The 144,179-nt window shown below is 49.4% G+C and overlaps 1 protein-coding gene across 1 annotated transcript; it reads right to left on the bottom strand.

Annotated features, from left to right (window-relative positions):
- Positions 1 to 36,233: 36,233 nt before the first annotated feature.
- On the bottom strand, positions 36,234 to 143,815 carry LOC140428883 (guanylate cyclase soluble subunit beta-2-like). Its single transcript, XM_072515530.1, has 18 exons — positions 143,544 to 143,815; positions 140,866 to 140,975; positions 140,674 to 140,807; positions 127,392 to 127,465; positions 122,955 to 123,049; positions 107,328 to 107,488; positions 105,603 to 105,702; positions 103,665 to 103,855; positions 89,248 to 89,359; positions 71,580 to 71,683; positions 69,756 to 69,972; positions 66,134 to 66,454; positions 62,851 to 62,999; positions 61,979 to 62,125; positions 51,463 to 51,617; positions 48,621 to 48,826; positions 39,946 to 40,023; positions 36,234 to 36,385 (listed from the first exon to the last, which is right to left on the bottom strand). Exons 1-18 carry the CDS (start codon positions 143,813 to 143,815, stop codon positions 36,234 to 36,236), a joined length of 2,778 nt encoding a protein of 925 aa, XP_072371631.1.
- Between the last annotated feature and the right edge of the window lie 364 nt (positions 143,816 to 144,179).

Here is a 144,179-nt window from a genome sequence, read left to right as displayed (position 1 = left end):
AATGGCTCCCACGTTCTGTGGAAGCAGTCGTCTGACCCTCGGATGGCAAATTTGATTTTCTTCATTTGGAGAGTTTCCGAGAGGTCGGACAGCCAGTCTGCAGCTATGGGTGGTGCTGCTGACCGCCAGCCGAACAGGATTCTACGGCAGGTGATCAGGGAGGCAAAGGCAAGGGTGTCCGCCCTCCTCCCCAGGAATAGATCTGGCTGGTCTGAGACCCTGAAGACCGCCACTTTCGGGCATGGCTCCATCCTCACCCCTAACACTTTGGACATTGCCTCGAAGAAGGCTGTCTAGTACTCCACAAGACTAGAACATGTGGGCATGATTGGCTGGGCATCCTTGGCACCGTTCACATCTATCCTCCACCTCCGGGAAGAACCTACTCATACGGGTTCTTGTTAAGTGGGCTCTATGTACCACTTTTAGTTGCGTCAGGCTGAGCCTTGCGCACGTGGAGGTGGAGTTGATCCTATGCAGTGCTTCGCTCCAGAGTCCCTAGCCTGTTTTGATCCCCAGGTCCTCCTCCCACTTCATTCTTGTGCGTCCAGTACGGTGTCGGCCCTTTCTACCAGTTGGTCATACATGTCACTGCAGTTTCCTTTGTCTAGTATGCTTGCGTCCAGTAGTTCTTCCAGTAGTGTCTTTCGTGGCGGTTGTGGGTACGTCCTTGTCTCCTTTCATAGGAAGTTTTTGAGTTGTAGATACCTTAGCTCTTTCCCCCTGGCTAGCTGGAATTTCTCTGTCAGTTCGTTCAGTGTTGCGATCCTGCTGTCTGTGTATCGATCCTTGACTGTCAGTGTCCCTCCGTCCTGTCCCCACCTTTTGAAGGTGGTGTCAGTCAGCGCTGGTGTGAACCTATGGTTGTTGCAGATGGGAGCTTTGTCCGACATATTGGTCAGGCCAAATTGCTGCCATAGTTGGTTCCAGGATTGGAGGGTGGCTATCACCACCGGGCTGCTGGAGTGGTTTTTGGGTGGGGATGGGAGTGCCACCGTGGCGAGGGCCCAGAGGGAGGACCCCCTGCAGGAGGCCTCCACCGCGCGTACCCATTCGGCTTCTGGCTCCTTGATCCGTCCCCTTATTCGCTCGGCCGTCGCCACCCAGTGGTAGAATTGTAGGTTTGGGAGGGCTAGCCCCCCCCGGACTTTGTTTTTTGTAGGACCTTCTTTGGCATCCTAGCATTCTTCCCCCCCACCCCATACGAACGCCATGATTAGTTTGTCTAGTGCTTTGAAAAAGGCCTTGGGGATGTAGATCGGGATGGATCTGAATAGGAAGAGGTACCTGGGCAGTGCGTTCATTTTGATCGTCTGGACTCTCCCCACGAGGGAGAGTGGGAGTGTGTTCCATCTTTGCAGGTCGTTTTTTTACTTCCTCTGTCAGACTGGTGAGGTTCCATTTGTGGATCCCTTTCCAGTCATGGGCTATTTGGATCCCCAGGTAGCGGAATTTGTGTCGGGCTTGTTTAAACGGCAGTCCTGTTAGTGCCCCCCCCCCCCCCCCCCCCCCCCCCCTACTTGTGGGTGTACCGGGAAGATCTCGCTTTTGCTCATGTTGAGTTTGTAGCCCGAGAAGGCGCCAAATTCTTTCAGGAGCGCGATGATTCCGTCCATGCTGCTTTGTGGATCTGAAATGTAGAGGAGCAGGTCATCTGCATAGAGTGAGACTCTGTGCTCTCTGCCGCCCCTTTGGATCCCCCTCCAGCTTTTTGTTGATCTGAGCGCAATTGCTAGCGGCTCGATCGCTAGAGTGAACAGCAGTGGGGACAGTGGGCATCCTTGTCTGGTGCCCCTGTGCAGCTGAAGGTATCGGGAATTGGTGTTGTTGGTCCGTCCGCTTGCCATGGGAGTGTTGTATAGGAGTTTTACCCATGAGGTGAATCCTGTTCCAAGCCCGAACTGCTCCTGTACCTCTATGAGGTATTTCCATTCGACTCTGTCGAAGGCCTTTTCTGCGTCTAAGGAGACGATCACCTCTGGTGTTCTCTCCCCGGAGGGGGTCATTATCACGTTCAGCAGGCACCTAATGTTCGAGGTAAGCTGTCTACCTTTGACAAAACCCATCTGGTCCTCTGCAACCACCTCAGGTACACCATCTTCTAACCTCTTGGCTAGGATTTTGACCAGTATTTTGGCATCTGCGTTCAGTAGTGAGATGGGGCTGTATGACCGACATTCCGTTGGGTCTTTATCTTTCTTAGGTAACAGCGAGATTGAGGCATGTGCCAGCGTGGGTGGCAGTGTGCCCCTAGCTAGCGAGTCTGTGAACATCTCCCGCAGGTGCGGGGCCAGTGCTGTCGCAGAGTTTTTTGTAGAAGTCCGCCGAGAACCCGTCTGGTTCCGGCGCCTTCCCCGCCTGCATGGAGCTAATGCTGTCCATGATCTCTCCCAGTGCTAGTGGTGCTTCCAGGCCCCGTTTTCTGCCCTCCCCCACGACTGGTATGTCCAGTCCATCAAGGAACCGTTTCATCCCGGACTCCCCCATTGTGGGCTCTGAGGTGTACAGCCCTTGGTAAAAGGCCCTGAAGGCTTTGTTGATCTTTTCTGGTTCTGTTTCTAATGAGCCCCAAGTATCCCTAATTTGCGCAATTTCTCTGGTGGCTGCCTGCTTTCTCAGCTGGTGTGCCAACAGGTGGCTGGCTTTGTCTCCGTGTTCGTATAGGGTCCCACGTGCCTGGCAGAGTTGATGCACTGCTTTCCTGGTGGAGAGCAGGTCAAAGTTCCTTTGTAACTCTTTCCTCTCTGCCAGGAGCTCGACAGTCGTGGCCTCGCTATTTGCGGTCTGCCACCAGTATGGAGTTTTTTTTGTTTTTTAAAATATTTTTCAACAATATTTTCCACCTTACAAACAAACCCCCCCCCCCCGTAACAAAAAAAAAGAGAACTCGCGTGGCAAGACATGAACATGGCAAGTCAATAAGATACAGAACTTTGTACATTGGGTTCAGCCCGTACATGTCAGGTTCCGGATCATTCATGTGTTTTCTTGCTCAAATGCCCCCCAGAGAAACCCCCTCCCCTCCCCCTCCCTCCCCTCCCCCCCCCGAACGATGTCCCCCCACCTTGGGTTGCTGCTGTCCGACCTCCCTCTAACGCTCCGCGAGATGGTCTAGGAACGGTTGCCACCGCCTGTAGAACTCCTGCGCTGACCCTCTCAAGGCAAACTTTATCCTTTCCAACTTGATAAATCCAGCCATATCATTTATCCAGGCCTCCACGCTGGGGGGCTTCGCCTCCTTCCACATTAGCAAGATCCTTCGCCGGGCTACTAGGGACGCAAAGGCCAGAATGCTGGCCTCTTTCGCCTCCTGCACTCCCGGCTCGTCCACTACTCCAAATAGTGCTAGCCCCCAGCTTGACTTGACACGGACGTTCACCACCTTAGATACTGTTCCCGCAACTCCCCTCCAGAACCCCTCCAGTGCCGGGCATTACCAAAACATATGGACATGGTTCGCTGGACTTCCTGAGCACCTCCCACATCTGTCCTCCACCCCAAAGAACCTACTCAGCCTCGCCCCCGTCATATGCGCTCTATGAACCACCTTAAATTGTATCAGGCTAAGCCTGGCACACGAGGAAGAGGAATTGACCCTACTTAGGGCATCAGCCCATAGCCCCTCCTCAATCTCCTCCCCCAACTCCTCCTCCCATTTACCCTTCAGCTCCTCTACCCAAGCCTCCCCCTCTTTCATCTCCTGGTATATCGCCGACACCTTGCCCTCTCCAACCCATATGCCCGTAATCACCCTATCTTGTACCCCCTGTGCCAGGAGTAGTGGAAATTCCCTCACCTGCTGCCTCACAAACGCCCTCACCTGCATGTACCTGAAAGCGTTTCCCGGGGGTAGCCCAAACTTCTCCTCCAGCGCCCCTAAGCTCGCAAACGCCCCGTCAATGAACAGGTCCCCCAATCTTCTAATCCCTGCCCGATGCCAGCTCTGAAACCCCCGTCCATCCTTCCTGGGACAAACCGATGGTTGTCTCTGATCGGGGCCCACACCGAAGTTCCCGTCGCCCCCCTGTGTTGTCTCCACTGCCCCCAGATATTTAGCGTTGCCGCCACCACCGGGCTCGTGGTGTACCTTGTCGGCGAGAGCGGCAGCGGTGCCGTCACCAGCGTCCCCAGGCTCATTCCTTTGCAGGACGCCATCTCCAACCTCTTCCATGCCACCCCCTCTCCCTCCATCACCCACTTACGGATCATTGCCACGTTGGCTGCCCAATAGTAACCACCCAAATTCGGCAGCGCCAACCCTCCTCTATCTCTGCTACGCTCCAGGAACCCCCTCCTTACCCTCGGGGTCTTGCTCGCCCACACAAATCCCTTGATGCTCCTCTTAAAGAAGGCCTTAGTAATCACAATTGGGAGGCATTGGAATACAAAAAGAAACCTCGGGAGGTCCACCATTTTAACTGACTGCATTACCTCAACCATCCCGTCCACTGGATCCTTCACATACAGCAACAGGTCGTCTGCGTACAGCGACACTCGATGTTCCTCTCCCCTCGGACCACCCCCTTCCATTTCCCCGACTCCCTTAACGCCATGGCCAAAGGTTCAATTGCGAATGCGAACAGCAGAGGGGACAGGGGGCACCCCTGCCTCGTCCCTCGATACAGCCGGAAATACTCCGACCTCCGCCGGTTCATGACCACACTCGCCACCGGGGCTTTATACAGGAGCTTAACCCAACTAGTAAACCCTCCCCCGAACCCAAACCTCCTCAACACTTCCCAGAGATACTCCACTCTACCCGATCAAAGGCCTTCTCCGCGTCCATGGCTGTCACTATCTCCGCTTCTCCCTCCACCGATGGCATCATTATCACATTTAGGAGCCTTCGCACATTAGCGTTTAACTGCCTACCCTTTACAAAACCCGTCTGGTCCTCGTGAATCAACCCCGGGACACGGTCCTCAATCCTCAAGGCCAACAGTTTTGCCAGCAACTTAGCATCTACGTTAAGGAGCGAGATCGGTCTATACGACCCACATTGCAGTGGGTCCTTATCCCGCTTCAAGATCAAAGAGATTGTCGCCTCCGACATTGTCGGGGGCAGGGTGCCCCCCTCCCTTGCTTCATTGAAGGTCCTTACCAGCAACGGGGCTAACAGGTCTACATACGTCCTATAAAACTCCACCGGGAACCCATCCGGCCCCGGGGCCTTCCCTGCCTGCATGTTCCCCAGTCCTTTGACCAGCTCCTCCGCCCCAATTGGCGCCCCCAAACCAGCCACCTCCTGCTCCTCCACCCTTGGGAACCTCAATTGGTCTTTTCCCCCTGGGGGCTGGGACCTATACAGCTCCTCGTAAAAGGCCTTAAAAGCCTCATTCACTTTCCCCGCACTCCGCACCGTAGTTCCCCTGCCATCTTTGATTCCGCCTATTTCCCTCGCTGCCATCCTCTTACGGAGCTGATGTGCCAGCATCCGACTCGCCTTCTCCCCATATTCATATATCGCCCCCTGTGCCTTCCTCCACTGTGCCTCTGCCTTCCCTGTGGTCAACAGGTCGAACTCCGTCTGGAGACTTCGTCTCTCCCTGAGTAGTCCCTCATCAGGAGCCTCTGCATAGCTCCTGTCCACCCTTAGAATCTCCCCCACTAGCCTCTCCCTTTCCCTGCCCTCTCTCTTTACCCTATGAGCCCTGATGGAGATTAACTCTCCCCTGACCACCGCCTTCAGCGCCTCCCGTACTACTCCCACCTGCACCTCCCCGTTGTCGTTGGCCTCCAGATACCTTTCGATACACCCCCGCACCCTCCCGCACATTTCCTCGTCTGCCAGCAGTCCCACATCCAACCTCCACAACGGGCGTTGGTCCCTCTCATCCCCCAGCTCTAGCTCCACCCAATGCGGTGCATGGTCTGAAATGGCTACGGCCGAATACTCCGTTCCCTCCACTTTCGGGATCAATGCCCTGCCCAGAACAAAAAAATCTATCCGGGAGTAGGCCTTATGGACGTGGGAGAAAAAAGAAAATTCTCTGGCCAAAGGCCTGGCAAATCTCCACGGATCTACTCCCCCCATCTGGTCCATGAACGCCCTAAGCACCTTGGCCGCAGCCGGCCTCTTCCCCGTCCTAGATCTAGTGCGATCTAATGCTGGGTCCACCACCGTATTAAAATCCCCCCCCCCCATTATCAAGCTCCCTACCTCCAGGACTGGAATACGCCCCAACATCCGTTTCATGAATCCAGCATCGTCCCAGTTCGGGGCATATACATTCACCAGTACCACCTCCGTCCCCTGCAACCTACCACTCACCATCACGTATCTGCCTCCCTTGTCCGCTACTATGTTCCTGGCCTCAAACAACACCCGCTTTCCCACCAGTATTGCCACCCCTCTATTCTTCGCATCCAGCCCCGAATGGAACACCTGTCCTACCCATCCCTTCCTTAACCTGACCTGATCTGCCATCTTCAGATGTGTCTCCTGAACATAGGAACATAAGAACATAAGAACTAGGAGCAGGAGTAGGCCATCTGGCCCCTCGAGCCTGCTCCACCATTCAATGAGATCATGGCTGATCTTTTGTGGACTCAGCCCCACTTTCCGGCCCGAACACCATAACCCTTAATCCCTTTATTCTTCAAAAAACTATCTATCTTTATCTTAAAAACATTTAATGAAGGAGCCTTTACTGCTTCACTGGGCAAGGAATTCCATAGATTCACAACCCTTTGGGTGAAGAAGTTCCTTCTAAACTCAGTCCTAAATCTACTTCCCCTTATTTCGAGGCTATGCCCCCTAGTTCTGCTTTCACCCGCCAGTGGAAACAACCGGCCCGCATCTATCCTATCTATTCCCTTCATAATTTTATATGTTTCTATAAGATCCCCCCTAATCCTTCTAAATTCCAACGAGTACAGTCCCAGTCTACTCAACCTTTCCTCGTAATCCAACCCCTTCAGCTCTGGGATTAACCTAGTGAATCTCCTCTGCACACCCTCCAGTGCCAGTACGTCCTTTCCCAAGTAAGGAGACCAAAACTGAACACAAAACTCCAGGTATGGCCTCACTAACACCTTATACAATTGCAGCATAACTCCCTAGTCTTAAACTCCATCCCTCTAGCAATGAAGGACAAAATTCCATTTGCCTTCTTAATCATCTGTTGCACCTGTAAACCAACGTTTTGCGACTCATGCACTAGCACACCCAGGTCTCTCTGCACAGCAGCATGTTTTAATATTTTATCATTGAAATAATAATCCCTTTTGCTGTTATTCCTACCAAAATGGATAATCTCACATTTGTCAACATTGTATTCCATCTGCCAGACCCTAGCCCATTCACTTAGCCTATCCAAATCCCTCTGCAGCCTTCCAGTATCCTCTGCACTTTTTGCTTTACCACTTATCTTAGTGTCGTCTGCAAACTTGGACACATTGCCCTTGGTCCCCAACTCCAAATCATCTATGTAAATTGTGAACAGTTGTGGGCCCAACAGTGATCCCTGAGGGACACCACTAGCTACTGATTGCCAACCAGAGAAACACGCATTAATCCCCACTCTTTGCTTTCTATTAATTAACCAATCCTCTATCCATGCTACTACTTTCCCCTTAATGCCATGCATCTTTATCTTATGCAGTAACCTTTTGTGTGGCACCTTGTCAAAGGCTTTCTGGAAATCCAGATATACCACATCCATTGGCTCCACGTTATCTACCGCACTGTTAATGTCCTCAAAAAATTCCACTAGTTAGGCACGACCTACCCTTTATGAACCCATGCTGCGTCTGCCCAAAGGGACAATTTTCATCCAAATGCCTTGCTATTTCTTCCTTGATGATAGATTCCAGCATCTTCCTGTTGCTCTTATGTTGCTCTTTTTAGCCTTAGTTTTATTACCTCTGATTATGTCACCTTTGCTCACGAGTCGCAAGGTATCTTTTTGATACCGCCACGTGGTTCAAGCTCGAGTTATGATTAATAAGTCAGCACACCGCTTAGTAAGATTGAAATCAACGGTCATTTATTATATACAACAACTAATGCTTACACAATAATCCTACGATCTATATCGAAACCTACCACTACTGGCCAATACTTAACTTTAGGAAGGGCCCACCAGGTCAGGGAAACGAATGGCTTATCGAATCGGATCTGGCCCGCGGGATTCAAAAGGCTGATACGGGTCGATGGCTAGGAGTCTTTATCGGGTAGCGATCGCTGGAGTCAAACTTACAGTTTCTGGTCGATGTTCTTGCGAAGGTCGCGAGCAGGAGAAGAAGGGAGAGAGAGAGAGATCTGAACTTGGCCCCTCACTTTATAGGGCCCAGGGGCTTCCCGCCTCTCGGGCGGCCCTTGACCCTGAGTCCCAAGTGATTGGACTTGTTCCCAATCACTGGGCTCGATATGCTCCAATAATGGGGCGATTCCTCGATCGGGGGGTGGTCGTTCACCTGTCTTTGTTTCGGCCACTGCAGGCGCCGACAGGTCTGATCCGGCATTCAATTGCTAATATGTTGCAATTGTTCCCGGGGATAGCCGATTAAACTGCAGATGTCTGGGTTGATGTGCTGCTAATAGTCTTGAGTATCGATCTGGGCCGACTTCGCCAGAGCCGAATATGTCCCCTGTGGCGCAGCGCCTGTTGCGGTCCTTATCCCAGTTCCCTCATCCCCGAGTCTCCCCTCCCTCCAGCACCGACGCCCACATTCCCCATCACCATCATCTCGTCTACAGAAAAGAAAAGAGGGAAATTTTAGGAATTTTAACCAGGACTCTACCCACATCCCCATCCATCATCCCACCCATGAAGTATTCTTTGCCCATATATACAACCCCATATACAACCAACATCTCCCCCCACAACCACATCCCCTCAGTTCGAGTCCAGTTTTTCCGTCTGAATAAAGGTCCAAGCCTCTTCTGGCGTTTCAAAATAATGGTGTCGGTCCTGATAAGTGACCCACAGCCGAATTCTGTCTGCAGCTGTCCGTTTGTGTCCTGTTGGCTGCTTTTCCCATCAGCCTTTTCGGTTAGCCATTTTAAATCGGGTTTTGGCCAAATTAATAAGGAATCAGCCATTTTAGGTGGCTACATTCCCTACTACCGAAGTTAAGCTCACTGGCCTATAATTACCCGCTTTCTGCCTACCTCCTTTTTTAAACAGTGGTGTCACGTTTGCTAATTTCCAATCTACCGGGACCATCCCAGAGTCTAGTGAATTTTGGTAAATTATCACTAATGCATTTGCAATTTCCCTAGCCATCTCTTTTAGCACTCTGGGATGCATTCCATCAGGTCCAGGAGACTTGTCTACCTTTAGCCCCATTAGCTTGCCCATCACTATCTCCTTGGTGATAACAATCCTCTCAAGGTCCTCACCTGTCATAGCCTTATTTCCATCAGTCACTGGCATGTTATTTGTGTCTTCCACTGTGAAGACCAACCCAAAAAACCTGTTCAGTTCCTCAGCCATTTCCTCATCTCCCATTATTAAATCTCCATTCTCATCCTCTAAAGGACCAATATTTACCTTAGCCAATTTTTTGTTTTATATATTTGTAGAAACTTTTACTATCTGTTTTTATATTCTGAGCAAGTTTACTCTCATAATCTATCTTACTCTTCTTTATAGCTTTTTTAGTAGCTTTCTGTTGCCCCCTAAAGATTTCCCAGTCCTCTAGTCTCCCACTGATCTTTGCTACTTTGTATGTTTTTTCCTTCAATTTGATACTCTCCCTTATTTCCTTAGATATCCACGGTCGATTTTCCCTCTTTTTACCGTCCTTTCTTTTTGTTGGTATAAACCTTTGCTGAGCACGGTGAAAAATCACTTGGAAGGTTCTCCACTGGTCCTCAACTGTTTCACCATAAAGTCTTTGCTCCCAGTCTACCTTAGCTAGTTCTTCTCTCATCCCATTGTAATCTCTTTTGTTTAAGCACAAAACACTAGTGCCTGATTTTACCTTCTCACCCTCCATCTGTATTTTAAATTCCACCATATTGTGATCGCTCCTTCCGAGAGGATCCCTAACTATGAGATTATTAATCAATCCTGTCTCATTGAATCATGGCCACGTCTGCCTTCAATCCCTTTAGGTGCGCGAACACTTCGGGCCCTCTTAACTGGCCCATTTAGGCCTCCCACATTCCACGTGATCAGCCGGATTGGGGGGCAGCCGGATGGGGGTGTTACTTCCGTAAGTCAGCTGACTTCTGCTGACCCCGGCTTCTCCCGCCTTCCCGTTGATTTCCCCTGTGTGGGAGTCTCTCCTCCTCCTTACCTTCCTCCACCCCCCCCCCTTTTTGGCGCGGGAAAAAGCCCGCGCTTTCCTGAACCAGCCCCGCCCCCTGTGGCGCAGCGCCTGTTACGGTCCTTATCCCAGTTCCCTCATCCCCGAGTCTCCCTTCCCTCCAGCACCGACGCCCACATTCCCCATCACCATCATCTCGTCTACAGAAAAGAAAAGAGGGAAATTTTAGGAATTTTAACCAGAACTCTACCCACATCCCCATCCATCATCCCACCCATGAAGTATTCTTTGTCCATATATACAACCCCATATACAACCAACATCTCCCCCCACAACCACATCCCCTCAGTTCGAGTCCAGTTTTTCCGTCTGAATAAAGGTCCAAGCCTCTTCTGGCGTTTCAAAATAATGGTGTCGGTCCTGATAAGTGACCCACAGTCGCGCAGGCTGCAGCATGCCGAACCTGACTCTTTTTTATGCAGCACCGCCTTGGCCCGATTGAAGCCAGCACTCCTCCTTGCCACCTCCGCGCTCCAATCCTGGTAAACTCGGATCACCGCGTTCTCCCATCTACTGCTCCGCACCTTCTTGGCCCATCTCAGCACACTTTCTTTGTCCGCTGAGTGATGGAACCTTGCCACTATCGCCCTTGGCGGCTCATCGGCCTTGGGTCCCCTCGCCAGGACCCGGTGGGCCCCTTCCAGCTCCAGGGGGCTCGGAGAGGCCTCCACACCCATCAGCGAATGGAGCATCGTACTCACGTACACCCCGGAATCAGCTCCTTCCACTCCTTCGGGAAGACTCAGAATCCGGAGGTTCTTCCTCCTCGACCTGTTCTCCAGGACCTCAATTCTCTCGGCGCACCTCCTGTGCACCGCCTCGTGCGCCTCCATTTTTACCGCCAGGCCCAGGATCTCGTCCTCGTTGGTATTCACTTTATCGTTCACCTCGCGAAGCTCCACCGCCTGGGTCTTCTGGGTCTCCTTCAGCCCCTCGATCGCCAACAGCATTGGCGCCAGCACCTCCTTTTTCAGCTCCTCCACACATCGCTTGAGGAACTCCTGCTGGTCTGGCCCCCACGCTGCTCGCTCTCCGCACGCCGCCATCTTGTTTTTTTCCCCTCGTTTTGGTCTCTGCTCCAGGGCCTCTTTTCTCGTCGTTCCACCGCTGATCTCGGGCATAAATCATAAGGGGGGACCTTACTGCACCTTCCCACACGGGATTATTTCAAAAAAGCTCCGTTGGGGCTCCTCTGGAGAGCCCGAAAGTCCGTTGTCGCGGGAGCTGCTGAAACGTGCGGCTTAGCTCCGCATCGCCGCAACCGGAAGTGTCCAGTATGGAGTTGACCAGCTACTGCCTCGCCGCCCTTTCCTCCCTATCCCTTCGGGCTTTGAAAGGGATGATTTCCCTCTTAGTACGGCCGTTAGCGCTTCCCAGAACGTGGAGGGTGAGACCTCCCGTTCTGGTTGTTCTCCGTGTACTCTGCTATGACCCGCGATATCTTTTCGTTGAAGGCCTTGTCTGCTAGTAGGGCAATATCCAATCTCCATGTGGGGCGTTGGGCCCTGCCCGTCTCCAGCCTCACATCCATGTAATGTGGGGCGTGGTCTGTATTGCGGAGTATCCCATTTTGTCTATCCCCGGAAGAACCGTTTTCCCCACCACAAAGAAGTCAATTCTGGTGTATACGTTGTGTACTGGGGAGAAGAAGGAGAACTCCTCCCCTGGGTGGGTGAACCTCCAGGGGTCCACCGCTCCCATCTGTTCCATAAAGTGACCGAGTTCCCTTGTCATGCTTGAGGTTTTCCCTGTTTTGAGGTTTGATCTGTCAGTCGTTGGATCCTGTACACAGTTGAAGTCCCCCCCCCATGATTAGTTGGTGCGTCGCTATGTCCGGGATTTCTGCCATGGTCTTCATGACGAAGCTTATGTCGTCCCAGTTGGGCGCGTACACGTTAACTAGTACTACCGGTGCCCCATCCAGGGCCGCGCTGACCATGACGTACCCTCCCGCTGGGTCCGTAACCGTCTGTCGCCTTAAACACCGTCCATTTTCTGATCAGTATTGCCACCCCCCTGGCCCTCGTCCCGTAACAGGAATGGTAGGTTTGTCCCACCCAGCCCTTTCTTACCCGCAGACGGTCCTGCTCTCTCAGGTGTGTCTCTTGGAGGAAGACTATGTTGGCCTTCATGATTCTTAAGTGGGTGAGGACTCTGGATCTATTCACTGGGCTGTTGAGTCCCCTTACGTTCCAGGTGACTATCCTGTTGGGGGGCTTCTGTCCCCTCGCTCCTGTGGGATTAACCATATTTACCTGGGGAACACGCCCCTGCCCTCCGGGGTTCCCCCTTGTTAGGGGGCCGTCCAGCATGGCCGCTGCTCTCTCCATGCGGTCAGGCCCCTGCGCTCCAGGGTTTCCTTTCGTCCAGGGGGCACCCGACATGGCCTCCCGCTGTGCGACTGCCACGCGGGTAGTCCCCTGCACTCTGGGGCCCAGAGACCGTACTGGGTGGATGGTTGCAGCGATTCCTTGTTCTGAGCCCTCGGTTGTGGCACTTTGTAGCCCCATTGTTGTTCCTTTTCTAGCCTTGTTTGTCCCTCCGTCTCTGTGTTCCCCACCCCCCGGGGTCCCTCCCTTCCTGTGCCCCTTCCCCCCCAGTCCCTCCCTTTCCTCCCCCTCTCCCGTATATCCCTCCTTGTGTCCCTCTTCCCCTGCTCCTATCCCCGTTTGCTCTCCCGCTTCTGTTGAGTGCCCCCCCCCCCCCCCCTCCCCTGCCTGGCGCCTTCCCCCCTGTTGGGGGCGTGCTGCGGCCCTGCTTTGTTGCATGTCCCCATCGCTAGCTTGCTAGTGCGGTGACCCCCCTCTCGGGAGTTTCTGTCTCGCTTCTCCTTTGTCCAGCCTGCCCGCTCTTCTCCCATTCTACCCTGCGCTCTCCTTGCTCGCTCTCCCTTCTCTGCTGCTCTCGTTCCTTCGTGCTGGGGCCTGGTCTCCCACTTGTGGCGATCCCTCAGGTAGTGGTTTGCTCTTTGCTCGGGATGCGCTCGCCCTGGTAGGGGTGGGGGGGTGGGGGGCTGGCGTTGCCTTGCCCCCCCCATCCTCCGTCGGCATGCTGTTGCCCCTCGCCAGGTTCCCTGTATTTCTACCCTTGCTGTTGTTTTTCCAGCCCGTGTTCCTCGATAAACTTGTTCGCCTCGGCGGGGGCTATGAAGAAGTATTCTCTTTCTTGGTATATGACCCAGAGTTTCGCTGGGTGCAGCATACCAAAACGCACATTGCACTTGTGAAGAGCTGCTTTCGCTCTATTGAATTTGGCCCGTCTCCTGGCGAGGTCTGCCCCAATGTCCTCATAAATTCTAATGAAGTGTCCTTCCCATTTGCAGGTTCTGTTTTTCCTGGCCCAGTGCCGGATTGTTTCCCTGTCTTGGTACCGGTGCAGTTTAACTATAACTGCCCTCGGGTATTCCCCCACCTTGGGCTTCGGGCGCAGCGACCTTTGTGCTCTGTCCATTTCTGGTGGGTTGGGGAAAGTTTCCCTCCCCATTAAGTTGCCCAACATCTCGGCCACATAGGCCTTGGGGTTCCTACCCTCAATCCCCTCTAGTAGGCCCACTATCCTGACATTTTGTTGTCTTGAGAGGTTTTCCTGGTCGTCCACCCTACCCTTCAGGCTCACCTGCATTGTGCCCAGTCTCGCCGCCTCTCTCTCCAGGGCCATGATCCGGTCGCTCATGTCAGATGCGGCTTTTTCCAGCTCCTTAATCATAGAATTTACAGTGCAGAAGGAGGGCATTCGGCCCATCGAGTCTGCACCGGCTCTTGGAAAGAGCACCCTACCCAAGGTCAACACCTCCACCCTATCCCCATACCCCAGTAACCCCACCCAACACGAAGGGCAATTTATCACGGCCAATCCACCTAACCTGTACATCTTTGGACTGTGGGAGGAAACCGGAGCACCCGGAGGAAATCCACGCACACACGGGGAGGATGTGCAGACTCCACACAGACAGTGACCCAAGCCGGAATCGAACCTGGGACCCTGGAGCTGTGAAGCAATTGTGCAAACCACTGTGCTACCGTTAATGGTCGCCTCTTGGGCTTCCAGTTTCTTCTCTGCTCTGCCCAGGGCGAGCTGCACCTCCGCCAGGGCCTTGGCCATTGCTGCCTGTACTGCGGCCTCCATGTCCGCTCTGGTCTCTGCCTTGTTTCCCTGCTGATGTTCCCTCAGCGCCTCGGCAAAGTCTGCCTTCCCGTTCCCCTCTGGCCCGGGGGGGGGGATACTCCTGTCTGACCGGGTCTTTTTGTTGCAGCGTGGCTTTGGTTCCCCCGCTTCGTGTGACGGTTGGCTCGTCTGAACGGGCTTGCATAGTGTCGTCCCGTTTGCTTTTGGGGCCCCTTCTCCCTCTGCTTTGGCTCCCTTCTGGCATTTTTTTTTCTGGTAAGTTTTATTTGAAAAAGTGAGAGAAAAAAGAAAAAAAAAAAAAAGATGAAATTCCCCCCCCCCCCCCCTCCCCCTCCCCCTCCCTTTAAAGGTTTTCTTTCCAAAGTCTTTGCTTTTTTTTTTTGAAAAAGGGGGGGACGTTCTTCTTTTCCCCTCCTCACTCACCAGGGCCGGGAGAGAGAGAGAGGCTTCTGGTCAGGTTGGGAGTCCCTCCGCCGGGAGAGGGGGGGGGGGTGCTTGCAGGTCCATGCTCTGGGGCGCTCGCTCCGTTCAGGTGGGCGAGGGAGGGCTCGGTCGGGCCGGCTCGCAGGTCCGCCCTCCGAGGCGCACGCTCCTTTCGGGGGGGGGTACTTTACCCGGCCGCCTTCAAGTTCTCTCACCTCTCACACACCCACCTCTCTATCACGCAGACTCAACTCTCTCTCATTCACACTCACCTCTCCCTCTCTCACATACATACACATATCTCTATCACACAAGCACTCATCTCTCTCTCACACAAACATTCACCTCTTGCTCTCTCTGGCACTCACATTCTAGTTAGAAGTTGGAAATGCTTTTCTTGAGGAGGAGAAGGCTGAAAGGAGATTTGCTAGAGGTATTTAAAATCCTGAGTTGTCTGGAGAGAGTAGATAGGTAGAAACTTTTCCTGTTCATGAAAGGTTCGAGAACCAGGGGATAGAGATTTAAAATAATTGACAAAAGAGCCAAAGGCAATATGAAAAAAACATTTTCACACAACGAGCGCTTCGGACCTGGGCTGTTCTACCTGAGAGTGTGGTGGAGGCAGGTTCAACTGAAGCATTATAAAGGAAATTAGACTGTTACTTGTATGAATGGGATGGGCCAATGTTTAATTTTTAGAGAATAAATTTTCATAAATCCTGTTTCACACTTTTATTTTATGTCTGACGCCATGAGCGGGGGTCACCAAGCTAGCTGGGTGGGCTAGCTCACGGCAGCACAGTGGGGGGTGAGCAGATATGCTTGTCGAAGGGGTCGGTTTACATAGTGCTGTTACCAGGGGGGGGGAAATGTTCTGCAGGGGAGGGACTTTTGCTGTGGGACAGAAAGGAGGTCAGGGGCGGAGGTTGCCTGGGGGCGGGCCATCGGATGCGTGGGATGTCACCACTGATGTATATAATGTATATATAGGATGTTGATATAGGTGCTTTACGGTAAGGCCCTTGTACTACAGGTACGGGGGTAGAACCCTGCCTGCTGACTCCACCCACTAAGCGGAGTATAAATATGTGTGCTCCCAGTACAGCAGCCATTTCGTCAGCTGCTGTAGGAGGCCACACATCTCAGTGTAATAAAGCCTCGATTACATCCTACTCTCGTCTTTGTGTAATTGATCGTGCATCAATTTATTACACTGAGTTTTTCAGAAGATGGACCTCCGCATCAAGCCAGAGCGCCTGCAGCTGCATCCGCAATCAGACAACCCCAAAAAGGACTTTGAAAATTGGCTAGCCTGTTTTGAAGCGTACATCGGGTCTGCGCCAGACAAAATTCCAGAAGCACAGAAGCTCCAGATCCTTTACACGCGGCTGAGCTCCAACGTCTTTCCACTTGTCCAGGACGCGCCGACCTACGCAGACGCCATGGCGCTACTGAAGGAAAACTACGCTCAGCGGACTAACACACTCTACGCCAGGCACCTCCTCTCCACGCGGCGTCAACTTCCCGGTGAGTCGGTGGAAGATTTCTGGCGCGCCCTGCTCCCCCTAGTTAGAGACTGTGACTGTCAGGACGTTTCGGCCACGTAACACTCGAATTTACAAATGAGAGAAGCAGTTGTTACGGGCATAGGGTCTGACTACATCCGCCAGCGCTCTTAGAGGAGGCCACGCTCGACCAAAAAACTAGCGCTTTCACGTACGGTCGCATCACGCAACATTCAGGCCTGTGCCCCCGACCGCACGGTCCACCCCCCTGTGCATCGTGGACTCCGCAGACGGCCGCCCCATCGTGGACCCCATCAGCGACCGCATTCAGCCAATCCCACGCTGTGCCGTGAGGCAGCCAACCAACCCCGGGGGGCCCAAATGCTATTTCTGTGGGCAGTCAAAACATCCCCGACAGCACCCTCTGCAAGGCCTGTGGCAAGAAGGGACATTTCGCTGCAGTGTGCCAGGCCCGCTCAATCGCCGCTTTTGTCCCGGCGCCCCCCCACGTGCAGCCAGTGGGCGCCGCCATCTTCCACTCCTAGGACCACATGTGGCCAGTGGACGCCGACATCTTGCTTGACTCGCAACACGTGCGGCCCGTGGGTGCCGCCATCTTGTTCCTCCCAGGACCAACGGGCGCCGCCATCTTGCTTTCCTCACGACACGTAGGCGCCGCCATCTTACCCGACTCAGGACCCATGCCCGTCGGGCACCTCATCTGGCCACTCATCGCCTGCAATTGCCAATGACCAGCCGCTTCTCGCCTCGGTCACGATCGACCAGTATCGACCACACAACCTCGCGACCGCTTCGACAAAGGTGAAGGTCGACAGGCACGAGATATCCTGCCTTCTGGACTCCGGGAGCACTGAGAGCTTCATTCATCCCGATATGGTAAGGCGCTGCTCCCTCGCGGTACACCCCGCTAACCAGAGAATCTCCCTGGCCCGGATCCGGGTCCCACTCCGTGGCGATCCGGCATTCTCACTGTCCAGGGCGTGGAGTTCAGCGGCTTCCGCCTCTACGTCCTCCCCAACCTCTGCGCTGCCTTGCTACTCGGCCTGGACTTCCAGTGCAACCTCCAGAGCCTAACCCTGAAATTCGGTGGGCCCCTACTACCCCTTACTGTGTGCGGCCTCGCGACCCTTAAGGTTGACCCACCTTCTCTTTTTGAAAACCTAACCCCGGATTACAAACCCGTCGCCACCAGGAGCAGACGGCACAGCGCCCAGGACAGGACCTTCATCAGGTCCGAAGTCCAGCAGCTGCTTCGGGAAGGCATCATCGAGGCCAGCAACAGCCCCTGGAGAGCCCAAGTGGTAGTGGTCAAAACTGGGGAGAAACACAGGATGGTCGTTGACTACAGTCAGACCATCAATCGGTATACGCAGCTCGATGTGTACCCCCTCCCACGCATATCTGATATGGTCAATCAGATTGCACAGTACCGGGTCTTCTCGACAGTAGACCTGAAATCTGCCTACCACCAGCTCCCCACCCGCAAGGCGGACCGCCCATACACTGCGTTCGAGGCAGACGGCCGCCTTTACCACTTTCTTACGGTTCCCTTCGGCGTCACCAACGGGGCCTCGGTCTTCCAACGGGAGATGGACCAAATGGTTGACCGGTACTGCTGCGGGCAACTTTCCCGTACCTGGACAATGTCACCATCTGCGGCCACGATCAGCAAGACCATTACGCCAACCTTGTCAAATTTCTCCACATCGCCACTCTCCTCAACCTCACGTATAACAAGGAGAAGTGCGTGTTCAGCACGAACCGCTTAGCCATCCTCGGCTATGTGGTCCAGAACAGAGTTCTGGGGCCCGACCCCGATCGCATGCGCCCCCTCATGGAACTCCCCCTCCCCCACTGCCCCAAGGCCCTCTAACGTTGCCTGGGGTTCTTTTCGTATTACGCCCAGTGGGTCCCAAACTATGCGGACAAGGCCCGCCCACTCATTCAATCCACTGTTTTTCCTCTGACGGCCGAGGCTCACCAGGCCTTCAACCGTATCAAGGCCGACATCGCCAAGGCCGCGATGCACGCGGTCGATGAGACGCTCCCCTTCCAAGTCGAGAGCGATGCATCAGACGTCGCTCTGGCCGCCACCCTCAACCAGGCAGGCAGGCCCGTGGCATTCCCGCACCCTCCATGCCTCCGAAATTCGGCACTCCTCCGTCGAAAAAGAGGCCCGAGCCATCGTTGAAGCTGTGCGGCATTGGAGGCATTACCTGGCCGGCAGGAGATTCACTCTCCTCACTGACCAATGATCGGTTGCCTTAATGCTTAATAACACACAGCGGGGCAAGATCAAAAACGCTAAAATCTTGAGGTGGAGGATCGAGCTCTCCACCTACAATTACGAGATTTTGTATCGCCCCGGTAAGCTCAACGAGTCCCCCCGATGCCCTATCCTGAGGTACATGTGCCAGCGCACAAGTGGACCGACTCCGGACCCTGCACAACAACCTCTGTCACCCAGGGGTCACACATTTTTACCACTTCATCAAGGCCCGCAACCTGCCCTACTCCATCGAGAAAGTCAGGGCGATCACCAGAGACTGCCAGGTCTGTGCGGAGTGTAAACCGCACTTTTACCGGCCAGCCCATACGCGCCTGGTGAGGCCTCCCGCCCCTTTGAACGTCTCAGCGTGGACTTCAAAGGGCCCCTCCCCTCCACCGACCACAACACGTACTTTCTCAGTGTGATCAATGAATATTCCCGATTCCCCTATGCCGTCCCATGCCCCGACATGACATCTGCCACCATCATCAAAGCCCTCAACACCATCTTCACTCTGTTCGGTTCACCGCCTATGTCCACAGCGACCGGAGATCCTCATTCATGAGTGACGAGCTGCGCCAGTACCTGCTCAACAGGGGCATTGCCTCGAGCAGGACGACCAGCTACAACCCCAGGGGACACGGGCAGGTGGAGAGGCAGAATGGGACGGTCTGGAGGGCCGTCCAGCTGGTCCTACGGTCCGGAAATCTCCCGGCTCCATTCGGTCGTTCCTGTGCACCGCGACTAATGAAACCCCCCATGATCATCTCTTTGCCTTCCCCAGGAAGTCCACCTCTGGGGTTTCGCTCCCGACATGGCTGGCAGCTCCGGGACCCGTTCTCCTCCGTAGACACGTTCGACTCCACAAGGCGGACCCGTTGGTTGAGAGGGTACAGCTACTTTATGCCAACCCGCAGTACCCCGACGGCCGTCAAGACACAGTCTCCCTCAAGGACCTGGCACCAGCTGGTTCCACACACACGCCCCCCCCCGGTGCACCCCGCCGCAGCCCCCGCTCCGGGACAATCCATCCTCCCCTTGCTCACACCCGGGGATGGAGAGAATTTCGACATGCTCCCGGAGTCACCGAAGACCAAGCCGCCGCCGGTGTCGCCACCAGCACTGCGGCACCAGCACTGCGGCACCAGCACTGCGGCGCTCTCAACGACAGATCAAGGCACCGGACCGCCGGAATTTGGAATATTATCTGTACTTTTAAAACACAACTTTCTGTATATAGTTCTCCACCACCCCCGCCAGACTCATTTTTTTTAACAGAGGGTGAATGTGGTAGTCACCAGTGATGTATATATTGTATATATAGGATGTTGATATAGGTGCTTTACGGTAAGGCCCCGGGGTACGGGGGTAGGTCCCTGCCTGCTGGCTCCGCCTAGTAGGCGGAGTATAAATATGTGTGCTCCCAGTACAGCAGGCATTTCGTCAGCTGCTGTAGGAGGCCACGCATCTCCGTGTAATAAAGCCTTGATTACATCCTACTCTCGCCTTTGTGTAATTGATCGTGCATCATGGGGCGCGGGCTGGAGACTGGCCCAAGAAAGGTGATGGCTGATCGGCGGGGGGGGGGGGGGGGGTTGATGAGCCTCCCAACAAGGCTGATCACATGGAATGTGAGAGGGCTAAATGGGCCGGTTAAGAGGGCACGCGTGTTCGCGCATTTGGGAGGACTGAAGGCGGACGTGGTAATGCTACAGGAGACGCACCTTAGAGTAGCTGATCCGATCAGATTAAGGAAGGGATGGGTCGGACAGGTTTTTCACTCGGGGCTGGACTCGAAGACTAGAGGGGCCGCGATCCTGATTAATAAGCGAGTGGTGTTTGAGGCGGGAAGGATAGTTACGGATGTGGGACGCCTGTACATCAGATCAGTGGGAAACTGGAGGGGGTGCAGGTGGTATTGGTAAATGTGTACGCACCAAATTGGGATGATGTGGAGTTTATAAGAGGATGCTGGGGAAGATCTCGGACCTGGATTTGCATAAGTTGGTCATGGGAAGGGACTTTAACACAATTATTGACCCTGGGTTAGACCGGTCGAGCTCAAAGACGGGCAGGGTGCCTGCAATGGCAAAGGAGGAAAAGGGGTTCATGGAGCAGGGTGGGGGGGGGGGGGGGGGGGGGGGGGGTGGGGGGGGGGGGGGGGGGTGGTGGACACAAGGAGATTTGGGCAGCCGAAGTTCTCCTTCTACTCACACGGCATAAAGTGTACTCCTGGATTGATTTTGTTATTTTGAACAGGGCTCTATTGACGGGAGTAATGGACGCAGGGTGTTCAGCGATCATAATCTCAGATCATGCCCTGCACTGGGTTGACCTACAGGTTAGCAAGGAGATTAGCCAGCGCCCGCACTGGAGGCTGGACGTGGGTCTTTTGGCTGACGAAGAGGTGTGCGGGCGGCTGAGGAAATGTATTCCGAACTACCTGGAGGTCAACGACACGGGGGAAATTTCAGCTGCGGTGGTCTGGGAAGCACTGAAGGCAGTGGTTAGAGGGGAGCTGATCTCGATATGAACCCATAGGGAGAAGGCAGACAGAGCAGAGACGGACCGACTGATAAAGGAGATACTGCAGGTCGACAGGAGTTATGCGGAGACCCCAGAGGCAGGGCTTCTAAGGGAACGACGGAGGCTACAGGTGGAGTGTAGCTTGTTAACTACAGGGAGGGCGGTAGAACAGCTGAGGAAGGTGAGGGGGGCGATCTATGAGCATGGGGGAGAAGGCCAGCATAATGCTTGCACAGCAGCTTAGAAAGAGGGAGGCAGCCAGGGAGAGAGGGAAAGTAAAGGACGGGGACGGGAGCCTGGTTGGAGACTCAGCAGGGGTGATTAAGGCGTTCAAGGAGTTTTACAGTTGGCTGTATGGGTCAGAACCCCCAGCTGGGCCGGAGGGGATGAGGCACTTCTTAGGGGGGTTGAATTTCCCGAAGGTGGACAAGGTGTTGGTAGAAGGGCCGGGGGACCCAATCATGTTGGAAGAGATAGCAGAGGGTCTGAAGACCATGCAGGCGGGTAAAGCCCTGGGGCCGGATGGGTACCCAGTGGAGTTCTATAAAAAGTTCTCTGGAATATTGGGGCCGGTGTTGATGAGGACATTCAATGAGGTCAGGGAGAGAGGGGTGCTTCCCCCAATGATGTCACAGGCCACGATCTCACTGATCCTGAAGCGGATAAGGATCCGGAGCTATGTGGGTCCTGCAGGCCAATATCCCTATTGAATGTGGACGCCAACCTGCTGGCCAAAATCTTGTCCTCTAGGATTGAAGATTGTGTCCCGGACGTTATTGGGGAGGACCAGGCGGGGTTTGTTAAGGGTAGGCAGTTGGCGGCCAACGTAAGAAGGTTGTTAAATGTGATCATGATGCCCCCAGAAGGTAGGGATGTGGAGGTAGTGGTCGTAATGGACGCAGAGAAGGCTTTTGATCGGGTAGAATGGGAATATCTGTGGGAGGTACTGGAACGGTTCGGATTCGTACGGGGCTTTATTGACTGGGTCAGGTTGTTGTATCAGGCTCCTGTTGCGGGTTTATGGACGAATACGACAACATCGGACTATTTATGGCTGCACCGGGGGACAAGACAGGGATGCCCCCTCTCCCCACTGTTGTTCGCGTTAGCCATAGAGCCGCTGGCAATTGCGCTGAGAGCCTCAAAGGGCCGGAAGGGGTTGGTCCGGGGGGAGTGGAACACAGAGTCTCGCTTCACACAGGCGACCTGCTCCTGTGTTGGAGGGGATGGAAGAAATTATGAGGATTCTGGGGGAATTTGGCCAGTTTACTAAACATGGGGAAAAGTGAGATGTTTGCGGTCCAGGCAAGGGGGCAGGAGAGGCGATTGGGGGAACCGCCGTTTAGGGTGGCAGGGGGAAGCTTTCGGTACCTAGGCATCCAGGTGGCACGGGAATGGGAACGGCTACACAAGTTAAATTTGGCCCGATTAGTAGACCAAATGAAGGATGATTTTCGGAGGTGGGATGTGCTCCCGCTGTCACTGGCTGGGAGGGAGCAGACAGTGAAAATGACGGTCCTCCCGAGATTCCTGTTGGTGTTTCAGTGTCTCCCCATCTTTATTCCGCTGTATTTTTTTAAACGGGTCAATAAAGTAATCACTGGCTTTGTTTGGGCGGGTAAGACCCCGCGGGTAAAAACGGAGATGCTTGAGCGGAGCCGGGGGGGAGGGCGGGCTGGCACTGCCGAACTTCAGTAATTATTATTAGGTGGCGAATATAGCCATGATCAGGAAGTGGGTGGTGGGGGGAGGGTCGGTATGGGAGTGTGTGGAGGCGCCTTCATGAAAGGGCACCAGCTTGGTGGCGTTGGTAACGGCTCCTCTGCCATTCCCGCCGGCACGGTACTCCACCAGCCCTGTGGTGGTGGCGGCCCTGAGGATCTGGGGGCAATTGAGGAGGCATGTGGGAGCGGAGGGAGCATCGGTGTGGTCTCCAATCTGTAATAATCACCGGTTTGCCCCAGGAAGGATGGATGGAGGGTTTCGGAGATGGCAGAGAGCAGGGATTGAGAGGATGGAGGATATGATTATAGAGGGGAACTTTTGTAACCTGAGGGAGCTGGAGGAGAAATTTGGATTGGCGGGGGGGAAATTAATTTAGGTACCTGCAGGTGCGTGACTTTCTACGCAGGCAGGTCTCAACCTTCCCGCTCCTACCACCAAGGGGCATACAGGACAGGATAGTTTCTAGAGTGTGGGTGGGAGAAGGGAGGGTCTCTGACATTTACAAGGAACTTATGGGGTCAGAGGAGACGCAGACTGGGGAGCTGAAGCGCAAGTGGGAAGAGGAGTTAGGAGGAGAGATAGAGGATGGTCTCTGGGTGGAAGCATTGAGTAGAGTCAACGTGTGCACAACATGTGCCAGGCTCAGCCTGATACAATTCAAGGTCGTTCAACGGGCCCACATGACAGTGGCCGGGATGAGCAGGTTCTTTGGGGTAGAAGATAGGTGCGGGAGGGCCAGCGAACCATGTCCATATGTCCTGGGCATGCCCAAAGCTTAGGGGATTATGGCAGGGGTTTGCAGATGTCATGTCCAAGGTGTTAAAAACAAGGGTGGCACCGAGTCCAGAGGTGGCGATTTTTGGAGTGTCGGCAAATCCGAGAATCCAGGAGGAGAAAGAGTCAGACTTTCTAGCCTTTGCTTCCCTGGTAGCCCGGAGATGGATTCTATTAGCTTGGAGGGACTCAAAGCCCCCGACAACGGAGACTTGGCTATCTGACATGGCTAGCTTTCTCTGTTTGGAGAAAATCAAGTTCGCCTTGAGAGGGTCAAGTTAGGGTTCGCCCGGAGGTGGCAGCCGTTTGTCTACTTCTTTGCAGAAAATTAACCGTCAGCAGAAGGGGGGGGGGGGGGGGCGGCGGCTGGGGGTTAGATTAGTTTAGAGTAGGGGGTTAGTAAAGGCGGGACCTGTAAGGGAGGAAGACGGCTTTTGCACTATGTTTATAAATTCAGGTACATTGTTTATTTTGTTGTTGTAAAACCATAAATATCTCAATAAAATGTTTATAAGAAAAAACATTCAAAATTGAATTCAGTACTTAAAAACAAAGGGAAAGAATGTGAGGGCACGTTGGGAAATAGAAGTAGAATGGGAGTCATTGGATATCTCTTTCCAAGACACAGCACAAACTCAGTGTTATGTTTGTCGTCTGCAACAAGGTTATATGTGGTGACAAGAAGGTCATTTGTGGAAACCCTTCTGTACCAATATTGTGCTGATGTCTTTTCTTGGCATATGTAGTTTTTACTATGTCCACAGATTTGTTGGCCAACATTTCAGCACTACTGAGTTGAGACAAAATCCTCAGTGTTTCATGGTGGCTGGAAGGAGTTAGGTGGGGCCTTCTTATTAGTGACGCATCTGCTTTTGGGAGGCTTCTCGCCCTGACCGTGTGCATGCTGTGTTCCGATGGATGATGGCTGCTAGCGATGGTGTTGATCTGTCCGAGTGTCTCAGCTTTGGGGTGCAGGACATCAATGCCCAAGTTCAAGATGTTTAATGGAGGCGTTGGAGGCGCACAAGGAGATTCTTGTAGCAGAGAGAGCACTGTCCTTGGATTGAGCGAGCACATTTAACCTCGTCTCCAAGGCCTATGGTTGGGTTAGGCCACAGTGAAAAATATTGGGGGTGGGACTAGTAATGTTAAAAAGACAAGCTTAAAGGCTTTATGGCTAAATGCGCAGAGCATTCGCAATAAAGTGGATGAACTAATCCCACAAATAGACATGAAAGGGTATGATATAGTCGGGATTATGGAGATATGGCTGCAGGATGACCACGGATGGGAACTGAATGTCCAGGGGTATTCAGTATTTAGGAAAAGGCGGTGGGGTGGCATTACTGGTCAAGGAGGAAATTAACACAATAGTGAAGAAGGTTATTAGTTCCAACAAGCAGAATCTGTATGGGTATATCTGAGAAACAGCAAGGGCCAAAAAACATTAGTGAGCGTCATATATAGACCCCCAAACTGCAGTGATATTGCTGGGAATGACATTACACAGGAAATTAGATTTGCATGGAATGAAGGAACAACTGTAATTATGGGTTACTTTAATCTGCATGTAGATTGGGAAAATCAAATTAGCCACAATACCATAGAGGAGGAATTCCTGGAGTGTAAGCGGGATAGTTTTCTGGATCAATATGTTGAGGAGCCAACTAAAGAACAGGCCATCCTAGACTGGGTACTGTGTAATGAGAACGGAATCATTGGAAATCTAGTTGTGCGTGACCCCTTGGGGATGAGCGACCATAATATAATAGAATTTTTCATCAAGATAGAGAGTGAAGTAGCTGATTCTGAGACTACGATCCTGAATCTTAACAAAGAAAACTACGATGAAATGAGGCATTAGTTGGCTATGATTGATTGGGGAACATTACTTAAAGGGATAACAGTGGATAGGCAATGGCAAACATTCAAAGAGAGCATGGAGGAATTGCAACAATTGTTTATTCCTGTCTGGTACAAAAGTAAAATGGGAACGGTGGCCAATCCATGGCTTACAAGGGAAATTCGGGATAGTATTGGATTCAAGGAAGTAGCATACAAATTGGCCAAGAAAAACAACAGGTGTGGGGATTGGGACTGTTTGGAATTCAGTAAAGAAGGACCAAGGGATTGGTTAAGGGGAAAATAGAGTATGAAAGTAAGCTTGCAGGGAACATGTAAGTCCCTTACAGTCAGAAACAGTGGAATGTATTGGAGGGGACAAAGAAATGGCTGAGCAACAAAATACATACTTTGGTTCTGTCTTCATAAATGAGGACACAAATCAGATACCAGAAATGTTGGGAATGCAGGCTTTAGTGAGAGGGAGGAACTGAAGGTGATCAATATCAGTGGAGAAATGGTGTTGGGGAAATTGATGGGATTGAAGGCTGATAAATTCCCAGGACCTGATAATCTACATCCCAGGGTACTGAAGGAGGTGACTCTAAAAATGGTGGATGCACTGGTGGTGATCTTCCAGCATTCTATAGACTGCGGAACAATTCCTGCAGATTGGAGGGTGGCTAATATAACTCTGCTATTTAAAAAGGGAGGTAGAGAGAAAACAGGGAATTGTAGACCAATAAACCTGACGTCAGCAGTGGGGAAAATTCTAGAATCCACTATCAAAGATTTTATAGCAGAGCACTTAGAAAACAATGGCAGAATCGGACAGAGTCAGCATGGATTTATGAAGGGGAAATCATGCTTGATAAATCTACTGAAATTCTTCGAGGATGGAACTAGTAGAACTGATGAAGTGGAGCCAGTGTATGTGACGTATTTGGACTTTCAGAAGGCTTTTGACAAAGTCCCGCATAAAAGATTAGCATGTAAAATTAAAGCACATGGGATTAGGGGTAGTGTATTGACATGGATAGAAAACTGGTTGGCAGACAGGAAACAAAGAGTAGGAGTTAATGGTCTTTTTCAAATTGGCAGTCAGTGACTAATGGGGTACCGCAGCGATTGGTGCTAGGACCCCAGTTATCCACAATATATATTAATAATTTAGATGAGCGAACAAAATATCATATCTCCAAATTTGTAGATGACACCAAGTTGGGTGGGCTGGGAGGAGAATGCAGTGTGATTTGGACAAGGTGAGTGAGTGGGAAAATGAATGGCAGATGAAGTATAATTTGGATAAATGCGAGGTTATCCACTTTGGTAGCAAAAACAAGAAGGCAGACAGTTATTTGAATGGCCATAAATTACGAGAGGGGAATGTGCAATGAGGCATGGGTCTCCTCGTACACCAGTCACTGAAGGTAAGCATGCAGGTACAGCAAGCGGTAAAGAAGGCAAACGGTATGTTGGCCTTCATTGCGAGATGATTCGAGTACAGGAGCAGGGGTGTCTTATGGCAGTCATACAGGACCTTGGTGAGGTCACACCTGGAAAATTGTGTGCAGTTTTGAACTCTTTATGTGAGGAAGGATGTTCTAGCTATAGAGCGTGTGCAGCGAAGGTTTACCAGACTGATTCCTGGGATGGCAGTACTGACGTACGAGGAGAGATTGAATCGGTTAGGATTGTAGTCACTAGAGTTCGGAAAAATGAAGAAGGATCTCATAGAAGCCTTGAAAATTCTAACAGGACTTGACAGGGTAGATTCAGGATGTTCCCGATGGTGAGTGTGTTCAGAATCAGGGGTCACAGGCTAAGGATACAGGGTAGACCATTTAGGAAGAGATGAGTAGACATTTCTTCACCCAGAGAGTGGTGAGCCTGTGGAATTCGTTACCACAGGAAGTAGTTGAGTCTAAAACATTGTATGGTTTCAAGAAGCAGTTAGATACAGCACTTTGGATGAAGGGGATCAACGGATATGGGGGGAAAGTGGGATAGGCTATTGAACTTGATGATCAGCCATGATCATAATGCATGGCGGAGCGGGCTTGAAGGGCCGAATGGCCTCCTCCTGCTCCTATTTTTTCTGTGTTTCTTTTCTATGTTTCTGTCATTTTGTTTCGAAGCTTTGGGTGTGATGTAGGTTTGTGGTGTTGTCGGTGTCCTGTTTTAGTGCAGGCGGGTCCTATATCCGTGACGGGAATATACTCGAGATTTATCTGGTCTTATTTGTTCCCATTCTTGCGATGACGACTGTTTTACGCTGTATCTGCTGTACAATGCCTTCCTTTCATTCTCTTTTGTTTGCTTTGAGGTGATGTTTGTAAAAATGGAAAATTCCAATAAAAAGACTTTTAAAAGTATCTGGTGAGAAAAGGCGGCGGTGTAGCCGGGGAGCTGCCCACTGGTTTTCTCCCCAGATCCAGCACTTAGAGAAAGAAAATGGAAAATCCCACCCTCGGAACCTTGTGTAATCAGCAGGGTTATTCTGTTCTTGCGTGGCCAAGTTTCGGATGATGCACTTTGATTGGAATCATCGCCAGTGTAAAATGTTTGTTTTGTTTGTCCGTGGCAGGGTGAGATGAGTCCTGCGAACACTGACAAACACTGGCATTTGCAGTGAGGAGCTGCTGTGGCTACAATGCGATCAGCAAAATATTTTGTCATGGTGATACGTTTGTGCGATTCCCAGTGGCTATTCAGAGGAAGAGATTAATTTTGCTGCACAGAACGTAAACAGAGGGATTTAACCAGCTCCACAGATGCCAGCAGTTAAAGGTGTGGAGAAAATTAATTTCCCAGCGATGGTGTCTGTACACCTTCATATTCGGGCAGCACGGTAGCCTTGTGGATAGCACAATTGCTTCACAGCTCCAGGGTCCCAGGTTCGATTCCGGCTTGGGTCACTGTCTGTGCGGAGTCTGCACATCCTCCCCGTGTGTGCGTGGGTTTCCTCCGGGTGCTCCGGTTTCCTCCCACAGTCCAAAGATGTGCGGGTTAGGTGGATTGGTCATGATAAATTGCCCTTAGTGTCCAAAATTGCCCTTAGTGTTGGGTGGGGTTACTGGGTTATGGGGATAGGGTGGAGGTGCTGAACTTGGGTAGGGTGCTCTTTCCAAGAGCCGGTGCAGACTCGATGGGCCGAATGGCCTCCTTCTGCACTGTAAGTTCTATGATAGTTCTATGATATTTAGCCTTTACAAAGTGTTCTCCCGCTCTACAGGTGTTATGTTCACTAACACTAACGAATAACTAAAATGTCTAAGATGAATACAGTTGGAAATAATTGTCTAACACTAACTTACACTAAGATATTACAGAGCTAATCTAATATACGACTGCTATCTACTCCTAACAAACACCTTCTGATGGAACACATGGTGCATCCGGGTCCTGGGACTGCATACTCTCTCCACCTGCTGGTCAGATGCTAAAACTACAACAGTAAAACATATAACTTACAATACACTTGCAGATGATGATGAACTACTCATATGATATACAGATGATAGTCTACCTGTCATCACGACAGGCATTTCAGGGCCCAAGTGCTTTGGGCAATCAACCATGGGGGCCAGCGCAGAATTATCTGTTACCCACACGTACGCATTTTCCAGTGGGTGGGAGTGAAGAAGTCAATGGAGAGGGGTTAAGACATAGATTGATTTTCCTCTTCCAAACAGGTAAGATGAGCTAACTCAACAGAGAACAAGGATTGAACATGAAAGGTTGCTGCTCTGTCTATTCCTGAGAGACATGTGACTGAATGTTTTACTGCCAAGCTGCATGCTGCTTCTGCCCACTAGATCACCAGTGAAATTACGCTTCTTCCCTGATTGTCCACAGGGTGGGATCCTCAATTGGATGTGCCAAATCGTGGTCTTTTGTGTAAATTCAGGGCTCAGCTTCATTTGCAAAGTGTGAAGGGCCCAGACATTTAATGGTGTCACAACAGTTTTCAAAAGGGGCACCTAGCAATCTAATATGGTGATTGTGGTGGCAGTAATTATATTCCAAGAGTAAACACTCACCATGTTGATAAAGGCAGCAAGAGTACCGAACACTGTCTGAACCTTTCTTACTTTGTAAATGGCGACAAATGCCTGACTGAAGCCTCTGTGAACAATGGATCTGCCCTGAATGCAGGGGTCTTCAGGGCAACATTGTGGTCTCCAAAATCAATGTCAGAGCATGCTCAACCCACTCGCTCCTCCCCCTTTATCCCCCCTCCCCCTCCCCCTCAACCACCTCTCACCCTCCCTCTCGACCCCCTTTCACCCTCCCCCTCGACCCCCCCCTCACCCTTCCCGTCCCCCCTACCCATTGTCCCCCACTCATTGCCTTGGAGAGAAATCATTGGCCCTGGAGCTTCTCCTGTTTTAGGCCCTTATTTCCTCCCCCCACCCCCACCCCTAATCTACCCACCCCCCACTCCCCTTTAAATCTTATGCATGTTGTTTTTCTTCCTTTCAACATTCACCAATCAGTTCACCAACCAATCATAGAAAGGTCCCAGTAAAATGGTCGGGTGGGAATCAGGCCTAATGGTTGTTGTGCCTTGGGCCCACCTTTCCCATTGCAGTAATTGCTCCCTTCCCCCAGACACAATGAGATCAGTGAGTTCCAAGCAATGGAAGCACCTCAGCTGAGAGTTCTCCTGTCAGGGCAGTGGGAATTAGCTAGCTGCCAATGGAATTAACAGCCTAACGGACAGGTATCCTCACCATCCATTTGGATGCAAAAGATAAGTAACTGAGGAAATGAGGAAGCGTATAGTAGGGAGATTATATTCTTAACTAAAATCCTGGTGGGAGCATAGCAATGTAGCCAGAACAGGAAATATAGGTTGCACAGCACAGTGGGCAAAACAAATGTAAGCAGTCTATATTTTTAATTGTTGTACAATACAAACTAAAATCAAATATGCATATAATTACTGTTACATAATTGGGCCTCAACTATTTACGAACCAACTGAGATGAGAGGCGCGACTCAGCGGAAAATAGTGAAAGTCCGCTTTCGGCCCAGTTTGGCAGCGTGTTTCTAGGGGGCTGCAGTACCAGGATTCACCCCGCTATTCACTGGCACTTTGTTGGTTTTTTGGGGCTTCGGGGAGTTTCTTCCCACCGAGACCACATTTTAGTCGATTTCCTGCTGGCGAGCTGATTGGAGCATCATATTCAATGGCAGCCTCGATTGCTGCACACCCCCTTTTCAGGCCAACCCCCCCCCCGACTTTCTGGACACTTAGATGGCCACTAGAACCAATCCTTACTCCCTCCAATGGATAAGGCTCCAACCCCCCCCCCCCTCCCCCCAACCCCCCACCACCACCACCCAGGCCCAACCCCTGGCAGTGCCAAACTGGAACCTGGGCACCCAGCCATACAGGGGGAGTGGCAGAGTACCACCCTGCCTTGTCCATCACCACTTGGGGGGTCTCTAATGGCATGCGGGACCCCCTATGGTGCCATCAAGCCTGAACCAAGTTTGTGGAAACCAGTGCTAAACAGTGTCCAGGCGAATTCTCCCAGGTGCGGCTGTTGACTCCCAGGAGTCCAGTCAGGGCGAGATCCGGATTGCACCAGGTGGAGCGGTTCAGGTAACTCCCGATCGGCCTGCCCACTAGCACGGAGCCCGATTTGGGTCTCTCGCGCGATTCACCTGTTGTGCCCGGCTCCACGATGGACGCAACACGATGGCTGGATCTTCCCCAAGATCACAGCTTGTAACGCATCCAGGTTTGCTGACAAGATGAAGTTAAGTGAGAGCACAAGGAGGTTGCAGGGGGATATCACCAGTTTGGCTTAGTGAAGAAGAAGATGGAATACAATGTAGTGAAGTGTGAAGCTAGTTGGTCTGAAAAAAATTTTAAAGTAGATTTTTGGATGGTGGACATACGTATTGGGAGGGATCTGGATGTCATAGTACATGAATCACTGTGTCAACATGCAGGTACAACAAACAATTTTTAAAAATTAATTTACAGGATGTGGGCCTCGTTGGTTAGGCCAGCATTTATTGTCCATCCCTAGTTGCCCTTCTGAAGGTGCTGGTGAATTGCCTTCTTGAACCGCTGCAGTCCTTGAGGTGTAGGTACACCCACTGTGCTGTTAGGGAGGGAGTTCCAGGATTTTGACCCAGCGACAGTAAAGGAACGGTGATATATTTCCAAGTCGGAGTGATGGGTGACTTGGAGGGGAACCTCCAGGTGGTGGGGTTCCTAGGTATCTGCTGCTCTGTCCTAGATGGTAGTGGTCGTGGGTTTGGAAGGTGATGGTATGCTGTCATTTTGTTGTAAAGATCTTGGGAGTGTAGGAGTAAAAAGGTCCTACTACAACTATACAGCGCATTAGTGAACCCATACCTGGAGCCCTGTGCACAGGTTTAGTGTCCTCACCTAAATAAAGACATACTTGTCCTCGAGGGAGTGTAATGAAGGTTCACTTGACTGCTTCCTGGGATGAAGGGATTGTTTTACGGAGAGATTGAATAAACTAGGCCCACATTCCCCAAAGTATAAAAGAATGAGAGGTGATCGAATTGCAACATCTAACATTTTTAAAGGGCTTGACAGGGTAGATAATGGGTGGGATTTTCCAGGCTCCCAGCCATGTGTTTCTCAGCAATTTGAGACGGCGCGCTGTTTGCTGCCGGCAAGATTCTCTGCTCCTGCAGTTGTCAATGGGAATTCCCATTGAAGCCACCCACACCTCTGGGAAACACGTGTGCGGGGGTGCGCTGCCAACAGGACCAGAAAATCCCGCCGCCAGCAAACAGCCGGAGAAATGGCGAGGGAATCGAAAACATGAAGACACAGTCTCAGAATAAGAGGTCAGCCATTTAGGACTGAGATAAGGATACATTTCTCGAATTAAAGGGTTTTGAGTCTTTGGAATCCTTTATCCCAGTGAACATTGGATGCTCCACAGTTGAGTATATTCACGAGATTGATAGATTTTGTGGTATGAAGAGAAATTAAGAGATATAAAGGTGGTGCAGGAAGGTGGAATTGAAGTATAAGATCAGCCATTTAGACCTGATGGATTGAAGGGCCTACTGCAGTTCCTTACATATTCTTACATTCAGATACCATTTATAAATAATACAACAACACTGTCCTGACTAAACAGTACAGCCTGTGTTGGCTCAACAATGCAAAAAATTGCTGTTTCATTCATAAATATTTTGGTGGAATCCAAAGCAGAAGCAGAAAAAAGATGATAATGCAATTTGAGAGCAGCTTTATGTTTAGTGCACCTAGACTTTCTTTTATAGATGTCACCCTCTACTCAGAATAGGAAATACTAACTGGCTCAGCGACCAGAATACAAATGTTTCTGTCCGGGTTTGTTGGAGCTATGGAAAATCCTTTTGAAGATAATTGTTAAAGCAGCAATGTCACCTCTTTAACACCATTTTCACCTTACACTGAGGTGACACTGAGACCTGAATTCTCCGGTCGGTTCCATTCACTTTACCCGCCAGCACCGCACCCCCACCCGTGGGGTTCCCGGTGACGTGGGGTAGTAACAATGGGAAATCCCATTGGCAAGCAACGGGAGGATAGAATCCCACTGCCAGCGAATGGTGTGCCGCGAGAAACACACGGCTGGGGAACCGGACAATCCTGCCCGGAATCTTGACTTTTGAGTGTGTTCCATGTCCATTGTAGCTATGGCTGTACCATCTATGTTATAACTGATAATGACAATAACAGAAACATTCTGGGTATTTCTCTCGATAATATATTTATTATCATTGAAATTGAGTAGACGTCTTTTTCCAGGCCAACTTACACACCACATAACTCACTTATATATTCAACATATTCTAACATACAAAACTAAAAATTAGCATATTGGGGCAAAATTTTGTGAAGTCCGGACTCTTCTGGTGAATTGTTTGCTCAGAGACACAGTACCTCATCCAGGCACTATACTTGATAAATTGAGGAGCATATGTTCACCCGAGGGTACAGAGCCTTTATGTGAAACTGTTTGTGCAGGGACTGTCAGATAGGGGGATCCCAAAAAAATCGCTGACCGATTGGTGGCTAATGGCCAGGGTTTTGATTGCCAATTAAACCAACTCACCGCATAGCCAATCACCTTTCATCAGGAATTATCATGCTACTTCAGAATAGGCTGCACTAATCATGTTTGCCAATGAGAATAACCTCTGATATATAGTGCTGAAGTATGCGACTGGTTTACAATATGCCCATGCATGGCACCCTTTCCACCTCTCACATTCCTTCTCTCACATTCATTCACATGAGCCTTGTGTGGACTGTCATTTCCTCACAGCCTTCTTGGACAAATTCCGTCACCGCCCCATTACGATTCAGTAGGTTTGGCTCTTGTACTTCATCAGCCGTAAATATGCTTTCAGACGTCCAGTGGTCATGAAAAGTGCTAAATAAATGCAATTCCTTTCTCCCTCAGTCCCTTCCTCCCTTTATCTAGGTCAAGGTAGCCCAGGGCAGCAGAAAGATACCGGTTACAAGTGGCAAACCTCACCCAAATATGTGATCTCCACGAATGAAAAACACTGCACTTTCTGATGAGGGAATCTATTTTGAAGGGTTTTGGGAATGAGCAAGTAGGAGGGTATGTGCTGGTCACAGCTTGTTGTGATGTTTTAATTGCATTATTTATTAATTCTGTATCATGAAACATTCTACTGCCTTCTAGTGAAAGTGACATGTGATTGGCTACTTAGGAGCCCCTCCAAACCTCTCCTTCTCCTGTCCTCCTCTCAATTTGGTATGAGACAAAGAAATAGATGCCACAGTGTCCAGCAGTGCCTATACTTGTATCTCACAGTCCCACTCTATCCCTCACAAACTCCTACCCAGAGACAAGCATTTGTTGGGCAAGGATGGATCAGAGAGAAGGGGAGAACATATTGGGCCAGAACTACACTTCGATATTTCATCAATAGTCACTTGGTCACCAGAAATTTTCAAGACTGAGATTGATAGATTTGTGTTAGGTAAGGGTGCTACAGAAACTGAAGAAATGATGGGTAAATGGATTCGAGGTATGGATTAGCCGTTATCCAACTGAATTAACATGTTTGAGGGGCCGAATAGTCCATAGCTGTACTCTTGTAAAAGGTTAGTCTAAGACTAACGTGAGGTCTTTCTTTTGGGAAAATGTTAGGTGGAAGATTTTCTGTGTGTTGTAAGTTACACCTGCCCGTTTGGAATGTGTTTACAGTTTATGCATACCTCAAGGAACTGTTCTCGCCCCTTACGGTGATTAGTGCAAAGTTAGACAGCACAAGGCACTAATAGATGGGAAAAAAAGAGCAAGGCTCATGGGGAAATGGTGCAAAACATAGGAACAAGAAAGGATTTATTGTCTATTACAGAAAGGTCCCTGAAGAAGTCTTGGACAGCGCTGGATTGAAGTTTGAGAATTTGAACTCAGTTTAAAGAAAAAAAAGTTACCAGCTAAAAATGATCTTGAAGCTATTAAATTATCATTAAAACCCTTTGTGGAAACAAGCCAACTGTCCTTACCCAGTCAGTCATATATGCGACTTCAGCACCACAATAATGTGGGTGAGACTCTTAACTGACCACTGAGTGTCCTCGCAGGCTGGATGGGGGAATGAGGAATGGATAATAAATTATCTTAGATCTTAGAATCCCTACAGTGCAGAAGGGGGCCATTCGGCCCATCAAGTCTGCACCGACCCTTTGAAAGAGCACACTACCTAGGCCCAATCCACCACCCTATCTCACCTAACTTTTGGACACTTAGGGGCAACTTTAGCATGGCCAATCAACTTAACCTGCACATCTTTGGACTGTGGGAGGAAACCGGAGCACCCAAAGGAAACCCACGTAGACACAGGGAGAATATGCAAACTACACACAGACAGTCACCCAAGGTCAGAATGGAACCCGGGTCCCTGGCGATGTGAGGCAGCAGTGCTAAACGATGGGCTTGCCAGATGTGCCTACATACGAAGAATGAATATTAAAATATCACAGCCTGAAACTGCTCCTCACTATTCTATTAATTCCAACAGTAAGCTCAGAAGGCACCACATGGTATTGGAGCTGGAATCTGAATGCAAAGGCATATTGCTGGAGAGGTATTGAGAGGACAATTCATGGGGTGAGTGGGAAGGTTCAACATATCATGAAGTGCAAGAACTAAGGCATGTTTCAAGAAGGTTGTGATTTTGGGAGCATGAATGACTGTTTACCTCTGACTGCCTGCCAGTTGAACCTTAATCTGATACATTGCTACTCTCCAAACTATGCAGTCTGGATTGTTACACGAGTACAGGAAATGAGGCGTGACAGATTAGTGAAGAAATAATGAGAACTACACAAGAAACCATTGGTTTGAATATTCCTAGCATGCCTGGAAGCAATTGATCAACAGTGCAATGCAGGGACAATTCCATAACAATTCCGTTCCTTGCTCTGCTCTTCCAAAACCTCCTTACTAAACTTCAGTATTTATTATTTTACCTATCCATGACACATTTGCAAGAGTAAAAAGACCTAAGGACCTTGGGAGGATGCAATGTTGTGGAAATTTATGAATATTTTAAAATTATTTGGTGAAATGCAACCAAAAGGTTTCTGAGGGAAACTTGGTCCAAAAAAACATTCCAAATGAACTTAATTGTTTTTGTTTCATCAGGGTTCAAGGTGAAAACACAACAAATTAATGTGCTGCTCGAGTTGGGTGCACACAGCACTCTGTTTACAATAAGATACAAAACTCTGATTTTCCATTTTCGTTATGGAGAGTCTCCTTATTATTCAGGTCCGGTCTTGACTCTGCTCCACCTTCTTCCCTGGAGATAACTATGCTCCCAGGGCACTTGTTACTCTGGGATCTGTTGATTTCCCTATCTTCATAATAAAAAGAGTTGATATTAATAGAGTAACCTCATCAAACTATATATTCAAAAAGGAAACCAGTGCTCGCGTGCTGTGCGTACTGAATTGGTTCACCATCCATAGTCATTGTGTATTACTGATCTATTTAATTCCCAAAGTGCGAGATGTATATCATTAATTTATTCAAATAAGTACATTATATTTAAAAAGTGGGCAATGCAGGGGAGAGCTGCTGATCAGTCTGCGAACTGAAGAATGGAAATTAGTCTAAAATAGAGATGTGAGACTACAATATATGTTCTTTATAAAACAAATGTCAATGATTTGCTAGATGGCAGCTATGAGAACACACATTTAAAATTTAATTTCAATATCAAGAAACAACAACAACATACATTGATATAACCCTTCCCCCTTTGCAAGGATCTCAAATTGCCTTTATTTTAGATTATCTCAGTCCTGCCCCCAGTTGTTAGCGGCCTTGGTAATGCCTTTTCAACCTTAAGATCCATTTATTCCAATTCTCTGCTGACCGGACTCTCATCCTCCCTTCAGTAAGCTTCAGTCCATTTAAATATTTGCTGCTAGCATTCTATTTGGCACCAAGGCGCCATCATCATCCCCCCCCCCCAGCCCTCTCCTTCTGGTTGACCTGCAGGGACACCTTGCTCAAGTAAAACTTGTGATGGACAGGAAGAGATGGCCTCACTTCTCGGTTGTCCGCAACAAGGTGTGTTTCAGGAATATTTTAAATCCTATTTGGTAGTGATTTAGAGTAATAAACATAAAACAGGTTTATGGGTAAATTTAAATCAAAAGAAAGGATAACATTTGTTCACACAACAGCCCAAAATGTAAACCCAATGAAACAGGCTCACTTCCTCATGCACGCACATGTGAAAATTAGTTCCAGAGGCAGAGCATGCGTTTAGGTTAATTAGCTGAGGTAAATCACGTGTCCAAATTTACAAAATGCACGTGTAACAAGCCTGGATGGGTTCTGTTTGTGGTTCTTTAGATTAATGGGAGATTGAAGCCTCTGGGTCTCTAGGCGAATTTGCGACCAAGTTTTGTGGAGGAGAAAACAAATGAGACCCTCTCTCTCATTGCCTAGCTTGACTAGTTATTAGGCAGGATTCTGTTCTTCTTGCTGGACGATGGTCTCTCTTGTCCTTTTAGTTTGTAGGCTGACCTGCTAGGTTCCCTTAGGAGTTGATAGGATCCGCCATGCCTAGCCAGCTTCAGTCACATGATGGCATATTTCAATGCCTCCCATTGCCCACGGTAATTGGTGATTGGTACACAATGGGGGAATGATTGCCATCATTGTACCAGCTACGATTAGCTTGACTGATGGCTTTTTATTTGATAGTCCCTCCTCATGGCCCTGGCACATCTGGTAATCATTGCCTATTTAAATTCAATAAGGGTGATCAATTTTAACCTGGGAAATCAATTTGCATTTGAGAACTTTCCAGAAGTAGAGTCAGACATGAAATTATTTTTTGTGCAGAAATTACAAGCATTCGTCCCTTGACACTGGTTCGCTATCTTGGGCAGCAATTTGGGCCATTTTTTAAAGTCTATTTTCAAAAGTCTGCCTTAACTGAAGTCTGTCTCTTGAAAGTTAGGAACATGATATCCTTGCATGCATGACATGTCTTCACTTTTTCAGGAAAGTAATTAGTTTAGTATCCAAACTAATCAATGCACTCCTCTCAGCTTCCACTGGAAGTCCTGAACTCAGCCGCTGATTTCACATCTTCTCAATATCTGCTCTGTCAAGCTGAAACCAGCATTGAGTCATAAGAGTTTTTACAGCACGGAAAGAGGCCCTTCAGCCCATTGTGTCTGTGTCCTCTGGGTGAAACTGTTTTCCTCACACCCCCAATAAACCTTCTGCTCCTCACCTTAAATCCATGCCTCCTGGTTATTTACCCCTCCGCTAAGGGGATATGTTCCTTCCTATCCACTCTTTCTATGCCTCTCACAATTTCATACACCTCAATCAGGTCCCCCCATTCAGCCTTCTCTGTTCCAAGGAATACAACCCAAGCCTATCCAGTGTCTCTTCATAGCTGAAAGGCTGCAGCCCAGGCAACATCCTGGTGAATCTCCTCTGCACCTTCTCTAGTGTAATGATTTCCTATAGTGTGGCAACCAAAACTGCACACAGCAATCCACCTGTGGCCTAACCAGCGTTTTATACAGCTCCATCATATTCTGTGCCTCAGCTAACAAAGACAAGCATCCCATATGGCTTCTCAACCTCCTTATATACCTGTCCTGCTGCTACATGGATTTGTGAACCTGCACACCAAGGTCTCTCTGATCCTCTGTACTTCCTAGAGTTATACCATTCATTGTATATTCCCTTGCCTTGTTAGGTCTCCCAAAATGCATTATCTCACACATTTCAGGGTTAAATTCCATCTGACCATCTAACCAGCCCGTGTATATCGTCCTGTAATCTAAGACTTTTGCCACACCACCAATGTTCGTGTCACCTGCGAACTTAAGCAGTGTATAGTCTTGCTGGTGTCCTGTTTGACTCTGATCTGAAGTTCAAATCTTAATCTCATCCAGCCATGTGACCATCCTTTTTCCTTTCTGCAGTATTACTGAGTATCTCTCTGAATGAGACAGTGTTCAGGAGGTTTGATTGTTGAAATAGGATTCATTGTCTAGTCTTCTACGTCAACATTAATCAAAATGGCCAAGTTTTGAATTCATGAAGAATCGAAGGGTCACTTTCCACCTCACACAGCCGACCGCAAGCCACCTGCAGGGGGCACACTTCAGGTATATTGTTCTGTGGAAGAATGATCAATTGGCAATCTGTCAGATTCTAGGTTTCCCACTGGAACACTTCGCTCTTATTCAGGCCCATTCCTTTTGTCTTTCTTCACGGTGTATTGTTTGCAGTAATTACATCTTCAAGGTAGATCTCCAAATGGTGACGTTTCTTAATAGGACGTCCTCATGACTTGAATGATTAGCTTTTTGTTTTCTTCAATGTGTATCTCATTCCTTTTTTTCTCTGCAGCTGTTATCACAATACTGGAATATTAAAGCTCCTCTAAGAACATCAATTTGATTGGTTTCTCTGGCTGAACAATAGGATAAGCTTAGGTCTTAACTATGGCCTTATGGTATTCACAGAATCACAGAATAAGACAGTCAGGAATTAGATCTGTACCGACACATGAAATACACCTGACCTACCTGCCTAATCCCATTTGCCAGCAATTGGCCCATAGTCTTGAATGTTATGACGTGCCAAGTACTCATCCAGGAACTTTTTAAAGGATGTGAGGCAACCTGCCTCTACCACCCTCTCAGTCAGTGCATTCCAGACCGTCACCACCCTCTGGATAAAAAGGTTTTTCCTCAAATTCCCCTAAACCTCCTGCCCCTCACCTTGAACTTTTGTCCCCTCGTAACTGACTCTTCAACTAAGGGGTACAGCTGCTCCCTATCCATCGTGTCCATGCCCCTCATAATCTTGTACACCTCAATCAGGTCGCCCCTCAGTGTTCTCTTCTCCGCCGACAATTTACCAGAAGATTTACCTGTGGGTGTCTGCTTACTATCAGCATACTTCATGCTAACAACAGGCTTGTGATCTTGATCTTCACTGTTGTTTTGTTCTGTAAATTGAAGAAGAGCTATCTATTCAGTAACGATTTGATGATCTGCCGTAATCCTATGATTAGACCATGATCCACGTGCAATTAATATTTCACCTCAGTTACTCATTCACTGGTGAATCAAGACCACTAAATGTTTTCTTTTATCTCAATATTTCAAGCTTTCCTCTGGCAGGTAACTGGTTAACTTATTGATAATAAATAACAATCATTGGTTGAAATTATATTGTACCATATTATTAGCAAATCTGTTAAGTGTTACAGAAAATTATGTTGTCTTCTCTTTAAACAAAGATGTTAATCATGACTTCTGAATGGTGCTAGAAAGACAGACAGAAGAATTGCATCTGGATGCGTCAACACATTCCTTCGAAATATCGCACAGTCTCTTTTGGCTGTTAAACGCCCGTTTAGTCAATGATTCTTCTCAAAGGAATGTTTCAAGGCCGATGAATTACCAGTTTGGTATCTGAAAACGTTCTGTCGTGAGGTCCCGGGACAGCAGCAGACTAGATTATTTTTGTGGGATTATAGAAGTCCATTAATGCTCCTCAATAGCTCACAGAAATAACTGAATCCTTTTTTAAAATAAATTTAGAGTACCCAATTCATTTTTCTAATTAAGGGGCAATTTAGCGTGGCCAATCCACCTACCCTGCACATCTTTGGGTTGTGGGGGCGAAACCCACGCAGACACTGGGAGAATGTGCAAACTCCACACGGACAGGGACCCAGAGCCGGGATCAAACCTGGGACCTCAGCGCCGTGAGGCTGCAGTGCTACCCACTGCGCCACTGTGCTGCCCTAATAACTGAATACTTAAACTTTGTTTGGTGTCCTCTCTTCCATTGTGCCTGTGAAATCTGCACGGTGCAGGCTTCAACCAGACCCAACCTAACTGTCAAGGAGCTCCTATTACCTTCACAGGGCTTTGACTTCCCTGATAATGACAGGCAGATTAGGCCTTGTAGTTCAGTGGGTACTGTCCCTGCCTCTGAGTCAAAGGCTCTGAGTTCAAGTCCCTCCTTCAGGACTTGATGGAGTCGAGGAGTTGATGAAGTCATAACGTGGCCAATCCTCCCAACATACCCCAATGGTTGGTGGTAAGAGTGGGAGAGTATCCTGGTCAGCTGTGAGATGGATAGAAATTAAAGCCACTTCCATTACTCTCCATGTAAAAGTGTATGTTACCACAGCAGCTGGGACTCCTGGGGGGTGGGGTGGGGCAGGAAGGCCAGTGTGAAACATATTTGCGCCAACAGACCAGGGTTTACATAACAAAGGAACTAGGAGCTGTAGGCAATTCAGCCCCTCGAGCCTGCTCCATCATTTAATACAATCATGGCTGACCTCATCACGGCCTCAACTCCACTTTCCTGCCTGTTCTCCATAACCCTTAACCCATCACTAATTAAAAATCTGTCTATCTCCTTAAACTTACTCAATGTCCTGGCATTCACCACACTCTGGGGTAGTGAATTCCACAGATACATGATCCTTTGAGAGAAATAATTTCTTCTCATCTCTGATTTAAATCTTATCCTAAAACTATGACCTCTCATTCTAGATTGCCCCACAAGAGACAACATCTGCCCTGCGTCTACTTTGTCAATACCTTTTATCATCCTATGTACCTCAATTAGATCACCTCTCATTCTTCTAAACTCCAGAGAGTATATGCCTAAAGTCTCAATCTCTCTTCATAAGACAAACCCCTCACCTCTGGAATCAATCTAGCGAACCTCCTCTGAACTGCCTCTAATGCAATTACATCCTTCCATAAATAAGAGGTCCAAAATTGTACACACTGCTCCAGGTACGGCCTCACCAATGCCTTGTTGAGTCACAGCAAAACCTCTCCACTTTTATTCTCTAGTCTTTTAGCTATAAAGGTTAAAATTCCATTTGCTTTCCTTATTTCCTGCTGTACCTGCATACTAGTTTTCTGTGGAGAGTATGATTCATGCATGAAGACAGGCAGATCCCTCTGCACCAAAGTTTCTTTCCATTTAGATAATAAGCTGCCTTTCCATTTTTCTGACCAAAATGGATAACCTCACACTTATCCAAGTTAAACTCCAACTCCCAAATTTTGGCCCATTCACCTAACCTATCTATATTTGATCCCCATTGCACCAAATAGGGTGAATTCAGGACCTGCCTCCTAGCCCCAGTTGCCGACGCTGAGGGTCAGGCCAGACAGAGAACTGGAGAAGGAACGTTGCAGTGAAAATCGAGACCGACATGTTACCTCCTGGAATAACACTGACAATAACCTATCCACAACTTTGCTGCTGGTGCGAGATAGTGTGAAATTAAAAAAGTGGGGGGAAAACTGATCAGTAAAGGGAAACCTTAATCAAAATTATCGATATTTGCAGTCAGGTCAGGCAAATACATCTTTTAATATGGCTGTTTTGAAAAAGTGAATGTAAACTTCTAAGGCAGCCGATGAGTTCCAAGTGGGCTGGTACCTACAGCAGAACTCACAGCAGACAGTCTATTTTACAGTGGAGTCTATTTACAGTCTATTTAGTAAACAGACAGAGTCTATTCATGCAGCACATTCCAACAGTCTACAGAGTCTACTTTAAATGTGTATCTATGTCGACTTCCGGGTGCGGCGATGACCAGCTGAGTCGCATGTTTCGGCAGCTCCCTGTGAAACGGACTTTTGGGCTCTTGATAGGAGCCCCAACGGCAATTTTGACGGCTAAAAACACTGTGCGGTAAACCAGAAGGGAATCCCCCCTGGATACGGATGGAAAAAGGAGGAGAGAATGGCCAGATTGCAGTGGATCCTTTAGAACGGCGGCAAGGAAGGCAAGCAAAAACCAAGATGGCGTCGGAAGGTGGCAGTTTAACATGGGGCCCTGAACAACAAGAGTTCTTGAAACGCTGTGTGGAAGAGATCAAAAAGGAAATGAAGAAAGAGCTGTTGGCCCCGATACTACAGGCGATCGAAGGGCTAAAGGAGGAACAAAAGACCCAGGAGCGGGAGCTTCGGGTCGTGAAGGCAAAGGCAGCCGAGAATGAGGACGATATACAGGGCCTGGTGGTGAAGACGGAGACGCAGGAGGCACATCAGAAACGATGTGTGGAAAGGTTGGAGGCACTGGAAAACAACGCAAGGAGGAACAACCTGAGGATTCTTGGTCTTCCTGAAGGTGTGGAGGGAGCGGACGTCGGGGCATATGTGAGCACTATGCTGCACTCGTTAATGGGAGCGGAGGCCCCGGCGGGTCCGTTGGAGGTGGAGGGAGCATACCGAGTAATGGCGCGAGGACCGAGAGCAGGAGAAATTCCCAGAGCCATAGTGGTGAGATTCCTCCGTTTTAAGGATAGAGAAATGGTCCTTAGATGGGCGAAGAAAACTCGGAACAGTAAATGGGAGAACGCGGTGATCCGCGTTTATCAAGACTGGAGTGCGGAGGTGGCGAGAAGGAGGGCGAGCTTTAATCGGGCCAAGGCGGTGCTTCATAAAAAGAAGATAAAATTTGGAATGCTGCAACCGGCAAGACTGTGGGTCACATATCGAGGGAGGCACCACTACTTTGAGACGGCGGATGAAGCGTGGACTTTTATTGTGGAAGAAAAACTGGAATGAGCGGGTTATTAAAAAGAACGTTCGAACAAAGTGGTGGGGCGAATGTGGGGGGCAAAGAGGGGTTTTATGTACTAATCCTGCGATATGGTAACTTTTCTCTCTCCCACAGGTGGTGATGGGGGGAGGAGGGGAGGTGGAGGAGATGGGGCGTTGGCCATTGGGGGCGGGGCCAAGGGAGAAGCGCGGGCTTGGTTCCCGCGCTATGATAATCATGGCGGGAAGAGAGAAGCAGGAAGGAGGGGGCGTCGCACGGTGCGAGCCGAGGTCACGGGGGGAAGCCGAGGTCAGCCAGAGTTTGCTGACTTCTGGGAGCAACATGGGGGGAGTAATTACGCTAGCGGGGGATCTAGCGGGGGGGGGGGGGGGGGGGGAGGGGGGAATTACTGGGTTGCTGCTGCTGGGGAGAGGGGGGAGCTGGTATGGGAGAGGATGGGCGGGGGGGGCACCGCCTGGGGGAGATACAGCTGCGTGGGAACCGGGTGAGGAGCTGGAAAAAGGTGATGGCTAATCGACAAGGGGGAAGCCCCCCAACTCGGCTGATCACGTGGAACGTGAGAGGGCTGAACGGGCCGATAAAGAGGGCACGGGTACTCGCACACCTTAAGAAACTTAAGGCAGATGTGGTTATGTTACAGGAAACGCACCTGAAACTGATAGACCAGGTTAGGCTACGCAAAGGATGGGTGGGGCAGGTGTTCCATTCGGGGCTAGATGCGAAAAACAGGGGGGTGGCTATATTAGTGGGGAAGCGGGTAATGTTCGAGGCAAAGACTATAGTGGCGGATAGCGGGGGCAGATACGTGATGGTGAGTGGCAAACTACAGGGGGAGACGGTGGTTTTGGTAAACGTATATGCCCCGAACTGGGATGATGCCAATTTTATGAGGCGGATGCTAGGACGCATTCCGGACCTAGAGATGGGAAAGCTGATAATGGGGGGAGATTTTAATACGGTGTTGGAACCAGGGCTGGATAGGTCGAAGTCCAGGACTGGAAGGAGGCCGGCAGCAGCCAAGGTACTTAAAGATTTTATGGAGCAGATGGGAGGTGTAGACCCGTGGAGATTTAGCAGACCTAGGAGTAAGGAGTTCTCGTTTTTCTCCTATGTCCATAAAGTCTACTCGCGAATAGACTTTTTTGTGCTGGGTAGGGCATTGATCCCGAAGGTGAGGGGAACGGAGTATACGGCTATAGCCATTTCGGATCACGCTCCACACTGGGTGGACTTGGAGATAGGGGAGGAAACAGGAGGGCGCCCACCCTGGAGAATGGACATGGGACTAATGGCAGATGAGGGTGTGTGTCTAAGGGTGAGGGGGTGCATTGAAAAGTACTTGGAACTCAATGATAATGGGGAGGTCCAGGTGGGAGTGGTCTGGGAGGCGTTGAAGGCGGTGGTTAGAGGGGAGCTGATATCAATAAGGGCACATAAAGGGAAGCAGGAGAGTAAGGAACGGGAGCGGTTGCTGCAAGAACCTTTGAGGGTGGACAGACAATATGCGGAAGCACCGGAGGAGGGACTGTACAGGGAAAGGCAAAGGCTACATGTAGAATTTGACTTGCTGACTACAGGCACTGCAGAGGCACAATGGAGGAAGGCACAGGGTGTACAGTACGAATATGGGGAGAAGGCGAGCAGGTTGCTGGCACACCAATTGAGGAAAAGGGGAGCAGCGAGGGAAATAGGGGGAGTGAGGGATGAGGAAGGAGAGATGGAGCGGGGAGCGGAGAGAGTGAATGGAGTGTTCAAGACATTTTATAAAAAATTATATGAAGCTCAACCCCCGGATGGGAGGGAGAGAATGATGGGCTTCTTGGATCGGCTGGAATTTCCCAAGGTGGAAGAGCAGGAAAGGGTGGGACTGGGAGCACAGATCGAGGTAGAAGAAGTGGTGAAAGGAATTCGGAGCATGCAGGCGGGAAAGGCCCCGGGACCGGATGGATTCCCAGTCGAATTCTATAGAAAATATGTGGACTTGCTCGCCCCGGTACTGACGAGGACCTTTAATGAGGCAAAGGAAAGGGGACAACTGCCCCCGACTATGTCTGAAGCAACGATATCGCTTCTCTTAAAGAAGGAAAAGGACCCGCATTGGGGGTCCTATAGACCTATTTCCCTCCTAAATGTAGATGCCAAGGTCCTGGCCAAGGTAATGGCAATGAGAATAGAGGAATGTGTCCCGGGGGTGGTCCACGGGGACCAAACTGGGTTTGTGAAGGGGAGACAGCTGAACACGAATATACGGAGGTTGTTAAGGGTAATGATGATGGCCCCACCAGAGGGAGAAATGGAGATAGTAGTGGCGATGGATGCCGAGAAAGCATTTGATAGAGTGGAGTGGGATTATTTGTGGGAGGTGTTGAGGAGATTTGGTTTTGGAGAGGGGTATGTTAGATGGGTGCAGCTGTTGTATAGGGCCCCAGTGGCGAGCGTGGTCACGAATGGACGGGGATCTGCATATTTTCGGCTCCATAGAGGGACAAGGCAGGGATGCCCTCTGTCCCCATTATTGTTTGCACTGGCGATTGAGCCCCTGGCGATAGCGTTGAGGGGTTCCAAGAAGTGGAGGGGAGTACTTAGGGGAGGAGAAGAGCACCGGGTATCTTTGTATGCGGACGATTTGCTACTATACGTGGCGGACCCGGCGGAGGGGATGCCAGAAATAATGCGGATACTTGGAGAGTTTGGGGATTTTTCAGGGTATAAATTGAACATGGGGAAAAGTGAGTTGTTTGTGGTGCATCCAGGGGAGCAGAGTAGAGAAATAGAGGACCTACCGTTGAGGAAGGTAACAAGGGACTTTCGTTACCTGGGGATCAAGATAGCTAAGAATTGGGGCACATTGCATAGGTTAAATTTAACGCGGTTGGTGGAACAGATGGAGGAGGATTTCAAGAGATGGGATATGGTATCCCTGTCAATGGCAGGGAGGGTGCAGGCGGTTAAGATGGTGGTCCTCCCGAGATTCCTCTTTGTGTTTCAGTGCCTCCCGGTGGTGATCACGAAGGCTTTTTTTAAAAGGATTGAAAAGAGCATCATGGGTTTTGTGTGGGCCGGGAAGATCCCGAGAGTGAGGAAGGGATTCTTACAGCGTAGCAGGGATAGGGGGGGGGCTGGCACTACCGAGCCTAAGTGAGTATTATTGGGCCGCTAATATTTCAATGGTGAGTAAGTGGATGGGAGAGGAGGAGGGAGCGGCGTGGAAGAGATTAAAGAGGGCGTCCTGTAGGGGGACTAGCCTACAGGCTATGGTGACAGCCCCATTGCCGTTCTCACCGAGGAACTACACCACAAGCCCGGTGGTGGTGGCTACACTGAAGATTTGGGGACAGTGGAGACGGCATAGGGGAAAGACTGGAGCCTTGGGGGGGGTCCCCGATAAGAAACAACCATAGGTTTGCCCCGGGGGGAATGGATGGGGGATATGGAATGTGGCAAAGAGCAGGAATAACGCAACTGAAAGGTCTGTTTGTGGATGGGAAGTTCGCGAGTCTGGGAGCGCTGACCGAGAAATATGGGTTGCCCCAAGGGAATGCATTCAGGTATATGCAACTGAGGGCTTTTGCGAGGCAACAGGTGAGGGAATTCCCGCAGCTCCCGACACAAGAGGTGCAGGACAGAGTGATCTCAAAGACATGGGTGGGGGATGGTAAGGTGTCAGATATATATAGGGAAATGAGGGACGAAGGGGAGACTATGGTAGATGAACTAAAAGAGAAATGGGAAGAAGAGCTGGGGGAGGAGATCGAGGAGGGGCTGTGGGCAAATGCCCTAAGCAGGGTAAACTCGTCGTCCTCGTGTGCCAGGCTAAGCCTGATTCAGTTTAAGGTATTACACAGGGCACATATGACTGGAGCACGGCTCAGTAAATTTTTTGGGGTGGAGGATAGGTGTGCGAGGTGCTCGAGAAGCCCAGCGAATCATACCCATATGTTTTGGTCATGCCCGGCACTACAGGGGTTTTGGATGGGGGTGACAAAGGTGCTTTCAAAAGTAGTAGGAGTCCGGGTCGAACCAAGCTGGGGGTTGGCTATATTTGGGGTTGCACAAGAGCCGGGAGTGCAGGAGGCGAGAGAGGCCGATGTTTTGGCCTTTGCGTCCCTAGTAGCCCGGCGCAGGATATTGCTAATGTGGAAAGAAGCCAAGCCCCCGGGGGTGGAGACCTGGATAAATGACATGGCGCGGTTTATAAAGCTAGAGCGGATTAAGTTCGTCCTAAGGGGGTCGGCTCAAGGGTTCACCAGGCGGTGGCAACCGTTCGTCGAATACCTCGCAGAAAGATAGACGGAATGGGAAAAAGAAGGCAGCAGCAGCAGCCCAGGATCGGGGGTGGGGGGGGACGGGGGGGGAGGAGGAACCAGAAGGACTCTCAGGGTTGTTAATATATACTGTATAGTATGTATAGGTCGTTGCTACAGATAATTATATATTGGACTGTTAAATTATATTTTTGGAGAGTGTTACTTGTGACAAGGCAGTTGCCAATTAGGGCTAGTTTTCATTTTTGTTATTTATTATTTATTCATTTTTTTTGTTTTTTTTTGTTTATAAAATAGGTCATTGTTATTTGTGTTGTTATAATATTGTGTAAAGGATGCACAATGTACTGTGTTGGTTGACCAAAAATTTTCAATAAAATATTTAATAAAAAAATAAATGTGTATCTATAAACTGGAGCAAACAAAATCCTGGTCAAAACTACAGCAACATCTCACAATTAAAATGAAGATGATTTCCCCTGCAACCTGCAGCGAGTAGAGGATAGTTACATGGCAGGGCTCAGGTAAATTAATAAAAAATGAAACTATTAGTGCATTAAACCTTTTCTAACATGGCCTCTATCACTGGCACTTTTCTGTTTATTTTTTACCTAACTATGAAACACTACTTATACCTTGACAGTGCTAACTGCAATTACTACCTTTGAATCGGGTTGCAAACAATGCGGTATAATTGTCAGAGTTGTTATCTCCGTCTAGTAAGACTCACCGTTCTGCTTACTCTGCTCAGAGTTCACCTTGCTGCCACCATTGCATTGGTTGGGATCTCCTTCATCGCTCATTGGTGGTAACCCCATGATGTCATCTTCAGTGGCATGCAGGTTCTGAACAAGGAAGTAGGTGATCATATTCCCTTTACCTTTCACCGTGATTGGTCCCCTCTCCACTATTTCAAAGCCTTTGTTTTGTAGGGCCCTGTATGAGGAGAGTATGATTTTGTTCAAGTATGCTTTTATTTAGAGGCTGTAGTCTTTGCCCAAACATCATTCATTTACTGCCTTTCACAACCTCAGGATATCTTTAAAGTGCTTTTGACATGTCACTTTAGTAATTAGGAAATGCAACTGCAATTTGTGCGTAGTAGAAATGCTCGATCTTGACAATTCAACTCAGTCTTAAAACATACTTCACGCAAATAATGGGTCCATTCCAACCAAAGTTATTTTTGGGGTGGGAAGGACCGAGAGAGAGTGCCTGAGTTGGAGAATTCACCAATCTCCATTGTGCAGTCTTCACAATCCAGGCACCCCAAGTCAGCTTTAGTACAAGACAGGTGCAGAGTATCTTGTCCACATGTCTTAAACCCAACTATCTAATGGTATCATGTAAGGAAATATTAAGAAGGTGACCAAACACGTGGCCAAAGTGTTTGGTTTTAATCAGAACATAAAAGTAAAATACTGGACAATCTCAGCAGGTCGGACAGCATCTGTGGCGAGAGAAGGGAGCTAACGTTACGAGTCTGGATGGCTCTTTATCAAAGCTGGAGAGAACTGGAAGTAGGGTCAGGTTTATACCGTTGTGGGGGGGGGAGGAGTGGTGGGGCTGGATAAGGGCCCAGCAATAGGTGGAGATTGAGAAAGATGTTGCGGTGAAGGACAAAGGGGATGCAAATGGGGGTGATTAAGGCTAAGATGGTTGCCTTAGATTAGAATAAAGAGATTAGAATGTGTGAAGGGCATAACAAAGGTAAGAAATGTGTCAAAGGACAACAGAAACAGGGAACAGATGACCCAAGTGGGGTGGGAGAGAGGGATAATGGTGAGGATAAAACAGATGAATGGGAGATATGAAAATAAATTGAGACAAATTCGAAATGGGGTGAAGGTGGGGGAGAGAGTTCACAGTTTGAAGTTGTTGAACTCAGTGTTAAGTCCGGAAGGCTATAATGTGGCTAATCCGAAGATGAGGTGCTGTTCCTCCAGTTTGCACTGGGCTTCACTGGAACATTGCAGCAAGCCAAAGACAGACATGTGGACATGAGAGCAGGGCAGTGAATTGAAATGTCAAGAGACAGGAAGGTCTGGCCCTGCTTGCTGATGGACCAAATGTGTTCTGCAAAGCGGTCACCCAGTCTGCGTTTGATCTCTCCAACGTAGAGTATTTGGGAGCAGCGAATGCAATAGACCAGATTGAAGGTGGGGCATCTGAAGTGCTGCCTCACCTGAAAAGAATGTTTAGACCCTTGATGATGACAGGGAGGAGGTAAAGGGGCTGGTGTTACACCTCCGATTGCATGGGAAGGTGCCGTGGAAAGAGGGTGAGTTGTTGGGGGTGATGGAGGAGTGGACAGGGTATCCCGGAGGGAACGGTCCCTGCGAAAAAGTGACAGGTGGAGTGAGGGGAAGGTGTGTTTGGTGGTGGCATCATGCTGGAGTTTGCGGAACTGGTGGAGGATGATTCTTTGAATGCGGAGGCTGGTGGGGTGAAAAGTGAGGACAAGGGGGACCCTATCCTGGTTCTGGGAGGGAGAGGAAGGGGTGAGAGCAGAGGTGTGGAGATGGGTCGGACACGATTGAGAGTCCTGTCGGCCACAGTGGGTGGGAAACTGCGATTGAGGAAGAAGGAATACAAGTTGGCAGCACCGTTTTGGAAAGTGGTATCATCAGAACAGATGCGGCAGAGGCATAGGAACTGGGAGAATGGGATGGAGTCCTTACAAGATGTGGGTAATGAAGAGCAGTAGTCAATGTATCTGTGGGAGTCAGTGGGTTTCCAATGGATAGGTTTTAATGTACATTTTAAAGGAGGAGAGAAGGATAGAGAGGCTTAAGGAGAGAATTACAGAACACAGCATCCAATGGCAGTGCTATGAAAATCTGGGATGTGCACGGAAAGGAGATGGTGGTTTAATAGTAATGCCACCTGACTAGTAATCCAGAGGCCCAGACTAATGGCCTGTGGTTACGCGTTCAAATACTACCGTGGCAGCTGGTGAAATTTAAATTCAATTAATAAATCTGGAATATAAAAACTAATCTCAGTAATGGTGAAACTCTCATCGATTGTCATAAAAAGCCATCCGGTTCACTAATGCCCTTTACGCAAGGGAACATCTGTCCTTACCTGGTCTGGTGGCCCACATGTGACTCCAGATCCACAACAATGTGGTTGACTCTTAACTACCTTCTGAAAAAGCTGAACAAGCCGCTGAGCAATTAGAAATGGGCAACAAATGTTGGCCTTGCCAGCAACGCACACATCCCATGAAAGATTCTTTTTAAAAAAAATGAATTCCAGAGTTAGAGGAGCGCAGAGATCGCAGAGGGTAACACAGCTGGATGTAATTACAGAGATAGGGCCAGCGAGGGATTCGAAAACAAGCATGAGCATCTTAAAGTGGAGATGTTGTCAGAACAGGAACATTGGAGGTCAGCGAACACCAAGGGCAATGGTTGAACAGAACTCGGTGTGAGTTAAAATATGGGCAGCAGAGTTTTGACAGGTTCAAAATGGCAGAAAGCAGGATAGCATTGGAATACTCAACTCTGGAAGTGACAACGGCATGGATAAGTGTCTCAGATGAACTGAGTACGAGTAGAGTTCGCTACCTGTTTGCTGTCGGACTGAGATGGATTTTGCCTGGCACTCCGTGGCTCTCCATCCTTGAGGCAGTATTAACTGTGTCACCAAATAGACAGTATCTGGGCATCTTATCACCAACCACTCCAGCCAAAACCGGTCCAGAGTGTATGCCAACTCGGATCTGGTTGTACAAAAGAAAGAATTCACGTCAATTCATCATGAGGACCCACTTAAAAATGACCCTCCCCAGCCTTTAATTATTGGCATTCGAACATTAAGGCATCCCACCCCCCACCCCCTCTCTCTCTCTGTTGTCAATAAATAACTCTGATCCAGAGTAATTTTATGTACCACCAAAACTTTATTACATTGACTCATAACACTATTAGATTATTTTACTCATCTACAGTGTTACATTAAATAACAAGGTGACCTCCTCACAAGGATTCATTAATGTCCTTTAGGGAAGGAAATCTGCAATTCTGATCCTGTCTGGTCCACATGTGACCCCAGACTCACAGTAACGTAGTTGACCCTTACCTGAAATGACCAAGTAAGCTACCCAGTTGTATAAAACTGCTGCAGAAAAGTTGGAAAGGAATAAAACCAAGTAGAGGACCAAGCTTCAACCTAGGCTTCGAAATGGGACACCCTGCCCAATTGACCCAGTAAAGTTCTCCTCACTAATAGTTTGGAGGTTTGAGTCAGAATTGGGAGAGTTGCCCCACAAACAAGTCAAACAGCATCCTGACATAGTCATACTCACTGAGTCATACCTTACAGACAATGTCCCAGACACCACCATGGCCAGAGGTGGCAGCACAGTAGTATACGTAGGAGAAGGTTTCCCTCGGCATTCTCAACATTGACTTTGGACCCCATGAAGTCTCATGGCATCCGGTCAAACCTGGGCCTGAAAACCTCCTGCTAATTACCACCGCCCACCCAACCCACAGCTGATGAATCAGTAGCACTTGGAAAAAGCACTGAGGGTGGCAAGGGCACAGAATGTACTCTGGGTGGGAGCTTCAATGGCCACTAAAGCAATGTCACACTTTCCCAATATCTCTGTGGTATATTGTAAAGCAAGGGCCGCGATCTGATGGAAAAGTTTCTAAGTGTCATTTCAGGCAGGTTTGGCAGGGAGTTACTCCCCGCTCTGTCGCCGAGTTCCCCACTGCTATCTAACCACACTTAGTCACTGGGCCGATTTAATGGCTGTGTTGCGCCTGAGAAAGGGTGTGACACAGCCGTTAGATCATGGGAGAGGCCAAGATCGAGAACTATTCCGGGAGCTGACCTGTTTGGAGTCTAATCAGTCTGTTCCCGTTGCTGAAATCAGGAACCCACCTTAGCGTGGCGAAAAACCAATAATCACCACTTAAAGCCAATCTCCATACAATGAATGGGAAAGACCCCGGGCGAAATTTTCCCCCAATGGCGCAATGTCCGCCGACTGGCGCCAAACACGGCGCCAATCAGACGGGCATCGCGCCGGCCCAAAGGTGCGGAATGCTCCGCATCTTTGGCGGCCTAGCCCCAACATTGAGGGGCTAGGCCGACGCCGGAGGGATTTCCGCCCCGCCAGCTGGCGGAAACGGCGTTTGTTGCCCCGCCAGCTGGCGCAGAAATGCGGCGCATGCGCGGGAGCGTCAGCGGCCGCTGACAGTTTTCCGGCGCATGCGCGGGAGCATCAGCGGCCGCTGTCAGTTTCCCGCGCATGCGCAGTGGGAAGAGTCTCTTCCGCCTCCGCCATGGTGGAGGCCGTAGCGGAGGCGGAAGGGAAAGAGTGCCCCCACGGCACAGGCCCGCCCACGGATCGGTGGGCCCCGATCGTGGGCCAGGCCACCATGTGGGCCCCCCCCCCCCCCCCGGGGTCAGATCACCCCGCGCCCCCCCCCCCAGGACCCCGGAGTCCGCCCACGCCGCCTGGTCCTGCCGGTAAATACCAGCTTTGATTTACGCCGGCGGGACAGGCAATTTCTGGGCGGGACTTCGGCCCATCCGGGCCGGAGAATCCAGCGGGGGGTCCCGCAAACCGGCGCGGCCCGATTCCCGCCCCCGCCCAACCTCCGGTACCGGAGACTTCGGCGGGGGCGGGGGCGGGATTCACGGCGGCCTACGGCCATTCTCCGACCCGGCGGGGGGTCGGAGAATGACGCCCCCCATATCTAATAGCTTCCCAGCAAGTGGTCATGTGGCGCCGATTAGAATACCTTTTTTAAAAACGTGAAGCTGGCGGAATAGCTGCTGCGGGGACCTGAGGAGGTGAGTAGCCATTTTCGCTCCCAGGCAAAGAACCCGGTGGCACTGGGGTTGCTGCCACGATGCTCAGGGTGGGAGGTCAGCCTTGTTCGGCATGGGCTGCCATTGGTGGGGGAGGTGCACCGCGAGCTGTGGGGGGGTGAGCGTAGTGGGTGACTCAGCACCCGTGGGCCACCATGCCACCTCCTGGATCATGTGTACCCATTACAGATGCGACCCCAGCCCCTGCCAGGACCTCCATGCCCGGGGATCTGGGCAGGTGATTGGTGGTCAGCCTGCATTGTGGAAGAAAGTGCCAGAGGTGTCATATTTCTCAGGTGCGACGGTTTTGAATGCTGTCCATATGTGTCCCCGCCTGCCTCCTGCCTCTAGTCCCCGATGGTGCAGGCTTACCTGCCTCACCTGTTCCAACCCCCCCCCCCCCCACCCCTTCCCCCATCCCCTTCTCCCCCTCCCCCCATCCCCCTCTCCCCCAGTGCCCTCTCAGCGATCCTCAACCTGCTTAGCCTTCCATGCTCTACCTCTGCGTCTAGGTGTGTCCCCAGGATGCATATCAGAGGTGGAGGCAGCCTGCTGTTTACCACATCCATAGCCTTCGATGCCCCTGGCGGGGGGTCTTCAGGATGCCCTGGGGCCAGTGGGCCACAGCCCACTTGCCGACGGCACATGCCCTGCTATACTGCCCTGTTCCAGATGCTGACACTGAGATGCGCCATTTTCTGACAGGGTGGAACACAGGGGAACTGATGGCCGCTGTCGCCATTCCATAGGGTGGCTCCGAGTTGCCACCCAGCACCCCGTCATCCCAGGGTCACCTCAGATGGAGGGACAACTGGATGAAGACTGGCTGCCCGTCCGTCACCTAACTCTGCCAGCCCTGGTGGCTCCCCAATGTCTGCAGCATGGTGTTATTTGTTGCCCTCTCCGATGCTCCTCAGTGACTGGGACATGCTCTGGAACACCCCAGCAATGCCCACCTGTGATGGGGACACCGCCCACAGCGACCGGGACATGCTCTGGAATCCCTCGGCAATGCCTAGCTGAGACTGGGACATGCTCCACAGTGCCTCATCAAGATCCAGCTGGGACTGAGACATGTTCCCCAGTGACTGGGACATTCTGCCAAGACCCTCAGCCATGGCTGTCACTAACTGAGCCCTGTCGTGGACAACTCCACTCATGCTGCTGACATTGTGCACCAGGCCCTCCACTGCGGTCACCACCCTAGCAGTGTTGGCCTTGCTGCCATGCATTGCTGGCTCCATCTCCTGCACCCGTAGCCTCAGGGACACCGTCAATCGGCTGTGGACCCGCTAGAATATCGCTGACATCCCCTATCGACCGCATCAGCTCCGGGTAAACCTGGTCCAGAGGCTCAGCATCTGACTGGAACACAGCTGGGTCTTGGGATCTAGCAGACCTGCGACTGCTGCCTCCACCTGATGTGCATCAGCAACTGTGAGGTACTCACCAGAATGTGCCCCAGAAGCCTAGCCACGAACGTCGCCACCGAGGTGTGTTTCTCTGCACTGGTGGAGGGTGGGGATGACAGCTGTGTCGAGATGTTCTCATGGAAGGAGGGGGGGGGGAGGTGCACAGCGGTGACCAACCAGGATGGGCCGGCATGTCGGATGGAGATCCTGCGGGAGAATGGACCTGTGGTCAGTGGAAGGATGGGTCAGTCTGCATGGCATTAACAACTCACGTGTGACAGGTCATCTGGGTGAGGGCTGTTGGATCCTTACCTCTGCGCCGCACGCCAACTTTTATCTCATTTACCGCCACCCCTGCGACCTCCAAGGCCCATTCCTTGTAGCGTGATGTCTAGCATCCCGCTGCCAGTCTGTAGCAGGCCAACCTCTCCTGCGGGAACAAGAGGGATCATCGTTTGGCACATGCTTCGTTCATCGTGGGGGTGGGGAGTATGTGGGTGGATATGGGAGGGGCCAGCATGGATGCCACTGCTGAACATGGGTGGGCCGTGGCACGGTGTGGTACTCCCGGGGACTGTGCCAGGCGCATGCATGTGGGGGTGGGAATGGGCGGGAGGTGGGGGTGATGCCAACCCACCCCTGCGGCCCAGTGGAAGTCATTGGTCTTCTTACGACACTGGGTGCCGGTCCTTCTGATGATGCTCCCCGAGCTGACGGTTGTTGACACTTCCACCCAGGTGGTACAGACTGCCCTCTGGCAGATCCTCCGAGCCCCTCGATGGAACAGGGCATCCCATCTGGTCTCAACCGCATCCCCAAATCGTGGGGTGGTCTACTCGGTGGTATGGCTGCGAGCATCCTGCTCCGATTCTAGTGGACGCATCCGGTAGATTGTGCCCAGAGTATGTGTGTGTGAATGTGTGTCAAACTAAATTAAACTGAAGACAGCCAACTGTAAGGTTTAAATCATCAAAAGGGGTTAGGTCTAAAAACAAGCATGTGAAAGGGAGATGAACAAAGTTAAAATGCAATGCAAGGGGGCAAAATTAATAGAAATTTGCATTAGGAGTTAAGGGGTGTGTTGAAGTTTAGCTGTTGTATTTCAGAGGGAATATGGACAACTGGCAAAGATCATAAATGAATAAAGCAAAGTATTAAGTTTATATTTACCCAAAAGTAATAGCAGTAAAAACAGCATGAAATATGTTTATATTCTGTGAAAGGAAATTTCCAAAGGACTTTAAGAGCGATGGAATTTAATGTGAAAAGGAAAAAAACATATTTAAAGGAAAGATTGAAAGCTGGAGGAGTAGTGAGTGGCCATGTGGTATCCTGAAGGATGTGGTGTGTTTGGAAAGAGCTGGATAGAAGCAAAGTGAACTTCACCATCCTCTGTGTTTGTCTGTTCCAGAAAGCAAAGTTTTGTCATAAGCCTTGGATTTCCTTTAATGAGAGAAGGAGAAGCCTTGGGAAATATTTCCCCTATAGCAATAGTGGATGTATTGTGGCAATATTACTGGATTTTGTATGGAGTAAGATTCTATAGGGACTGTTGCCTGAAAAGGGGCATTTAGCTGTGAGTTTAACTAAACAGACATCTTTTGCAAACTATTTGAAGGACTACTTTCAACTGTGTAAATATAATCTTGTATGTTTAAGTTTTCTTTTCACTTGTTAATCCATGTTTTAATTTAATGATTAAAAATTGCAAACTGTTGTGACAGCTTGAACAAGTTTCTCTTTGGGCAGCCCAGCAATTACCACCTGCCATATCGTAACATCCCCAAGTATGACCCAGTAATACCACTACTGACCAATCTAGCTAAGTCCTGAAGAACATATCTGCAAATTGTGCCTGAAGCAGGTGGTGAAGGAACCAACAAGAGGGACAAACCTACTTGACCTCGTCCTCACCAATCTACATGTTGTATATGCATCTGTCCAGGACAATATTTGTAGAAGTGTTCACTGTACAGTCCTTCTGGAGATGAAGTCTCACCTTCACACTGAAGATATCATCCATTGTGCTGTGTGGTACTTACCATCATGCTAAATGGGATACATTTTGAAACTGTCAAGTCTGGGCATCCATGAGGTCTGTGGGACTTCAGCAGCAGCAGAATTGTATACAACCGTAATCTGTAACTTCACAGCCCGGCATATGCCCCATTCTACCATTACCGTCATGCTGGGAGATCAACACTGGTTCAATGAAGAGTGCAGGAGAGCACGCCAGGAGCAGCAGCAGGCATACCTAAAACTGAGCTGGCAACCAGGTGAAGCTAGAAAACAGGGCTACATGCATGCTAAACAACAGAAACAGCATGCGATAGACAGAACTAAACAATTCCACAACCAACAAATCAGATTAAAGCTCTGCAGTGCTGCCACATCCAGCTGTGAATAGTGGCGGACATTTAAACAGCCAGTGCCAAATCATGAGGTGTAGCAGCTCTAAGAAAATGTGTTGGCCGTATCATTTCTAAATTACTATTCCATTGTTTTGCTGTTTAAAAATTTTTTTTAGTCTCCAAACATTAGTTAAACAATGTTTTTTAAGTGGAACATATTAGTGCCAATCGGCATTTTATTTTGAACCATGTGGTACTTTGAAACATTAGACTTCAGCATAGATGGAATTTCATCCAGCAGCAGTTTAAGTACTTAATTCAAAACTATTAAAAACATGAATGTTATAAAACTTTACTTATTTCTGTCTGAGGGAGCACTGCTTTTCTTGATTTATATATATAACCGAGACCTGAGTGTACACACTTTCAAAATTTGAAAATGACGCACGACTTGAAGGTTTTGTGAACTGTGAGGAGGATAATGATAGGCTGCAAGAGGATATCGACAGGCTGGTGGAATGGGCAGACAAAGTTAATGTAGAGAAGTGTGAAGTGATACATTTTAGCCAGAAGAACGAGGAGAGGTGACATAAAATGAAGGCTACAATTCGAAAGGAAATGCAGGTGCAGAGGTTGCTGGCGAATGTGTGCATAAGTCATTGACGGTGATTGGCACGAGGAAAAACATCTTTCTGCACAAGTGCTTTGGATCTGGAATGCACTGCCTGAGCATGTGGTGGAGACAGATTCAATTGCGGTTTTCAATAGGGAACTGGATATTTACCTGGAGAGAATTTTTTTTAATGGGCTGCAGGGAAAAGGTCAAGCAGTGGGATCAATTAAGGTGTGTTGCAGAGAACTGACACAGAGCAATGTGCTGAATGGTCTACTTCTGCGCTGAAACCGAATAACTTGATAAACACACGAGGAAGAAAGCTGAAGGTTACCCTGATGGTATGATTGTTACATGAGGGAGGTATTAGGAACTTGGGTCCAAAAATGAGATTGAAGGTGTGGCAGGCAATTTAGGGTTTAAACAGACTGAGGGTAAAAATAACCTGCTAGCACAGAGTCAGAGTGATATTCCACCACCAGCCACTTTACATTGTCCCAGTCAGACTTAGACTCAGTAGTGAGAATACACAGGATGTCCCAGATCCATGTCCTTTGGGACACTCCTATCTGACCAGCTATTAGCCTCTTACAGAGTCTGATGGTCTCTTTGTCCATCAATGGGAGGTTAGTTGCATATCAATAGCATGGCTCTGTTCTTTTGTATAAACGGGAGTGGGCCAGATAACAACGATGATTGGGCGGCACGGTAGCCCAGTGGTTAGCCCAGTGGTTAGCACTGCTGCCTACGGCGCTGAGGACCCGGGTTCGATCCTAGCCCTGGGTCACTGTCCGTGTGGAGTTTGCACATTCTCCCAGTGTCTGTTTGGGTTTCACCTCCACAACCCAAAGATGTGCAGATTAGGTGGATTGGCCACTCTAAATTGCCCCTCAGTTGGAAAAAGAATAATTGGGTACTCTAAATTTTTTTAAAAAGATACCGACTATGGGTTCAAGTCTGTGAACCCCAGCAGAGAACCTTTGTTTGGGTGGAGCTTAGAAAGCGAAGGAAAGAATGCTGTTTTGAACAGGTACAGGAGAGAAGGATTTGGAAATCGACCGAGAGAATTCATGAAAGGTTCCACCGACACAGGCTTTGGAAAAGGGTTCTGAACGAATGTCCCTAACAGAAGAAAAATGTCTTTGTAAATGCGAGCATTGCCTTTGTCTTGCTCTGTAAGTGGAATGAGAGCTGCATGTTCAAGTAAAGTGTTGTTCAATGGGAACTAGTGTGTTAAGGTTAAGAAACTGCATGTAATTTGTTATTGTGAGGGCTGAAGTTTAAAAGTTTAAATATTGTTTTCTTTTGTTTTATTAAAGTTTGTTTATAAAATAACCAAGCCCTATTTCTTATATTATCACTCCTGGAACGAATCGATCTTTCTGCACCATCTTAAAAACTTTTAAAAGTTGCGGCTGTGGTTCAGTCTCTTAGCCACTGTTGAGAACTGACCAGGCGTCCATAACAGTGATCAACAAGGGCGAGAGGAAACTTGTGTTGAACATAAGCACCAACATCGATGAGGGGGGCCCAATAGCCTGTTTCTATGCTTTAAATTCCATGCAAAGTTGGCAGCAGGGAATACAAACACTATACTGTTTCACATCCTCAGACCAGCACAGCCAAGGAATTAATGTGGGTCACATTCTCACTTCCCCACACTCTTCCTCTCACCCCCCCCCCCCCCCCCCCCCCAACCCCCTCACACTCACTCTCAACACCTCGCATTCATAGGAACAGGAGTAGGCCATTCAGCCTCTCCAGCCTGCTCCACCATTCAATGAGATCATGGCTTAACTCCATATACCTGCCTTTGGCCCATATCCCCTAATACCTTTGCGTAACAAAAATGTATCTATCTGATCTAGCATCAATTGCCGTTTGTGGGAGAGAGATCGAACCTCTACCACTCTTTGAGTGAAGAAGTACTTCCTAACATCTCTCCTGAATGGTCTAGGCCTAATTTATAGCTCTAGAAGCTCCAACTACTGGAAACAATTTTATCTACTGTCTCTTTCCCTGTTAATATGTTAAAGACTTTGATCAGATCATCGCTTAATCTTCTAAATTCTACAGAAAGTTGGCCTAATTTGTGTAATCTCCCTTCTCCTACCCCTCCATGCTCTCTCTCACACAGTCTCTCTTCACGCACTTCCTCAGACGCTGGTGCCCTGGACTTTGGTTCACCTGGGTCCCTCTCCAGCTCGCCGGAGTCTCACTCCGGCTACCTCGCAACCCCCAATTCACTGCTTCGCGCTCGGGGCCCTGGAACGTGGCTTCAAAACCTACCTTACCACTCTTCGCTGCTCATTCGACCACTGGCTGGTTTCTCTCTGCATTTGCTTCTGCTAGGCTCACTAGTAAGCCTCTTGGGTAGAAAATGCAGGCAGGAACCAGCCTGTGATTATATGAGTAGCTTTGCAGCATTTTTCAAATATAAATCACTTTAATGTTCAACATGTTTGATGGGCCGCATTGAGTTGGACAAGTCTGTTTTAAATAGAAGGTGCTGGAGCAGTGCTCTGTGCACTTCTGCAGCACTGCACCAGTGTAAACAACTAAGCAGAGGAGAAGGCCCCACAAATATCCCCATCCTCAATGAGTGGAATCAAGGAGCCCGAGTAAAATTGAAGCAAATGGGACAACTCACCACTGGTTGGAATCACACCCAGCACAAAGGAAGTTGGTTATGGATTTGAGAGGTCAATCATCTCAGCAGTCAATGCCCAACCAATATTAGACTGGGATCCCCAGTTGAAAGTTAGTGCTAGTGTCACATAAATGGGAAAGCAATATTTTAAAGATAACATTCAAGGTCATGGGGAGAAATTAAAATTCCTAGTTCAGAAAGCAGCTTATTAAGCATGCGGCCTGCCCAGGACAACAGGAAGACCAGCCGATTTTCATGGCTGGCCCACATTATCATGGCTTGGGTCATCTCACCAACCAGAAATTCAGGCAACCAATGGGAAGAAGCTATCCAACCAGTGAAATGAGGCGCATTGGAGGCCGGCAGCCAGGCACCAGAGATAAGTGTGGGAATGGGGATTCAGAGCCAGTCCGTAGTTTGGGAATGGGAATTAAGAGAATTGCAGGCAGGGTAGGAGTCTATAGCAGCATTCCTACTCCTCCAATTCCAGAAAAGGGAAATAAACTTACCTGGGGTAGGATCTCTTCTCTTGGTGCCCCTCCTCCCGCCAGCTTTAGCCTGATGGGATAGGCAGGTCCTTCTTAGATTAAAATGGCTGTCCAGTCCACATGATGTCAGTGGGACTTGATCTACATATTTAATGAAGGCCCCCAGCCCTCCTTGCCTTTCAATGAGTGTCCTTGCTGCCTGAAATTTAGGCCAGGGATAAGCCTCCCACTTTATTTGAACTGTCTTTCAGCAGACCAGGGGAGTTAAAATCGTCAAGTGCTCCATGAGAATTATAGTCCCACATGATCCTCTATTCATGGAGATCGTCTACATCTGAGATGTAAAGCCTGATCGGAGACTGGACAAGGCAACGAGACAATCACTTTAAATATTCATAACACATTTGTTTCACTCCACCACTGAAAATGTAATTTTTGAACTGTAGTGGGAATATCTATGGCCTCAATTTTATCTTTGAAAATGTCAACTCCAAGAAAGAAAACAATGTTGGTATCTTGGTGAGGGCGAGCGTAATATAACGGGGACATCACCTCGCACTGATTGCTGAAACCTGCCTGTAGTCCGACAGCAACCTCGTGGTCTGCAGCCTACCATCCATCCCAAAAGTTGCAACTATTCCTTATTCAGCAAGCCCACATCTTCCAGACGTCACTGTGATAGTCATGCCTAATTCTGAACTAGGGGTCTGTCTACATGATGGTGGGGGCTCTGGTTTTGTACCTGAATAGGGTCTCCAGTAATTGGATTCTTCACACTTCTTGCAGCCATCCTCATTCCCAGGGCAAAGTTGGCGACTCTCTCCGCGTGGTTTTCAGCAGGAATGGGCACGCCGCCAACAACCATGTAGGCATCACCAATAGTCTCAACCTACACACAGTCCAAAGGGCATTCACTTACACATCCAACCAGAAATAGAGCTTTGTACCTTAATCCGTATAGAACAAGTTCCATTTCAAATCAGGGTCACAAACAAAAGAACATAAAGTTATCATTTTCGTGGACCGGCCCATGTTTTGTGAGTCTTTCCTCATGCAAAGTTCTGAAACATTCAACATCGTTTCCCCAAATTACCGTTAACGACTGTGTGCAATCCTGGAGAAAAATCATAAGGCCATTAAAAATTTATTTTCTTTGGCCATTTCTCTTTACCAAATATAAAAAAATATTGAAAATGGTTGACAGTCAAGCATCATCCGATTGGACAATTAATCTTTTTGCTTTCCAATTGGAGTAGGAAGGCAGTGTGTCACAAGGATGGGTATGTTATGGCTGGAGTGTGGGGGAAATCATGTGATGAAACTTCCAGGAATATATTTGAACGCAATTGGCAACCTTATCTTGGGCCTCCTGGTTTGGGGGGTGGGGGTTGCTGTTGGCCTGATACTAAGCCTTAAGACAGTCTGAGATGAAATTCTACTCCATTGGTACTACACATGACTGACCAATTGCATCATGTGTTTAAAGTTTCCACTTTTATTTTGAGTATTAGCAATTTGGTATCTGCCCAATTTAAAGTCCCCGGTGTTTACACAGATGGGCTGATGGGCTCCATGTTGAGGATACATTTTAATTACGAATAGTGCATGACTCACCTTGTAAACATCATGGACTGTTGTAATACGATCAAATTGGGAGTACATGGAATTGAGCATGTGGACAATCTGAATAGGCTCACAGGCAGCGCAGATATTGGTAAAAGTCACTACATCACTGAAGAGGATGGTACATTCTTTGAAATCTCCTGCAGCAAAGCACATATCTGTGTCACCACATCATTCATCCCCCCACCACTTGTGTTGCCGCTTTCAAAGATCTGTGGACCTGCACGCCCAGATATCTCTGACTTTCTATATTCTATTTTGCCATTTACGGTATATTTCCCCTCTATGTTAGACTTACCAAAATGCATTACCTCACATTCGTCTTGATTAAACACCATTTGCCATTTCTCTACCCAAGTCTCCAACCTATTTATGTCCTGCTGGATCTTCTGACAATCCTCAACACTACCTGCCCCTCCACCAACCTTGGTGATATCGGCATAATTCAGTCCTGGCGTCAGCACTTCAGGGCTGAATTCCTCCACCAATCCCGACGCAAGATCGTCACAGGCGGATGCGGACCACGTAAAGGTCCATTGACATCGGGCAGGAAATTCCGGTTGCTGGACAGGGCGGCCGGAGAATCCCGCCCTTGGTCTCTTGAACGGCGAATTCTGGCTACTACCTAAAGGTAGCTAAATCCAGCATCAAATCAATTTAGCAGTGATTGTATTGTGATTTAGCGATGACTGTATTCCGATTTAGCAGCGATTATATTCTGATTCAGCAGTGAGTATATTGTGATATAGTAGGGAATGTATTCTGATTCAGCAGTGACTATATTCTAATTTAGCAGACGATGTTCTGATTCAGCAGTGACTATATTCTAATTTAGCAGTGACTATATTCTGATTCAGCAGTGACTATATTCTGATTTAGCAGTCACTATATTCTGATTCAGCAGTCACTATATTCTGATTTAGCAGTGACTATATTCTGATTTAGCAGTCACTATATTCTGATTTAGCTGTAACTATATTCTGAATTAGCAGGGACTATATGATTTAGCAGGGACAATATTCTGATTTAGCAGTCACTAGATTCTGATTTAGCAGTGACTATATTCTAATTTAGCAGTAACTATTCTGATTTAGCAGTGACTATATTCTGATTTAGCAGTAACAATATTCTGATTCAGCAGTAACTATATTCCGATTTAGCAGTGACTATATTCTGATTTAGCAGTCACTATATTCTGATTTAGCAGTAACTATTCTGATTTAGCAGTCACTATATTCTGATTTAGCAGTCACTATATTCTGATTTAGCAGTCACTATATTCTGATTTAGCAGTAACTATTCTGATTTAGCAGTGATTATATTCTGATTTAGCAGTGACTATATTCTGATTCAGCAGTAACTATTCTGATATAGCAGTGACTATATTCCGATTTAGCAGTCACTATATTCTGATTTAGCAGTGACTATATTCTGATTTAGCAGTGACTATATTCTGATTTAGCAGTCACTATATTCTGATTTAGCAGTGACTATATTCTGATTCAGCAGTAACTATATTCCGATTTAGCAGTCACTATATTCTGATTCAGCAGTCACTATATTCTGATTTAGCAGTCACTATATTCCGATTTAGCAGTGACTATATTCTGATTTAGCAGTCACTATATTCTGATTCAGCAGTCACTATATTCTGATTTAGCAGTCACTACATTCTGATTCAGCAGTCACTATATTCTGATTTAGCAGTCACTATATTCTGATTCAGCAGTCACTATATTCTGATTTAGCAGTCACTATATTCAGATTTAGCAGTCACTATATTCTGATTCAGCAGTCACTATATTCTGATTTAGCAGTCACTATATTCTGATTCAGCAGTCACTATATTCTGATTTAGCAGTCACTATATTCTGATTCAGCAGTCACTATATTCTGATTTAGCAGTCACTACATTCTGATTCAGCAGTCACTATATTCCGATTTAGCAGTCACTATATTCTGATTCAGCAGTCACTATATTCTGATTAAGCAGTCACTATATTCTGATTCAGCAGTCACTATATTCTGATTCAGCAGTCACTATATTCTGATTCAGCAGTCACTATATTCTGATTCAGCAGTCACTATATTCTGATTTAGCAGTCACTATATTCTGATTCAGCAGTCACTATATTCTGATTTAGCAGTCACTATATTCTGATTCAGCAGTCACTATATTCTGATTTAGCAGTCACTATATTCTGATTCAGCAGTCACTATATTCTGATTTAGCAGTAACTATTCTGATTCAGCAGTCACTATATTCTGATTTAGCAGTAACTATTCTGATTCAGCAGTCACTATATTCCGATTTAGCAGTCACTATATTCTGATTCAGCAGTCACTATATTCTAATTTAGCAGTGACTATATTCTGATTCAGCAGTCACTATATTCCGATTTAGCAGTGACTATATTCTGATTTAGCAGTGACTATATTCTGATTTAGCAGTCACTATATTCTGATTTAGCAGTGACTATATTCTGATTTAGCAGTCACTATATTCTGATTTAGCAGTGACTATATTCTGATTTAGCAGTGACTATATTCTGATTTAGCAGTAACTATATTCTGATTTAGCAGTCACTATATTCTGATTCAGCAGTCACTATATTCTGATTCAGCAGTCACTATATTCTGATTTAGCAGTCACTATATTCTGATTTAGCAGTCACTATATTCTGATTTAGCAGTCACTATATTCTGATTTAGCAGTAACTATTCTGATTTAGCAGTCACTATATTCTGATTTAGCAGTGACTATATTCCGATTTAGCAGTCACTATATTCTGATTTAGCAGTCACTATATTCTGATTTAGCAGTAGCTATTCTGATTTAGCAGTGACCATATTCTGATTTAGCAGTCACTATATTCTGATTTAGCAGTGACTATATTCTGATTCAGTAGTAATTATATTCCGATTTAGCAGTCACTATATTCTGATTTAGCAGTCACTATATTCTGATTTAGCAGTAGCTATTCTGATTTAGCAGTGACCATATTCTGATTTAGCAGTCACTATATTCTGATTTAGCAGTCACTATATTCTGATTTAGCAGTAGCTATTCTGATTTAGCAGTGACCATATTCTGATTTAGCAGTAACTATATTCTGATTTAGCAGTCACTATATTCTGATTTAGCCTTCAAACTGTGTTTCATTGGCTGTGAAGTGATTTGAGGTCATTAAAGGCACTATAGAAATGCATGCTGTATTTTGATTTGTCTTCCGGTGGAATCATTGATGCTGACGCTGTTAAAGATTGTCCTTACCTGCTTCTACCTTCTTGCCTTCCTTCAACTGATTGGCCACGTGTTCAGGAAGCATGGCGTACAGCAGCACCTCTGTTTTCTTCTTTTCAACCTCCAGGTTCTTGGACAGGATCCTCAGCTCCTCCTTTTTACGTTCGAGCTGATTTGACAGCTCGATCTCAGCCAGCCTTTGATGGTTGAGGAGGATGAGGTCGCGCGTCGTGTCATGTTGGGCAATGTCAGCGATGTGCATCTTCCTCTCCTCCAGTTCCTGGAGGCAGCGTAGTTGTGGCGAGCACAGGTAAATCATGCACTGGAATATTCCCATCCACAGCATCTGTCCTGAGAGAAAGACAAAAAATCCACCTTGGATCAGAGTTTCGCTAATTGACAAAACAGTGGAACGCTGCCTGCAAACAGATGGCACTGCCCTATTGTCCAGTAGGTTAAGTTTCCAGTGGTCAGGTTGAGTATCACACCCTCTGGTACTGACCTTGCTGCTCTCATTGGGAGGTCATCTCATTTGCCTGTGGCAGGCTGGTACACAATTACCACAATGGGTACATCTCTGGAACCTGCCTACCATTTCCAACAAACACATCCCCAATATCCACTTCCCCACCCCACCCTAACTTACCTTGCATTCTTTGCACAAACTTTGACTGGTCATTTGGGGACTCACATTGCTGGCCTGGCGTGGAACCCATCAACTGGGTCTCTGCTCTAAGAATGTAAGAGCTAGTAACAGGAATATACCACATAGCCCATCGAATCTGCTCTGCCCTTCAATGTGATCATGGATGATCTTGAGCTTGAACTCCATTTTCCTGCCGGTTCCCTGTTTCCCTTAGTTCCCTGAATTTTTCATTTTTATTTCATTTTGAATATATTCCTTCTCAGGCAATGCTGACCAACCCAATATTTATTGTCCATTGCTAACTGCACTGACGTGGTGGGTTTGATGCAACTCTCTACTGGCTGGTAAGGTCATCAAGACTGATCAAAAGTCATTGTCCTGAAACAGTAACTCAGTTGCTCTTTAACCTGCTGAGCATTTACAAAATTCCCTGGTTTTACCTCAGGATTATAAGCCCCCTGTGCTAAGCTGTTAGCCCTCTGCTCACTCCACAACAATTCTGAGTCTCCTGACTGAGGAACGGGTGCAGGGATTCTTGGCTGATTCCCCATCGTGGGCTCCATCCCCTTTCCAACATCTGCCTTCAAAGGGTTGGGAAGAAGCTCTGCTCCTTGCAAGGCAAGACAAAATTTCAGGAATTGGAGATGTAACCGGGTTGAGTTGCCACCACCTTCCGAGTGTACGATTCCAATTGATGTTATAGCTGGACAGGAAGGTCCCAGAATGGAACCCTGGCTTAAAAACTTAACTTTTACTATTATTTTAGTAAACATGGATGAACAGAATCACAGAACTACCAATTTAACAACATTTATGAAACATGAAAGGTTTGACTATAATACAATACTCCTTCACTCCCACCTATCTTCACAAGTCTGTACTGGATCACTCTGAGATCCAGCCACCGATTTCTCCACAATTATTTAACCGAGCACTTCACAGACTGTGGTAAGATATCACAAACCTTAGATTCACTTCAGATGTCTTTCTGGCTTCTCACTAACCAACTCCTTCTCAGCTGTCTCTGTGGCTTCAATGAACAAGTATTCTGGAACCTGATCCAACAAGTATCCTGGGCTGGATTCTCTGTCCCGCTGCACCAGATTTCGGGTTCAGCATGCCGGCGGAATGCTCCGTTTCACTGGCTGGTCAATGGGGTTTCCCATTGCGGGGCAGTGCCACACCGTCGGGAAATCCCTGGGCTGCCGGGAAAACGGAGTATCCTGAAGGTAGAGAGTCCAGCCCCCTGTTCTAGTTCCAGTTTCTTTTGTTCCTTTAACTTAAGTTTCCTGGAAACTTTTCTTCTTTTCTCTAGCTTCCTTAACTAGCTGTCATTTAAATTCCTGCACTGGCTTTTGTAACTATGATTCCATTTTATGGTTTTTCTTCTAGCAAAGCTGAGACCTGCTCACCAACGCACCCTCCCCCAACTCTCCCCCCAGGCTTCCTGTCACCAACTGCTATGAATTCAGTTAAACACAATCAAAAAAGCTTTCCTACCCTAAAGATGTCCCTGGTTGCGAAGCAACAACTCTTTCCTTCTCCAATATCTTATTTGCTGTTCACACCGTAAACTCTCTGTGGTAGTATGCATTAGGGGTCATGTGGGACTGTGAAGCCGTGATGTCATTGGCTGACAGATCCCGGGTCCTGGTTGGCTGTTGACCTCTAGCTCCGCCCTGAAGGCGGAGTATAAGAACCAAGAGTTCTCCCCCGCAGGCCAGTCTGTTACTGAACTGCGGGGAACAAATCACGCTTAATAAAGCCTCATCGACTTCATCTCTATTCGTCTCTCGTGAGTCTTTGTGCGCTACACTCTCTCAGCACAATAAAAACAGTTTGAACTGAACAAAATCCCCACATATGCAAACACCTTTGTCTAACATTAATCAAAGTGGAGTAAGGGCAGCACGGTGGCGTAAGTGGTTAGCACAGTTGCCTCACGGCGCCGAGGTCCCTGGTTCAATCCTGGCTCTGGGTCACTGTCCGTGTGGAGTTTGCACATTCTCCCCGTGTTTGCGTGGGTTTTGCCCTCACAACTTAAAGATGTGCAGGGTAGGTGGATTGGCCGCGCTAAATTGCCCCTTAATTGGAAAAAATGAATTGGATACACTAAATTTTTTTTTTTGAATATCAAAGTGGAGGTTTACTCTTCTTACAATTAAACACTAACTCAAGCCCACTTAAGTCTATACCTCATTTCTAATATTTAACAATACAAATATAGATCACCTAAAACAACCTCTGTTTTCCTGACACAGGGGCTTCCAGCTATGCCCTCCCAGAGTTTAGAGGTCAGCTGACAAAATGATATTTGATAAACATGATAGGAGCTGAACATCTATCCTGTGTCCGTAAGGGTGGGCTAAGGACTGGACAGTACCTGTCCAGGTGAGATAGAATGGATGCACATCCTGTACAGGTAAACTAAGGGCTGTACACTGCATATGGTGGTGGACTAATTCTATGCATTACGTGGACTAGGCGCATAGTATTACGATTTCTGTATTCACTCCCAACGCAACTGCTATATTCAGAATGTGGTCTTGGCAGAAGGCCCCCAAGAGGACAGTGGAAATTCGTTGGAGGTGTCCTGAAAGAATCCATTAAGAGGTCAAATATCCCGCCTTGGGAGACCTTGGCTTGTGACTGACCAAAATGGAAAAGGTTAATTCGGGAAGGCACAGAACATATCGAGAGGCATTGTTGGGAGCATGTAGAGGTGAAATTGAGGCATCGGAAAGAGCACAGCAATCTCCCAACAACTCAAACACCAGTGTTCGCACATCACAAATTGATCTTATCAGCCATCTCAGAACCCATCGAACCAGTGTGGAAACCTGAGTAACTGCCTAAGATGGTGCCTGTACAGGTTACTTAGAATCGGCGCAGTACCTGAGCAGAGGGAGCTAAGGTTTCTTCAGTCCCTGTACAGGTGAGCTGAAACATGATATTGGAGGTTGACACAAGTCCATGTGCTATTCCACTAAAGGTTGTGATTTGTACCTCGGAGTTTCAGCATTGGTTGAGTTTTCCTAGACTCTGGCATCATTTCTCTCCTTGCTTCGAGTATAAATTGACTGTTGATAAATTTCCGAATGCTGGGAATGGTAAAGGGAATTGTTGGATGGGTGATTGTGAAGTATTCATCAACTCGAATGTTCATTGTTTGTAGTCCAGGCACATGCTTCTGGATATTCACTCCTGCCTGCTTGACCTTCAGCTACAGCAATAAGAAATTAACTTCCGTTAGTATTTTCTGATATGGAGAAAATGTGACAACCTTTAATCAATATAGTCACAAAGGAATAACTTATCAACAATGAAATCATAGACAAATGTATTGATTATGTCTCATTACTGGCATCAGACATACAATTTAAACAAGTGGATATTTAGCTGTCAGCTAAAACAGTGGTAGCTCTCACACCACCATAGTCAGAAGCTCAGGAATTCAAACCCCACTCAAGACACTAATCTAGGCTGACACTCCACCAGGGAGTGCTGCACTGTCAGAGATGCTGTCTTTCGGTTGAAGCGTTAAGCCAGGACCCTGTCTGCGCTCTCAGGTGGACAGAGTGGACCCGATTGCATTATTTTTTAGACTCGCAGCAGAGGTCTCTCTTCATGCCTGACATCTATCCTTCAGTCAACGTGGCCATTTGACTGACTACGATTTGTGGGACCATGGTGCGAGCAAATTGTCTGGCACATTTCAACGGTGACCACACTCCAAAAAGGTTTTTCATTGGCTGCAAAATGCTTTCGGGGTGCACTGGGGTTGTGCAAGGCGCTATATAAAGGCAATTCTGCCAGACCTACTAAGATTTTCAAGCATTTTTTGTTATTGTTTTATAACTTTATTATTAGTTTATCTGATATTAGAAGCTAAGTTTTTTGACTCTGTTGTAGCGCACTAACTATTTAACTATCAGTTTTGGGAATCAGACCCAGACAACACAACTTTCTTGTGTGCGTGGAATCAACTGATGCCCTCAGAGGCCACATTCATCATAATCATGTTTAAAATCAACGATGATGTATTTGACTTCAGAAGAAATAAAGAAGAATTTGAACTTAGGCTGGGATTTTCCAGCCCTGACACTAGCAGGCATCGACACGGAGAGGATGGCAACATTTGGAGAGAGATTGACTTTTAACGGCTCTCCAAATTTTCCCTTCCCACCCGTGACAATGCCCATTGGTGACTGGATCGGAAAATTCTGCCCTTAACTTTCAGAACCACAAGATGCCCCGAAGCACTTTACTGTCAATAAAGTACTCTTAAAGTGTAATCATAACTGTAATGTCAGAAATCTGACAGCCAATTTATACAAACAGGAGTCTGACCCAGCAGCAGTGAAGGAAAGACAATATAGTTCCAAGTCAAGGTGGTGCGTGACTTGGAGGGGTAACTTGCGGGTGGTGGTGTTCCCTTCAGGTTCTGTCAGAGGAAGCTTGGCGAGTTGATGTTATGCATCTTATAGATGGTACACATTTCTGCCACTGCGTGCTGTTGGTGGAAAGAGCAAACGTTTACATTGGCGGATGTGCATTGTGTCACACTTGTCTGTACCGACGTCCCTCACCTACTACTGAATCCGTTTACAAACTCCATCAAACTGTTTTTGCAGATCCCTGGCATTTACCCACAATTCTGCCGTCACAGACGCGATGGGCTGAATGGTCTCTTTTTGTGCCGTAGCCTTTCCCTGGTTCTACCTTAACACCGCACTCCCCTCTCTAGTTTAATATCCTCAGGAAATTTCAACAGTCACTTCCTGAATCCAAGTCAATACAGTAGCTCAGAAAGAGCAAAGAAAGTTTTACCTTCTCATCAAAGACGATGTGGAAAGGAAAAGCATTGCAGAAAGCTTTCTTGTCCATCCAGAGCCTCTCCGGATAAACTGGCTCAAAGGAACATAGCGTGTTGCCTGGTGATAGGAATGCATTGAGTAATTATTGCACTTTTCTGTACAATTCCAATGTGCTTTTGAGATATAGGAGAACTAATTAGCAGAGGAAAGTCAGGTTTTCCGTTCTAAAATGGCTGCAGTGGAATATTTTGCAGCTGGATTGTTAACCTGCTCTTTAATCCAGAATCAGCATTCACAGCTTGGAGGTCAAAGTGGGGTTTGAACCCTGGACCAACCTGAATCTGGGAGTGGTGGAATTATCACTGGCCTAGCAACAATGCCCTGGGAACCCAAGTTCGAATCCCACCACAACAGATGGTGAAAGTTGAATTCAATAGAAACCCTGGCTTTTGGTGGACAAGGGGTTTTGTGAGAAGGTGCGGTTTGTGATCAGAGACTATGTGGAGTTGAATCAGAATGTGGAGGTATCGGCAACCACATTTTGGGAGGCATTGAAGGCGGTGGTTTGTGGGGAGGTTATCTCTTCAAGGCTCACAGAGATAGGAGAAGGAGGGAGGAATATGGGCGGTTATTGGACAAGCTAGTTGAAGTGGACTGGGAATATTCAAGTGCTCCCACCAAGGAAGAGTTGGCGGAAAGAAATTACAGTGGCAGTTTGACAGGCTGACAATGGGTAGGCAGTGGGGCAGCTACGGAGGGCGAGGTGGGGTGCAGTATGAATATGGAGAGAAGGCGAGCCATATGCTAGCCCATCAGCTATGGTGGCAGGCCGGGACCAGGGAAATTCTGGGGGTACGGACAGGGAAGTGTCGGAGCTGGGGAAGACTGACCCTGGCATTGATCACGCTAATCTCGAAGAAGGGGAAGGGCCCGTTGGAATGTGGGTCATACAGGCCCATGTCATTGTTAAATACGGATGTGAAAATGTAGGTTACGTTAGTGGCGGGGAGGATGAGGTTTTGGGAAGGTTTGGGTTCAGGCTGAAGTTTGTGGCGTGGGTGTGTCTGCTGTACATAGCCCCTGTGGCGAGTGTATGGACAAATTAGATGAGTTCACGGAGCTTCGGGTTGTACAGGGGAACGAGGCAGAGCTGTCCGCTGTTGTGGCTGCTGTTCGCACTGGCGATAGAGCCCTTGGCGTTGGCCCTTAGGGGGTCAGTAGAGTGGCAGGGGATTGTGAGGGGGGTTAGGGAACACTGGGTGTCTTTGTACGTAGTCAACCTGCTCATGTTCGTATCGGACCCATTGGAGAGTATAGGGAGAGTTATGGGCATACTAGAGACATTTGGGGCCTTATCGGTCAATAAGCTGAATGTTGGAAAGTGTGAGTTGTTTCTGGTGAATGCGGCAGGCCGGGGAGCCAATCTTGAGGTGTTGTCATTTAGGGTTGCCAGGACAGGTTTAGGATTTGGGGGTTAAGGTGACGGGAGAGTGGGTGACGATGCATAAATGGAACCTTACAAAGTTAGTGGAGGAGATGGGATGCGTTACATCTGACACTGGCGGAGAGGGTCCAGCTGGTAAAAATGAACGTTCTGCCAAGTTTCCATTTTATATTCCAAACCCTCCTGATGTTCATTCCAAAGGCCTTTTTTCCAGAAACTTCATGCAGCGATTTTGGAGTTTATATGGGCGTGAAAGATACCTGGCGGGAAGAGGCGAGCGACAGAAAGGGGAGTTGGCTTTACCAAATCTGCTGCACTACTACTGGGCGGCGAATGCGGAGAAGGTGAGACCGTGGTGGGAAGGAAAGGGGACAGAGTGGGTTAGGATGGAAGAAGAGTCCTGTAGGGGTCCAGCCTGAGGGCCATGGTGTCAGCGGTACTTCTGCTGGTACCGAGGAGTTCACGGTGAACCCGGTGGTACAGTCCACAAATAATGGAACGAGCTGAGGAGACAGTTTAGGATGGAGGGGATGTCAGTGCTGACACCATTGTGGGGAACCATGGGTTTAAGCCGGGGGGAGACGGATGGCATGTACAGGAGGTGGAGAGAAGTGGGGCTGGTGAGGGTGAGGGATCTATATCTGGAGGAGAGCTTTGCAAGTCTGGAAGAGCTGTGGGAGAGAATGGAGCTTCCGTGGGGAAGCAAATTCAGGTACCTTGTGTAGCGCACAAAGACTCCGTGAGACGAATAGAGTGAAGTCGATGAGGCTTTATTAAGCGTGTCTGTTCCCCCGCAGCTCGATAGTAAACTGGCCTGCGGGGGAAGACTCCGGCTTCTTATACTCCGCCTTCAGGGCGGAGCTTGAGGTCAACGGCCAACCAGGACCCGGGATCTGTCAGCCAATGACATTAGGGCTTCCAGTCCCACATGACCCCCAATACATACTACCACACCTTGCAAGTGAGGGAATTTGTGCGGAAGGACTGGAGAGGGTTTCCCAAGGTGCCAGAGTATACCTTATTGGAGCAATTGCTGTTCCCGGATGAAAAGGGAGGTTAAGATTGAGGATATATAACGGTGGCTGGTAGAGCAGGGGGAGCGCAGGTGGTGAAGATGAAGGAGAAATGGGAGGAGGAGTTGGGGGGGGGGGGAGATAAGATGGTGAATGTGGAGTGAGGTGATGCGTAGAGTGAATTCGACCTCCTCATGCGAGGATGAGTTTGATTCAGTTTAAAGTGGTGCATAAGATGCATCAGACTCGGGCGAGGATGAGTGGGTTCTTCAAAGGGATGGCAGATGGGTGTGAGAAGTGTGGGCGAAGACCAGCAAATCATGTACATATGTTCTGGAGCTTTGAGAAGTTGGAAAGACACTGGGAGGGGGTGTTTGGGAGTCTATCAAAGATTGTGGAGGTAGAGGCCGGGCTGGACCCAATGGTGGGGATTTTTGGGGTATCGGAAATGCTGGAGCTGATGTTGTGGCCTTTGCCTCTCTTGTTGCCAGGCAAAAGATTTTGCTGGAATGGTGGTTGATAACGCCACCAAGGGTGGTGGCCTGGCTGGAGGACCTCTACGGCTGGAGAAGATTAAGTGTGAATTGAGGGGATCAACGAAGAGCTTTGAGGCATGGTGGGGACTGTTCATGACCATGTTGGTGGAGGAATTGTTTGTTGCGGGGGGGGCAGTAAAAAGCAGGAAAAAAAACCTGGGTTGGTCAGACATATCATTCGTGTTATGGGTCGAGGGCAAAGGGGTGAGTTATGCTATTAAATACGAGGACAGCCTTCACGGTGACAAAGCCAGTTATGAACCCAGGGGGACGGTATGTCATGATTAGAGGTGTCCTGGAAGGGGCACAAATGTACGTGCCAAACTGGGTCGATGCAGAATTCATGAAAAAAACCATGGCAGAAATCCCAAAGACACACCCCGACTCATCATGATGGGGGACTTTAATTGCGTACAGGACCCACGGACAGTCAGATCAAACTCCAAATCAGGGAAACGAACAAATATGACGAGAGAGCTGAACGCCTTCATGAAGCAGATTGGGGAAGCAGACATCTGCAGGTTCACCCACCCAAGGGAGAGGGAATTCTCCTTCTTCTCCCAGGTCCACTGGATCTACTCGAGGATCAACTTATTTGTAGTGGAGATCTCAGTGCTTCTATGGGTAGTAGGAGCGAAATACTCCGCAATCGAAATCTGCAACCACACTCCACACTATGTGGATGTGAGGTTGGAGATGGACTAGGCTCAACGACCCCATGGTGGCTGGACACGGCCCTCCTGACCAAAAAGGCATTTTGTGATCGGATATCACAGAGCATAGACAAGTACGTTACCAACAACCAGAATGGGGAGGTCTCACCCTCCACATTCTGGGAGGCACTGAAGGCAGTGATCAGGGGGGGAAATTATTATGTAGAAAGCACGCAGAGATAGGACGGAGAGGACGACCAGGCAACAACTGGTCGACTCCTTGCTGGAGATGGACCGGTGGTACTCCTCAACCCTGATCGTGGAGCTACTGGTGGAGAAGAAAAAATTACAAATGCACTTTGACCTGCTCTCCACAAGGAAAGCAGTGCACAGCTCTGCCAGACAGCAGCCTGCTGGCTCACCAGCTGAGGAAGTGAGGGAAATAGCTCAGATCAAAGGCAGGTGTGGTATGGCAGTCGCAGCGCCGTAATAGATCAACAAAGCCTGTACACCTCCAAGCCCCAGAGGGGGAATCAAAGGTGAAGCAGTTCCTTGACTGACTGGACATGCCGGTTGTGTGGGGAGATAGGAGATGGGGTCTGGAAGCACTATTAGAATTGGGGAGGGGGGTCATGGAGAGTATCAACTCCATGCAGGCGGGGAGGCACCAGAGCCGGATGGATTCCCGACGGACTTATACAAAAACGTTGCACCAGCACTGGACCTGCACCTGCGGGAGATGCTCAGAGACTCGCTAGTAAGGGGCACCCGGCCACCATCGCTGGCCCATGCCTCAATATCACTGATACCTGAAAAAGATAAAGACTGATGGAATGCGAGTCCTACAGATCCATCTCACTATTTAACTCTGATTCAAAGATCATAGCGAAGGCCCTAGTGAGGCGGCTGGAGAGCTGCGTGCCAGAGGTAGTCATGGAGGACCAGACGGGCTTTGTCAAGGGCAGGCAGCTAACAGCGAGCATCAGGCACCTGCTGAACTTGATAATGACCCCATCCGGGGAGAGAACACCAGAGTGAGGTACTAGAATGGTTTGGGTTCAGGCCGGGGTTCACCTCCTGGGTGAAATTACTCTACAATGCTCCCATGGCGAGTGTACAAACAAACACCATCAGCTCTAGATACTTCCAGCTGCACAGAGGCATGAGGCGGGGATGCCATTTATCCCCGCTACTTTTGCCCTGGCAATCGAGCCATTGGCGATTGCCCTCAGAGCGGCGAAGGGGTGGAGAGGTCCAAAGGGGAGATGACCAGCTCCCAAGAGGAAATGACCTGAGATATATTCAGGTCAAAAGCTCCCTCCGCAAAGAAACAACGACGTACCCCCAGATACCAGGACACTCACTAGTAGAAAGACTGCTGGACACGGGCGACCTTGTGACGAGAAACTGTGTGGACATGTATGGGCGACTGTTGGAGGAGGTACGCTCACTCCTGGAAGTGACAAGGAAAAAATGAGAGAAGGAACTAGGTATAGAGATAGAGGAGGACTCTGGATTGAAGCATTGCACAGGGTGAACTTCACCTCCATGTGCACAGGGCTGAGCCTAACACAACTAAACGTGATGCGCAGAGCTCAATTAACCAGAACTCAAATGAGTAGGTCTCTCCGGAGGTGGAGGACGTATGCAAATGGTGCCAGGGAGGCCCGGCCTACCACACCCACATGTTCTGGGCCTGCCTCAGACTTGTTGGGTACTGGACATCCTTCTTTGAGGCCATGTCCAGGGTTGTGTGTGTGAGGGTGGAGCTGAGCCCAAATGTGGTGGTCTTCAGGGCATCAGATCAGCCAGAGCTCTTCATGGGGAGGGGGGCCACCACACCAGCCTTTTCCTCCCTGATCACCTGTCGAAGAATCCTGCTTGGCAGGCAACCGGCAACACCAGCCGAAGCTGCAGACTGGCTGTCCGACCTGACAAAATTTCTCAGGCTGGAGAAAATAAAATTTGCCATTCGTGGATCGGAAGAGGGCTTCCATAGGACATGGAAGCCATTCACCAACTTGATTCAAGTCGTTGCCAGCAACCAATAAGTAAAATGGGGGGGGGGAGAGAGAGAGACACAGGACTAGCCATGAAACAGAGAGGAGAAAGAAAGGAGGTGGGGGGGGGAGGGGGGGTAGGAAAGAGGGGGGGATGATAGGAAAGGGGGGGGGGGGGTGAACGCACACAATTGGAATGCGAGGAACAAGCAGGAGGGACAAAAGCAGCAGAAGACCTACTCGTAGGCAACCCAGGGCCCAAACCAAACTCTACTAACTGTACATAAGTATCTGTAAATACATGTCTTGGCCATGTTGGGGAATGTCAAATGTGTAAGAAAAGTACGCCTGTTAAAGGGGGGAGACAGCCACAGGTGTTAGGATGCTCCTCTGTTGTGAATATATGTGCTGGTTTAGCGTTGGTTTGTAAATTGTTGGATACAAAATGTGAAAACTCAATAAAAATATTTTTTTAAAAGATAGGAGTAGATGGATGCAGTGTGTTTTCAGTAGTTTAGGGCTAAAGAATGGTTTAGAACAGAGAGCAGGAGAAAGTTCTTTCCACAGAGAGTTGTGAGGCTGTGGAATTCACTTTGAGTTTGTGGTTGAGGCAGAAACTCCTGGAAGGGATTTACTGGCTGTTCATGCTGGCGGGAAAATCCAGTCCCTCGCCAGCGCACGGGTTTCCCGATGACAAGGGGTGCTGTCACTGGGAAATCCCGTTGACAACGGCAGGGTCAGTAGATCCCGCTGGCGGACCGCCTCTGCCGAAAAACAGGTGGGCAGTAAATCCCGCCCTATGTCAACATTAGAAAGGAAAAAACATTAGAAATCAATTGAAATGAACAACTTGAAATGACCAAATCAACAGGTACTTCTAATAGGGGCATCAGAAATCTGCTTGGGATTTCCTCGTCCTGCAATTGGTAATAATATCTTTCAGCCAACTTTAATGATCACTTGTTTAACAGGTACAACTGGAACCAGTTGGAAATCGGTTGAATCACTTGACAGGTTAACTGGATTGACAGCAACCTAATGAAGCCAACTTGTCTGACTTATCGGTTTTATTAAACCAGTACACCAGTGAAATCAAACTAAGACGCTCACTTTGTATCGGTTATCTCTTCCTCTCGTCTCTCGTTCCTCTCTCCCCGCAATCCCTCTCTCTCAAGACTTCGCCCAACTGTCTCTCTCCCCAGCCTCTCTTTCCCCTATTCTCAACCCCTCAGTCTCTTCCCACATCCCCCTCTCCCCCAGTCTCTCTCTTCAGACTCCCTTCTCCCAGTCTCTCTCTCCAGTTCTCCTCCTCCCACCCACCCTCTCTCGTCAATCTCTCTGCCCCTAGTCTCCATCCAAAGGCTCTCCCCACTCAGTCTCTTTCCCCTCCCCAGTGTCGCCACTCTTTTGTTATCCTTTCAGAGTGTGTTTGCTTACACTACTGAACATAACATGCGTTACTCAATCCAGTTGCTGATGAGGTTTTCTGTATCTTGATGAAAAAGACTCAAAATCGGCCAGATGTAATGAAAGATTTATTGAGTAACTAAATTAACAATTGCATGCATTCTTTACTTTAAGATTAATACTAGTAGAAAGGTTACAAGATCTAAATACAATATCTATGTTTGACTACACTAATCACTCTGAGCTAAGTCTATGTGCTCCTGCTCTCGTCAAGTCCAAGCAAAAGGCGAGGAACAGCCTGCGTCTGGCTTTTATACCCGTTAGTGTTGCCCTCTAGTGATCTTCAGATTACACATTAACCCCTTATGTACATGCACATACAAAGATCACTACATCCCCCTTTTCTTTTTGTGTTACATATTTTCTGTATTGTAAAGAAAATTGAACAAACATGGTGCAGTGTGCCAATGCATTACATAAAATCAATGAGTTAGTCAGTCCAATGGTCACAAGTTGAAACGATTGGGTTGCCTCTTCTTCTAGTCGATCTCCTGAGTGGATATGGAGTCACTGAAGTTTTAATGTCTTTCTGTTCACTGACGGATGGTTTAAAGCCTTGTCGAGGGAGTGAATCATGTAGATTCAGCATTGGAAAGATAGGTTTTGGAGGTTGCCGATTACATCTGAGCAGCACACCTTCATCAGACTTTATGCTGCTTGTCATCTTACTGTTGCAGTGTTCATTGTCTGACCTGGTCTTTTCTTGTGTTTGTGGTATCGATTCTGCGTGTCATCTTTGTTGTCTGCCCTGGACTCTTTTATGTGCTTGCGGCATTGAACGGTGTGTCATCTGCTTTGAAAACTGGTTTGCTTGTTTGTTTTGGAGTGAATATGAATTTGTGTAATTCATTGTCATGCCATTTTATGTTTCTACTTTTGCCATTGTTTTGGACTGTGCTGTTGCATTGTCCTTCATGTGCAGTGTTGTACCATGTTGTACAGGTCGTAGTTTCATTGCTGTTGGTTTTGTTGTTTCTGTCGTTGTCTTTGTTGTTTTTGTTGTTGTTTTTGTTGTTGTGCGTGTTGTTGGTTTTGTTGTTGTTTTCGTTGTTGTTCTTGTTGGTGTTCTTGTTGTGCTCAATGACTGTTCCTTGTGGATAATTTGAGTTATTCTCAAAGTTATTGGTATCAGTGTCCTTTGTTGGATCTGATGTTTCATTGAGCTTTTCGATATGGGGTTTGTGAGAATGATCTGATGTTGCTTTGATCTTGGTGACATCAGTCATTTCTGGTTGATTTGATTCCTCTTTGCTTCCTTGGTGCTCCTCTTCTGGAGTCATTTCAGGTTCATTTGAATCATCTTTGGTTTCTTGGTGCTCCTCTTCTTGAATCAAAATTTTCAAGATTTCATTTTCTTGTGGGTAGTTTAGAGTAGATGAGGTTTTAATTGACGCGGTCTCACTGGACTCATGCGTAGTTTTACTTTGATTGTTGAGTGCTTCTGTACAGACGAGCTGCGATTTGTCAGTCTCGCAATAATCTTGCACATCTTGTATGTTGATTGTGATCACTGTGTCACTATTCTTACATACAGTGGGTATACATCCATTGTCTTCTTGCTGTTTATTGAATGAGCTTGGTAGACTTTCATGGTCTGCTTTTAGTTGCTCAAATAAGATGGATAGACCTGCATAGTCTTCTTCATGCATGGTTGTCGCTCTGGAGTCTTTAACTGCTTCCATTCTGGAGTCTGTCAACGAGCTCTCCGTGGAGATGTGCATCGCTCTCTCTGTGGAGCCTTTCATCGCTCTCTCTGTGGAGGCATGCAATGTTCTCTCGGTGGAGACGATCAGCGCTCTCTCAATGGAGTCAGTCAGTACTCTCGGTGTGGCGTTGTTTTCTTCTTGGCTATTTGACAGGTTGCTGTCATCCAATGTATCAACGATCTGCCATTGCATCATGGTATTTGTTATGGGCCAGGGTTTAGAGAACCCCAAAGTGTATTGTGGAGTTCACCTGACCCACAACATTTAATAGATTGTGGTTATGGGGAGCACACGGGCCTACTTTACAAGTGTGTTGCAACAGAGAGCTAAAAGTATTTTTTTAACAAAAACAATGTTTATTCGATGAATCCCATTAACATTTTTAAACACACACAGTCAACATCTAAGCAACCATCAACTAAAATACTCCCCCCAAAGAATATAGTACTCTTATCAGTAACCCTTAATCTTTCCTTACAACATCCATAAGACAAAAGACCCTTTTTAACACAGAGATCAGGTTTAAATTCACTACTGAGAGCAGTTATCACTTTGAAATCCTCAAATGATCTGGAGACAGTCTTTAGATTGCAGAGAGATATCCTTATACAGCTGCATGCTTTGCCTGCAGTTATCCAGCTCTCAAAACGAAACGAAACTCACTGTAGCTGCCTGTTCAAAAACGAAAGTGAAAGACAGACAACCCAGCTCCACCCACTCTCTGACATCACTGCAGCTATCTGACAAACACCCATTTCTTAAAGGTACACCCACTACAGCTATTCGATAAACACCCATTTCTTAAAGGTACTCGAACATGACATATTGGATTCACCTACCATGAGTAGAGTCATATTAAGCTTTTTAACCTTGTTGCTGATGCTATGATCATCATATCCGAATAACTCAGCCATGCCTGAGTAGTATTCTTCAATAAACAAATCATCTTCTTTGGTTTCAGATTTGTTATTGTGCTCGTCATTTTGAGTTAACAAATCATCTTCTTTAGTTGTGGATCTATTAATTTGCTCTTCACTTTGGATGCTGCAAACTGCTTGTTCCAGGATGCTGCGGAAGTTATTTTCAACTGCTGGTTGAAGTTCAGATAATGTTGTGCCTATTGAGGTTAAATGTTTTGGTTTTGTACCTTTAAGAGTCTTATTTGTGATTTTTGGGCATTTCCCCTTTAAGTAGACATGGTCTGGGTCATCTGATGTCATGACGCTCGTGACATCATGCGTATTAATCGATTGCGCATGAGCAAATCGATTATAGGGCGTTGTGCGCCATTTCTTCAACTGCGCATGCGTGGCTTGCGCATGTGCAGAACGATCTTCGCCCAATGCGTCTTTTCTCAACTGTGCATGGCAGCTCCAGCTTCCTGCACATGCGCAGAACAGAATTTTTCCAGTTTGCGTATTTTGTGGATGTGCGCACTGCCTGCCGTTTAAAATGTGCTGCGGCACCATTTTAATGTTCTCAGCCTCGTGGAGAACTTTTCCTGCATTGTTTCTTTGTGAAAGCTCAAGGTACTGATTATTTGTTTTTTCTTCTGATATGCACTTTTCAATCGCGATTTCCAGCGTTACACCTTTCTGTTTTAATAATGATTGTCTGAGTTCCGCGTCATTTAATCCCTGTGCAATTTGGTCTCTGAGCATTGAATCTCTTAAAGCAGCATAGTTGCAGGTGTTACAGTGATCTTCAAATTCTTCGAGTATCACTTTTAATTTAGTTCTGTCTTCACCTTCCAAGTAATTAAAAGAGTTATAGTTCTCTCTAGCTCGATGTCCTGCTATTGCTAGGAGCAGTGCTATTTTTTGTCTTCAGAGGCCATGTTCAAATCATTAGCGACCAGATATATTTGGAACATTTGTTTAAAAATTTGCCAGTTGTCACGTAAGTTACCGGTTGTTTTCAGCTGCCGTGGAGGTCGAACATGTTCTATCGAATCGGTCGGTCAGCAAGGATCCATATGCTGCGAGGTCTTCCACAGTCGAACAGTTGATACTTTTGTTTCTGTCTTTTGTCTAACCTAATCTAGTCATTATTGTTCGTTTCAAGCCAACTATCCTGGTACCATCTTTTGTTATTCTTTCAGAGTGTGTTTGCTTACACTACTGAATGTAACATGCGTTACTCAATCCAGTTGCTGATGAGGTTTTCTGTATCTTGATGGAAAAAACTCAAAGACGTCCAGAAGTAATGAAAGGTTTATTGAGTAATTAAATTAACAATTGCATGCATTCTTTACTTTAAGATTAATACTAGTAGAAAGATTACAAGATCGAAATACAGTGGGCGGGATTCTCCGACCCTCCGCTGGGTCGGAGAATCACTGGGGGGCGGCGTGAATCCCGCCCCGCCGCTCCGACGCCGGCTGCTGAATTCTCCGGCTCCGGTTTTCGGGCGGGGGCAGGGATCACGCCGCGCCGGTCGGGGGCCATTGGCAACGCCCCCCCCACCCCGCAATTCTCCGGGTCCCGATCGGCCGAGCGGCCACCCATTTTCGGCCAGTCCCGTCGGCGTGAAATGGACATGGTCCATCCCGGCGGACCTGGCTTGGAGGGCGGCTAGCGCTTTCCTCGGGGAGGGGGGGGGGGAATCCGGCCCCGGGGGGGCCCGCACGGTGGCCTGGCCCACGATCGGCGCCCACCGATCTGTGGGCGGGCCTGTGCCATAGGGGCACTCTTTCCCTCCACGCCGGCCTCTGTAAGACTCTGCCATGGCTGGCGCGAAGAAGAAGCCCCCTTGTGGTGAGCCACGTATGGCTACGTAAGGCTGTTGTATATATGTTCACTATTGTTCTACTGTTCTAGTACTATCATTATCTCCACTGTTGTATATGTTATTGCTGTTCTGTTATTGGTTGTTGCTATTGTACTGCTGGAATGCTGTTATTGGTGCTGCTGTTGGCTCCGCCTGTGGCTCTGCCCCTCTGAGGAGGTATAAAGCCTGTCGATCTGGGGCAGTCTTGCAGTGCGGGCACACTTTTAGTCTATTAAAGCATCGGTTCACTACTACTCAGCGCCTCGACTGAATTGATGTCCATCAATTTAATAGACTAAAAGTTTTTTTGATATTGGATGCTGCCCTCAAACCTGAACGTCTCGAACTGGACCCGCAGGCCGCTGAAGCGCCGGCTATCTTTGAACATTGACTCAGTTGCTTCGAGGCCTACCTCGACTCTTCGACTGCTGTGGTTTCCCCGTTTCCCCGGCACTCAAACAGCGTCTCCTCAACGCTCGGGTGAGCCACAGGATCTTCCAGTTAATCAGGGACGCGGTCTCGTATACAGAGGCTGTAGATGTACTCAAGGGACAGTTTGTGAGGCCGGTCAACGAGGACCTCGCTCGACACCACCTGACCATGCGGCATCAGCGCCAGGGTGTGTCGCTCGCAGAATACCTTCGTGAATTGAGGGTTACAACTGCGGGCGGTCTCTGCATCGGAGCATTTGGAGCTAATGATTCGGGACACTTACGTGGCTGGAGTCCGGTCCAGCTATGTCCGGCAGCGCCTCCTCGAGAAAGGGGCTGTCGACCTCGAGGCGACAGTGAAGCTGGCTACCTCATTAGAAGAGGCTTTCCAGAGCCTCGAGGCCTTCCTGTCTGACCATGCAGCATCCTCGGGGGCGTCAGAGGCGAAGCCATCACCTGACCCAGGCGTATCTCACTCCTGCGCCGCACGGCTGCCGGCCAGCTCCGGAGGACTTTGCTGTTATTTCTGCGGGCAGGGCCAGCATCTCCGGCAGCGCTGCCCAGCATGCATCGCTGTGTGTAATGAGTGCGGCAAGAAAGGTAATTTTGTGAAGGGATGTCTGAGTCGCTCTAAAGCCCCAAAATCAAAAGCCTGTCAGGGCCGGCCTGAGGCTCACAGACCTCACAACGTGGCATCGTGCCTGCCGGGACCGCCCCCTTCCGATGCGTCATCCGCCGCGTGCGACCCCTGGGGGCCGCCATCTTGGCTGCCGTCATTGACGCGACCCGCCACGTGCGACCCCTGGGGGCCGCCATCTTGGCTGCCGTCATTGACGCGACCCGCCACGTGAGTCCCCTGGGGGCCGCCATCTTGGCCGACGTCATCAACGCCGCCATGTTGTGATCACGCTGCTGCCACAGATAGTCCTCCGCATTACCTCAGCTCGGTCTAGCTCGACCAGTCCCGGCCTTACCATGTGCGAAATTCTATGATGGCCGTCAAACTCAACGGGCCGGCGGCGTCCTGTCACTTCGACTCCGGGAGCACAGATAGTTTCGTCTACCCGGATATGGTAAGGCGCTGCTCCTTCCGGGTCCTCCCCGTCTCGCAGACTATATCCCTCGCGTCCGGTTCGCACTCCATACAGATCCGGGGGTATTGTGTCGCAAACCTGTCAATACAAGGTGTGCAGTACACTAACTTTAAGCTCTACGTCCTCCCTCATCTCTGCGCTCCCCTCATGCTCGGTTTAGATTTCCAGTGCAACCTCAGAAGCCTAACACTAAAATTCGGGGGACCCCTGCCCCCTCTCACGATCTGTAGCCTCGCGACCATGAAGGTCGCCCCTCCCTCGCTCTTCGCGAACCTCACCCCAGACTGTAAGCCCGTCGCCACCCGGAGCAGACGGTACAGTGTTCAGGACAGGGCCTTCATCAGGTCAGAGGTTCAGCGGCTCCTGGAGGAAGGGATCTTCGAGGCTAGTAACAGCCCCTGGAGAGCGCAAGTGGTGGTCGTCAGGACCGAGGAGAAGAACCGGATGGTAGTCGACTGCAGTCAGACGATCAACCGGTACACGCAGCTCGATGCGTATCCCCTCCCGCGCATATCTGACATGGTCAATCAGATTGCGCAGTATCGAGTCTTCTCTACGGTAGACTTGAAGTCCACGTACCAACAGCTCCCTATCTGGCCGGAAGACCGGCAGTACACTGCCTTCGAGGCAGATGGCCGCCTCTTCCATTTCCTCCGGGTCCCCTTTGGCGTCACCAACGGGGTTTCGGTCTTCCAACGAACAATAGACTGAATGGTGGACCAGTACGAGCTGCGGGCCATGTTCCCGTACTTGGATAATGTCACCATCTGCGGCCATGACCTGCAGGATCATGACGCGAACCTAGACAAATTCCTCCGCACCGCCCAACTCTTAAATTTAACCTACAATAAGGAGAAATGCGTTATCCACACAACCCGGCTAGCCATCCTCTGCTATGTCGTGGAAAACGGTATCCTAGTGCCCGACCCCGACCACATGCGCCCCCTTCTCCAGCTCCCCCTTCCCCACTGCCCCAAGGCCCTGAAACGATGCCTGGGGTTTTTCTCATATTATGCCCAGTGGGTCCCCAACTACGCGGACAAGGCCCACCCACTCATTAAGTCCACCATTTTTCCCTTGACGGCTGAGGCCCGCTTGGCTTTCAACCGCATTGGAGCCGACATTGCCAAGGCCACGATGCACGCTGTGGATGAATCCCTTCCATTCCAGGTGGAGAGTGATGCATCTGACTTTGCCCTGGTCGCTACCCTCAACCAGGCAGGAAGGCCTGTTGCCTTTTTTTCCTGTACCCTCTATGCCTCTGAGATTCGACACTCCTCCGTCGAGAAGGAGGCACAAGCCATTGTGGAAGCTGTGCGACACTGGAGGCGTTACCTGGCCGGTAGGAGATTCACTCTCCTCACATACCAACTGTCAGTTGCCTTCATGTTTAATAACACGCAGCGGGGCAAGATTAAGAACGACAAGATTTTGCAGTGGAGAATCGAGCTCTCCACCTATAACTACAACATCTTGTATCGCCCTGGGAAGCTCAATGAGCCCCCAGATGCCCTGTCCCGCGGTATATGTGCCAGCGCGCGAACAGACCGGTTACGGGCCATCCACAACGACCTCTGTCACCCGGCTTCTTCGTTTCATCGAGGCCCGCAACCTGCCCTACGCCACTGAGGATGTCAGGGCTGTGAACAGGGATTGCTAAATCTGTGCAGAGTACAAGCCGCACTTCAATCGGACGGTGAAGGCCTCTCAACCTTTTGAACGCCTCAGCATGGACTTCAAAGGGCCACTTCCCTCCACTGACCGTAACGTGTGCTTTCTCAACGTTGTTGATGAGTACTCCCGCTTCCCGTTTGCAATCCCTTGTCCTGATATGTCCACTGCCACTGTCATAAAGGCCCTGCGCAGCATTTTCACCCTGTTTGGTTTCCCCGCTTATTTACATAGCGATCGGGGCTCCTCTTTTATGAGCGATGAGCTGCCTCAGTACCTGCTCTGTAAGGGCATCGCCTCGAGCAGGACTACCAGCTACAATCCATCGGGGGAACGGGCAGGTGGAGAGGGAGAATGCTACGGTCTGGAAGGCCGTTCTTCTGGCCCTACGGTCTAGAGGTCTCCCAGTCTCCCGCTGGCAGGAGGTCCTCCCTGACGCACTCCACTCCATCCGGTCGCTTCTGCGTACTGCCACAAATGAGACCCCTCACAACCATCTATTTGTCTTTCCCAGGACATCGATCTCCGGGTCTCGCTCCCGGCCTAGTTGACGAAAGCTGGGCCGGTCCTCCTACGGAAACACGCCAGGAGCCATAAGGCCGATCCCCTGGTCGAGCGGGTTCAGCTTCTCCACGCGGACCCTCAGCATGTGGCACACCGCGATGGACGACAGGACACAGTCTCCCTCCGGGTACCCCCGCGCCCATTATCACCGTGCCCCTCCCAGCCACCTCCCCACTCACCTCCCCACCCACACCTTCATCAACATCTCCCACAGGGTGCTTTAGCCCTGCCTCTGCGTCGTCACCCTATCCAGGACCCTGTTGTGCGGGCAACGTGCTCCCGGAGCCGAAGGTCTCGACGCCAGTGTCCACGCCGCAGCCGGAGCTGAGGCGTTCGCAGCGAACAATTCATCCTCCTTGAGACTGAACTTGTGAGTCCCCTTCACCCCCGCCGGACTTTTTTCTTTACGGGGGGTGAATGTGGTGAGCCACGTTTGGCTACATAAGGCTGTTGTATATATGTTCACTATTGTTCTACTGTTCTAGTACTATCATTATCTCCACTGTTATTGCTGTTCTGTTATTGGTTGTTGCTGTTGTACTGTTGGAATGTTGTTATTGGTGCTGCTGTTGGCTCCGCCTGTGGCTCCGCCCAGCTGTGGAGGTATAAAGCCCGTCGATCTGGGGCAGTCTTGCAGTGCGGGAGGAGCTACAGTTTGGCACACTTTTAGTCTATTAAAGCATCGGTTCACTACTACTCAGCGTCTCATCTGAATTGATGTCCATCACCCCTGCGCATGCGCAGGAAACACGGCGGCGGTTCTGCGCATGCGCCAACTAATGGCGGCCCTTCGGCGCCAGTTGCCGCAGCGCCAACCCCTCCAGCAACGGAATCCTCTGCACTTCCGGGTGGCCTGACGCCGGAGTGGTCCACGCCGCTCTTGGAGCCGGCGTCGGGCCTTCGCGCCAAGTGCGTGACAATCCCGCCCAGTATCTATGTTTGACTACACTAATCACTCTGAGCTAAGTATATGTGCTCCTGCTATCGTCACAGTCCAAGCAAAAGGAGAGGAACAGCTTGCGTCTGGCTTTTATACCCGTTACTGCTGCCCTCTAGTGATCTTCAGATTACACATTAACCCCTTATGTTCATACACATACAAAGATCACTGCAACCACCAGTCCCCCTCAACCTAGTCTCTCTTCGCCTCCATTCACCCCTATCTCTCTCCCTGGACTCTCTCCTCCCAGTCTAGAGCCCCAGTCTCTCTCCCACAGGGCTTTCTCCCCTCAGTCTCTTTCCCTCCTTCATTCTTTCCCCATCTCTGCACCACAGTCTTTCCCCCCAGTATCTCGTTCCTCTCTCTCCCATGTCCCTTCTTCTCAGTCGCCCCATCTCAACCTTATATCTTTCCCCCACAGTCTCTCTCCCCCACAGTCTCCCTCCTCCCAATCTCTCTCTCCATAATCTGTCTTCCCCCAATCTCTCTATCCCAGTCTGATTTTCACCAATCTCTCTTCCCCTGAATCTCCCCAGGTTTCTTCTCCCATCTCTCTCCTCCTAATGTCTCTCCCCTAATGTCTCCTCCTTGTCTCCCTCCCCATCTCTCCCTTCTATCTCCCCCCATACTCTCTCCCCTCCAGCCTCTCTCATCCCCAGTCTCTTCCCCATCTCTACTCCCCAGCCTCTCTTTCCCCCCAATCACCATCTCTCCCCAGTCTCTTCCCCGCATCTCACCCCATACTCTACCCCAGTCACTCCCCCACCAGTCTCTCCCGCCCGCACCCCCTCCCCCCCCTCGTCCCAGCCCCTCCCCTCACCCCTCTCCATCTCCTCATCCTACCTCTCCAGTATGAAGAGAAAAGTGATATCGAGCAGTGGAAACACAGCCAAGTAAATGGGATTGGGAGGCTCGCTCCTGTGTTGCAATTAATTCCATTTAGGTTGAATAGTGATCTGAATGTTCTTTCACCAAAGGATTAAACATTCCTGGAAATAAAAAATTGGTAAATGTGTGCAATATGGTGAACGGAAAGACTTTGTTAAAGAGATCCAGACCCCATGGGTGGCACGGTAGCACAGTGGTTGGCACTGTTGCTTCACAGCACCAGGGACCCAGGTTCGATGCCCGGCTTGGTTCACTGCCTGTGCGGAGTCTGTACGTTCTCCGTGTCTGCGTGGGTTTCCTCCCACAGGTCCTAAAAGATGAGCTGTTAGGTGAATTGGACATTCTGAATTCTCCCTCTGTGTACCTGAACAGGCGCCGGAATGTGGCGACTATGGGATTTTCACAATAACTTCATTGCAGTGTTAATGTAAGCCTACCTGTGACAATAATAAAGATTATTATTATAAGTGATCTGTGCATAGTTATTATATATAAAGGAACATACTTTGTCCAAATCTCACAATGCTTCTGAGAAGGTCCCAGTGTGTCCTCTTCACTGAGCAGTGCGACAGTGCGTGATATTTCTCTTTCATCTTCTGCAAATACCTCTCAATCTCCTATGGTACAAAGTAAGAAAGGAAATCAGTTTCTGTGGAGATGCATTTCATTTTTCTGGAGCAGATTTTCAATTTGAACAGAAGGCAATCAGATTTTTAATCAGTAAGGGAATCAAGGGTTATGGGAATAAGGCGGGGAAGTGTAGCTGAGGATTATCACATCAGAAGAGTCAGGATCTCATTGAACAGAGGAGCAAGCTCGATGGGTCAAATGGCCTGCTTCTGCTCCTGCATCTTGTGACCTTCCGATAACCGAAACCGGGTGGGCTCCATAATAGGTCGATGATCTTCTCAGCCAGGTTACCATTCAGGTTTAACCCAGGGACACTGTAGTGAGCAAACTGAAATAAAATTGTCAGGGCTTTAAAAATGAAATGTAAATTTTGATGAAAAATTTTGTTTGAACACTTATTTATTGGCGATAAAAATTTTGGAACTGGTGGAAGGAAGGAGAGTAGGAACAGGGAAGAGGCTGTTTTACTGGCAGTCAAGACTTATCCAATCAGATTAAGCAAAATCTGTTCACTCTCCACTTTGACTGTGAAGGTGGGAGTGGCACAAGGATTGACATCTCGGATGACCAATGATGGAAAGTGGAGCTGGAGTATCTGGAGGCGGGAGGTCAAGTGTCGGAACTTCCAGGAATATGTCTAACCAGAATTAGAAACGCTATTGGCTGGAGAAATGGAAAAATTCCCTTTACACATACTGCAAATAAAAAGATGTACCAAGATGTTAGCAGTACATTTCTGCTCTCAGTCTATCCTGACTGAACACATCCATGCTTGATATTCAACATGCTTTCAGGTATTGGATTTGGTTCGACTCAGGGAGCTTTTGTAGAAATGGGCTAAAATGGCGGCGAGCACATCGCCAGCACTAAGGGAGCAATAAAGCTGTGAAACAGGTTCTATCAGCCTATCACACCTGTTGAACGATCTGAAACAACTGTGCATCATTTCCCCACACTATTTTAAAATAATTATCCACTACCCTTTTAAAAGATATGTGGGCCGGGATTCTCCGAGCCGCAATTGCGCTTGACACGGGGGTGGAGAATGGGCGTCAGACCCACGATCGGGTCCGACACCACTCCCGTGAATCGCCACCAATCGCGCATGTGGTCGACGCGTCGCCGGTCTGGGGCCATTGAAAGAGGCCCCCGTGGCGATTCTCCGCCGGCAACTGGCTGAATTCCCACTGGCTTGGTTCACTCATGGTTCCACCCGGCGGGAGCTCGGAGTGGCGGCTGCGGACCCAGTCCGTGGCCATCCTGGTGAGGGCTGGGGGGATCCGTCACCGGGCGGGGTGGAGGGGGCCTCCAGGATGGCCAGGCCCGCCATCAGGGGCCACCGATCGGCGGGCACACGTGATCTCGGGGTGGCCTATATTGTTGTGCAGGCCCGCAGTGTGGGTCGGCCATGTCGTGCGGGGCTGCCGGACCCGCGGCCGGATGTGCAGGGCCCCGTATCGGCAGCCAGAGCTGCGAGGAGCACTCCGGGGCCCTGCTAGCCCCCTGCAAAATGGAGAATCACCCTGGACTTACTCCAGGAAAGTCCAGAGTGATTTGTGCCCGTTTTCTCGCGGGCATGGGGACATAGCCCCATTATCAGAGAATTCCGCCCATGAATTTTGCTGACTGATTGGCATTTTGTGTCCCAATAACTCTCTGTATAAATGAACAGATTCTTCCTGCCCTCTTTGCCTCTGAACAAGATACTAAATGTCTAGCTCTAGCAGCTATTCTTGACCATCACTCTGTCGTGTTATTCACCCTGGGGTAACACGGATTGCACACGATGCAATTAACTGATCAAGTATACACCAAATGAAGGTGTTGGTTCAATAAAAGATTTATTGAACTCTAGCAACAAAATACATAGCGGCGTGTGGGTTGACTCTCTACTACCCTATGTAAACTAAAGCTAACTATCTAGACCAGGCTAGCTCTGATCCACGTGTAGAAGGTGTTGAATGATTTGTACACCCTGACTATCACTATAGCTGTCACCAGTGGAAAGAGGCAGAGTGCTGATGCCTCGTGTGTTTTATAGGTGTAAGTCCCCCTCTGGTGTCATGTCTTGTGATTGGTCGTGTTTTGTTCTGTACATTGATTGGCTCACCTGGGTGTCTGTCACTGTCTGCTTTTACCTCATGATGTGCATGAGTGCATATTATGACATCCCCTTTTTTTTTTTAATGTTGTCGGCTGCTTAGAGCAGAAACAACATATTTACAAGAGTAACTAAAAACTGGATGGATATGTACATTTAAGGTGTCTAGCGTGCAGAAACATAACATCATATATACAGGGAATTATTTATAAGTCCAACCGTTGAGGCTGTTGACGGATTCTCGTGGACCAGATGATGACATCATCAACATAGACCTGTACACTGTCAATACCCTCGAGTATTTGCTCCATTATTTGATGAAAGATTTCGGAGGCCGACACAATGCCAAATGGCATTCGGTTGTAGCAATATCTCCTGAAAGGAGTGTTAAATGTGCATAGCTTCCGGCTGGACTCATCCAGCTGTATCTGCCAGAAGCCCTTCGATGCGTCCAGCTTTGTAAAATATTTGGCATGCGCCATTTCACTAATCAGCTCCTCCCGCTTCGGGATCGGATAGTGTTCCCTCATAATGTTGCAGTTCAGATCCTTGGGATCAATGCAAATGCGCAGTTCTCCCGAGGGCTTCTTGACGCAGACCATCGAGCTGACCCAGTCAGTTGGTTCCGTCACCTTGGATATTATCCCTTGATCCTGGAGATCCTGCAGTTGCACCTTCAGACAGTCTTTGAGGGGCGCCGGCACCTGGTGCGGCACATGGATGACAGGCGGGGCATCAGGCCTGAGCAGAATTTTATAGCGGTAGGGCAGCGTGCCCATCCCTGTGAACACATCCGGGTACTGCAGTAGGAGCTCCTCAATGTTGGCTTGCAGAGTGTTGTCAGCTGAGGACATGGCATGGACACGCTGAACTAGCTGGAGGAGCTTGCATGCTCGGGCACCCAGCACAGAAGCCTTGCCGAGCTGGACGATCTCAAACCGTCAAGCGGCCTTGACGGCCCTGTTGGATACTTGCAGGTGACAGGACCCTAGCGCCGTGATGGCATTCCCATTGAGGTCGAGCAAGTGGCAAGCCGGTGGGAGAATGGTAGGCTGCTCCGGATGCGAGCCAGATCTGCTTTGGATATTAATTTGGCCGAAGCACCGGTGTCGAGCTTGAACCGGATGCTACAATTGTTGACTTGTACTGTGGCACGCCACTCGTCCGCACAATCCACTTTCAGGATGGGCGTGTGTGTTGCTGAATGCGAAGAGGCCTTGTCATGCATGGTGATGATGCCGACTCGATATGGGGACTGCGGGCAGTCGTCCTCTGGATCGGTGATGGGATCCGGTTCCAAGTCCAGCATCCTTGCTGCACCCTTCGAACTCGTTTCCATTGGACCTGGTACCGCTGGCCCCCTGTCAGAGGTGCAGATCTGCACAGAGCAGCATAATGGCCAAGCTTCTTGCAGTTGAGACATCGCCTGCCTCTCGCGGGGCATTGCCGCTTTAAATGGACGGTGCCGCAGTTGGGGCATGTCATTACGTCGACGTAGTGACGTTCGGCGCGTCGTCGCCCCTGCGCAATGTAGTCTTCGGCCGCTTCGTTTTCCCGACCGTGGTGCGCATGCGTGGGAGACCTGGAAAAGCGCGTGAAATGGCCGCCTTCATCGATGCTCAGGCTCCGCATTCGGGCAATGGCCTGTACACTTTCAGCCTCGTGGGAGGCGAGTTGGTCCTGCTCTGCCGACTTCAGCCGGGAATAACGACTTTTTCCCAGTTCGTGGACTTTGCACGTCTCGATGGCCACTGGCAAGGTCATATTTTTTATTTTGAGGAGCTGCTCCTGCAGGGCGTCGGAGTGGACGCCAAACACGATCTGATCCCTGAAGAGGGAGTCAGCGGTGTCTCTGTAGTTGCAGCATTGCGCTAGAATGCAAAGCTGAGTAAGTAAAGACTGAAAAGGCTCATCCTTACCTTGAAGGTGCTGCTGGAATACGTAACACTCGAACCTTTTGTTTGTCTCGATCTCGTAGTGACTGATGAATTTTGCAAGGACAGTCTGGAACTTTGCCTTGTTCTCACCATCGGAGAAAGTGAGCGAATTGAAGATTTGGATGGCCTGGTCCCCCACAGTGGACAGCAGCAGGGCGATTTTTCGCGCATCGGAGGCACTTTCGAGGCCCGAGGCCTCACTGTATAGGCTGAATTTTTGCATGTAGGCCCGCCAGTTGACGCCAAGGTTCCCGGAGATGCGGAGCTGCGGAGGTGCCTGGATCTTTTCCATGCCACAGGAAGGCAGTTGCTGGTCTTCAGAGAATTTTCAAAGGTAAATTACTTAGAGGCAGTTGCCACTCCTGGTATCATGTCATGTTGTTCACCCTGGGGTAACACGGATTGCACACGATGCAATTAACTGATCAAGTATACACCAAACTAAGGCGTTGGTTCAATAAAAGATTTATTGAACTCTAGCAACAAAACACACAGCTGCATGTGGGTTGATTCTCTACTACCCTAAGTAAACTAAAGCTAACTATCTAGACCAGCCTAGCTCTGATCCACGTGTTGGAGGTTGTGGTAATCTGTGTTAGAAGGATTACGGCACCTGGTAATGCTGGAATACCATTGGTGGAGAATGTACTTGTTCCCATTGGTTAAGCCTGTATGTTAGCTCCGCCCTGCAAGGCGGGGTATAAGAGCCCGTGCCGCCCCAGCAGCTTTCTTCTGTACCTGCGCTGCTGGGGGAAACATCTAGCGTATTAAAGCCTTCAATTGTCTCCAATCTCGCTTCTGCAGTTATCAATCGTGCATCAATTTAATACGCTAGTTTTTAAAGAATGGAGCTCCGAATCAAGCCGGCGTGTCTGCAACTCAGCCCCCATGCAGCAAACTCAGCGGCAACCTTCAAGCACTGGCTGGCGTGCTTCAACGGATATCTCGGGACAGCCGAAAACACACCCACGGGAGAATAGAAACTACAAATTCTGCACTCGAGGGTGAGCCCAGAAATCTACACCCTCATCGAGGACGCGGACAATTTCGAATCCCCAATGGAGCTGCTGAAAGGACATTATATTTGCCCTGTAAACCAGGTCTACGCCCGACATCGGGGACTTCCGGTGACGGCGGGCGGGAGGCGGCCGCACAATGGAGAGCCCCCGCTCGGGAACGGCAATTTCGGGGCTTTAAGCCCGGTCCCAGGGTCCGCGGAGGCGGCAGAAGAAGGGAGAAGGCACGGAGGAGGCACTGAGAAGACACAGGAGGGAAAAAAACCCCCAAAGAAAAATGTCGAGGGTGAGCAGAAAAACGGCCGAAAAAAAACCAGCTGGAGGTCCATCGGGGAGTGGAAAGGTCATCGTGGGGTCATCAGGAAAAATGGAGGCTGGAGCACCAGGGAAGGCCGCACTGCTTACGGCTGAAGAAATAACCAAGGTGATGGCTGCGGAATTTGAAAAGCAGTTGGCGCAGATTGCAAAATGCATGGAGACGGTGAGGAAGGAGATGAGGGAGGTTTTGAGTGTGCTGGTGGGGGAGGCGGTTTCCCCGGTGAGGACGGAGGTGGCGAGCGCAGTGGCGGAGGTGCGAGAGCAAGGGGAGGCGCTGAAGGAAGTGGAGGAGACGTTATTGCAGCACGGTGATCAACTTGCCTCGATGGGGAAAGAGATGCGGAAGGTGATGGATACTAACAAGGATCTGCGAGGAAAAATGGAAGACCTGGAAAATAGATCCAGGCGACAGAACTTGAGGATTGTGGGGCTGCCCGAAAGAGTTGAAAGACCGAAGCCGACTGAGTATTTTGCCGCGATGCTGGCAAAACTACTGGGGGAGGGGGAGGACCCCTCCCGATATGAACTGGATCGGGCTCATCGGTCGTGGAGGCCTGTACCAAAGGCGAGTGAGCCGCCAAGGGCAGTGACTCTGTACTTCCGTAGGTACAGTGTGAAGGAGAAGGTCCTGAGCTGGGCCAAGCAGAAGCGAGTGGTGCAGTGGGCATGAGCTGGTATACGTGTATACCAGGACTTTACGGTGGAGCTGGCAAGGAGGCGGGCTGCCTTCAACCGGGTGAAGAGGGCACTGTACATTAGCAAGGTGCGGTGCGGCATTGTATATCCAGCGAAGCTGAGGGTGACTTACAAGCTCAGGGACTTTTATTTTGAAACGGCGGAAGCAGCGGAGGAGTTTGCGAAAGCAGAAGGACTGTGGCAGAACTGACAAACTGAGGAATGGCCATGTGCTGATGTAACCTCATGACTGTATTTTCTTCTTTTTTGTATCACTGCGCGCGGGTGTAGAGACTAAAGGAGCCAATGTGGTATATATTTGGACAAGGGAAGGGACGGGACTTTCACTCGAAATGAGAGTTCTTTGGGGTGTAGGTGGATAGGCGGGGTTTGTGTGCTAAAAGGGGATCTTTGGGTTTTCCTGGGGCCGGGCAAGTGGGAAAGGGACCCGGGCAGGGGCCTCCACGCTGGCCGGTGTGTGCCGGCCAGTGAACGGGAGTGAGGTGGGGGAGGGGCTACGGCCATCGGAGCCTGGCAGAACAGGGTCCGAGTGGTCTAGCCGGGGTGGAAAGTTGGGGGGGAAGGAACCGAGGGTAGGGGGAGGAGTTTTACAAGAGGCAGTGGACGGGAGGAGCTGGAGACCAGGGGTGGGGGGGTGGGGGGTGGGGGGGGGGGGGGGTGGGAGCTGTGTAAGATTAAGGGTGACTACGGGTAATCCCTGATTTATTTTTGTCATTTGTTTATGTAAACATGCGGGTTGAGGTTTGGGGGTTGGTGGGTAGATGGGATCGTTGTTGTTATTATGGGGACTGACATATCTTGCTGATTATTGTTTATCGTTGATGGATGTAAATGTGGGAGAAAATGTGAAAATGGAGGAGAATTTTTTTTTTTTAAATGTTTTTTAAAAGGTCTACGCCCGACATCTACAGCAACGAGGCGACAAATCCCTGGGGAATCACTGGAAGAATTCTCCCATGTGCTCCTGGTGCTGGGGAGAAACTGCAGCTGCCCTCAAGTTTCAGCAAACGACCACACAGAACTTTTGATTCAGGACGCTTTCGTTGCAGGTATGCTGCCCTCCCAAATCCGCCAGCAGTTCCTGGAGAAAGAGACACTAGGAGGCACGGGCCCTTGCCGCCTCCCTGGATGTGGCCTCCCGAAACGCCCGTGCTAACGTCCCCGACCGCGCAGCAGCCCCCTGGGCAGCGTGGAACCCCCCCCCCCGCGGCCGACCCCGAGGCATCCCCCCACAAGCTTGTGCTGCCAGATGGCCTGGCAATCCCGGAGGGCCCTGCTGCTATTTCTGCGGGCAAGCCAAGCACCCCCGACAGCGCTGTTCGGCCCGTTCATCCATCTGCAAGGGATGTGGCAAAAAGGGCCACTTCGTGGCGGTATGCCAGGCCCGGGCGGTCGCTGCGGATACGGACCGCCACCACAACCCTCTCCACGGACCCCGTGCGGCCAGCGGGCGCCGCCATCTTCCTCCTCCAGGACACGGTAAGACGCTGTTCTCTCCCCATCCACCCCGTTAATCAAAAAATCTCCCTGGCCTCCGGATCTCACTCAGTAGAGATCAAGGGGTTTTCTGTAGCTAACCTCACGATCCAGGGAAGGGAGTTCAAAACTACTGACTCTACGTCCTTCCCCACCTCTGCGTGGCCACACTCCTAGGGTTGGACTTTCAGTGCAACCTCCAAAGTCTAACTTTCAAATTCGGCGGCCCTATACCCCCCCTCACTGTCTGCAGCCTCGCAACCCTCAAAGTCGACCCGCCTTCCCTGTTTGCAAACCTCACCCTGGATTGCAAACCCGTCGCCACCAGGAGCAGACGGTACAGTGCCCAGGATCGGATCTTTATTAGGTCAGAGGTCCAACGGTTACTGAGGGAAGGTGTCATTGAGGCTAGCAACAGCCCCTGGAGAGCTCAAGTAGTGGTTGTAAAGACCGGGGAGAAGCATAGGATGGTCATCGACTACAGTCAGGCCATCAACAGGTTTACGCAACTTGACGCGTACCCTCTCCCCCGCATATCCGACCTGGTCAACAGGATCGCGCATTATAAGGTCTTTTCCACAGTGGATCTTAAGTCTGCCTACCACCAGCTCCCCATCCGCACTAATGACCGCAAATACACTGCTTTCGAAGCAGATGGGTGGCTCTACCACTTCTTAAGGGTTCCCTTCGGTGTCACTAATGGGGTCTCGGTCTTCCAACGAGAGATGGACCGAATGGTTGACCGGTACGATTTATGAGCCACATTCCCGTACCTCGATAATGTCACCATCTGCGGCCACGACCAGCAGGACCACGACACCAACTTCCGAAAATTCCTCCAGACCGCAAAAATCCTTAACCTCACGTATAACAAGGATAAATGCGTGTTCAGCACCGACCGCCTAGCCATCCTCGGCTTCATAGTGCGTAATGGAGTTATAGGCCCCGACCTTGAACGCATGCGCCCCCTTATGGAGTTCCCCCTCCCGCACCGCTCCAAGGCCCTGAAGCGCTGCCTAGGGTTTTTTTCCTACTATGCCCAGTGGGTCCCCAACTATGCGGACAAGGCCCGTCCACTGATCCAATCCACAGTTTTTCCCCTGTCGATAGAGGCCCGTCAGGCCTTCAGCCGCATCAAAGCAGACATTGCAAAGGCCACGATACATGCCATCGACGCGGCCCACCCCTTCCAGGGCGAGAGCAACGCGTCCGATGTAGCTCTGGCGGCCACCCTCAACCAAGCGGGCAGACCCGTAGCCTTCTTCTCACGCACCGTCCACACCTCCAAAATCCGCCATTCCTCAGTCGAAAAGGAGGCCGAGGCCATAGTAGAAGCTGTGCGACATTGGAGGCATTACTTGGCCGGCAGGAGATTCACTCTCCTCACTGACCAACGGTCGGTTGCTTTCATGTTTGATAATGCACAGTGGGGCAAGATAAAAAAGGACAAGATCTTACAGTGGAGGATCGAACTCTCTACCTACAACTATGAAATCTTGTATCGTCCCGGGAAGCTAAACGAGCCTCCTGATGCCCTATCCCGCGGCACATGTGCCAACACACAAGTGGACCGCCTCCAAACCCCCCACGAGGACCTCTGCCACCCGGGGGTCATTCAATTTTTCCACTTCATCAAGACCCGCAACCTGCCCTACTCCATCGAGGAGGTCAGGACAGCCACCAGGAATTGCCAAATCTGCGCGGAGTGCAAGCCGCACTTCTACAGGCCAGAGAAAGCGCATCTGATAAAGGCTTCCCATCCCTTTGAACGCCTCAGTATGGGTTTCAAAGGCCCCCTCCCCTCCACCGACCGCAACACGTACTTCCTGAACGTGATTGACGAGTACTCCCGGTTCCCATTCGCTATCCCCTGCCCCGACATGACCGCAACCACCGTCATAAAAGCCCTCCATAGTATCTTTACGCTGTTTGGTTTCCCCGCCTACATACACAGTGACAGGAGGTCCTCCTTTATAAGCGACGAACTGCGTCAATTCCTGCTCAGCAAAGGCATTGCCTCGAGCAGGACGACCAGTTACAACCCCCGGGGAAACGGACAGGTAGAGAGGGAGAACGGAACGGTCTGGAAGACTGTCCTACTGGCCCTGCGGTCCAGGGATCTCCCAGTCTCCCGCTGGCAGGAAGTCCTCCCGGATGCCCTCCACTCCATCCGGTCACTGCTCTGTACCACAACCAACCAAACACCTCACAAACGTCTCCTTGTCTTCCCCAGGAAGTCCTCCTCTGGGACCTCGCTCCCAACCTGGCTGGCAGCTCCCGGACCCATCCTGCTCCGAAAACATGTGCAGGCGCACAAATCGGACCCATTGGTCGAGAGGATCCATCTCCTCCACGCTAACCCTCAGTACGCCTACGTGGCGTACCCCGACGACCGACAGGATACAGTCTCCCTATGGGACCTGGCTCCCGCTGGATCCCCACACACACCCCCGCCACCAGTCCTACCTTCCCTCCCACCGGCGCACCCCACAGCCGCCCCCTTCCCAGGTCAGTCAGTCCTTCCACCGGCCCCGTCTAGGGGTGATGAAGCTGCCACAGAAGCCAAAGCCACGCTCCCGGAGTCACAGACGCCCGAACCTCCACCGGCAGCCCCACTAAAGCTACGATGATCGCAGAGGCTGACCAGGGCCCCCAATCGATTAATTGCTTCATTTTGAAATGTACATTACTGTTGTAAATAGTTAAGATGTAATAAGGCAAATGCTGTACAGAGATATTACGGGACCTTCATAACTGTAACTTCTACCACTTTACCACATTGTAATATGAAGCCACCACCCCGCCGGACTCTTTTGTAACAGGGGGTGAATGTGGTAGTCTGTGTTAGAAGGATTACGGTACCTGGTAATGCCGGAATACCATTGGTGGAGAATGTACTTGTTCCCATTGGTTAAGCCTGTATGTTAGCTCCGCCCTGCAAGGAGGAGTATAAGAGCCAGTGCCGCCCCAGCAGCTTTCTTCTGTACCTGCACTGCTGGGGGAAACATCTAGCGTATTAAAGCCTTCAATTGTCTCCAATCTTGCTTCTGGAGTTATTGATCGTGCATCAGAGGTGTTGAATGATTTGTACACCCTGACTATCACTATAGCTATCACCAGTTGAAAGAGACAGAGTGATGCTGCCTCGTGTGTTTTATAGGTGTAAGTCCCCCTCTGGTGTCCTGTCTTGTGATTGGTCGTGTTCTGTTCTGTACATTGATTGGCTCACCTGGGTGTCTGTCACTGCCTGCTTTTACCTCATGATGTGAATGGGTGCATATTATGACACGCTCCACATCCACTGTATTCACAGTAGGTTCTACCATGTGATGTCTCTTAATGCCAGCAATTCTGTCACAAACACGGGGCTTGACAAAACAACCTTGTTTTAAAATGTCTCCTTTGAGTTAATGTGAAAAAGAATGTCCTCTTTGGGGGATGGTGAGCTCACACTAAACGTCTGTCCAGAGACAGGCCTATGTGATCTGGTTGGCATTGGGAAAGAAATTCAAACCAAGACCTATTGAAATCAAGTGACAATTTTCATACCCTGACACAAAAAGAGGGACAGCTGTTTTTTGTAGACAGATACATGGAAAGGGAGACAAAAGGAGCTATTCCTGTGAAGAGCAGGAAACGCTGTTTTTGTGTTACTGACCAACCAGGATCATAGAATTTACAGATCATAGAATTTACAGTGCAGAAGGAGGCCATTTGGCCCATCGAGTCTGCACCGGCTCTTGGAAAGAGCACCCTACCCAAGGTCAACACCTCCACCCTACCCCCATAACCCAACCCAACGCTAAGGGCAATTTTGGACACTAAGGCGAATTTATCATGGCCAATCCACCTAACCTGCACATCTTTGGACTGTGGGAGGAAACCGGAGCACCCGGAGGAAACCCACACACACACACGGGGAGGTTGTGCAGACTCCGCACAGACAGTGACCCAAGCCGGTATCGAACCTGGGACCCTGGAGCTGTGAAGCAATTGTGCTATCCACAATGCTACCGTGCTGCCAGGATGCTGGTAAGAGCTGGTTTTCTGTTTGAAAAGAAGGCAGAATAGATGAGACTTTTGGAGCTTTAAGGAGCAAGGAGCCACCAAGTTAGCAATGCTGGTGGAATTTGATTCTGGCATGCTCAAAATGAGTGGAATGATTTTCAAAGCACGCCGGAAGATTCAACTTGACATGGCAGAGACAAGTGAGCTCGCGGTAAAGCTTGGAGTAACTTGGGACTTAATCGTTAATGCTGCAATGTTCCAGAACTGTGGGGTAGAACAAAAATATTTAATGTGACATATTTTGTGTGAACATATAAGATAGATCATACAGTGCAGAAGGAGGCCATTTGGCCCATCGAGTCTGCACCGACCCACTTAAGCCCTCACTTCCACCCTATTCCCATAACCCAATAACCCCGCCTATCCTTTTTGGTCACTAAGGGCAATTTACCATGGCCAATCCACCTAACCTGCACGTCTTTGGACTGTGGGAGGAAACCGGAGCACCCAGAGGAAACCCACGCAGACACGGGAGAACGTGCAGACTCCACCGAACCTGGGACCCTGGCGTAGTGAAGCCACAGTGCTAGCCACTTGTGCTACCATGCTGCCCCATACCGTGCTGTGGTTGGTTAGTGCAAAAGTACCTTTTCTTTCGTTTGGAGTATTAGTTGCCTGTTTAGCCTATGTTGGGTTTAATTGGTTTATTACAGTAAACATCTTAATGTGAAATCTCATCCTTTGGCTATTTCCTTCGGTCACTGGGAAACTCATATCTTGTTAGACATTACCAGTCTCTATGGGGATCATAACAATGTATAAACTTTTGATGCATTCATAGCCAAGCCCACTCTGCTGATTTAAAGGGGTTTTCCATGTATATATTAGTAGTTCTGATGATCTGTAATATGTTGTCTGAAAGGTTAGTTTCAGAAATAGATTAAATAGTAACTTTCAAAAGGACGTTTGGAAAGAAAGAAAATGGAACTAATTGGGTAGCTTTTCCAAAGAGCTCGCACAGATATGATGGGCTGAATGGCCCTTCTTTTTAAGAGCATTAGAACATAAGAACTAGGAGCAAGCGTAGACCATCTGGCCCCTCGAGCCTGCTCCGCCATTCAATGAGATCAAGGCTGATCTTTTGTGGACTTAGCTCCACTTTCCGGCCCGAACACCATAACCCTTAATCCCTTTATTCTTCAAAAAACGATCTATCTTTATCTTAAAAACATTTAATGAAGGAGCCTCAACTGCTTCACTGGGCAAGGAATTCCATAGATTCACAATCCTTTGGGTGAAGAAGTTCCTCCTAAGCTCAGTCCTAAATCTACTTCCCCTTATTTTGAGGCTATGCCCCTCAGTTCTGCTTTCACCTGCCAGTGGAAACAACCTGCCCGCATCTATCCTATCTATTCCCTTCATAATTTTATATGTTTCTATAAGATCCCCCCGCATCCTTCTAAATTCCAACGAGTACAGTCTTAGTTAAATCTCCCTTCTCATCCTCTAAAGGATAAATATTTACCTCAGCCACTCTTTTTTGTTTTATTTATTTGTAGAAACGTTTACTATCTGTTTTTATATTCTGAGCAAGTTTACTCTCATAATCGATCTTACTCTTCTTTATAGCATTTTTAGTAGCTTTCTGTTGCCCTCTAAAGATTTCTCAGTCCTCTAGTCTCCCACTAATTTTGCCACTTTGTATGCTTTTTCCTTCAGTTTGATGCTCTCCCTTATTTCCTTCGATATCCACGGTCGATTTTCCCTCTTTCTACCGTCCTTCCTTTTTGTTGGCATAAACCTTTGCTGAGCACTGTGAAAAATCGCTTGGAAGGTTCTCCACTGTTCCTCAACTGTTTCACCATAATGTCTTTGCTTCCAGTCTACCTTAGCTAGCTCTTCTCTCATCCCATTGTAATCTCCTTTGTTTAAGCACAAAACACTAGTGTTTGATTTTACCTTCTCACCCTCCATCTGTACTTTAAATGCCACCATATTGTGACCGCTCCTTCCGAGAGGATCCTTAACTATGAGATTATTAATCAATCCTGTCTCATTACACAGGACCAGATCTAGGACCGCTTGTTCCCTCGTAGGTTCCATTACATACTGTTCTAGGAAACTATCGTGGATACATTCTATAAACTCCTCCTCAAGGCTGCCTTGACCGACCTGGTTAAACAAATCGACATGTAGATTAAAATCCCCATGATAACTGCTGTACCATTTCTACACGCATCAGTTATTTCTTTGTTTATTGCCTGCCCCACCATATAATGTTACTATTTGGTGGCCTATAGACTACTCCTATCAGTGACTTTTTCGCCTTACTATTCCTGATTTCCACCCAAATGGATTCAACCTTTTCCTCCATAGCACCGATGTCATCCCTTACTATTGCCCGGATGTCATCCTTAAATAACAGAGCTACACCACCTCCTTTACCATCCACTCTGTCCTTCCGAATAGTTTGATACCCTTGGATATTTAACTCCCAGTCGTGACCATCCTTTAACCATGCTTCAGTAATGGCCACTAAATCATCGTCATTCATGATGATTTGCGCCATCAACTCATTTACCTTATTCCGAATACTATCATTATATCATTCTATGATTTAAAATAATAGATTGATTTGGAAAGGTTTATGCAGTAACCTTAGTAGTTTGGCACCTCCAAGACCTCCAAGAAGATTTGACATCATTGATTTAGACGTTTGCTGCAAAATAGTAAAATCTACCTCTTTATCCAACTTTTTTTCCTTGGACTGCTTGCTTGTCTCTGGCCTCTCCCTGCATCGCTGTGATAGCTTCTTTTGGACAACAAGAAAAACCACATGCTCCATCATTTCCGTGGATTCTTCTGAGTGGTTAAGGATTTCCATCTCCACCTCTGTATCAAAGAAATCTTTGGCCACAGCTTCTATTATCCCTGGAGTTTAGACATTGAAGGAAAGAGTGATGCGGTTTCATGGGATCTGTTTAAATGTTTAACTTTGCTACCTCCAACTGGAAGGATTATCTGGGAAGGGTGCGGAGAGGAGAACTGATCAGGGAGGATGGCATGCTTCGAACCCCTCTCTGATTTTCCTTCCAACAACTTGAGTACATAATCTATGTGAACACTCCAGTACAGTACAGTTAAAGTAAGTGGGCGCAATCTAGCGGCCCCGTTAACCGTGGCTGCTAATTCTCATGAGCGCCCAGAAATGGGATTTACCCCTCCATTTCAGATCTTGCCCACCCACTGCCAGTGACATGATCAGGTTCGTGCCCAGTGAGGACGTGAATCTGATATCCATAGATTTAAATCAATTTTAATATAATTAATATGCTTGACACAGTGGGTGAAATTCTCCTACCCGCCCCGCCACATTTCTGCCCCGACCGGCCGGCGGGAGTCTCCGTAACACCGGCCGGTCAATGGGGTTTCCCATTGTGGGGCATCCCCACGCCGTCGGGAAACCCCCGGGCGCCGGCAAAACGGAGACTCCCGCCGGCGGAGAATGACGCCCCATAGCTCTCGTCCACAACTCCCTGGTGGCATGCGTCATGGTTTTGTAAAATCTGTAGACCTCGGGGGTTGAAGGACAAGACTGGGCAGTGCCCCAGCAGTGCCAAGGAGGAAGTGCCGAGGGGGCAGTGCCAAGGGGGTACATGAAGGGGCAGAGCCAAGGGGGCTCTGGCGGTGGGGGTAACCCTCTTCCATTGGTAGGCGGTTCTCCTGATGGGATGGGGAGGGGAAAGCCCCAATATTCCATAGGGTGAAAGGGTAGAGGGGAGAGATCCAATGCCTGCGATCTCTGTAGGGTGGGGTCCCTATATCCGTGTCGGTGGGGTCCTTAAATGTAACCTTTTCAAGGGCGCCTAATCTCAAAATCCCGGTTGTTCCAGTGTGTACAGGGCCCGCCCCTCCAGCTGGCTGTGTAATCCTCACCAGTGTTGTTAAATCAGGTGAGAAAAGGCATCTCAGAAGCCAACAAGTTTTACATCGCTTCCCTCGCCTGACCCAACACTATGCAATTGCCTTTCTGTATTTCTTTCCCTCTGGGTTCTGTTAGGGATGCATTTCCTCTCAGTACTTCATCCAGGCAATGGTTAACATCCAGGCTTACAAGTTAATACTTAGCCCACAATAACCGGTTGATTGCATAAACCTATCGGGTTAGTCTTCATGAATACAAGACCACCGACATCAGTGCAGCCAGAGGGCATTCACACACTGCTGCTTGAATATGGAAGTTCACTAAAAGACTCAACTGGTGGACCCCATTTCATACCATTGGCACAAAATTATAATTTTTATGCTCAATTGAGAAACATAAATAAAATAAAAAAGAAATGGGGTTTTGGCCTTCCTTCAGCCAAGGTTTCATCCTATGGAGTTAGAGCAACTCTGAGAAAATTCTGAGCCAGAATTTTGTTCCACAAAAGAACAAGGGGAAGGTAACATGAAGGAAAAGTGTGAATTGTGAGAACCAGCTGCTCTAAGAGCTTCTGCCTATCGAAGGACAGATCAGCGATTCTGATTGGAAGGCAGAAGAGGTTCAAAGGGTTGGATGGCCTATTCCCGCTCCAAGATGCATGCAATATCTAGCAGGAATTCACCTATAAGCAATTAGAAAATGCTTACACACTTTATTAATTGAAAGGCAATTGCCAGACCATGGGCGTTTTACCTGGGACTATATGACAGAGGCCTCTTCTGTCAGAATAGTAATGAAGCCACATCTCTCCATCTTCCCTCTTCTCCACTCGAAAAGATGGTGCTTTCATCTCCTAACAATCAGATAACACTGAAGCTTTTATCGGTCGGCATATTCAATTTGTAAAGTATATTTTGGTGTTTATTTTCAGAGTTGAAATATAAAGGACCAACATTTTTGGCACTGTGCTTTCAGTTAGAGAATCTGGAAGCAGATTCAATAGTGACCTTCAGAAGGGAATTGGATATATACTTGTAAATCCCCAGGTCAGGAAACAACTGGAAAATAAGACACACACTGTGACATTTAAAACGCACAGCGTATTGGAAAACATGGATTTCTGCATTTCCCAACCAAATCCCCTCACCCCACTCCTCGCAAAACCTGCACCTGTCAACATCAGATTCTCTCTTTGACTACACAGGTACTGTCTGACCTGCTGAGTGTTTCCTGCAATATCTGTTTTCATTGATAATTGAACTCTAGTCCACTTATCACCATTGCCCCAGTAGCACTCTCACCTCTAAATCAACAACTAATGGATTCGAGCCTCAATCCTGAGACTTTTGCCCACTGTCCTGACAACATCTCTGTTCAGTTGGTGAGGGAGTGTTGCACTGTCAGAGGTGCAGCATCTTCTGGGTAAGTTGTGAAACCTAGCCCTCTCAGGTGGATGTAAAATAACTCCATGCCATATTTTGAAGAAGGTGTCCTCATCAATATTTAACCCTTAGCAACGTTGTTAAAACAGGTCATCTGCTTCTATATCCTACTGCTGTGTGTGGGAACCAGCTGCTCTAAGAGCTACTTGCCTATCGAAGGACAGATGTGTTTCCTACATAACAACAGTGACTAACTTCAAAATCTCTTTATGTGCCACTATCAGCACCCTTCTTTGTCATGATCACTGCCATTCACATTCCCTTTGTCTTTCTGCCCACAACATCTTTATCAATCTCCACCTATCACCGGCCCCCTATCCAGCCCCACTGCTCTATGCCACCCCCACAACAGTATAAATCTCATCCTGTTTCCAGTTCTCTCTAGCTTTGGGGCGGCACAGGAGCACAATGGTTAGCACTGTTGCTTCACAGCGCCAGGAACCCAGGTTCGATTCCCGGCTTGGGTCACTGTTTGTGTGGAGGCTGCACGTTCTCCCCGTGTCTGCGTGGGTTTCCTCCGGGCGATCCAATTTCCTCCCACGAGTCCCGAAAGACGGTGATGTTGACGAACGTGAGGTGAATCGGGCATTCTGAATTCTCCCTCCGTGTACCCGAACAGGCGCGGAATGTGGCGACTAGGGGATTTTCACAGTAACTTCATTGCAGTGTTAATGTAAGCCCAATTGTGACACTAACAAAGATTATTATTATTATTGTTACCTACAAAGTGTCATCCAAGCATAGCTCCCTTCTCTCTCCACAGACTCTGTCAGACCTGCTGAGATTGCCCAGCATTTTCTGTTTTTGTTTCAAAAGCACATCATTGGTTGTAAAATACACTGAGATGTCTTGACTTGTGAAAGGTGCTACAGGTCTTAGAGTCTCTTAATTTGTACATGGCTGTTTCAAATCTAGAAATAATCTAATTATACTCAAAGTTGAGCCATTACAATTAATTACTGGCAGAACTACAGTTACCAAGGCCTTGCCTCAGGTTTTATAAAGCACAGTATATTTTTCGGGAGAGCTCAGTTACCTGATATGACAGAGCAAGGTAACTGTGGAGGGCATCTAAGTTCTCGACAAATTCCATCAGCGAGCCTCCCAATGTTCGCAGCATCCTGTCATACCCGGACGCCTTGCAGAAAGTGAAAAAGTATCCTCCAAAGAGTTTCAGAACAGCTTCAGCAGGCAGATCTGTGCAGCAGAAGAAGAAGATTTGGTTATTTGTGTTGACTAATATCCAGCTACTTGAAAAGACATTTTTTATTCGCTCTTGGGATGTAGGTGTCGCTGGCAGCATTTTGCTGCCCATCCCTAATTGCCCTTGAACTGAGTGGCTTGCTGGGCCGTTCCAGAGGGGGCAGTCAAGAGTCAACCACATTGCAGTGGGTCTGGAGTCACATGTAGGTCAGGCCGGGTGAGAATGGCAGATTTCCTTCCCTGAAGGGTATTAGTGAGCCAGATGGGTTATTACGAAAATCAACAATGGTTTCACAGTCATCATTAAACTTTTCATTCCAGATTTTTATTGAATTCAAATTTCACCATCTGTTTGGTGGGATTCAAAGCTGGGTCCCCAGAGCACTGCCCTGGGTCTTTGAATTACTAGTTCAGTGACAAAACCACTACCCCACCACCTCCCCTTGCATATTTGAACACTTCAGATCTGCAATTTTGAGGAATTCATTGAGGAATTCTCATTCCAGCACATCCCAACAAGTACAGCTGAACCCCACTGTGAATTGTTGTGCGATTAATTAGTAGACCGTTGTTAGTACAACTATTAAATATTCTTTATCAAACAGTGACTTTCCACTCCCCTGAGGAAGTGTCATTAGTTACATTATATCTCAACTCTTCTAATTATCTCTGAATATTGCAAGTACAATCCAAGGAGGCTAAAATACTGAGATGCTAAATTAATGTGTGTGAATTAGTGGACACCCACATGGATATAAATTAGTAGCAAATGGGTAGCTATATAAATGAGTATGCAATGGGAAGCACGGTAGCACAGTGGGTAGCACTGTTGCTTCACAGTGCCAGGGACCGGGTTCGATCCCCGGCTTGGGTCACTGTCTGTGTGGAGTCTGCACGTTCTCCCTGCGTCTGTGAGGTTTCCTCCGGGTGCTCCGGTTTCCTCCCACAAGTTCCGAAAGACGTGCTGTTAGGTAATTTGGACATTCTGAATTCTCCCGCTGTGTACCCGAACAGGCGCCGGAATGTAGCGACAAGGGGCTTTTCACAGTAACTTCATTGCAGTGTTAATGTAAGTCTACTTGTGACAATAAAGATTATTATTATTCACATATGCAAATGAGTAAACACATATGTGTGTAAATTAATAGGCAAGTACATATTTATAAACTAATAGATAGCTTATGTATGTAAATTAGTGAGTAATCCACATGTAAATTAGTAGGTGGTCCACATGTATGGAAATTACACGTGATCCAACAGTATGTAAATTAGCAGTGGCCTGTGTATGTAAATTGGTAGGTAATCTACGTTTATGTTAATTGACAGATAACACACATGCATTAAAGTGGTAGGTAATCTACATGTATGTTAATTGATATACACGTATTAAATTGATAGATAAACTACATGTATGTTAACTGATAGCTAACACGTGTATTAAGTTGGTAGGTAATCTACATGTATGTTAATTGATATACATATTAAATTGGTAGGTAATCTACATGTATGTTAATTGATAGATAACACACATTGTCACGGAAAAAACTAGCCAAAACCTGTAGGTTTCGCAAAGGTCTTTTATTATAACACGAAGTTCGTGGAGGGAGTTAGAGTGACCACCGTCCTTCTAATTGTCCCCCCCCCTTACAAGAGTATAGCAGTACTTTATATGGTTTAATAAGCAATATTATGGAAAAACAAGGCATTCCTTTGATAAGCCCAGACACAGACAAGCGAACAGAGTTAAACAACAGGCCTTGAATTCCCAGCCTATGGACAATAATAATCGTCTACTCTTAGCAAAATGTGCAGCTGTGCACTTGTTTACATAGTCTGGCCTTCTGCCTATTACATGCAGAACGTCTTGACTGAAATAAAGCTAATATATCCATAATGCTTTGCCAAATGCCTATTGCCATGAAATATAGTCAAGCAGCCAGGTAAGAAGGAGTACAGGGTATTAAGGCAACTAATCCGACAACTAAAGTTCCTTCCACACACATGTACTAAATTGGTATGTAATCCACATGTCTTGTTGATTGTCCTTCAAGGTGAAGATGGCCCTGTTCACCATCTGGAGTGTTTGGTTGGGTTCTGGTGAGTGCGTAGGTGCTGCGAAGGCTGATCTACACCCAGAAGGTTCTGCTGCAAAGAATATAGGATACCGCGGATGATTGAGTTTTGGACACATTGCTGGCTCTAAATTCTTTCTCTTAGTGTTTTCTCTCTGCTTCTGATATGTGTTTAAAGGAGGCTGCACAGTTATTTTCTTTTGTTACACCAGGTGCAGCAACCCTAGGCGAGCTTCTCCCAGAACCTGAAGTCAATATAAAAACTCCTACATGAAGTCTCCAGAGTGTCTTTGTAGCGTTTCGTCTGACAGCCATGAGAGCCCATCCCAGATACAAACTCTCCACAGAAGATGCGCTTTGGAAAGCGAGTGTCAGGCATTCTGGCTACGTGACCAGCCCATCTCAGTTGTGACTGTCTCAGTATGGTGTGGATGCTTGGCATGCCAGCTCAGGTGAACACCTCAGTGTCTGGTATTTTGCCATGCTATCTGATCTTCAGAAGCTTCCAAGGGCAGTTCAAGTGAAAGTGGGTGAGTTTCTTAGCATAATGCTGCTACACAGTCATCTCATGCCGGTACGAACCCTCTTATTCAACTGCGCCATTGTAGATGCTATCTCGATGTTCCATGTTGCTTCTGCATTTTGTGTAGGAATGTTGGAGAGAGCTTGTTCAATTGAGTTCCTGAGATGTGATGACCAAAAATGCATGCAATGTTCCAGTTGTGACCTAACCAGAGATTCATAAACCTACATCATAACTTCCCTGCTTTTGTACTCAATCCACCTATTAATGAAGTCCAAGATCCTAATGTCATGGAAAGAATTGTGCCTCTTCCTGCCCTGTTTTATTGTATATCCCAACTCAATGCAACAAGCCTTTGGTGAGTATAAAAATAAAGTTTATTTATTCTCACATACTCACCCAGATTTAAACAGAACACAGACACATTTATGCTCCCACAGACACTCACACACACAAAGACTAGATATGGATAAAGGTTTGCACTTTTACTGATTACAGTTGTCTCAGATTCTGGTTTATGATCTCCAGTCTCCCATGTGGCAGGCCTGTAGTTTCTTGGATGGTTTTGATGGTTTCCTAGTTCCATTACGGGTTCATAGGCACTCAGGAATGCAACATTTGCTATTAACTTGCAGCGCTCTCAGTGGGCAACAGGGAATAAACCTCACAGGTTTTCCCCATTGGGAGAGTCCAGACCTCTTTAATTGATCTGCCACTTCAGGTGATCTGCCAGTTTCTAAAAGGCTGTGAAGAAAGTTTGGGCATCCCCTTCCTCAAACCTGGGCATTAGTCGAGAATACTTTAAGAAACCAAACCATGGGCGAAATTCTCCGTTATCGGCGCAAAGTCCGCCGATCGGCGCAAGAAAACGGCGCAAATCCGACTTGCGTCACGTCGGAAAAATGGGTCGAAAGTCTCCGGCCCGAAATGGGCTAGCAGCGACGTAACGGGATCCGCGCTTGCGCACGTGGTTCACGCCGTGCAGCGTCATACGCGCCGCACGGCGTGACGGCTCATAAGGCCGCGCTGCTCCCCCCCACCCGACCGGAACACCTGACCGGAACACCCGACTGGATGGCTGGCCGCCGCTCAGCCCCGAGGTTCGAGTCACGGGATGTGGAGGCGCTCCTGGACGCAGTGGAGCAGAGGAGGGACGCCCTGTATCCCGGGCACGGCCGCAGAGTTGCCCCACGCCACAGCCGGCGTCTGTGGAGGGAAGTGGCAGAGGCCGTCACCGCTGCGGCCCTGACACCACGGACAGGCACCCAGTGCCACAAGAAGGTGAACGACCTTGTCAGAGCAGGCAGGGTGAGCCTCCCCATATCCCCCCTCCCCCATATCCCCATATCCCCCCATCCCCCATACCCCCCCTCCCCCATATCCCCCTCCCCCATAGCCCCCATGTCCCCCCTCCCCCATATCCCCCCTCCCCATATCCCCCATGTCCCCCCTCCCCCATATCCCCCATATCCCCCCTCCCCCATATCCCCCCTCCACCATAGGCCCCATATCCCCCCTCCCCATATCCCCCCTCCCCCATGTCCCCCATATCCCCCCCTCCCCCATATCCCCAAGTGAATCCAGCCCTAACCTTCACCTCTGCAATGCACGCACAACCGATGGCGTGCATTCATATACCTGCCTAACAATGTTGCCTTTTACCCTTGCCACCCCCCCCCCCCCCCCACAGGAGAAGCGCGCACACAACAATAGGGAGCATGTGAGGACTGGAGGAGGCCCCGCTGATGAGAGGCCACTGACCGAACACGAGGAAAGGGCCCTGGAACTGGCTGGCGGACCTGAGGACCGGGAGGTTGCTGATGCAGAGGTCGGGGGCGTACTAGCAAGTGAGCCACCGACAGCCCGTCCCCATATCCCCCTCCCCTATATCACCCTCCCCCATATCACCTGATCACTGCCTGCGTGTCTAACCATGCATGCTTCATTGTGTATCGCAGGACAAAACGTCCATGCACCCATCCCCGCAGATGCAGACCACCCACAGGATGCCCCTCGGAGGCCACGGGAGACGGAGAGACCCGGACCCTCCAGCATGCGACGCCCGCAGGATGCCACTCGGAGGCCACGGGAGACAGAGAGACCCGGACCCTCCAGCATGCGACGCCCGCAGGATGCCCCTCGGAGGCCACGGGAGACAGAGAGACCCGGACCCTCCAGCATGCGACGCCCGCAGGATGCCCCTCGGAGGCCACGGGAGACAGAGAGACCCGGACCCTCCAGCATGCAATGCCCGCAGGATGCCCCTCGCACACCACGGGAGACGGAGAGACCTGGAGCAACAGGGAGACGACACCCCCGTCATGTGCGGGAGCGACCACCCAGCGACGAGGGGGGCAGCCACAGGCCCCCGTCACATCCGAGCCAGGACACCACTACCCAGGACACCACTACCCAGGACACCACTACCCAGGACATCACTACCCGGGACAGCACTGCCCAGGACACCCCTACCCGGGACAGCACTACCCAGGAAGACGAAATACCGGACAGTGACTCAGAGTGGATGGGTGGAGACGAACCCCCACCCCAAAGTGCCATGGACTCCGAGTGGGACGAAGAGCACGACACAACGCCACTGCTGTCACCAACACCCTCCACCATCGCAGAAATACTCACCTCGGTTGGGCACTTTAGTGATGAGGCGTCTGGTACACTCACTGGTGCGCACAACACAGCCGTCCCGGTACAGCAGGTGGAGGTAGGAGCAGCAGAGGGGCCGGGCAGTTGGAGGGCAGCCCAGCCCAAGCGAACATCTGCCGCCCAGATGGATCCCGGGTTCCTGGAGTTACCACACCCACACATAGATCTGATGCAACCACCGACCCGGAGACGAGCGAAGAGGGTGACGGCCGGCTTGCGGCGGCTGCAGTCGCAGGTGGAGGAGTCCACCCGCGTCCAGGAGCTGGAAGTGGTGCCGGTCATACGTGCCACCCAGGCCGACACCGCACGGGTGGCGTCCGCAGTGGAGGCAATGGGTGCGACGGTGTCAGACATGGGGAACGGTTTGCGAGGCCTGGGGCTTTCCGTGCAGGCGGCGTCTGTGGCCCAGGACATGGCTGCCCTCTCACAGGAGGCCATGAGCCAGTGCCAGCGCCAGATGGCAGAGGTGCTCAACACCATAGCCCAGTCTCAGCAGGCCATAGCCCAGTCTCTGCAGGCCATGGCCCAGTCTCTGCAGGCCATCGCTGAGGGCATCGGCGCCAGTGGCCATGTGCGAGCCGGCGTCGCACTGTCACAGACAGGGTTTGCCAACCCCCTGGACTCCATGGCTGCAAGCCTGCAGACCCCTGTCGATACCAGCACGGGCCTCCAGGACTGGCAGCGCCAGATGCCGGGGGGGCGTTGGATGGCCAGTCCGTTCGTATCCCCCACCCATGTAGAGGCCTGGGGGCCATCGGGCACCCCGAGGGAGGAGGAGGTGGTGTGGTCCGTCCCGGGTCCCCCTGTAGGGGAGGTCTAGGAACACCGCAACACCTCGGACTCCCCCCCTTCCGTCCCAGGTGCATCGGGTGGGCAACGGGCAGGACAGTCTGGCAGCTCGCCATCCCAGTCGCCCGGGCCGCAGCCTGGCCCATCTAGGCCAGGACGCCCCAGGAAACGGCTGCCAAAGGGATCCAGTGTCAGAGGGCAGGAATCACAGGAGTCCACCTCCAGTTCTGCTGTACCGTCTGGGGAACCACGTAGACGTAGTCAAAGGGCCCGTAAGGCCAAACAATTAGACACTGAGTAAGTTGGCACGGGTGGAGGGCACAGATGAGTTTTAGGGGCTAGGGCACGTGCATGAACTCCTTTGGTTATTAAAGTCAATGTTACACCTACAGAAGCTGCCTTTGTGCTCTGTCCAAAGCGTGCGGGGGTGTCATGTACGTTGAGTGCAAGTGTGTGTGTGAGGGGTGGTCTTACCTCAGCCCCAGGTGAGTCTGCCCCGTTCCCCCTGGGCCGCCATCAACATCCCCCCGGGCAGAGGACGGGACCGTGCGCTGCAGTGTCACAGCCGCATGCAGAGATGGTCCGGGTGGATGGTGGTTCTGTGGCCATGGGTCAGACATAGTCCAACGATGTGGAGCCAGGAGCTCACCGCAGGGCGGGTTGTCATCATCCTCCATGGCCTGCAATAGACACGCGTCCACACGCAACTGTGTGAGCACGGCCTGTTGTGCCGCAGGTGGATCGGCAATGGGGGGGGTGGTGTGCATGCGGGTGGGGTGGGTGGGGTTGGGGAGGGGGGTGAGGGTGCTGGGTGGGTGGATGGGTGGGGGGTGTGGGTGGTCGGCTGTTGCCATGGTGTGCGGTCAGTGGCCATACTACCCGATTCCCACGCCCATCTAGTCAGTGAAGCGGGCGGCTATCAGTCTGTCCTGTGCCCGCTGGGCCAGCCGGTAACGGTGGACAGCCACCCGCCTGTGTCTACCCCGTCTGCCCTGACCATTACCCCCATCCCCCTCATCTGGGGAGGACTGCGCCTCTTCCTGCAGCTCCTCCACGCCGCCCTCCTCTGCCTGCGGCACATCGCCCCTCTGCTGGGCTATGTTGTGCAGGACGCAGCACACCACAATGATGCGGCCGACCCTATCTGACCGATACTGGAGGGCGCCCCCAGAGAGGTCCAGGCACCTGAAACGTATCTTCAGCACGCCAAAGCACCTCTCTATCACTCCCCTTGTCGTTACATGGGCATCATTGTAGCGGTTCTCCGCCTCATTGCGTGGCCTCCGTATAGGCGTCATCAGCCACGATCGCAATGGGTAGCCCCTGTCACCCAGCAACCAGCCCCTCAGCCGGGGATGGCGTCCCTCGTACATGCCGGGGATGGATGACCGCGACAACACGTATGAGTCGCTTACACTGCCTGGGTAACGGGCGCAGGCGTGCAGGATCATCATGCGGTGGTCGCAGACCACCTGTATGTTCATCGAATAGGTCCCCTTCCTATTGGTGAACACGGCCCTGTTATCTGCAGGTGGCCGCACGGCGACGTGCATCCCATCAATCGCGCCCTGGATCATGGGGAACCCGGCCACGGCAGAGAAGCCGACGGCCCAGGCATCTTGGCTGGCCCGGTCCACAGGGAAGCGGATGTAGCGGTGCGCCATGGCATATAGGGCATCTGTCACTGCCCAGATGCACCGATGCACCGATGTCTGCGATATGCCGGACAGGTCCCCACTCGGTGCCTGGAATGACCCCGTTGCATAAAAGTTCAGGGCCACCGTAACCTTGACGGACACGGGGAGAGGGTGTCCCCCGCCAGTGCCACGCGGTGACAGGTGTGCCAGCAGGTGGCAGATGTGTGCCACGGTTTCCCGCCTCATCCGGAGTCTCCTCCTGCATTCCCGGTCCGTGAGGTCCTGGTATGACTGCTGGGGCCGGTACACATGGGGCACCCTCGGGTGCCTCCGTTGCTGTGGGGCCGCGACGTCCTCCTCCCCCTCCTCGTCCTGTTGGTCAGGTGTCCCTCCAGCCTGGGCGGCTGCCGCCTGTCCCTCTGCGGCAGCCTGCACCGCCTCTCTGGCACGCTCCTCCTCCTCCTCCTCATCCAGGGCAACATAGGCATTAGCGGCTGCCGCCACGGCGGCCAACATCGCTGGATGATCGGAAAACATGACGGCCTGGTGGGGGGGGAGGGGAACGACGACATGTCATCATTGCCCATATCCCCTCCTCCCCCCAGCCAGGTGGCATGGACCGCATGGGTCCAACTGTTGGAGGCTGGCACCTGGCCAGGTGGACCAACTCACTTCCCCTCGCATCCCCCTCCCCGGCACGGACCCCAACCTCCTCCCCGGCAAGGACCCCCCATCCCCCTCCCCGGCACGGACCCCCCATCCCCCTCCCCGGCACGGACCCCCCAACCTCCTCCCCGGCACGGACCCCCGTCCCGGCACTCCCCCGGAGCCCAGCCCACTCTAACCACCCCACCCCCCCCCGCCGCACACACACACACACACATCCCGAGACACACCTCTCCCCACACATTCAGACTGCGGCCACGCCATCGCCTGCCCAGAGCCAACCCCCCAGGCCGTCACTCACCTCCACGCTGGTCGGCGTGAACCTGGAGCACAGGGTCACGCCGATGAAAAGGAGGTTTAATTTACGTTGACGTGAACGGTCATCACGTCGACGGGACTTCGGCCCATCCGGAAGGGAGAATATCAGCAGGCCAAAAATCAGCTGCCTTGCGCAGACCCGTGCCATTCTCCGACGGCAGCGGCGATATTAACGCCCCGCCGACTTTTCTCCCTTCGGAGACTTCGGCAACCGGCGGGGGTGGGATTCACGGCGGCCAACGGCCATTCTCCGACCCTCTGGGGGGTCGGAGAATGACGCCCTATGTTTCTAAGTTTTTTTTTTAAATAATATTTTATTGAAAGTTTTTGGTCAACCAACACAGTACATTGTGCATCCTTTACACAACATTGTAACAATACAGATAATAATGACCTTTTTTAATTTAAACAAAAACAACAACAAATAAATAAATATTAAATAACAAAAAAATAAAATAAAAACTAGCCCTAATTGGCAACTGCCTTGTCTCAGGCCACACCCCCCCCATCCCCCCCCCCCCCCCCCCCCCCAAGTCCTGGGCCGCTGCTGCTGCCTTCTTTGTTCTCCCCCATCTATCTTTCCGCAAGATATTCGACGAACGGTTGCCACCGCCTAGTAAACCCTTGAGCCGACCCCCTTAGGACGAACTTAATCCGCTCTAACTTTATGAACCCCGCCATATCATTTATCCAGGTCTCCACCCCCGGGGGCTTGGCTTCTTTCCACATTAGCAATATTCTGCGCCGGGCTACTAGGGACGCAAAGGCCAAAACATCGGCCTCTTTCGCCTCCTGCACTCCCGGCTCTTGTGCAACCCCAAATATAGCCAACCCCCAGCTTGGTTCGACCCGGACTCCTACTACTTTCAAAAGCACCTTTGTCACCCCCATCCAAAACCCCTGTAGTGCCGGGCATGACCAAAACATATGGGTATGATTCGCTGGGCTTCTCGAGCACCTCGCACACCTATCCTCCACCCCAAAAAATTTACTGAGCCGTGTTCCAGTCATATGTGCCCTGTGTAATACCTTAAACTGAATCAGGCTTAGCCTGGCGCACGAGGACGACGAGTTTACCCTGTTTAGGGCATCTGCCCACATCCCCTCCTCAATCTCCTCCCCTAGCTCTTCTTCCCATTTCCCTTTTAGTTCGTCCATCATAGTCTCCCCTTCGTCTCTCATTTCCCTATATATATCCGACACCTTACCGTCCCCCACCCATTTCTTTGAGATGACTCTGTCCTGCACCTCTTGTGTCGGGAGCTGCGGGAATTCCCTCACCTGTTGCCTCGCAAAAGCCCTCAATTGCATGTACCTGAATGCATTCCCTTGGGGCAACCCATATTTCTCGGTCAGCGCTCCCAGACTCGCAAACTTCCCATCCACAAATAGATCTTTCAATTGCGTTATACCTGCTCTTTGCCACATTCCATATCCCCCATCCATTCCCCCCGGGGCAAACCTATGGTTGTTTCTTATCGGGGACCCCCCCAGTGCTCCGGTCTTTCCCCTATGTCGTCTCCACTGTCCCCAAATCTTCAGTGTAGCTACCACCACCGGACTCGTGGTATAGTTCCTTGTTGAGAACGGCAGTGGGGCTGTCACCATAGCCTGCAGGCTGGTCCCCCTACAGGACGCCCTCTCTAATCTCTTCCACGCCGCTCCTTCCTCCTCTCCCATCCACTTGCTCACCATTGAAATATTGGCGGCCCAATAGTACTCACTTAAGCTCGGTAGTGCCAGCCCCCCCCCTATCCCTACTACGCTGTAAGAATCCCTTCCTCACTCTCGGAGTCTTCCCGGCCCAAACAAAACCCATGATACTCTTTTCTATCCTTTTGAAAAAAGCCTTCGTGATCACCACCGGGAGACACTGAAACACAAAGAGGAATCTCGGGAGGACCACCATCTTAACCGCCTGCACCCTCCCTGCCATTGACAATGCTACCATATCCCATCTCTTGAAATCTTCCTCCATCTGTTCCACCAACCGCGTCAAATTTAGCCTGTGCAATGTGCCCCAATTCTTAGCTATCTGGATCCCCAGGTAACAAAAGTCTCTTGTTACCTTCCTCAACGGTAGGTCTTCTATTTCTCTACTCTGCTCCCCTGGATGCACCACAAACAGCTCACTCTTCCCCATGTTCAATTTATACCCTGAAAAATCCCCAAACTCCCCAAGTATCCGCATTATTTCTGGCATCCCCTCCGCTGGATCCGCCACATATAGTAGCAGATCATTCGCATATAAAGATACCCGGTGTTCTTCTCCTCCCCTAAGTATTCCCCTCCATCTCTTGGAACCTCTCAGCGCTATCGCCAGGGGCTCAATCGCCAGTGCAAACAGTAATGGGGACAGAGGACATCCCTGCCTTGTCCCTCTATGGAGCCGAAAATATGCCGATCCCCGTCCATTCGTGACCACACTCGCCACTGGGGCCCTATACAACAGCTGCACCCATCTAACATACCCCTCTCCGAACCCAAATCTCCTCAACACCTCCCACAGATAATCCCACTCCACTCTATCAAATGCTTTCTCGGCATCCATCGCCACTACTATCTCCGTTTCACCCTCTGGTGGGGCCATCATCATTACCCCTAACAACCTCCGTATGTTCGTGTTCAGCTGTCTCCCCTTCACAAACCCAGTTTGGTCCTCATGAACCACCCCCGGGACACATTCCTCTATTCTCATTGCCATTACCTTGGCCAGGACCTTGGCATCTACATTGAGGAGGGAGATTGGTCTGTACGACCCGCATTGTAGCGGATCCTTTTCCTTCTTTAAAAGAAGCGATATCGTTGCTTCTGACATAGTCGGGGGCAGTTGTCCCCTTTCCTTTGCCTCGTTAAAGGTCCTCGTCAGTAGCGGGGCGAGCAAGTCCAAATATTTTCTGTAAAATTCAACTGGGAATCCGTCCGGTCCCGGGGCCTTTCCCGTCTGCATGTTCCTAATTCCTTTCACCACTTCTTCTACCGTGATCTGTGCTCCCAATCCCATCCTTTCCTGCTCTTCCACCTTGGGAATTTCCAGCCGATCCAAAAACTCCATCATTCTCTCCCTCCCATCCGGGGGTTGAGCTTCATACAATTTTTTATAAAATGTCTTGAACACTTCATTCACTCTCTCCACTCCCCGCTCCGTCTCTCCATCTTCGTCTCTCACCCCCCCTATTTCCCTCGCTGCTCCCCTTTTCCTCAATTGGTGTGCCAGCAATCTGCTCGCCTTCTCTCCATATTCATACTGTACACCCTGCGCCTTCCTCCATTGTGCCTCTGCAGTGCCTGTGGTCAGCAAGTCAAATTCCACATGCAGCCTTTGCCTTTCCCTATACAGTCCCTCCTCCGGTGCTTCCGCATACTGTCTGTCCACCCTCAAAAGTTCTTGCAGCAACCGCTCCCGTTCCTTACTCTCCTGCTTCCCTTTATGTGTCCTTATTGATATCAGCTCCCCCCTAACCACCGCCTTCAACGCCTCCCAGACCACTCCCACCTGAACCTCCCCATTGTCATTGAGTTCCAAGTACTTTTCAATGCATCCCCTCACCCTTAAGCACACCCCCTCATCCGCCATTAGTCCCATGTCTATTCTCCAGGGTGGATGCCCTCTTGTTTCCTCCCCTATCTCCAAGTCTACCCAGTGTGGGGCATGATCCGAAATGGCTATAGCCGTATATTCCGTTCCCCTCACCCTCGGGATCAATGCCCTACCCAACACAAAAAAGTCTATGCGTGAATAGACTTTATGGACATAGGAGAAAAACGAGAACTCCTTACTCCTAGGTCTACTAAATCTCCACGGGTCCACCCCTCCCATCTGCTCCATAAAATCCTTAAGCACCTTGGCTGCTGCCGGCCTCCTACCAGTCCTGGACTTCGACCTATCCAGCCTTGGTTCCAACACCGTGTTGAAGTCTCCCCCCATTATCAGCTTTCCGGTCTCTAGGTCCTAGCATTCGCCTCATAAAATTGGCATCGTCCCAATTCGGGGCATACACGTTTACCAACACCACCATCTCTCCCTGTAATTTGCCACTCACCATCACGTATCTGCCCCCGTTATCCGCCACTATAGTCTTTGCCTCGAACATTACCCGCTTCCCCACTAATATAGCCACCCCCCTGTTTTTCGCATCCAGCCCCGAATGGAACACCTGCCCTACCCATCCTTTGCGCAACCTAACCTGATCTATCAGTTTCAGGTGCGTTTCCTGTAACATGACCACATCTGCTTTAAGTTTCTTAAGGTGTGCGAGTACTCGTGCCCTCTTTATCGGCCCGTTAAGCCCCCTCACGTTCCACGTGATCATCCGAGTTGGGGGGCTTCCCACCCCCCCCCCCTTGCCGGTTAGCCATCATCTTTTTCCAGCTTCTCGCCCAGTTCCCACGCAGCTGTATTTCTCCCAGACGGTGCCCCCCCGCCCATCCTTTCCCGTACCCACTCCCCCCTTTCCCCAGCAGCAGCAACCCAGTAATTCCCCCCTCCCCCCCCCCCCCCCGCTAGACCCCCCGCTAGCGTAATTACTCCCCCCATGTTGCTCCCAGAAGTCAGCAAACTCTGGCTGACCTCGGCTTCCCCCCGTGATCACGGCTCGCCCCGTGCGGCGCCCCCTCCTTCCTGCTTCTCTATTCCCGCCATAATTATCATAGCGCGGGAACCAAGCCCGCGCCTCTCCCTCGGCCCCGCCTCCCATGGCCAACGCCCCATCTCCTCTCCCTCCCCACCTCCCCCATCACCACCTGTGGGAGAAAGAAAAGTTACCATACCGCAGGATTAATCATACAATCCCTCTTCGCCCCCCCCCCCCACTCGTCCCACCACTTTGTCCAAACGTTCATTTTCGTAGTCCAATCATTCCAATTTTTCTTCTACAATAAAAGTCCATGCTTCATCCGCCGTCTCAAAGTAGTGGTGCCTCCCTTGATATGTGACCCACAGTCTTGCCGGTTGCAGCATTCCAAATTTTATCTTTTTTTTGTGAAGTACCGCTTTGGCCCGATTAAAGCTCGCCCTCCTTCTCGCCACCTCCGCACTCCAATCTTGATAGACGCGGATCACCGCGTTCTCCCATTTACTACACCGAGTTTTCTTCGCCCATCTAAGGACCATTTCTCTATCCTTAAAACGGAGAAATCTCACCACTATGGCTCTGGGAGCTTCTCCTGCTCTCGATCTTCGCACCATAACTCGGTATGCTCCCTCCACCTCCAACGGACCCGTCGGGGCCTCCACTCCCATTAACGAGTGCAGCATCGTGCTCACATATGCCCCGACGTCCGCCCCCTCCACACCTTCAGGGAGGCCAAGAATCCTCAAGTTGTTCCTCCTTGCGTTGTTTTCCAGTGCCTCCAACCTCTCCACAGATCGTTTCTGGTGTGCCTCCTGTATCTCCGACTTCACCACCAGGCCCTGTATATCGTTTTCATTCTCTGCTGCTTTCGCCTTCACGACCCGAAGCTCCTGCTCCTGGGTCTTTTGATCCTCTTTCAGCCCTTCAATCGCCTGTAATATCGGGGCCAACAACTCTTTCTTCATTTCCTTTTTTATCTCCTCCACGCAGCGTTTCAAAAACTCTTGTTGTTCAGGGCCCCATATGAAACTGCCACCTTCCGACGCCATCTTGGTTTCTGCTTGCCTTCCTTGCCGTTGTTCCAAAGGATCCGCTGCAATCCGGCCACTTTCCTCTCCTTTTTCCATCCGTGTCCAGGGGGAACACCCTTCTGGTTTCCCGCACGGTGTTTTCAGCCGTTAAAATTGCCGTTGGGGCTCCTATCAAGAGCCCAAAAGTCCGTTCCACCGGGAGCTGCCGAAACATGCGACTTAGCTGGTCATCGACGCACCCGGAAGTCCCCTATGTTTCTAAGTTGAGGATATTAAAATTACCAGCACCACTCCCATACCCCCACCCCACCACACTAGATCAACTCAAGTTCGCCCCAGTTGTTTAAATCTGTCTTAGTTCCCTAGTATTTAATGCTTCTGATTTCACCTCCAGCTTCTGCAACAGGAAAGCTTTCTCTCCCTTCCCTTCCCTTCTGGGATTTCCTTTCTCTCTCTACAACTCTGAGAATTCCCTTTCTTTCTCTTTTTTTCCCTAGCATTCTCTCTCCTCCCTCTCGTGTCTGAAATTCCAGCTCAAGCCTCCCCTTTTCCAGGCATATTCCGGTCGGTGTAACCTGGTCTATTTCAGGTTCTGTATTTTCTACCTGTTTCAAATCTGGAGTGAGGGCAAGATGCCGAGCCAGCATCTCTAGTACCAAACTTCCTGATGTTTGTCAAGTATTACCTGCTTAGCTAGTCTTTTAGCTGTTCTATGGTTAGGGATGCTAAGTTTAGCCAAGTTGAACCGTGCTGCTGGCCTGCCTTGGTCTGCTTTAAAAGCCAGCTATTTAGCCCAGTGTGCTAAACCAGCCAAAGTATCACTTTTCCCTTCTACTCCTGTTTTTCTTTGATGGATTTAGATCTTGGACAAGTCACCCATTTTATCACAGAGAGAATATCTGCTCTCTTGCTCCCTGTGATAATTGATTTGTATGGAAAAAGTGTTTTTCTTACTCCATTTGAATGTGTATCCCAATTAAAATAATACAGCAGTGTATGTAACTAATTAACATAATTTAACATCATAAATGTTTTAGTTTTTTGGAACTTTCAGTTTTTTTGCTAAGTTTTACTTTTTAAATAGCTTCATGTACACCAGACCTCGATTGCATTGTGTTGTGCGCACAACACAACAAACGCAGGACAAGATTTGTACCTCGAATGCAAAGCTGAAGCAAACTGTACTTACTGAGCATTTGAGAAGCAGCCTGGACAAGTCTCAGTGTGATCGCATCATCATAAACATTGAACGTCATGAACGTCTCTTGAACTTCTGCTTGTGATCTGAGAAGAGAGAATAAAGTGAACAGAAAGACGGAGAAATTCAGCAGCACAGTGGTACTAAATACAAAACTGGATTCTGAAATCAGAAATAAAACAAGGAAACAAGGAAAATGCACGGCAGGTTAGTTAGTAACTAAAAGAGCGCAGTAGATGTCCATCTAATTAATTTTTAAAATGTGTTCAGGGGATGTGGGCCAAGCTGGCTGGGCCAGCATTTATTGCCCATCCCTAATTGCCCTTGAACTGAGTGGTTTGCTGGGCCATTTAAGCATGTAGGCCAGAAGAGATGAGGACAGCAGATTTTCTTCCCTAAAGGACATTACAGAACCAGATGGGTTTTTACGACAATCGGCAATGGTTTCATGGTCATCATTAGATTTTTAATTCCAGACTTTTATTGAATTCAAATTTCACTGTCTGCCATGACGGGATTCCGTGTCCCCAGTATATTACCCTGAGTCTCTGGATTACTAGTCCAGTGACACAACCACTACGCCACCCCATATTCCCCTTTGCCTTTCAAATGCTGTCTGTCGCCTACCATTTCTAATTACATTTCAACATTGCAGCCAATTTGGATCAGCAAACAAAAAATGTCTATACTGTTACAATTACAGTCTCATTTTCCTACAAATGTAAGAAGCAGCGATGGCAATGGAGCAAATTTCTTGCCAATCCAGATGCGAACCATTTACCCCTTCTCTCTGTTTTCTGTTAGCTAACCAATCCTCTTTCTGGGTTAATATATTACCCTCTACACCATAGCTCTTATTTTCAGTGGTAACCTTATCAAATGCCTTCTGGAATTCCAAGCAGATGCAGGATCCTCTTTATCCACATTGTGTGTTAGTTCCTCAAAGAACTCTAATAAATTAGTCAAACACCATTTCCCTTTCACAAAGCCACATTGACTCTGCCCGTTTGCATTAAGATCCTCAAAATGACTGCTGTAATCTCCTTAATAATAGCTTCTCGCATTTTCCCTATGACAAATGTTAAGCTAATGTTAACCAAATCCCTCTAGCATCTCAAATAACATACCAAATCACTGCAAGTGATCTTCATTCAAATCAGTTATCCTCCCTTATTTCTGTTTCTCAATTTATTCTCAAGGTTTCCTTTGTGTCTCAATCCAATTCGCATATTTTGATCACATCCCACTTTCTCCTTGAACCATTTTTACTTTTACTTTCTAAACATTTAGGGGGAGGAAATGCTTTTAGATATGTGAATACCTATGTTAGTAGCAGGCAGTGGAATTTTATATGTATGCATATGTATTAAGTGTTTGCATGGCAATATTGCACAGTGCGATTCCACCCCATTAAATCATGAGCTCCTCCGTGTTCCAGTCAATGACTTTATTGACCTCTGCATCAGAGCTGCTGACTCAGTCACTCAGTTTCTATCCTGAATGTCATAGGAACAAACTATCCCTTAGCAGAAATATTCCTTAGCAACCAATACGTAACAAGGCATCAGAAATTAGGAGCAAGAAGAAAATTGGGAATGCACACCAGGAACAATCAATGTACCGAGCATATGAGTCTCAGTATGGTACTGCATGCAACAGTAACCCAGAGGACTGGGCTAATAATTCCAATGAAGTGAGTTCAAATCCCACTGTAGCAGTTCGAGGATTTGAATTCAGCTTTTTTTAAAATAAGCTGGAAATAAAAAGCTGGTGCCAGTGAGTGATGGTGATACTGTCTGATTGTCAATAAAATCTAACTTGTTCCCATGTTTCCTTTAGGGAAGGAACCTGTTGCTCTTATATATGGTCCAGTTTATATGTGACTCCAGTCCCACAGAAACATGGTTGACTCTTCACTGCAGTCAGACTGTTGTATAAAACTGATACAGTGGCTCAAGAGGAAAGACCAGCATCTTCTCAAAGTGACTAGAAATGGCCAATAACTGCCAACAATCCCAAGAATTAATAAAATGAAATCTATGGCCCGGAAAATATATCAGGCATCCACAAATAGTTTTTGCAGGTAGATTTATTATTTGGAAAAGCTGCTATCAGTAGCAAATGCTGAATGTAAATTGAGGGAATCTGAAGAGCCCATCAGTTGTATCATTCCTGTTGGTCAGCAGCACAGGGTCTTGTTCCAAATACACAAAATCACCATCTGCTGATGTAACACTCACTCATCCATGCCTTTATCACTTTCCCAAGACTCAACAATTCCAGTGCTTTCCTCACCTGCCTCCCTTCTCATATTGTCCACACACTTCAGCTCACTCAAAGATCAACTGGCTGTAACCTAACTCATGCTAACTCCTGTTCACCTGTCACTCTTGCACCCGCTGACCTACACTAGGTCAAGTCCCGCCACGATTGCTGTAGCCTCCTCAAGCCAAAGAAACCACTAAAAACTCTATGTTCCTTTAATTCTGCCCTTGTGTGCATTTCTGATTTACTTTGCCCCACAACTTGTGGTTTTGCCTTCATCTACCTATGCTCTAGTTGTGGAATCTCCTCCCAGAAGCTCTCTGCCTCATTTCTCTCAGCCTTTAAGACACTAATGAAAAAACTAGGGGCGGGAGTCTCCACAGCCCAATGCCAAAATCGGGGCCGGCACCGGTTTGACCCTGATTCGACATGCTCCACCCCTTCCAAAATGGCATCACGGGACGTGCACCACGTGCCATTTCAGCGTCGTTGGCTTGACCACGGTTGACCCACCCGCGATTCTCCACCCCCGATACGCCGAGTTCCCGGCGGCATGGGACAGATGTGGTCTGAGCCAGCGTGCCAGCTGCAGACTGCGTCCAGCGCCGCCACATCGACCGGGATCCGTGCTGCTGGCCGGGGTGGGGGGTGGGGGGGGAGGACGTTTGCTAGGGCTGGAGGGACAGGTGGGGGTTGGCCAGGGGTTGGGCTGTGGGGTTGCAGTTTGCGAGTTAGGTTACGCGCACGGCCGGCACCATGTTGGACGGCACGACCGGTGCAGATTGTCAGTCGTGCATGGGACCTGTCCATTCCCCGGCCGTTTTCTGCGCGATCACTCCCTTGAGATTTCCACATTTCAAACTGCGACTCCTTCAGTCTGGTGAAGGCGGATTGAGGGGACACTGGGCAGGAGGAACAACGTTTAATTCAGTTGTACAAAAACACGCAAAACACTCCGCAGAATGGGAGTTACTTGTCACAATCTGCATAACATCTGTCTGCACACCATTGGAATAATAACCACATTTAAAAACACAAATGAACCTTGCCATCGGAGGCAGAGAATTGCGGAGGCCCCGGAGAATACCGGGTCAGGCCAGCTAATGATATGCAAACGGTGTTTACTGTACGTGTGTTCTGGAACGCATTGACGCCGCTGTCGAGGCGACGGAGAATTGCGATTTAGCATGAAATTGGCGTCCGCAGCAAATTCAGAATCGGAACCGATTTTCCGTCCAATCCAGGATCGGCCGACGGAGAATCCCATGCCCTGTTTTTTTACCTTGTGAAATAGTGGGAGGAGTGGTGGAAGGATTTCCGAGCTGATTATCAGCTAGTTGAACCATGTCGAACGTTCTTTTCGTGGTCAACGAGTCCTGGTGTCGGACGTGAACCTGAGCTTCTGGTTCAGCAGTAGGGGCGTCAGCGCGTCACAAGGCCTCTTCTGAAAGCACAGTGTACTTGGCCTGATCAACGCTCTCCACACACTTTTGTTACTGGACTGACATTGTTGCAGCTGATTTATTGAGAAGCCTCACTCTCTTTCCTGGCCCACAGAGTTCAACGTGTCTTTTTTTAAAGACCGAGTTGCTCAATGTCCTCCTGCTCTAGCTATTGTTGCAATCTGTGCAAAGCAACTGCCCATCCCACACTGAAATCACTCCTCCTGCCCGTGTGGATGGCTGGCTCATCATTGAGGCTCTTTGAGGCACCTTTCCAGATCAAAATGGAATTGAAAGTCACTCATGTCCACAGATTGTTCCTGAGAAAATCGGCCCGAAATCCCAAACTGAATAAACAGGTATCATTGCCAACAACATGCTTATCTACAAAAGCAAAATACTGCACTTGCTGGAACTCTAAAATAAAAACAAAAACAAGGTTGAAAATACTCAGCAGATCGGGTACAGCAGTGGGGAGAAAAACAGAGTTAACACTGTGAGCTGATGACCTTTCGTCAGAACACCAGAAAGACTATTTTTTCAGAATATCTCATCTACATTGAATGTTGGCAGGATGTTAGTGTAAATGGGTAATGTTGGACCAGCTGACCTCTCCATTTTCCTCTCAGTTTTGCGTCCCATTGGCTTTGAGGTCCAAATTGACGCCAATAGCAATGAAAAAACAGCTTCAAAATCTTCAATGGAATAATTAAATACGCACCTTAGGGCTTCCCAGGTTTCTTCACCAAACTTTTCTATCACCAGAGATTTCAAACACGTATTAATGAATCCATACTGAAAGATGAAAACATATTTAAGCAGTGTTCTATTATTCTGCTCATGTTGTAAAACAGGATTGAGAGAGGACACGAGCCTCCAGACACCTCGAGACCTGCTGCACACTTCAAGCACCACCTGCCCTGTGTGTGACAGACCCTGGAGGTTACACATCGGACTGATACCCATTGAACCGAAGGGAAAGCAAGATCGCAAAGGACTGCCGAAGAAGGGGATATACCTATTTCATTGATCGCTGTCACATGTGTTGCCACTTATCCAAGTTCCTGTTTATCTCCTCCGCAACTCTTACAACAGGAACCCGACCCTCTTCTATTTGAGCCTGTCCACAGGGGCCATCTCATTGACTTGTTCTGTTCTGTGCCTTAGCATTGCCACCATCCAGGTTTGATTGTCCTGGAGTCTCCAGGAATTGAAAAAAATCAATTTCCTGGACGCTACAGAAACGAACCCTGGAGAAAAGGTATAGGGGCGAGAAAATAAAATAGTGTTTCTCCAAATGTTTTCTTGCAACATTTTTATTTATTGGAGACGGGGCAGGGGAGAAAGTCTGTTTGACTGACACTCAAGAGTCATGCAATTGAGTAATGAAGAATCTGCTGCGGGATTCTCCGCAGCGCGCCCACGTCTGCGCAATTCCCGCCGGTGTGGAGTGGTCCACAATGGGAATCCCCATTGGCCAGCTGCGGGAACGGAGGATCCCGCTGCCAGCGGGGCGCACTGTGCCGGGAAACAGGGCTGGCGGGACGGAGAACCTGTCCCTTTTCTGGATGACACGGGGAAGGGGCGCTGCACCAGATGAACATGTTGGCTGACTAATGGATCAATGACAATGAGTGCAGAGGTTGGTTAACTGAAGTGGAGAGCCAGTGCAGAAACCCTCTTCCATGTCCAATGTTCACAACAGGGACTGGGGTGCCTTATACACCCTCTTAATCATCCTTTAGTTTCCTGTTTTCAGTTTCATTTGTGATTTAATTTTGTTGAATACAGTACCATATGAGGGGCTGCCCTTTAATTTGTCCCTCGGTCCATTTGATGTAGTTTAATTGGTTAATCATTTATTTTATTTTAAAATAGGAGTGAGGAGAAGCCCCCTCCCCCCCCCCCCCCCCTGTAAGGAATGTAGCTGGTTGCAAACTCCTGCAGGTTTTGAATATCCATTGGCTAATTCAAGGATTGGCTTATCCACCTTTTGAATATCGTTGCCACTCCTCCTGGGCATGGTCCTTCTGACTTATGAACTTCCTGAACAATGCCCCCCAAAAAGTGAACTATTGTTGTCCTGATTTTGCTTGAATTGTTCTCTTTACATAAAGGGAGGTAGAAATCTGGAATTCTGTCCGGTGGATATTGAGGGAGGAGCCATTTGGAGTTTCCAAGACTGAGGCTCATAGAATCACAGAATTCCTACAGTGCAGAAGGAGGCCATTCGGCCCATCGAGTCTCCGCCGACCCTTTGAAAGAACATTCTACCTAGGCCCAGCCCCTCACCCTAAACCCAAAACCTGCACATTGATCATGGCCAATCCACCTGAGCTGACGTCTTTGGACTGTGGGAGGAAATCCATGCAGACACTGGGAGAATGTGCAAACTCCACACAGTGACCCAAGGCCAGAAATAAACCTGGGTCTCTGGTGCTGTGAGACAGCAGTGCTAACCACTGTTGGCTAAGGTAATCAAGGATATTAGCAAAGACATGGATTGAGGGAGGTTAACTGTATTGTAAGTGAATGTGGGACAGACCTCAGGGGCTGATTGGTCGCCTCTGGTTCCTGTCCATTAATAACTTCCATGGTAACTAAAAGAAGCCAACAGTCTATTTGAATTGGGATTGGCATTACAGTTTCACACTGGATCTCCGACCTGTGCTCCCCTCAGGGTATGGCTCCTTCCAGTGGAGGTACAGCCAGAATCATTCCATACGGTTTTTTTAATTTACAAAGGCTGGCAATTTGAAATTTTAAGAGAGAAATAATGGAAGCCACACACATTTGATAGGGGAAGGCTGGACTAATATTTGGAAAGAAGACGATGCTTCTCATGAAAGGGGCCACACCAGAAATCAATCGAAGTGTTTTAGGTCTTTGATCCAGTGGGAAGTTTAGGAAGAAGTTTGTCTTTATTTTCACAAGTGGTCGTGGTTCGCTTAATGTGAAAATGTCCGATTGTAACGTTCCTTATAAATCTAAGTGGTAGCGTTGATGTGAAGAAAACGGTGAGGAAACAGCACTGACTCTCGACAGGAAGATAATAGGAACCGTCTGCTTATGGAAACATAAACAAAACGCTTCACACAGAAACGAATTCACAGCGAATGCGGTCCCCCGTTATCGCCAGAATAATTATTTTCGTTGCATTAAATGTTGAATAAGGTGCAATTTCTAACTCCCGCCCAAAATACCTCAGGATCTGGTTTGAAAGGTTTAAGTATATCTGGGGACCGATGCTGTGTGAGGTCTCTGTGTGTTGGTCACCTTCTCTGACCAACACATTCCCTAATGCCTCCAGAAAAAAATAAAACTGGAGTCAATTCGCTGTGAATGTAGAAAGGCGGTATAGAGAGAGTGGGAGCAGGGAAAGAGAATACAGGAGAGAGAATAAAAGGGAAGAAACTTGGGATTAGGATGGTAGGATGATGGGGAGGATATCTGAAGCTGAGATGTTGCTACTCACCATGTCCACAGCTCTCGGTGGGTCTGTGGTCTATCTCGATGTGAATTGTGTGTGTGTAGATTCAGCAGTGGGCGCCTGGGAGCTAGCTGGCTTCACTTGAACTAACAGCTCCTACTATTGCTCTGACTCTCCCCCGGGCCTGTTTACTCAACTGTCACTCCCACCCCAGGACAACCCAGCTGAGAGAGGTGTCCCAAAGCCGAAATAGGAAGGGGGGTAGACTGGGGGAGGAATGGGGTGCCATTTTTAATATCCGCTCGTTTATTCCACCGCATCGTAGAAACAGCCCTCAACAAACTTTATCTAAAGTATTTTCACGGTCCTTTGATATTCAATTCTTGACAAAATTAGCATTTTAAATGAGGGAATATTAATCATATACTGCAATCAAATATTATAACCAGATAATACTACAAACAAAATGCTACAATTACACAATGCCAGTCAATTACAAAACATATCACAAAGATGAAATAAGATAGTGAAATGCTATCATCAAACGCTATTATAATACTGAGCAAATACTTGTACAGTACAATACCAAAATCATACTGCAATCAAGCACTGCTACAGCTAAAACCAGACAATTAAAAGGTCCAATTAATTGTTACAATATTACTACTGTAAAGCAACATGCAATTAAATAACTCTCCACTCATACGATGCTAGAATCAATGATGCTTTAGTCATGCATTGGAAATGCTAATAATATAGAAACTAATTATGTTCAATGATATTCAATAAACTGCAAGTTTTTTCGATATTAACTTATTACAGTGTACATACAGTATGCAACTGGTATGATGTTAAGGCATTAACATTTATTTGTAATTACACCGCCTTACGGCGAATGGTTCATTCCCTCGACCTTCAGAGCAGTCTTATATGGAGCTCCATTTTTCGCACCCGCTATACCGATAGTTCCAGCTGTCAGCGGCCCCTCAATTTTTCTGTTTTATTGCAATCGTGTCAGATTTTCCCCCAAGTGACAAATAAATTCTGCATTTTTGCAGAAGAGTCCCTTACTTTTCAAATATGCTGCCACCATGTGTTTATATATGGAAGTTCAGGGCAGTGCAATTCCCGGGTCCCCCTCAGTCTCCCTAATTTGAACACTGGCTTTAGGGGGTCCGTGAGAAATGCCAGATCTATTCGTATTATGGTAAATTCATCAATACTCTGCTGCCAATGTGGGACTGCATTCAAAGGGCATGTAGGCTTGAAAATTGGCACTGGATTTGTACCGCAATTTCCAAACACCTGGGCAGCACGGTAGCACAGTGGTTAGCACTGGTGCTTCACAGCTCCAGGGTCCCAGGGTGGATTCCCGACTTGGGTCACTGGCTGTGCGGAGTCTGCACGTTCTCCCCCTGTCTGCGTGGGTTTCCTCCGGGTGCTTCCAAAGATTTTTACATTAAGCAAAATTTTCATATAAAGACAAACTCCTTCCTAAAACACTTTGATTGATTTCTGGTGTGGGCCGTTTCATGAGAAGCAGCATCTACTTTCCAAATATTAATCCAGCCTGATCAAATCGCCAGCGTTTGTAATTTTTAAAAAACGTATGGAATGATTTGGTTTTATCCCACAGTCCAAAGATATGCAGGTTAGGTGGATTGGCGTTGCTAAATTGCCATTAGTGTCCAAAAAAGGTTAGGTGGGGTTACTGGGTTACAGGAATAGGGTCGAGGTGTGGGCTTAAGCAGGGTGCTCTTTACAAGGGCCGGTGTAGACTGGATGGGCCAAATGGCCTCCTGCACTGTAAATTCTAATCTAATGACTTGGGGCTGGATTCTCCATCCAGCGACGCCAGAATCGCGGAGAATAGCGCATCAGCCGAAAATCGAGCCTGGCGCCAGGCGCCCAAAGGAATGCCATGCTTTGGCGCCTCAACAGTGGCGTGAAAGCATTCTATGCCGCGTGCCGATGTGGACATTTAAATTGTACAGAGAAGACTGTTGGCGTATCATTAACGGGCCTGACCAGGCATTCTCTGGGCCCCCCACGATGCCCCACCTCCACCAGGCAGAATTACCGACAGCGAGGTTCACTTGTGGTATTCAAAATTGGGAAACAGGTACCGTGGCTGCTGAGGTGGCGGGGAGGGGGGGGGGGGGAGAAGGTCAGACATGTTCCCAAAGGCGCATGCTGTGGGCCGCCAGTCCTGTCGCTGGCTGGGGGGGATCCCCTATTTGTGGGAACCATGGGCGAGATTCTCCGGTCGGCGACACCGAAATAGCGTTCGGCGATTGGCCAGAGAATCCCCGTTTCTGACCAAATCGGGGGCAGCGCTGCTTTTGTGTAGCTCCGCCCCCTCCAAAGCGGCGTACTCAGATGCTCCTCCCCCGGCCGGCCGAGTTCCCGACGGCATCGGTCGCGTGTGCTATCATCCATCGGGAACTTGGCGTGGCGGCTGCGGACTCAGTCCAGTGCCGCCATTCATGGGAGAGCCGATCAGCGGGCAGGGGGAACTTTGTCAGGGGCTGGGGGCACTGTTGGGGGGGGTGGCCTGGGCTCACGAGCCGGCCAAAGTGGGGGACACTATTTGCAGGCCGGGGCCGCGAGCGGCCGGCGCCATGTTGCACGGCCGCTGCAAGCCGCTGCCGTGTGCATGTGCAGCCACGGACCCGGCAATTCTCCAGTCGTATCGGCAGCTAGAGCCGGGTGCTCGATGCTGCTCGGCTGCTAGCCCCAGCCAAACGGCGGATCGGTGGCCATTTTACGCTGAGGTTTTGGTCGTAAAACACCACTATTCCCAAGCCGGCTTGGGGACATAGCCTCAGAATCAGAGAATCCAGCCCCATTTGTCTCAGCCGAGGAAAATTGATGCCCTGTTTTGGCCGTGGAGAGGTAAGAAGCAGATAATATTCTCGTCCTGCGCCAAGTTGGTGGGTTTTTGGGGCCACTTCTAAAACATCATATTGGCAATTTTAAATGTGGATTTTGGAGGCCAGCCCATTAGTAGTGATATTTGGGGTGTCAGACCAGCCGGATTTGAGAACCGAGGTGATGGCAGACACTTGGCTTTAGCTTCATTGCTGGCTCCGAGGCGGGTCCTGCGGAGTTGGAGCTAGGCAGCACAGCCCAATGCCACAGCATGGCCGGGTGATTTAATGGAGGTCTTGTATCTCGACAAGGTTAAATTCATGGTGAGGGGACAATTGGTGGGTTCTATCAAAGATGGCATTTATTTTCCAAAAAAAAAGAATTAGATAAGACATCTAGAAAACTTGTCACCATAAATACTCACAAAGGTTTGTACCAGTAACCTTGACTACCTTGCAGAGTCTCATCAGCGAGTGTGATTTGCCAGGGTGCAATAGACAACTTGTTATAAGACCTACCTAAGGTGGTTGTCTATCTAGATAACGTACTGATTACAGGAGCCTGCAAAGAGGAGCACCTAGCAAATCTCCAAGAAATGTAGTGAACTCACCAACATTGATGGCATTTAAAAGTTTATTGGATAAGCATATGGATGATAATGGCATAGTGTAGGTTAGATGGCTTTTTGTTTCGGTGCAACATCGTGGGCCGAAGGGCCTGTACTGCGCTGTATCGTTCTATGTTCTATGTTCTAAATGTTTTTAAGATTTAAGAAGGCCAGGATACGGCTAAAAAGGAAAAGTGTATGTTCCAGTCTCATGGAGTGACATATTTGGGGCGAAGGCAAAAGCAATTAAGAAACCACTGGCCCCCAAAAACGTGTCAAAATTTAAATCTGTTTTAGGAATGTTGAATTATTACAGAAAATTTGTTCCTCATCTTTCTACAATGTTGGCACCCCTACCCACACTGGTGAAACAGCTTTGGAGGTGGTTTTGGAGAGAACATCAGAAAGAAGCCTTTCAACAAGTTAAACTAACTTTGCGGTTGTAGCACAATCAATCACTCACGAGGCGAGAAGAGATAAAGTCAATCGATGGCTTTATTACGCAGACTTGTTTCCCAGCAGCTTGGTTACAGAATTTGGCTGCTGGGAGAACCCGGGTTCTTATACTCCGCCTTACTGGGTGGAGCCAGCAGGCAGCAGATCCAATCCGGATCCAGAGTCTGTCAACTAATAGCCTCTTGGCATCACTGGGTACCGTACTACCCCTAATACATACCTCCACATTCACCCCTTGTTAAAAAAGAACCCGGTGGGGTGGTGGGTCGCATGGTGGTAGGGGTTTACAAGGTCGGTACTGGAATTTCCTTAACACAGTGGCTATGCATCGATATCAACTGTTAACTATTTACAGATCTTGCTTTTTCACGCAGATTCGATGAGTCGAGTGGGTGCCCTGGTTGTCCTTTCCGATCGTCTCAGCCCCAGTGGTGGTGCAGGCGCTGGCTCGGGCACTGCCGTCTCTGGGAGCGTTTGTTCCTGTTTCACTACTCCTGGGCGGGCACGGGAGGAGGACCGATCCACCCGGGAAAGGGGCGGCTATGGGGTGCGCCGGCGGGAGGAAGGGGGTAATTGGTGTTGAGGGGGTGTGGGGAGCTCCGGCGGGCGGCAGGTCCCCCAGGGAGACCGTGTACTGTCAGCCGTCGGGGTACACCACGTAGGCGTATTGAGGGTTCGCATGGAGATGAACCCTCTCGACCAACGGGTCCGATTTGTGCGCCCGCACATGCTTTCAGAGCAAGATGGGTCCTGGGGCTGCCAGCCAGGTCGGAAGTGATGTTCCAGAGGAGGACTTCCTAGGGAAGACAAGGAGGCGCTCATGAGGCAATTGATTAGTTGTGGTACACAGCAGCGACTGGATGGAGTGGAGGGCATCTGGAAGGACTTCCTGCCAGCGGGAGACTGGGAGATTCCTGGAACGTAGGGCCAGCAGGACGGTCTTCCAGACCGTTCCGTTCTCCCTCTCTACCTGACCGTTCCCCCGAGGGTTGTAACTGGTCGTCCTGCTCGAGGTGATGCCCTTGCTGAGCAGGAATTGACGCAGTTCGTCGCTCATGAAGGAGGACCCCCTATCGCTAAGGACGTAGGCGGGGAAACCGAACAGTGTAAAGATGGTGCAGAGGGCTTTAATGACTGTGGCCGCTGTCAATCGGGGCAGGGGATGGCGAAAGGGAAACGAGAGTATTCGTCCACCATGTTTAGGAAGTACGTGTTGTGATCGGTGGAGGGGAGGGGGCCTTTGAAGTCCAGACTGAGGCGTTCAAAGGGACGGGAAGCCTTTATCAGGTGCGTTTTATCGGGCCTGAAAAAGTGCGGCTTGCAGTCTGCGCAGATTTGGCAGTTCCTGGTGGCTGTTCTGACCTCCTCGACGGAGTAGGCAGAGTAGGCAGAGGTCCTCGTGGCGGGCTTGGAGACGGTCCACTTGTGCGTTGGCACATGTGCCGCGGGATAGGGCATTGGACGGCTCGTTAAGCTTTCCGGGACGATACAAGATCTCATAATTATATGTGGAGAGTTCGATCCTCCACCGCAAGATCTTGTCGTTCTTGATCTTGCCCCGCTGTGCATTATCGAACATAAAGGCTACCGACCGTTGGTCAGTGAGGAGAGTGAATCTCCTACCGGCCAACTAATGCCTCCAATGCCACACAGCTTCTACTATGGCTTGGGCTTCCTTCTCCACTGAGGAGTGGCGGTTTTCTGAAGTGTGGAGGGTACGGGAGAAAAAGGACACGAGTCTGCCCGCTTGGTTGAGGGTGGCCGCCAGAGCTACGTTGGATGCGTCGCTCTCAACTTGGAAGGGGAGGGACTCGTCGATTGCGGCATCGTGGCCTTTGCGATATCCGCTTTGATGCGATGAAGGCCTGGCGGGCCTCTGTCGACAGGGGGAAGGTAGTGGACTGAATTAGCGGGCGGGCCTTGTCCGCGTAGTTGGGGACCCACTGGGCGTAATAAGAGAAAGAAACCCACGCATCGTTTCAGGGCTTTGGAACCGTGAGGGAGGGGAACTCCATAAGGGGGCGCATGCGTTCAGGGTCGTCACCCCCTTACACACTACGTAGCCAAGGATGGCTAGACGGTCGGTGCTAAACACGCATTTTTCCTTGTTGTAGGTGAGGTTCAGAGCGTTAGCGGTCTGGAGGAATTGCAGAGGTTGGCGTCGTGGTCCTGCTGGTCGTGGCCGCAGATGGTGACGTTGTCGAGATACGGGAACGTGGCCCGCAAACCATGCTGGTCAACCATTCAGTCCATCTCCCGTTGGAAGACCGAGACTCCGTTAGTGACGCCGAATGGAACCCTTAAAAAGTAGAGCCACCCATCTGCTTCAAGAGACGTGTACTTGCGGTCGCTCGGGCGGATGGGGAGCTGGTGATATGCGGACTTAAGGTCCACGGTGGAAAAGACCTTGTACTGTGCAATCCGATTGACCATGTCGGATATGCGGGGGAGAGGGTACACATCTAAATGCGTGTACCTATTGATGGTTTGACTATAGTCTACAACCATCCTCTGCTTCTCCCCGGTCTTTACGACGACCACCTGAGCTCTCCAGGGGCTATTGCTGGCCTGGATTATGGCTTCCTTTAGCAGCCGCTGGACTTCTGACCGGATAAATGTTTGGTCCTGGGCGCTGTACCGTCTGCTCCTAGTGGCGACGGGTTTACAATCCGGGGTGAGGTTCGCAAACAGGGAAGGCGGTTCAATCTTGAGGGGCGCGAGGCTGCAGATAGTAAGTGGGGGTATCGGGCCGCTGAATTGGAACGTTAAACTCTGAAGGTTACATTGAAAATCTAACCCTAGGAGAGTGGGAGCGCAGAGGTGGGGGAGAACATAAAGTCGGTAATTCTTAAACTCTCTCCCCTGCACCATGAGGTTCGCGATGCAGAACCCTTTGATTTCTACGGAATGGGATCCCGCTGCCAGAAAAATCTTTTGGGGACTCGGGTGAATTGAAAGAAAACAGTGTCTTTCCGTATCCGGATGGATAAAACTTTCCGTGCTCCCAGAGTCGATCAGACATGGCGTTTCGTACCCGTTAGCCAGCACTGTCGTCGTTGCCGTTTGGAGCGTCCGGGGCCGCGACTGGTCCAGGGTCACCGAAGCCAACCGCGGTTGCTGCATCGGGGCGTTTTCTTCAGGCCCCGTGGGGCCGTCCATGCTGGGATCCTTGGCTGTCAGCCAAGATGGCGGCATCCATGGATCCCACGAGGTCGGGAGCGGACAAAATGGCCACGCCATGGGTCGCACGTGGATGGCGACGCCCATCCCCCCAGCATGGAGTCCGGGACCCAAAATGGCGGCGCCCGTTGGCCGCACATGGATCGTTGGGGGGGTTGAGTCTGTGGTCCCAGTTCTCCCCTGGAGATTGCGGCGACCCCCCGGGACTGGCACACCGCTGAATAGTGCCCCTTTTTGCCGCAACTTTTACAGATGGCCGAGCGGGCCGGGCAGCGCTGCTGGGGGTGTTTCGACTACCCGCAAAAATAGCAGCCGGGCGCACCCGGGTGGTCCGGTGCTCTGGCCAGTCTGGTGAGTCTGCGGGGGAATGGGGGGTGCCGGGGAGTCAGTCGCGGCGGGGGTCCACGGAGCCCAAGGGGCTGCCGCGCGGTCGGGGCGTAAGCAAGGGCATTCTGCGAGGCCACATCGAGTGAGGCCGCAAGGGCCCATGCCTCCATGAGCCCAGTGAGTCTCTCTCTGTCAGTCGCTGGCGAATTTGGGATGAGGTCATATCTGCTACGAAAGCATCCCTGATTAGAAGTTCCGTATGTTCATTAGCCGTCACCGGTGGGCAGTTGCAGCTTCTTCCCAATATTAGCAGCGCGCTGTAGAACTCATCCAGCGATTCTCCGGGGATCGCGAGTTGGTGGCGTGCGTAGACCTGGTTTACGGGACAAATGTAGATCCCTCTCAGCATGGTGAGCGCCGTCGGGAAATCCTCCGCGTCTTCGATGAGCGTGTAGATCACCGGGCTCACCCTGGAATGCAGGACCTGCATTTTCTGGTCTTCTTTAGGTCTGCCGGGGGGCCGTTCGGAGGTATCCCTCAAAACACGCTAGCCAGTGTTTAAAAGTTGCCGCTGAGTTTGCTGCGTGGGGGATGATTCGCAGACACTCCGGGGCGATCCGGAGCTCCATAGTCTTTAAAAGTGTGCTTAATAAATTGTAGCACAATCAATCACTCATGGGGTGAGAAGAGATAAAGTCAATCGATGGCTTTATTACACAGACTTGTTCCCCAACAGCTCGGTTACAAATGCGGCTGCTGGGAGAACCCGGGTTCTTATACTCCTCCTTACTGGGTGGAGCCAGCAGGCGGCAGATCCAATCCGGATCCAGAGTCTGTCAACCAATAGCCTCTCGGCATCACTGGGTACCGTACTACTCCTAATACATACCACCACAGCGGTCATCCAGTCTCTTGGTTCATTTTGGCCCTCAAAAGAGATGATTCTTACCTGCGACACATTTCCCTATGGAATCGGAGCGGTTTTTATGGCATGAGATGGAAGATGGTTTTTTAAATTTTAATTCATTTTTACAGAATGTGGGCTTCGCTGGCTGGACCAAAATTTGTTGCTCATCCCTAATTGCCCTTGAGAAGGTGGTGGTGAGCTGCCTTCTTGAACAGCTGCAGTCCATGGGGTGTAGCTACACCCACTAGGCCTTTCTGGGGCAGAAAGGCCTATTGCCTATGCGTCGAAGACTGAGTGAAGAAGTTACATTAATATATTTATGGACGACACTTCATAGTAGTTACTGACCACAAACCCCTGTTCGGCTTATTTAGAGAGGATAAGGCCATCCCTCCCATAGCTTCAGCTAGAATCCAAAGCTGGGCTCGAGTACACCTTTTAGCACAGGCTGGGCACACACATATCAAACGCAAGCTCTTTAAGCCGCCGGAAAGTGTACCGTCTCCGCCAGTACCACAGGAAATTGTTCTTACTCTAAGCTTCCTCCATACACTACCTAGGTTGGCATGATAGATCGTGTTTTGGACACAGAAGGATCCCATATTATTTAGAGGTAGGCACATGGTCCTCCACGGCTGGAATTACGATAATAGGTCTGAGCAATTGAGACTCTTACAGATAAGAAAAGATTAGTTAATTTGTGAAGACAGCATTTTAGTATGGGGAGCAAGGGTGGTTGTTCCCACTCCTGCTAGAAAGCTATTGTTAAAAGAGTTAAATTATGCCCATCCTGGGATGAAGAAAATGAAGATGGCTGCATGCAGCTTTATGTGGTGATCTGGGATGGACACTGGCATAGAGAATCTGGTCAAACAATGTGACCAATGTCAAATGCAGCAAAAATTGCCATCTGCGGCCCTAATGCATCCTTAAGAGTGGCCAGGTTGACCATGGATGCGTCTGCAAGTCGATTTTGCAGGCCCATTCATGGGCATTATACTCCTACTCATAATAGATGTGCTATCCAAGTGGTTGGACATAAGCAAAATTAAGTCCACAATCTCATCTGCAAGGGTAGAAAAAATAGGACAGACATTCGCCATGCAAGGGTTGCCCGAGATGCTGGTCTTGGATAATGGGCCTGCATTCACTGAAGAATTCCAGCATTTAATGAGAACTAGTGGCGTTCAACATCTTCAAAATGCTTCCGACCACCCTGCTTCAAATGAACTGGCTGAGAGAGCTGTCCAAACATTCAAAGCTGGCATGAAGAAACAGTCTCTCTACAAACCAGACTGGTCCATTTCCCGATCGCCTATAGAACAACTCAGGTCACCACAGGTGTTCATAGAATCATAGAATTCCGACAGTGCAGAAGGATGCAATTTGACCCATCAAGTCTGCACCAACCCTCCGAAAGTGCACCTCACCTAGGCCCACTCCCCAGCCCTATTCACGTAATCCTTTAACCTTACCTAACTTTTGGATACTAAGAGGCAATTTAGCATGGCCAATCCACCTAACCTGCATGGGTGGGATTGTCCGGTCTGCCAGCGCGTTTTCCTGAGTGGCACATCCTCGCCAGCAACGAGATTCTCCGTTCCCACCACCTGCCAATGAGATTTCCCATTGTAGCCACCACATGCCAACAGGAAATCCGCGCGCGTGGCTGCGCTGCCGATGCAATGGCGAATCCCGTCAGCAGAGAATCTAACCCCACATCTTTGGACTGTGGGAGGAAACCGGAGCACACGGAGGAACCCAACCAGACACGGGGAGAACAAGCAAACTCAACACAGTCCCCCAAGGTCAGAATCAAACCCGGGTCCCTGACACTGTGAGGCAGCAGTGCTAACCACTGCTGTGCCACCGTGTTATACCTGCTGAGTTACTGATGGGCAGATGTATTAGGAAAAGTTGGATCTAGTATTTCGGAATCTGGCAGGGAGGATGGAGGCAAAACTGAACGCAGAGAAAGGACATCATGACTCTATAAAAATTGAGAAAACATTTGAGGTGGATGATTTGATATATGTAAAGAATTTTGGTGCTGGTCCAAGTTGGATTCCTGGAATGGTTGTAGCGATAACAGGTACAGTGGTGTATGAAATAGATGTCCTGGACCATTTGAGAAGTAGAGAGTCACACACTGAGCCAGTGGGGCAGTCTGCCCCTCGTATGCCTGTCAGTGATATTAAGACTGTTATAACCCACACAAAACCTACAGGGTTCGAGCAATTAGTCTCCCTGTGAGCCTTGTTGAGTACGAGCTGAGGGGCAGGGAACCCATTGACAGGGTAATAGACTTTGATACAAAGGTCAGCCAGATTTGGAACCGCCACCTCAGATTGGCTGCTATCTGAAGAGTATTGCACACATTATTACTTTGCAATAAAACTTTCTCTTTATCCACTCACCTCGGACTTGTCTGTGGTCGCTAAAGCTACGGATGAAAGTAATCCTGCAGCAAGCCACCCCGAGGAAGAGCCAAGTAATGTTCCAGTGAGAACTGGAGAAGCCATCTGCACTGATGGACATTTTCAAGTCAAGAGTCAATCCATTGCGGTTTAAAGTGAAGTTACCTCTACAGCTGAACAGCTGCTAGGGAATTACAATGCTCCCAAAGGTTCGGCAAGTTCCAAATGGTCCGTGTTGAGATCCATTTGTTGTATATTATTGCAAATATTTCTGTTGTTATTGAAGTGCATTAATCAGGAATTTAAAGGGAGAGGGATGCGGTTGCGTACCCCTGTCAGGGGCAAATTCTTGGAGGATCATGTGACCTGTTCAGCCAATGAGCCGGAGTGCAGTAACTCCTGGGGCTGAACGTGGGTTTTCCTTGACAGTTTGGAGTCATGGAGTCCAGTAGATTTTATCTCACTCTCTGTCAATAGTTACTTACCTAAATAAACCATCAATTCATTAATCTACTTGGCGGTCATCAGTCTTACAGGATACCACAGTAATACATTAGTTAGGAAAGTTCAGCAGACAGTTGGATGCAATGATGAGGAGGTGGAGGGAAGATCTTTCACACTACAAATGGTCTTTTCCCATATTGCCTTTTATATTTTATCACCATCGACACTCTTTCACCTCCATAGAAGATGGGCATGAAGCAAATCCATTCAAGATGGGATTATTTCATATGGTCCATGTTTGGGTAATGTCTGCAGAGACCAATTTGGGAGAGGTAGGTTCTTCCACAAGTGGCGCATATAATGGTTATCAGGGGCGAGATTCTCCGACCCCCCGCCGGTTGCCGAATTCTCCGGCACCGGAGATTCGGCAGGGGCGGGAATCGCGCTGCGCCGGTTGGCGCCCCCACCCCCCACGATTCTCCGGCCCGGATGGGCCAAAGTCCCGCTGCTAGGATGCCTGTCCCGCCGGCGTGGATTAAACCACCTCTCTTACCAGCGGGAAAAGGCGGCTCGGGCGGGCTCCGGGGTCCTGGGGGGGGCGCAGGGCAATCTGGCCCCGGGGGTGCCCCCAAGGTGGCCTGGCCCGCGATCGGGGCCCACCGATCCACGGGCGGGCCTGTGCTGTGGGGGCACTCTTTTCCTTCCGCCTTCGCCGCGGTCTCCACCATGGCGGAGGCGGAAGAGACTCCCTCCACAGCGCATGCGCGGGGATGCCATGAGCGGCCGCTAACGCTCCCGCGCATGCGCCGCCTGGAGATGTCATTTCCGCGCCTGCTGGCGGGGCACTTCCGCCAGCTGGCGGGGCGGAAATCAGTCCGGCGCCGGCCTAGCCCCTCAAGGTTAGGGCTCGGCCCCCCAAGATGCGGAGGATTCCACACCTTTGGGGCGGCGCGATGCCGGACTGATTAGCGCCGTTTTTGGCGCCGGTCGGCGGACATCGCGCCAATACTGGAGAATTTCGCCCCAGATGTTTCAGGGATGCTTTAGGTGTTGGGGTCAGTTATTTAGCTGCAGTAGGCACTGGGCATCATAGAGCCATAGAGTCATAGAGTGGTGTAGTGCAGAAAAGGCCCTTCAGCCCATCAAGTCTGCACCAACAATAACTATCCCTAATTTTGTGCTTAAAAGTCTTTGCTAAAATCCTTGTAAACTACATCAACTACACTTCCTTCATCCACACACTCGGTCACTTTACCAAAAAAGTCTATCAAATTTGTTAGGCATGACTTCCCTTTGGCAAAATGATGACTATCCCTAATCAACCTATGCCTTTCCAAGTAGAAAGGAATTCTCTCCTTCAGAATTTTCTCCAACAGTTTCCCTCCCATGAGGTCTATAATTATCTCTACCACCCTTCTTGAAAAGTGGAACAACATTAGCTGTTCTCCTAATGGGCAGCACAGTGGCACAGTGGTTAGCACTGTTGCTTCACAGCGCCAAGGTACCAGGTTCAATTCTCGGCGTGGGTCACTGTCTGTGCGGAGTCTGCACGTTTTCCCCGTGTCTGCGTGGGTTTCCTCCGGGTGCTCCAGCTTCCTCCCACAAGTCCTGAAAGACGTGCTGTTAGGTGAATTGGACATTCTGAATTCTCTCTTCATGTACCTGAACAGGCGCCGGAATGTTGCGACTAGGGACTTTTCACAGTAACTTCATTGCAGTGTTAATGTAAGCCTACTTGTGACAATAAAGATTATTATTATCCCCCATGGCCAGAGAGGAATTAAAAACTTGTCTCAGAACCCTTGCAATTTCCTGCCTTGCCTCCCACAGCAGCCTGGAAAGCAATTCATCCGGGCCTGTGGATTTGTCTATTTTTAAGTCCAATACCTCCTCACTCCCCCTGTCAAACTGCTGTCAGCACAGTCCTATTTGCTGAATTCTGTACCTCTGTGACCTCCTTCTCAGCGAAGACCGAAAGGTATTATTTTAACAGCCTGGCAATGTCCTGCGGCTCCACCCACAGACTGTCCCCTTGGTCTCTAATGAACCCTATTGTTTCCCTGGTTAACCTCTTCTTCTTAATGTATTATAGAATATCTTAGGGTTCTACCTAATCTTATTTGGAAGCTATTTTTTCATGCCCCCTTTTTGATCTTCTAATTTCTTTCTTAAGTTCCCTCTTGCACTTCCTATATTCCTCTAAGGCTGCAGCTGAATTTCTCCTTTGGACTTACTAAAAGTCTTTCTCTTCCTCCATATCCACTCCTGCATTGTTCTCGACCTTAGGGTTTCCTGAACTTATTGCTCCTATATTTCCACCGACAGGGAACATGTTGGACTTGTACTTTCCCCATTTCCTTTTTGAATGACCTCCACTGCTCCGCTGTAGATTTTCCAACAAGAAGCTGTTCTCAGTCAACATTGGCTGATTCTTTTTTATATTAGTAACGTTTGTCTTGCCCCAATCCAAAACCATCTTTTGCAAGTCATCTTTTGCCTTGTCCATAACGAATTTGAACCGTACTGTGTTGTGGTCGCTATCACTAAACTGCTCCCTCCCTGCCACATTGAACACTTGTCCAGCTTCTTTCCCCAGAACCACATCCAGCACTGCACCATCTCTTGTTGGGCCTTCAACATATTGATACCAGAAACTCCCCTGAATGCATTTCAAGGAATCCACGCTCTCTAAACCCTCTGCACTATGACTATCCCAATTTATGTTGGTGAAGTTAAAATCCCCTAGTACAATTATCCGATTATTATTCTTACACACTTCAGTAAATTGTCTACATATCTCATTCTCTAATTCCTAATTACTCTTTGGGGCCTATAATATACTCCCAGTAATGTGGCTGCCCCCTTTATAT

This window comes from Scyliorhinus torazame, chromosome 8 (genome assembly GCF_047496885.1).
Source record: "Scyliorhinus torazame isolate Kashiwa2021f chromosome 8, sScyTor2.1, whole genome shotgun sequence".
In the NCBI taxonomy this organism is placed as follows: Eukaryota; Metazoa; Chordata; class Chondrichthyes; order Carcharhiniformes; family Scyliorhinidae; genus Scyliorhinus; species Scyliorhinus torazame.
This window is presented reverse-complemented; position numbering and strand designations above follow the sequence as displayed.

What these genes read in the sequence shown, in the direction of transcription:
- LOC140428883 (XM_072515530.1), bottom strand. Translation starts at nt 143,815, where the DNA reads ATGGACAAGGCAAAAGATGACTTGCAAAAGATGGTTTTGGATTGGGGC. An exon ending in CGACCACAGACAAGTCCGAG is followed by an intron (nt 140,808 to 140,865) that starts GTGAGTGGATAA and finishes AATACTCTTCAG; the next exon opens with ATAGCAGCCAATCTGAGGTG. An exon ending in ACCTTGCTCTGTCATATCAG is followed by an intron (nt 105,703 to 107,327) that starts GTAACTGAGCTC and finishes TCTGATTGTTAG; the next exon opens with GAGATGAAAGCACCATCTTT.